The sequence below is a fragment of the Bubalus kerabau genome, chromosome 6 (assembly GCF_029407905.1).
Source record: "Bubalus kerabau isolate K-KA32 ecotype Philippines breed swamp buffalo chromosome 6, PCC_UOA_SB_1v2, whole genome shotgun sequence".
In the NCBI taxonomy this organism is placed as follows: Eukaryota; Metazoa; Chordata; class Mammalia; order Artiodactyla; family Bovidae; genus Bubalus; species Bubalus kerabau.
The window spans coordinates 20,191,834-20,333,385 of NC_073629.1; the positions used below are offsets into that span (position 1 = coordinate 20,191,834).

The window sequence follows — 141,552 nt, forward strand, 5'->3', positions numbered from 1 at the left end:
CAAAACAGCACACAGGAAGCCTCCTGTTAAATGCTTCCTGACAGGTGGTCCCTCGTCTGGTTGGTTTCTAGGCCCTGCTTTGTGTGGAGGCTGCCGATCACTGATGGTTTGGGCCTTATCCTGGCTGCAACTGGCTACATATCCAGGGGAACCCAAGTCCTGGTGCCAGTCCACCAGGTTCTGGAGTGACTGGCTATGGGGTCACAGGTCCCAGGGCAAGTTTCAGCCTGCTGATTGGCAGAACTATTGCCTGGAGGAAGGTCCAGGGACTGCTGTTGGCCTTCTGGTGGGAAGGGCCAATTCCTGATGTGGCTGGCTGAAGGGTCTGGGGTAACCTGGAGCTGGTTATGGCTTATTAGTGGGTGAGGCCAGGTCCTGGGGCTGGTGCCAGCCTACTGGCGGGCAGGGCTGGGTCTAACGGCTGGCGGTGGGGGCATTGAGGTCCCAAGGCTAGGGCTAGTGCACTAGTGGGAAGGTCTGGGTCCTGGGCCCTCTGGTACGTAGGACTAGGTCTCAGGCGGTCTTAGGAAAACCAGCCTGCTGGTAGGTGGGGCTTTGCCCCACTTGACTAACTGCTTGGCATGGGAATCTCAGGACTGGTGCCAACTGGCTGGTGGGCAGGGCTGGCACTGGCAAGCTAGAGGGAGGATTCCCAAGGGGTCCTTGCCAACACCAGAGTCTTCATGGTGGATGCACTCCCAAAATGGCTGCTGCCAGCATCTCTGTCCCCCGGGGTGACTTTCAGTTGCCTCCTGCCTCTTCGGGAGGCTCTCTGAGATCAGCAAGTGAGTCTGACCCTCTCAAATCACTGCTTCTGCCCGGGATCTCAGAGCACATGAGATATTATATGTGCCTTTTAAGAGTGAAATCTCAGGACTTCCCTAGTAGTCCAATGGTTAAAAATCCGCCTTGCAATGGAGGAGATGCAGGTTCAATCCCTGGTTGGGGAACTAAGATCTCACATGCTGCAATGCAACTAAGCCAGTGCACCACAACTACTGAGCCTGTGCGCTCTGGAGCCCGGTGCCATAACCCGTGTACCACAACTAGAAAGTTCATGTACTGCAATAAAAATACCATATGATGCAGGGAAAATCCTGTGTGCTACAGCTAAGACCCAATACAGCCAAAGAAACAAATAATTTTTTTTTAAAGGGGGGAAATCTCTTTCCTAAAGCCCTCTGACTCTCCCAAAAGCAAGTGCTGCTGGACTTCAAAATGTTCTGGGGGCTTATCTTCCTAAAGCAGGACCCTCTGGCCTGAGGAGTCTGGTGTGAGCACTGTATCTCTTGTTTCTTGGGGAAAACCTCTGCCATTATAATTATCCTCCTATTTGTGGGTTGCCCACCTGCATGCATGGGCCTTTGCTGCTGCTAAGTCACTTCGGTCATATCCGACTCTGTGCAACCCCATAGACGGCAGCCCACCAGGCTCCCCCGTCCCTGGGATTCTCCAGACAAGAACTCTGGAGTGGGTTGCCATTTCCTTCTCCAATGCATGAAAGTGAAAAGGGAAAGTGAAGTCGCTCAGTCGTGTCCAACTCTTAGCAACCCCATGGACTGCAGCCTACCAGGCTCCTCCGTCCATGGGATTTTCCAGGCAAGAGTACTGGAGTGGGGTGCCATTGCCTTCTCCAGCATGGGTCTTTACTATACCCTATCTCCACCTCTTCTACTTGTCTCATTACAGTCCCTTCCTTATATTTTTAACTGTAAATGATCTTTTCTTTCTACTCCTGAAGTCATTTTCATGGACAGTCACTCCATAAATACTGCAATTTTGATATGCTCATGCGAGGAGGTAGGCTCAGGGTCTTCCTACTCTGCCATTCTGACCACAACCTCCCATTGAACTTCTCAATGGAAAATACTTACTCAATTGAGGATTGACATTTCTTTCTTTCTTTTTTTTAATGAAAGCTCAAATAAGTGATTTTATTCCTATCCATGATTACAGACATTTACAAAACCATAACATCTGAGTTCACCTTGAAAAATAACTTATATAAAGCAGTGATATACACAGCACAAAATAGTTCAGGGAGGGGCAGGAGCAACTTTTAATAATTAAAATGTAAACATGAAAAAAAGGATGGATAAAAGTCCCTACTCATTTCTACTTAAGATGTCCTGTGATAGTATTTTACAATGTCCTGTGGGTCAATATATGTATGTGCGAGTGTCCATATAACATCAGTTCAGTTCAGTTCAGTCGCTCAGTTGTGTCCAACTCTTTGCGACCCCATGAATCGCAGCACGCCAGGCCTCCCTGCCTCCCTGTCCATCACCAACTCCCGGAGTTCACTCAAACTCACGTCCATCGAGTCGGTGATGCCATCCAACCATCTCATCCTCTGTCGTCCCCTTCTCCTCCTGCCCCCAATGCCTCCCAGCATCAGAGTCTTTTCCAATGAGTCAACTCTCCACATGAGGTGGCCAAAGTACTGGAGTTTCAGCTTTAACATCATCCCTTCCAAAGAACATTCAAGACTATCTCCTTTAGAATGGACTGGTTGGATCTCCTTGCAGTCCAAGGGATTCTCAAGAGTCTTCTCCAACACCACAGTTCAAAAGCATCAATTCTTCCATGCTCAGCTTTCTTCACAGTCCAACTCTCATATCCATACATGACCACAGGAAAAACCGTAGCCTTGACTAGACGGACCTTTTTTGGCAAAGTAATGTCTCTGCTTTTCCACATGCTATCTAGGTTGGTCACAACCTTCTTTCCAAGGAGTAAGCGTCTTTTAATTTCATGGCTGCAGTCACCATCTGCAGTGATTTTGGAGCCCAAGAAAATAAAGTCTGTCACTGTTTCCATTGTTTCCCCAGCTATTTGCCATGAGATGATGGGACCAGATGCCATGATCTTAGTTTTTGAATGTAGAGTTTCAAGCCAACTTTTTCGCTCTCCTCTTTCACCTTCATCAAGAGGCTCCGTAGTTCTTCTTCGCTTTCTGCCATAAGGGTGGTGTCAGCTGCATATCTGAGGTTATTGATATTTCTCCCAGAAATCTTGATTCCAGCTTGTGTTTCTTCCAGCCCAGTGTTTCTCATGATGTACTCTGCATATAAGTTAAATAAGCAAGGTGACAATATACAGCCTTGACATACTCCTTTTCCTATTTGGAACCAGTCTGTGTTCCATGTCCAGTTCTAACTGTTGCTTCCTGACCTGCATATAGGTTTCTCAAGAGGCAGGTCAGGTGGTCTGATATTCCCATCTCTTTCAGAATTTTCCACAGTTTATTGTGATCCACACAGTCAAAGGCTTTGGCATAATCAATAAAGCAGAAATTGATGTTTTTCTGGAACTCTCTTGCTTTTTCGATGATCCAGCAGATATTGGCAATGTGATCTCTGGTTCCTCTGCCTTTTCTAAAATCAGTTTGAACATCTGGAAGTTCATGGTTCACATATTGCTGAGGCCTGGCTTGGAGAATTTTGAGCGTTACTTTACTAGCGTGTGAGATGAGTGCAATTGTGCAGTAGTCTGAGCATTCTTTGGCATTGCCTTTCTTTGGAATTGGAATGAAAACAGACCTTTTCCAGTCCTGTGGCCACTGCTGAGTTTTCCAAATTTGCTGGCATATTGAGTGCAGCACTTTCATAGCATCATCGTTCAGGATTTGAAATAGCTCAACTGGAATTCCATCACCTCCACTAGGTTTGTTTGTAGTGATGCTTTCTAAGGCCCACTTAGAAATTCCAGGCCCTCAGGATGTCTGTGTCTGGCTCTAGGTCAGTGATCACACCATTGTGATTATCTTAGTCCTGAAGATCTTTTTTGTACAGTTCTTCTGTGAATTCTTGCCACCTCTTCTTAATATCTTCTGCTTCTGTTAGGTCCATACCATTTCTGTCCTTTATCGAGCCCATCTTTGCATTAAGTGTTCCTTTGGTATCTCTATAGTCTTTCCCATTCTGTTGTTTTCTTCTATTTCTTTGCATTGATCTCTAAGGAAGGCTTTCTTATCTCTCCTTGCTATTCTTTGGAACTCTGTATTCAGATGTTTATATCTTTCCTTTTCTTCTTTGCTTTTCACTTCTCTTCTTTTCACAGCTATTTGTAAGGCCTCCCCAGACAGCCATTTTGCTTTTTTGCACTTCTTTTCCATGGGGGTGGTCATGACCCCTGTCTCCTGTACAATGTCACGAACCTCCATCCATAGTTCATCAGGCATTCTATCAGATCTAGTCCCTTAAATCTATTTCTCACTTCCACTGTATAATCATAAGTGATTTGATATAGGTCATACCTGAATGGTCTAGTGGTTTTCCCTACTTTCTTCAATTTAAGTCTGAATTTGACAATAAGGAGTTCACGATCTGAGCCCCAGTCAGCTCCCGGTCTTGTTTTTGCTGACTGTATAGAGCCTCTCCATCTTTGGCTGCAAAGAATATAATCAGTCTGATTTCAGTGTTGACCACCTGGTGATGTCCATGTGTAGAGTCCTCTCTTGTGTTGTTGGAAGAGGGTGTTTGCTATGACCAGTGCATTTTCTTGGCAAAACTCTATTAGCCTTTGCCCTGTTTCATTCCGTATTCCAAGGTCAAATTTGCCTGTTACTCCAGGTGTTTCTTGACTTCCTACTTTTGCATTCCAGTCCCCTATAATGAAAAGGACATCTTTTTTGGGTGTTAGTTATAAAAGGTCTTGTAGGTCTTCATAGAACCATTCAACTTCAGCTTCTTCAGCATTACTGTTTTGGGCATAGACTTGGATTACCATGATATTGAATGGTTTGCCTTGGAAACGAACAGAGATCATTCTGTTGTTTTTGAGATTGCATCCAAGTACTGCATTTTGGACTCTTTTGTTGACCATGATGGCTACTCCATTTCTTCTAAGGGATTCCTGCCCGCAGTAGGAGATATAATGGTCATCTGAGTTAAATTCACCCATTCCAGTGCATTTTAGTTCGCTGATTCCTAGAATGTCGATGTTCACTCATGCCATCTCCTGTTTGACCACTTCCAATTTGCCTTGATTCATGGACCTAACATTCCAGGTTCCTATGCAATATTGCTGGAGAAGGCAATGACACCCCACTCCAGTTCTCTTGCCTGGAAAATCCCATGGATGGAGGAGCCTGGTAGGCTGCAGTCCATGGGGTCTCTAAGAGTCGGAAACGACTGAGCGACTTCCCTTTCCCTTTTCACTTTCATGCATTGGAGAAGGCAATGGCAACCCACTCCAGTGTTCTTGCCTGGAGAATCCCAGGGACGGGGGAGCCTGGTGGGCTGCCGTCTATGGGGTCGCACAGAGTTGGACACGACTGAAGCAATGCAGCAGCAACAGCAGCATGCAATATTGCTCTTTACAGCATCGGACCTTGCTTCTATCACCAGTCACATCCACAAATGGGTACTGCTTTTGCTTTGGTTCCATCCCTTCATTCTTTCTGGAGTTATTTCTCCACTGATCTCCAGTAGCATATTGGGCACCTACTGACCTGGGGAGTTCCTCTTTCAGTATCCTATCATTTTGCCTTTTCATACTGTTCATGGGGTTCTCAAGGCAAGAATACTGAAGTGGTTTGCCATTCCCTTCTCCAGTGGACCACATTCTGTCAGCCTTCTCCACCATGACCTGCCAGTCTTGGGTGGCCCCAAATGGCATGGCTTGTTTTCACTGAGTTAGACCAGGCTGTGGTCCGTGTGATTAGATTGACTAGTTTTCTGTGATTATGGTTTCAGTGTGTCTGCCCTCTGATGCCCTCTCACAACACTTACCATCTTACTTGGGTTTCTCTTACCTTGGACGTGGGGTATCTCTTCACAGCTGCTCCAGCAAAGCACAGCCACTGCTCCTTACCTTGGAGGAGGGGTATCTCCTCACCGCCGCCCCTCCTGACCTTGAAAGTGGAGTGGCTCCTTTCAACCCTCCTGCGCCACACATACAATACATTCTCTTTCCCACACATATGCATACACAGATAATCATTTGAAGTTCAGTTGAGGGCACTTCTAATGTGCTGCTCCGTGCAATTATTCAAATCATGTTTGGACCCACTTTCTTCACAAAATAGGGGAGAGAGCAGGAAATAAAAAGTTTGGTTTGGTGTGACTAAGATTCCTTTAACTGTACACTGTGGTGAATAATTTTTTCCCATAGTAGTGCTGTGAACTGCTGATTCACTGTGGTTTCTGTGAGGAGACTTGGTAATGGATCACACATTCATTGTCATGCTAGGGGAGTAACTCTCACTCTGAAAAGAATTTAAGGAATTTCCCCTCATTTTGCCGTCATCCCTTGGAGTGCCCGGCTGATCACTCAGGCTCATATTATTGGGAGAATTCTTGGAAATACTGTCCATATCTCCTGAGCCTAAAGAGCCACTCATGTGATGTGACTCCATTCCTCCTAATCCACCCATAGGACCATCTGACCCAGGGCCCATTGGAAAATTAGGCCTGTTAGGTCCTGGAGGTATTGCATTCATTAAAGTATACATGTTGTCTCTAGAGTTGGGTGAATCTGCTGGACTAGGCATGATGGGTGTTCCTGGTGGCCCTCCACCTCCGGGAGGAACTACATATTTCCCAGGAGATGCTGAGGAGTATGGTCTTGAATTGGCATTTGTTGGGTTTGGCCAAGGTCTACCACCACCTGGGCCCATGTTCATTCCAGGCACTCCGGGGCCACCCAAAACATTCCTTTTGGAGGAGTCATTCTCTGCATTGGCCTACCCATATTTGGATGACCTTGTTGTCGAGTTGGGTCCATTCCACTGGGAACTAATGGCTGACTTCCTGGGACACCTCCAAGTGCCTGGTTAGGTATCCTCAACAGGGGCCTTGGACCTCCAGGGTACTGAGGTGACATAAAAGGCTGAAAGAACCCTGGTGGTACAGGGCCTACTGCCGTGCTACCTCCTGGGGGAATGTTTCCTAGCACTGGACTGGGAGCTGCTTGCAGCACTGTAACCATGGAAGGCTGTTGCTTCACTTGAATGTCCACATGTTTCCTGTCTTCCTGGAGCTGCACAGTAGAGACCCCAAAATACACACCACCAAGAATGTAAGAATCCTGATGGCTCCCGCAAAGTGATGTTCTTTTCCCATCTTATCTCTGATAAAAATGTTTGGGCTGATTTCTGAGCTCCTACATGGAGCAGATACTCATATACGTAGAGTGCTAACTTCTCCCGGGCCTGGCTGTCACACGGGACGGCACTGCTGTTACTCCAGCCTTTGCCGTACATGCTTGTGCCGAGAGCAGCTCCCGCTGTCACACACCTGTCAACCCATCACAGCCTCCCCAGGAACAGCCCCATCCCCATGGCGACCCACGCAGCCACCAAGGATTGACATTTCTATATTGAATTTTTCCTTCTAGAAATATGGTTTACTTGTCCATAGTCATTTCCTGATCTTTAAGATTTTATCTTTTTCCTTATATAGACCATGGACTTTAATACTTTTTACTAATTTTATCAACATAATTTACTATATCAATAACATAAGGGAGCAAACCCATAAGATTGTATCAATAGATACCCCCAAAGAAGCAGTGTGTGAAAATCAACAACCATTCCTAATAAAACTCTAGGCAAAATAGGTATAGAAATAGAAATCTAAGTATAACAGTGTCCATTTGCCAAAAACTAACAACAAACTTATTAACGGCTAAAGTATTCAAATTAAGAACTAGACAGGGAGGTCCACTATTAGCATAAATATTTAACATTATTTTGAAGATTTTATCTCATTTGTTTATTCATATGGCACATGTTTATTGAGTGTTTGCTATGAACTGTTTTAGGTACAACTACCTACTCTATAGGTAGTCTATAGAGCAATGAAAAAATATCTTGCCTTTGCAGAGCTTACAGCTGAAGGAATGAGGCAGTAAAGTATAAAGAGTGGCATAAATATTTGAAAAGAAGAGATAAAATTATTTAGCTTTTCATATATGATTACACTTCTAGAAATCCTGGTCAATTAAAAACTAAAAATTTATAAGAATTTAATAAAGTGATTGATAGAAAATAAAGATACACAAGCTTTTTTTTAAAGATTTTTCTGATGTGAACCACAAAATCTTTATTGAATATGTTACAATATTGCTTCTGTTTTATGTTTTAGTTTTTTGGTTAGTCTTGTGGGATCTTACCTCCTCGACCAGGGATCAAACCCGCATCCCCTTTGGTAGGTGAAGTCCTTAACACTAGACTGCCAGGGAAGTTCCTGGTACATAAACTTTTGAGAGTAGCAATGACTAATTTGAAATAGACATGATTAAAATATCCCTCTTATTAAAGTGTTTTTTATTCATACTCACAGATTCACAATATTTGAGTCCTAACGTTAAAAGAGCAAGCAGATGTTCACAGCACATGATCTCCCCAAACCACTTGGCCTAACCCACCCCATTCAGAGGACTCCTTGTGCTATGAAAGCTCATCCCCTGGAATGTGCAGTGGAAAAGCCAGCTATTTGTACATCCAGTTCTATTGTGTCCATTCTTCTTTGTGTTTGGGGGCCTGTAACTGGTGTATTAAATTAAGATTGTGCAGTGACTTGCTGAATCAGGAGGCACAAGCCACCTGCTTTGGTTGACAGGTAGCTCCTTCAGCATCTGTGCTCACACTTTGGGGAAGTGAAACCCTGGGGTCGTTTTTATTGAAGGCACAATTGTAGTCCATTTATACAAAGGGAGTCACAAGATTTATTCCTTGCAGATCCCAGCAACAGAGTGTGTGTAGGGGGGAACAGGGGCATGCACAATGAACAAGGGGAAGGCCAGTTCTCTGTCCCATGTTACAAACGAGCAAGAAATAGAGAACAACTTAGCAAGCTTAGGGTAGAGGTCACCAACTGTTCTGGGGCTCAACAGTTAGTAGTTATTTTAAAAGATCCCCAACTCCTAGAGTAATGAAAATAAAAAGAAAAATAAACAAATGGGAACTAATTAAACATAAAAGCTTTTGCACAGTAAAAGAAACCATAAACAAAATGAAAGACAACCCACAGAATGGGAGAAAGTAATTGCAAATGAAGTGACCCACAAGGGATTAATTTCCAAAATATACAAACAGCTCTCAGCTCAATATCCAGAAAGCAACCCAATCAAAAAATGGGGTGAATATCTAAATAGACATTTCTCCAAAGAAGACACACAAATGGCCAAGGGGCATTTTGAAAAGATGCTCAACATCACTAATTATCAGAGAAATGTAAATCAAAACTGTAATGAAGTATCACCTCACACCTGTCAGAATGGCCATCATCAAAAAATCTACAAACAATAAATGCTGGAGAGGGTGTGAAGAAAAGGGAACCCTTCTCTGCTGTTGGTGGCAATGTAAATTGGTATAACTACTGTGGAGATCAGTATGGAGGTTCCTTTAAAAACTAAAAATAGGATTCATTTTGATGTTTGGCAAAACTAATACAATTATGTAAAGTTTAAAAATAAAATAAAATTTAAAAAAAAATAAAATAAAAACTAAAAATAGAGCTGCCACATGATCCAGCAATCCTACTAGTGGGTGTATATCCAGAGGAAACCATAATTTGAAAAGATACATGTACCTCAGTATTCATTGCAGCACTGTGTACAATAGGCAGGAGGACATAGAAGCAAACTAAATGTCCATCAACAGAAGAATGGATAAAGATGTAGTACATATATACAAGGGAATATTACTCAGCCATAAAAAGAACAAGATAATGCCATTGGCAGCTACACGGATGGACTTAAAGATTGTCAACTGAGTGAAATAAGTCAAGACACAGAAAGCCAAATATCATGTGATATTACTTATATATGAAATCTTTAAAAAATGGTACAAATGATCCTATTTACAAAACAGAACTAGAGTTGCAGATGAAGAAAAACATGGTTACCAAGGGGATAAGGGGGTGGTAAATCAGGAGACTGGGATTGACTTATATGCATTACTATATGTAAAATAGACAAATAATAAGCCAGGCTCTTCTATCCATGGAATTTTCAAGGCAAGAATACTGGAATGGGTTGCCATTTCCTTCTCCAGAGCATACCCCCACAGATCAAACCCACATCTCTATTGTCTCCTGCATTGGCAGGCAGATTCTTTACGGGTAGCACCACCTGGGAAGCCCATGTATAGCACCGGGAACTCTTCTCAGTACTCTGTAATAACCTATATGGGAACAGAATCTTGAAAAGAGTGGATATATGTATCTTAAAAAGAGTGGATATATGTATATGTCAAAGCTATGGTTTTTCCAGTGGTCATGTATGGATGTGAGAGTTGGACTGTAAAGAAAGCTGAGTGCTGAAGAATTGACGCTTTTGAACTGTGGTGTTGGAGAAGACACTTGAGAGTCCCTTGGACTGCAAGGAGATCCAACCAGTCCATCCTAAAGGAGATCAGTCCTGGGTATTCATTGGAAGGACTGACGCTGAGGTTGAAACTCCAATACTTTGGCCACCTCATGCAAAGAGTTGACTCATTGGAAAAGACTCTGATACTGGGAGGGATTGGGGGCAGGAGGAAAAGGGGACGACAGAGGATGAGATGGCTGGATGGCATCACCGACTCAATGGACAGGAGTTTGAGCAAGCTCCAGGAGTTGGTGAGGGACAGGGAGGCCTGGTGTGCTGCAGTCCATGGGGTCGCAGAGTCGGACATGAGACTGAGCAACTGAACTAAACTGATTCACTTTGCTGCACAGCAGAAACACAACATTGTAAATCAACTATACTCCAAGAAAAATCAATTTAAAAGAAAAAACTAAAAATAAAACATTCCCCAGGAAAAGCAAAACAGGAACTTGGCATAGGACTTCTAAGCTCAAGTCTTTATATGAATCTTCAAACTCTGGTGTGATGGGGTTGTCACACCGTAAAATGCCTAGGCAGCAACTCACAATAGTTGTCTTCTCATCACACCTTTAAGTATTTATTGAACTGCATGGCTCCAAGTTCTAGCAGAAGTAGAGGAAATTTCATGCCCAACCTACACAACCCTCCCAGGGAAGTAAGCCCTTCTGTTTATGGGTATTCACATTTCCGCATCCTCCCTCCTAAGTCAAACAAACAGAAGTTGGAAGATAATTCTAACATGCTTCCTGCCAAAATCATGCTTGAGAGTCATTGTCCCTACATTGTTGAGTGAATGGTCAGGGAAGATTAGAGTCAAATGTATACCTTTAGGTAAAGGCCACTGTTTGAGACAGGAGAGTATAAGAAAAATTTAGGCTTATTAAATGTGTTTGCAAAAACAGTAAAATAATAAAAATGGAATCCAGCAGTATATTAAATAATACATTATGGGCTTTCCTGGTGGCTCAGACAGTAAAGACTCTGCCTGCAATGCAGTAGACCCAGGTTCAATCCCTGGTTTGGGAAGGTTCCCTGGAAAAGGGAATGAATGGCTACCCATGCCAATATTCTTGCCTGAAGAATTCCATGGACAGAGGAGCCTGGTGGGCTACAGTCCATGGGGTCACAAAGAGTCAGACACGACTAAGCGACTAACACACTACACATGACTGAGTGGAGCTTATCTCAGGCCTTCAGGGTTAATTCACCGTTAGGAAATTTGTCAATGTAGTTCACCAGATTAAAAAAGAGAGAATATATCAAAAGAAGCAGAAAGAAAATTTGATGACATTTAAAACAGACATCCATGAAAAAGAATATACAAATCTTTTAACAAAATAGAAATAGAGGGAAATTTCTTTAGTCTGATAAAGGATAACCACCAAACTCCTACAAGGAGGGGCTTCTCTGGTGGCTCAGTGGTTAAGAATCCACCTGCCAATGCAGGAGACATGGGTTTGATCTCTGGTGCAGGAAGATCCCACATGCTGTGGAGTAACTAAGCCCATGTGCCATAACTATCAAGCCTGTGCTCTAGAGCCCAGGAGCCCAACTACTGAGGCCTGAGCACCCTAGAGCTCATGCTCTGCAACAAGGGGAGCCACCGCAGTGAGAAGCCCGAGCACCACAACTAGCCAGAGAGTAGCCCCGACTCACCAGAACTAGGGAAAAAAAGCCCTCCCAGCAACAAAGATCCAGCACTGCCAAAAATAAAGAAAATTGCATGTCCAAAAAAAAAAAAAAATCCTACAAGGAGGGTGGAGGGCTATAGTCCATGGGGTTACAGAGTCTACTTAGCGACTAAACAACAATAAACAGTAGTTAGTGGTAAAACTTTAGATGTGGTCCCATAGTCTCCTTAAAGTAAAGAACGTGATAAAGGCCTTATCAGTGCATCTGACAGGCTGGCAATTCTCGCCTCATAAGTAAAACAAAAGGAGGAAGGTAGGGAGGAAGGAAACAGAAAGAAAAAGAAATGAGGCACAGGAATTAAGAAAGAAGAAAAAAATGTGGAGAGGCAAATGAACGCCTGTATAGAAAAATCAAAGAGACTAAATGGGCATGCCATGAAAATGTAATGAAATATAGAATTCCATTCAGAAGAGCATAACAATAATGAGGAATAGAATTATTATGAGAACTAAAGAAAATAAAACGTAAATCCAGACAAAATGGTGTAGTGAGAGGCCCGTAAGAAAATATTTATAAACAAAAAGATTTTTTCAGTATATAAATCTGAGTTTGTTAACGTGTTAGTCACTCGGTCGTATCCAGCTCTTTGTGACCCCGTTGATAGTGGCCCTCCAGGCTCCTCTGTCCGTGGAATTCTCCAGGCAAGAATACTGGAATGGGTTGCCATGCCCTTCTCTGATCTGCCTGACCCAGGGATTGAACTTGAGTCTCCCACGCTGCAGATTCTTTACCGTCTGAGTCACCAGGGAAGCCCTGAGTTTGTTAGCTCTTGTCCAAAGTTAAAGATGAAAGTACTCTTTCCCAGGTGACGCAGTGGTAAAGAATCCACATCTCCAGTACAGGAGATGCAAGAGATTTGAGTTTGATCCCTGAGTCGGGAAGATCCTCTGGAGAAGAAAATGGCAAGCCACTCCAATATTCTTCCCTGGAAAATTCCATGGACAGAGAAGCCTGGCAGGCTAAAGTCCATAGGGTCCCAAAGAGTTGGATACGACTGAGTAACTAAGCACATTTTTTCTCCACATTCTTGCCAGCAATAGCTGCGATAGCGTGTTTTCATTTTTTGCCCGACAAGTGGAATGTCATATTGTTATTTTACTTTGAATTTCTGGACTAACAGTGAATTTAAGCATCTTTTCATTATTTCCTGACAGAAAATTTTCTCCTCTCTGCTTTGTTTATTCAAATTGTTTGTTCATTGTTATATTGGATTAATTTTTAAGAGCTTTTGACATATTATGAATACTAACACACTGTCTTTCTACTTAGTGTATTTATTCTATCTTTCTTTTTTCTGGCCGTGCTGCACAGCTTGCAGGATCTTAGTTCCCTGACCAGGGACTGAACCCAGGGCCATGGCAGTGAAAGTACCAAGTTCTAACCACTGGACTGACAGGCAATTCCTTACTTATTCTTTCTTTAGGATAATTTTATCCAATTATAAAAACACCAAATCATATTGGGATCCTAATTGAAATTATATTAAATATGTACATGAATTTTGGGAGAACTAATATTTTATGATAGTAAATAAATTCCTAAAACATGATTCAAACTGTAAAGATGACTGATAAATTTGATATCAAATTTTTAAAAATTATTATGATCCAAGATGATATTACAAAGTAAAATATAGATGATAGGGATATTACAAAGTAAAATATAGATGATAGGGAAATAAATATATCATATAAAGAACTAAAATTCTGAACACTTACATATCAGTAGGAAAAACATAATCAATCCTAAGAAAATGAGCAAATAATATAAATAACAATGTATAGAAAAGAAATCCAAATGATAAAATATAAAAGACCCTCACTTAACAAAATGCAAATTAAAACATAGAAATACTACTTTTTCACCAATTAGATGATCAGAAATGCATTATTTGGCAATAACAACTGTTGGAGAAGGTATGGAGAAAGGTCCTTTATGGATTGCTGATGGGAGTGTGTGTTGAAGCAGGCCCTATGAAAACAACTTGATAGCATCTAATAAAATGGAAAAATACACCTGCTGAATGACTCTATGACCTATAGACAATCACACAAGGAAGCAGGTTCAAGGGTGTTCAGTGGAGCATTATTTGTAATAGCAAAAAATTGATAATAGTCTAAATGCCCATCAAAGAGGAAATGAATAAATTAAATGCAAAGTATTATTACAAATGAATGCTACTACTACTACTAAGTCGCTTCAGTCGTGTCCGACTCTGTGCGACCCCATAGACGGCAGCCCACCAGGCTCCCCTGTCCCTGGGATTCTCCAGACAAGAACACTGGACTGGGTTGCCATTTCCTTCTCCAATGCATGAAAGTGAATGCTACAAGGTGGCTAAAAAGAGAGAACCTAACATATAACACATTGTGGAGTGAAGAGGGCAAACCACAGAATGATATGAATGATGTTATAGCTTTTGTGTTAAACACACGAAACACATTAGGTGTATGTGTATGTGTATATATACACAAAATGGATTCATGATGGCAGTTGAAAAAGATTGTTATATAATCTTATTTATAATGGCACTCTGGGGAAAAATTCAAGGAATCTCTTAAAAATATACCCAAGGTAAAAGATCAAAAAAATCTGCCAATCCAAAACAGAATTAAAGCAAAAGTATGCTTTGCTGGAGTGAGAGGAATAACTTGGTCTCTGGAAAGGGAAAGAGGGTTGGAAGGAGTCATAATGGAACTTTAGCTTTACTGTGTGTGTGTGTGTGTGTGTGTGTGTGTTAGTCACTCAGTCGTGTCTGACTCTTGAGACCTTGTGGACTGTGTGGCCCACCAGGCTCCTCTGTCCATGGAATTCTCCAGGCAAGAATATTGGAGTGGGTAGCCATTCCCATCTCCAGGGTTAACTTTATTATACTTTTTAAAAGGAAGAATATATATATTTATTGCTTCTGTAGTTAATTTTTAAGGTATACCAGAGACTTTGGGCTTTTAGATGGTAAAGCAGGAATTTCCCTAGTGGTCCAGTGGTTAAGACTCTGCTTTTAATGCAGGGAGCCCGGGTTCCATCCCTGGTTAGGGAACTAGATCCCACATGTGGAAACTAAGACCCAGTGCAGCCAAATAAATAAAGAAAAAGTAAAAAAAAAAGAAAAAGAAAAAGATGGCAAAGCAAAAATATCCTAAGAATCTTGGAATTTGGAGGCAATGGCTACCTTGAAAGGCTGGACTGAGATGGACATGCTGAAAAAAATCTGATTTAAATATAAACAGGATCACCAGGTATAACTAGATATTTGAGAAAAGCCACCAACATGATAGAGACAGAAATCCCCCTCCTCAATCAGACAGAAAAAGGTTTCTCACCACTCCTAAGTGAGATACTCAAGAGAATGAAAATATATGTCCAGAGGAAACTGGTACACAAATATTCACGGTAGCATTACTCATAATCACCAAAAAGTGGAAAGAATCCAAATGTCGATCAACTGATGAACAGATAAACAAAATATGTATAGCCGTACAATGGAATATTATTTGGCTGTGAAGTGTAATGAAGTATTGATACCTACTACAACGTGGGTGGGTGGACCTTGAAATTATTGCATGAAGGGAAATAAATCAGACATAGAAAGCCACATATGATATGGTTCTATTTATACAAAATGTCCAGAAAAGACAGATTTATAGATTAGTGGCTGCCTAGAACTGGGGGTGAAGGCAATGGCACCCCACTCCAGTACTCTTGCCTGGAAAATCCCATGGATGGAGGAGCCTGGTAGGCTGTAGTCCATGGGGTCACTAAGAGTCGGACACGACTGAGCGACTTCCTTTTCACTTTTCACTTTCATGCATTGGAGAAGGAAATGGCAACCCACTCCGGTGTTCTTGCCTGGAGAATCCCAGGGACGGGGGAGCCTGGAGGGCTGCCGTCTCTGGGGTCGCACAGAGTCGGACACGACTGAAGCGACTTAGCAGCAGCAGCAGCAGCAGAACTGGGGGTGGAGAATGGAAAGTAGCTACTAACAGATACTATTTCCTTTTTGAGATTATGAAAATATTCTAAAATTCAATTGTGTTGGTGATTGCATCACCTGTGAGTGTACTTAAAAACCACCGAAATGATCAGAAAAAAAAAAAAAGAAAGAAGCACTGAACTGCATACTTTAAGTGGGTAAATTTTATGATATGTGAATTATATCCCAATAAAGCTGGTGTTATAAAGTCATCTAAAAGGAAGCAAAAATATTGGAGAGCAAAGGGGAAAACGTCAGCCCTCCTCTTTCATGTTTGGAACAAGCCCTTCAAAAATCCTATTTCAGACAACTTGTCTCTGCAGCCACGTTAGTCGCTTCCAGTGCCTTACTATTTTCATTCTCATTAAGATAATTTATAGGATTAAATTAATTACTGGAATTTTTTCAGTGAATGTCCTTCTTTTCTGAGTCACCTTCTGTTTTAGGGTCCCTGGCCTTGAGACAGTCTTCTATGAACTTTATGAAATGTGTCCTGTTCAGGCCTGCTTGGGCTAAAAATTAGTTTTAGAAGGTATAAATAATACCTATTTGTTATCTTAAAAATTAAGATAAAAATACATAAATAAAGTAAAAATATTCAATTTCACTCTTTTCCAGAAATAACCTTCACTTGTATTTTGTTGTGTCTTTCCAGACTGCTTTTGTCCACATGCAACCAAAGGTATTTATTAAAAAAAAAAATCATGTTGTACAGACAGTATGGCAGCTTGTTTTCACACTCAAATATCATGACTCTCCTTCCATGCCAGCATGTATGGCTTACTTATAATACTTTATTGTGATGACTTTATAGTATTCCACAACATAGATCTATCACAAAATGTTATTTTTTCTTTTTTTTAATTTATTTTTATTGAAGTACCATGTTATATTAGTTTCAGATATACAATCATGAATTGCTTTTAGGGTTTTTTTGTCCTCTGCATGTGGGATCTTTGTTTCCAGACCAGGGATCAAACCTGCACCCCCTGCATGGAAGCAGAGTCTTAACTACTGGACCATCAGGAAAGTTTCCAATCAAGAATTGTTTCACCATCCTCCTTAATGAAATGTCTACTGTTTTTACTATTACAAATAGTTATACAATAGATGGCTATTTTTGTATCTTTATGCACTTGGTCAGGTATTTCTATTAATAAAAATTTCCATTAATAATGTATCAGTATTCTCCTCTAATACCCCTCCATGCCTGAGTGCTCAGTCACTCAGTTGTATCTGACTCTGCGACCTCGTGAGCTGTAGCCCACCAAACTCCTTTGTCCTTGGGATTATCCAGGCAAGAATACTAGACTGGGTTACATTCCCTCTTCCAGGGGATCTTCTCCACCCAGAGACTGAACCCAGGTCTCCTGCACTGGCAGGTGGATTCTCCAGCAGTGAGCCACCTGGGAAGACCCAATCCCTCTCCAACACAGCGCATTATCAACCTTTCTAACTTTTGTCAAACTAACAGGGCAAAAAGCTCTCGCTGGCCTGCACTGGTTTGTGAACCCCGATTGGGCACGTGCATGTGCGCTCAGTCGCTTCAGGTGTGGCCAACTCTGTGCAACCCTATGGACCGCCGCCAGCCAGGCTCCTCTGCCCGTGGCATTCTCCAGGCAAGAGCACAGGAGTGGGTTGCCGCGCCCTCCTCCAAGGGATCTTCCCAACCCAAGGATCTAACCTGCATCTCTTACGTCTCCTGAATTGGCAGGCAGGATCTTTACTACCAGTACCACCTGGGAATGACTGTGCACATCTCTTCCCAATTCCACGTTTAGTGATGGCACCTTGGTGCCAGCTTGAAATCAGTAGTTCAGTTCAGAAAGCAGTAGTATTTACACCAAAAAATTGGCAAATGATACAAATTAAAAACACACAAACACAAAGGAAAGAAATATGAATAAAAACTGCTGTTCCAATTTTTAATTAAACTTATTTTGAGATAGGTATAAATTCACATGCTGTGTATGAAATAATACATAATAATGGCAGAAACCAACACAATATTATAAAGCAATTATCCTCCAATTAAAAAAATGAATGAAAAAAAAAAGAAAGATGCTGTGTATCCTATACCCAGTTTCTCCCAAGGGTAACACCTTACAAAGCTATAGTACACTGTCACAACCAGGAAAGTGACATTGATACAATCAAGATACAGAGCATTTTTATCACTTTCTGTTACCTATTTATAGCCACACCCACTTTCCTCTCACCCCCATCCACACCTTCAGTTCACTTCAGTTCAGTCGCTCAGTCATGTCCAACTCTTTGCGACCCCATGGACCACAGCACAACAGGCCTGCCTGTCCATCACCAACTCCTGGAGTTTACTGAAACTCATGTCCATTAAGTCGGTGATGCCATCTAACCATCTCATCCTCTGTCGTCCCCTTCTCTTCCTGCCTTCAATCTTTCACAGCATTAGGGTCTTTTCCAATGAGTCAGCTCTTTTGCAACAGGTGGCCAAAGTATTGGAGTTTCAGCTTCAGTATCAGTCCTTCCAATAAATATTCAGGACTGATTTCCTTTAGGATGGACTGGTTGGATCTCCTTGCAGTCCAAGGGACTCTCAAGAGTCTTCTCTAACACCACAGTTCAAAAGCATCAATTCTTCAGCACTCAGCTTTCTTTATAGTCCAACACTCACATCCATACATGACTAATGGAAAAATCATAGCTTTAACTAGATGGACCTATGTTGGCAAAGTAATGTCTCTGCTTTTTAATATGCTGTCTAGGTTTGTCATAACTTTTCTTCCAAGGAGCAAGAGTCTTTTGATTTCATAGGTGCAGTCACAATCTGCAATGATTTTGGAGCCCCCCAAAATAAAGTCTGCCATTGTTTCCACTGTTTCCCCATCTATTTGCTATGAGGTGATGGGACCAGATGCCATGATCTTCATTTTCTGAATGTTGAGTTTTAAGACAACTTTTTCACTCTCCTCTTTCACTTTCTTCAAGAGGCTCTTTAGTTTCTCTTAACTTTCTGCCATAAGGGTGGTGTCATCTGCATATCTGAAGTTATTGATATTTCTCCCAGGCAATCCTGATTGCAGCGTGTGCTTCATCCAGCCTGGCATTTCTCATAATGTGCTCTGCATATAAGTCAAATAATCAGGGTGACAATATACAGCCTTGATGTACTCCTTTCCTGATTTGGAACCAATCTGTTGTTCCATGTCCAGTTCTAACTGTTGCTTCTTGACCTGCATACAGATTTCTGAGGAGGCAGGTCAGGTGGTCTGGTATTCCCATCTCTTGAAGAATTTTCCACAGTTCGCTGCAATCCACACAATCAAAGGCTTTGGCATAGTCAATAAAGCAGAAGTAGCTGTTTTTCTGGAACTCTCTTGTTTTTTCGATGATCCAACGGATGTTGACAATTTGATCTCTGGTTCCTCTGCCTTTACTAAAACCAGCCTGAACATCTGGAAATTCATGGTTCACGTACTGTTGAGGCCTGGCTTGGAGAATTTTGAGCATTACTTTACTAGCATGTGAGATGAGTGCAGTTGTGCAGTAGTCTGAGCATTCTTTGGCATTTCCTTTCTTTGGGATTGGAATGAAAATGGACCTTTTCCAGTCCTGTGGCCACTGCTGAGTTTTCCAAATTTGCTGGCATATTGAGTGTAGTACTTTCTCAGCATCATCTTTTAGGATTTGAAATAGCTCAACTGGAAATCTATCACCTCCACTAGCTTTGTTCATAGTGGTGCTTCTCAAGGTCCACTTGACTTTGCCTTCCAGGATGTCTGGCTCTAGGTGAGTGATCACACCACCATGGTTAACTGGGTCGTGAAGATCTTTTTGTTTAGTTCTTCCGTGTATTGTTGCCACCTCTTCTTAATATCTTCTGCTTCTGTTAGGTCCATATTGTCTCTGTCCTTTATTGTTCCCATCTTTGCATGAAATGTTCCCTTGGTATCTCTAATTTTCTTGATGAGACCTCTAGTCTTTCCCATTCTATTGTTTTCCTCTATTTCTTTGCACTGATCACTGAGGAAGCCTTTCTTATCTCTCCTTGCTATTCTTTGGAACTCTGAATTCAAATGAGTACATTTCTCCTTTTCTCCTTTGCCTTTCACTTCTCTTCTTTTCTCAGCTATTTGTAAGGCCTCCTCAGACAGCCATTTTGCTTTTTTGCATTTCTTTTTCTTGGGGATGGTCTTGATCACTGCCTCCTGTACAGTGTTACAAATTTTTGTCCATAGTTCTTCAGGCACTCTGTCTATCAGATCTAATCCCTTGAATCTATTTCTCACTTCTACTGTATAATCATAAGGAATTTGATTTAGGTCATACCTGAATGGTCTAGTGGTTTTCCCTACTTTCTTCAATTTCAGTCTGAATTTGGCAATAAGGAGTTCATGATCTGAGCCACAGTCAGCTCCTAGTCTTGTTTTAGTTGACTGTATAGAGCTTCTCCATCTTTGGCTGCAAAGAACATAATCAATCTGATTTCAGTATTGACCATTTGGTGATGTCCATGTGTAGAATCTTCTCTTGTGCTGTTGGAAGAGAGTGTTTGCTATGACCAGTGCATTCTCTTGGCAAAACTCTATTAGCCTTTGCCCTGCTTCATTCTGTACTGCAAGGGAAAATTTGCCTGTTACTTCAGGTATTTCTTGACCTTCTACTTTTGCATTCCAGTCCCCTATAATGAAAAAGACATCTTTTTTAGGTGTACGTTCTAGACGGTCTTGTAAGTCTTCATTGAACCATTCAATTTCAGCTTCTTCAGCGTTACTGGTTGGGGCATAGACATGGATTACTGTGATATTGAATGGTTTGCCTTGGAAATGAACAGAGATCATTCTGTTGTTTTTGAGATTGCACCCAAGTGCTGCATTTTGGACTCTTTTGTTAACTATGATGGCTACTACGTTTTTTCTAAGGGATTCTTGCCCGCAGTAGTAGATATAATGGTCATCTGAGTTAAATTCACCCTTTCCAGTCCATTTTAGCTTGCTGATTCATAAAATGTCGATGTTACTCTTGCCATCTCCTGTTTGACCACTTCCAATTTGCCTTGATTCATGGACCTGACATTCCAGGTTCCTGTGCTATATTGCTCTTTATAGTGTCAGACTTTACTTCCATCACCAGTCACATCTACAACTGTGTGTTGTTTCTGCTTTGGCTCTGTGTTTTCATTCTTTCTGGAGTTATTTCTCCCCTGACCTCCAGTAGCATATATGGCACCTACCACCCTGGGAAGTTCATCTTTCAGTGTCCTATATTTTTGCCTTTTCATACTGTTTTTGGTGTTCTCAAGGCAAGAATACTGAAGTGGTTTGCCATTCCCATCTCCAGTGAACCACGTTTTGTCAGAACTCTCCACCATGACCCATCTGTCTTCAGTGGCCCTACATGACATGGCTTATAGTTTCATTGAGGTAGACAAGGCTGTGGTCCATGTGATCAGATTGGTTAGTTTTCTTTGACTGTGGTTTTCAGTCTTTCTCCCTTCTGATGGAGAAGGATAAGAGGCTTATGGAAGCTTCCTGATGGGAGAGACTGACTGAGAGGGAAACTGGGTCTTGTTCTGATGGGCGGGGCCATGCTCAGTAAATCTTTAATCCAATTTTCTGTTGAAGGGTGGGCTGTGTTCCATCCCTGTTATTTGACCTGAGGCCGAACTAATGGTAGAAGTAATGAAGATAATGGCCACCTCCTTCAAAAGGTCCCATGCACACCTTAACTCCATATAATCACTAATCTCTTCTCCATTTGTATATTGTTATCATCTCAAGAATTTGAGATTGTTATGGAGATTGAATTATATAGCTTGTGACCTTTTGTGATTGGCTTTTTTAGCATGATTCTCTGGAGATTCAACCAGGTTGTTGCATATAACAATAGTTCATTTTTTAAAAACGGAGATGTAATTGACATACAACATTATATTTGTTTCAGGTATATGACATAATGATTTGATATTTGTATTTATTGTAAATGATCACCACAATAAGTCTGATTAACATCCGTCACTATAGTTACAAAATTTTTCTGTTTTGTGATGAGAACTTTTAAGATCTACACCCTTAGTAACTTTTAAATATACAATCAGTATTATTAAGTATAGTCACCATACTATACATTACATCCCCATGACTTATTTATCTTATAACTGGAAGTTTGTACCTTTTGATCCCCTTCCCCCACCTCCCCACCCCCGCCAGCCTCTCCAATCCTTGCCTCTGGCATGCTCTCTGTATCTATGACTTTGTTTGGTTTGTTTTTAAGATTCCACATATAAGTGAGATTATACAGTATTTGTTTTTTTCTTTCTGACTTATTTCAGTTAGTGTATTGCCCTCAAACAGAGTCAGACTTTATTTTGGGGGGCTCCAAAATCACTGCAGATGGTGATTGCAGCCATGAAATTAAAAAGACACTTACTCCTTGGAAGGAAAGTTATGACCAACCTAGATAGCATATTCAATACGTGAACCTTGAACTTCCAGATGTTCACGCTGGTTTTAAAAAAGGCAGAGGAATCAGAGATCAAATTGTCAACATCTGCTGGATCATGGAAAAAACAAGAGAGTTCCAGAAAAACATCTATTTCTGCTTTATTGACTATGCCAAGGCCTTTGACTCTGTTGGTCACAATCAACTGTGGAAAATTCTGAAAGAGATGGGAATACCAGACCACCTGTCCTGCCTCTTGAGAAATCTGTATGCAGGTCAGGAAGCAACAGTTAGAACTGGACATGGAACAACAGACTGGTTCCAAATAGGAAAAGGAGTACGTCAAGGCTGTATATTGTCACCCTGCTTATTTAACTTATATGCAGAGTACATCTTGAGAAACACTGGGCTGGAAGAAGCACAAGCTGGAATCAAGATTGCCGGGAGAAATATCAATAACCTCAGATATGCAGATGACACCACCCTTATGACAGAAAGTGAAGAGGAACTAAAAAGCCTCTTGATGAAAGTGAAAGAGAAGAGTGAAAAAGTTGGCTTAAAGCTCAACATTCAGAAAACTAAGATCATGGCATCTGGTCCCATCACTTCATGGCAAATAGATGGGGAAACAGTGTCAGACTTTATTTTTGGGGGCTCCAAAATCACTGCATATGGTGACTGCAGCCATGAAATTAAAAAATGCTTACTCCTTGGAAGGAAGGTTGTGACCAACCTAGATGGCATATTCAAAAGCAGAGATATTACTTTGCCAAAAAAGGTCTGTCTAGTCAAGGCTATAGTTTTTCCAGTAGTCATGTATGGATGTGAGAGTTGGACTGTGAAGAAAGCTGAGTGCCAAAGAATTGATGCTTTTGAACTGTGGTGTTGGAGAAGACTCTTGAGAGTCCCTTGGACTGCAAGGAGATCCAACCAGTCCATCCTAAAGGAGATCAGTCCTGGGTATTCATTGGGAGGATTGATGCTAAAGCTGAAACTCCAATACTTTGGCCACCTCATGCGAAGAGTTGATTCATTGGAAAAGACTCTGATGCTGGGAGGGATTGGGGGCAGGAGGAGAAGGGGGCGACAGAGGATGAGATGGCTGGATGGCATCACCGACTCGATGGACATGAGTTTGACTGAACTCCAGGAGTTGGTGATGGACAGGGAGGCCTGGCGTGCTGCAGTTCATGGGGTTGCAAAGAGTCGGACATGACTGAGTGACTGAACTGAACTGAACTGAATTAACCTCAAGGTCCACCCACGAGTTTTCAAATTTGCAAATGGCAAGATTTCCTTCTTTTCATGGCTAAAAAAATATCCATGTGTATGTGTTTATGTGTGTGTGTGTGTGTAATATTTTCTTTATCCATTCATCCATAGAGGGACACTAAGGTTGCTTCTATATCTTGGCTAGTGTGAATAATGCTGCTATGCTATGGGGGTATTCATATCTTTTCATGTTAGTGTTTTCATTTTTTGGACTAGGTACCCAGAATTGTAGGTGCTGAATTGTATGGCAGTTCTATTTTTCATTTTTTGAGTAACCTCCATGTTGGTTTCCATGGTGGCTGCACCAGTTCGTTTATTATTTATCTATTCCTATTAGCAATGCATCAGGGTTTCCTTTCCTCCAAATCCTCACCAACACTTGTTATTTGCTGTTTTTTGACAATAGCCATTCTAACAGGTATGGAATGGTATCTCATTGTGCTTTTCATCTGCATTTCCCTGGTGAGCAGTGATGCTGAGCACCTTTTCATGTGCCTTTTGCCCATCTGGAGATCCTCTGTGGGAAAAAGTCTATTCAGATTCTTGGCCCATTTATTAATTGGATTGTTCTTTTGCTGTGAAGTTGTATGAGCACTTTATAAATTTTTTATGAGGTCTTTATAAATTTTGGACCTTAACCTCTTATCAGATAGATGATTTGCATGTCTTTTCTCCCATTCGGTAGGCTGCCTTTTCATTGTGTTACGGTTTCTTTCACTGTGCAATAGTTCGCTTCTTCTGACTGCTGCAATCCACCATGGTGTGGATGGGCCACAGTTTGTTTAATCACAGACTGCAGAATATCTGGATTGTTCTGACTAGTTTTGGCTCTTACAAGTAAAACAGGTATAAACATTTCCGTACAAGTTTTAGTGTATACTGCTCTCATTTTCGCAACTGATCCTGAGGCTGTTGCTAGTATTTATGACTTTCCTCTGTCACTTCTCATTCCTTTGCTTTAATCATAGCTGACATTTATGGAGTGTTTACTACATGCCAGACCCTGTCCCAAGTGTTTTATAAGTATTACTCAATTCTCAAAATAACCATTTGATATATGAACTATTATTATCCCCTTTTTACAGGTATGGAAACTAAAGTAGACACAGGTACACAGCTAACATGTGTTAACACTCAGATTTAAATCCAAGTAGTGTGTAGGCCATGAAATGTTTGCACCTTGTTTTATGTCCCGGGATATGTTCTAGTGTCTCCTGTTTATAGCATATGGGAACTTGAATAGAATTTGTAACCTAATGTTGTATGAAAATTGTATAAATCTTAACTGTGTTGAATTGGTTCAAAATGCTTTTCAGATCTACTACATCCTTATAGTTCTCTGTATATTCATTCTATAGATTTTTGAGAGCTTGATATCGAGACTCCAACTAAAAATCTTAATTTATCTACTTAAAAAAAATTGCAATATATAGTGGAACCTTGTTCTGTATTTTCCAAGTCTCCTGTAAATGTGTTGTCATACTTTGATAATTTTAAAAAATGTTAATTAAAAATAAAAATATAGAAATCCAGGTAATCTGGTACCAGAGCTCAATCTCTAAACCACTGTTATACAGTCAGGACTTAAGATGGTTGGATTCTTTTCTTATGGAGTGACCTAAGCCTTCACTCCTGGAGGATCTGAACTCTATTTTCTTGCTTCTGCTGCTTTAGTCTTCTGTTAACTTTAACCACTGAACATGGTGGTATAACTTATCCCTGGGTGCCCCTGGATTGCACATATCTTCCTCTCATCCTGTTGTGTAACAGTAACCTTATTTTCTTTAAATTGTCAGAATCAATCTTCCCAGCTAATATCTTATCCTCCTTTTCTACCTGTTCACTCAATGGCATAAAAACCCTCCAATGGCCAGGTGTCTGCCTCCGATTCCAGTAGAAGGAGACTACTGGTGTCTCCTCTTTGTGGGAGCGTATCCCTTTTGGATGTGTGTGTGCTTATGTGTTCAGTTGTTTAGTCATGCCCGACTCTTTTCGACCCTGTGGATGGTAGGCCACTAGGCTCCTCTGTCCATGGGATTCTCCCATGGAGTGGGTTGCCATGCCCTCCTCCAAGGGATCTTTCCAACCCAGGGATCAAACCTGCGTCTCTGATGTCTCCTGCACTGGCAGATGGTTCTTTATCACTAGTGCCATCTGGGAAGCACCTTCTTGGAATATCAAACCTCTAAACCAGAAGAGCCAGAGTCACTGGACTACAAGTAAAAATATCGTGAATGGGTTATTAGGTGGAGAACTGAGAGGCCCCGCTCCCTGCTCTCTCTCTGTCTTTTTGGGCCACTGTGTATGCTGGCTGAGAGAGAAATGGTGTCATAGAACAGCTGCCAGTTCAGGGCATACACTGTACTCCCCTTTGTGGTCAGCACTCCGTCCTCAGAAGCTTCGGCCATAACTAAGTCTGTGTAATGCCAACTGCTTCTGAGGGATGGGGTACATCATAAGATCCATGACTCCCACGGGTCTTCCTGGAATACATAAGAGTGTGGACTCTGGAACCAAACTGTCTGGATTCAAATACAGGTCTCCCCACTTGCTTACCCACTGTGACTTTGAGCCATTTACAAAACTTCTCTGTGGGCTTCCCTGATGACTCAGTGGTAACGAGTCTACCTGTCAGTGCAGGTGACATGGCTTCAATCACTGGTCCAGGAAGATCCCGCATAACACAAGCAGCTAAGCCCATGCGCCAAAGCTATTGACCTATGCTCCCCAGAGTCCATGCTCCACAGCAAGATAAACCATCGTAATGAGAGGCCCGCACACCACAACTATAGAACAGCCCCTGCTCCCTGCAACTAGAGAGAGCCAGCTCAGCAGCAGAGACCCAACACAGCCAAATATAAATTCATAAATAAAGCTATATTAGAAAAGCCTTCTCTGTAACTTCTCTGAAACAGATAAGTCAGTTTCCTTATCTGTAAAATTGAAATAATAATAGTATGTAGTTTAATATGGTTGCTGTGAAGATTAGATAAGCTAATGAAACAGAGCAGGACCATATGGTCCTTGCCCACCACATCCTCTGCCTGCATTTTGTCTGTGGAAAAACTTCAGCCAAAGAATAAGTTTAATCAGAGGAGTGAGAAAATCAAAATCAGAGGAGTGACAGACACCAAAAAAAAGCAGTCAAACAGGACAAAGCAATAATAGTCAATAAGCAAAGTCAAGAGCCTTTAGACCCTCCTCAAGAGCTACAGCAGAGAAGGCAATGGCAACGCACTCCAGTGTTCTTGCCTGGAGAATCCCAGGGATGGGGAAGCCTGGTAGGCTGCCGTCTCTGGAGTCGCACAGAGTTGGACACGACTGAAGCGACTTAGCAGCAGCAGCAGCAGCAAGGGCTACAGATAATATTCTGGGCCATATGTTGTGAGCTGTCTTATAGATACCGAAGCTCCTACCAGGAGGAAGAAGTTAACTTACACGATGACCAGACTGTAGCCATGATGTAAGACATGACAATTCTGAGAAGTGGCCTCAAGGAAATGGGAATAAAAACCAACCCTGGAACTGAATACTAACTGTACTTGTAACAGTCAGGATTGAGCTGGTCAGACCACCACATGACCAATTTCAAGAGGACTATGCTGTTTCTGCATGTAGCCCCCTCCCTCCATCTATAAAAGCTCTTGCCCACTGATTGTCAGTCAAGGGGAGTCAGCCTTTGGACAGTAGTCTGCTCTGGTCACCCTCCTCCGCCTGTCCCCAGTTGTCAGCATCCAAAATAGAGCAAACCTTCCATCAACTTCCTTCTTTATTGGCTTTTGAGGGGTGAGGAGCTGGACCCCACTTTCGGTCACACTAATACTTGCAGCGATCTTCACATGCCAGACACTGTTAGCACTTTTGCCGTACAGTGAGATTCTGGTCAGAAGCCATGTTTGTGGGGAACCGTGTATGTGAGGCATCCAGAATGTCCACAAGTGGTGGGGATGGCAGATGTAAGGGAGCGGGGGAAAGAAATCCAAGGCTAAAAATATGTTATTGCCTTTTAAGAAAGGGTGGGACAAATTGAGAGAGTAGCAATGAAACATACACATTATCATGGGTAAAATAGATCACTAATGAGAAGTTGCCATATAGCCCAGGGAGCTCAGCATGGTGCTCTGTGACAACCTAAAGGGGTAGGATGGGGTGGGGGGTGGGAGGGAGGTTCAAGAGGGAAGGGACGTATGTATACCTATGGCTGATTCATGTTGACGTGTGGCAGAAACCCACACAACATTGTAAATCAATTATCCTCCAATTAAAAATAAATAAGTTTAAAAAAATAAAATAATCATGAAATCAACAGTGGAAAAAAAAGATATGTAATTGCCTTCTAGAGAGAACAAATTTCTGCCCTTTCCATGTTGGAAGAGAGCTAACATAAACACATTTCATCACGTGGGTGGGCTGGGTTTCTAGCATTTGTGGGCCAAGTAGTAGTCCCCACTAGGTCTGACTTGGTAAGGGGTGGTCCGTCCTGTGAAGGCCACATTCAGCTGTGTCCTTGGCACCACGGCCACTTTGTCCATGGAATGTCTGGGGGGAAGGGAAGGACAGAATGACAACCATAACTCAGGTTCACCTCACCCATCTAATCACAGGATCAGCCTCTAAGAGAGTCAGCCTTATGATGGGGAGTCGATGTACTGGACACAAATATTCTTGTGTTCTGGGGTCCTCCTGTGAATTCTATTCACAAGACTTCTTCCCAAACCTCTGATTTTTGTTCCAGCCAAGTTTGTCCACCCAGCCAAAGCACTGGCCTTGCGCATGAATCACTAGAGATCCCCTGGGTCTTCTCCCAGTGGAGGCAATGATGCATTCTACTTGAAATTTTGCCCATTGCAGGATTTTCTTTCTCCATTAACATTCAGGATCATCTCTCAGAAAGGCTTTATTATTCTTTATCAAGAGACAATTATTAATTATCTACAATTTAAGAAAAGGACCACTGATTCTCTAGAGTTGAAAGTAAATACCTCAATTTTAAAATTCCACAAGCTACACAGCCAAAAAAAAGGTGTGGCCAAAAAGAAGAAAAGAAAAGATAACAAGTATGTGTTACTTTTGTAAACAAACTCCAAGTAAAGGTATTAGAACAAAACAAACACAGTTCAGTTCAGTCGCTCAGTCGTGTCCGACTCCTTGCGACCCCATAAATCGCAGCACGCCAGGCCTCCCTGTCCATTTTTTAATTGTGGAAAAAACCTATATGATTAAATGTACTGTCTTAATCATTTTTAAATCTACAGTTCAGTAGTGTTCAGTATATTCACATTGCTGTACAACAGAGCTCTAGAACTTTTTCTCAGAAGGGCTTTATTACTGCAATAATAACAGTAATACTTAGGGCATGTAAATACTATTCAAAGAGCTTTACATATATTGTTATCTAATTGTCAAAGCAACTTTTGAGGTATTTTTATTGTCTCTCTTTTAGAGATGAGGAAACAGAAGTACAGAGGGATTAAGACGTTTGCCTAAATTGATATAACTAGGAACTGGTAGAACCAGAATTCAAATACAGGCAATCTGGTTCTAGAATTCTTGCCACTAATCTTTTTTCTTAAACCATGGGTTTGTTTAAACATTTTTAAAAATTGGAGTATAGTTAATTTACAATGTTGTATTCATTTTAGGTATACAGTAAAGTGATTCAGTTATATATATATATACATACATATATATAACTGATTCTTTTTTCAGATTCTTTTTTCCATTATAGATTATTACAAGGTATTGAATATAGTTCCCTGTGCTATATAGTGGGACCTTGTTGTTTGTCTATTTAGAATTCTTGCTGTCCTTCTCTTAATAATAAGCTGGTGATGGTATATGGTGGAGAGCCAGCCGGCTGTAATCCAAGCTGGAATGTTGTTTATTTTTTCTCCCATTATCTTTCATGCCTAACTTGTCCTGAAGCCACTGGAGGGGAATGCAGGAAGAGAGGCTATTTGGTGAGACAGGGCAAACCAGAGGACACAACAGGGCATCTTGTAGCTTCTTTCTGCCTTCAGGGTAATTTTAGGCTCCACCCAGCTCTATTTGAGGATGAGGAGCACCGGGGCCTGTGAGACCCTGGGCCAACTAGATGGATTAGGTAATCCTCAGTTCATGACGGGGCTAGGGTCACAAAACCCCATGCTTGGGTTCTGTTGGGATCCAAAAGCTACTTACCAAGAGAAGTACAGTTACTTGCTGAAGTGCACTGGGCCTCAGCACCCTTTTGGGCCACGCTGGGGACTCTCCCTCTGAGACTCACTTGTCACAGCCTCAGGGATCACCCCCATTTATCAAGCACCACTGGATCCCCTGAGTCATGAGGCCCCAGCAGCCGACATGCTTGAACTGCAGCCAGGAGCAGCCACAAAGTATTTCCTGGCCTGAGACTCCGTTCTCCGAGCACTACTTCTGCCTCTCAGATTTCAAGCACGGCCCCGGCACAACAGCGTCGTGGGACCCTGGGGGCTTCTACGGCCTTGCTGTCCACCCAGAAAAGTTGCCTGGCCCCATAGCCGCCAAAGCCCACTCCCCACTGGAACTATTTCTTTGTGTCACAGTCTGGCTATCCAGGGCCAAGTCACATGCTTGCTCCTGGGTACAAGGGGACCTGAGACAGCGAGGGTCTGGTCTTTTGGTTCCTGTAGTGGTTGGTGGGTTCCGCCTCCCACCAAACTTAAAAAAAGAGGGGGACTTCCCTGGCAGTCCAGTGGTTAAGACACTGTGCTTCCAATGCAGGGGTCTAGGTTAAGTTTAAAAGGGATGTATGTGTTGGCCAGACCCAAACAATAAAATAAAAAAGCAACCTATTCCAAGGAGTTGTGAAGATTACATGACTTACCACTTATAGTGTAGGGTTTAGAGGCACAGAGTCTAAAGTCAACTCCCTGGGTTCAATTCCTGGCCTCTGCCGCTCCCTACCTATATGACTTTGGCAAGTTATTTCCCTTTTGTATGTGTAACCCCCGTATTTGTCAAATGGCCACAAAAGCACTCACTTCACAGTGCTAGCGTGAGGATTAAACAAACAGAGGATGTAAAGAACTTAGAGAAGTACCTGGCACAGGCATGCTTGTATATGGGGCTTGGGTTCATGCCTCTTTAAGTCCTTAAAACAGCACCAAGGACTTAGTAAGCATTTAATAAGTGATAGCTGTTGTTGTTATCATTATTACCTATGTCTTGCCTACTTGTCCAGGTGTGTCTCTGAACCTCATCCTAGAAGTGGAATTCCTATGTAAAATGGTATGCATGGTTTCAATTTTGATACGTATTAGCAGACTGTATTTTGTTAATAAGGCACCGACTGGTATTCACACCAGTCCTAAATGAGTGTGCCCTTTTCCTCATGTCTCACCAATACTGGATTTTAACCTTTTAAAATATTGTTCTTCTAATAGGAAACAGTGTTACTGTAGTCTTTCATTATTTCAATTTTCAAATTGTGCATTTAGTTGAAGCCTACTATTAAAATTTGAAAAACACATAATTGGGGAATTCCCTGGTGGCCCAACAGTCAGGACTCTGAGCTTTCACTGCCAAGGTTGCAGGTTCAGTCCTGGTTGGGAAACTAAGATCACCACGTGGCCACAAAAATTGTTTTAATTTAAAAATCAAGATAAAAATGCATAGTTGATATATAACATACAAAATTTAAATTGCTCCCTATATTTCAAGTCTTCAGAGAAAACCATTGTTAGTTACATTTGGTATGCCTGGTATAATAAAGGAAGATTTATCTCTGCAAAGGGCTTCCCTGATAGCTCAGTTGGTAAAGAGTCCACCTGCAATGAGGAGACCCCAGTTTGTTTTCCTGGGTTGGGAAGATCCCCTGGAGAAGGGAATGGCTACCCACTCCAGTACTCTGCCCTGGAGAATTCCAGGGTCACAAAGAGTGGGCGTAACTGGGTGACTTTCACTTTCACTTTATGTCTGCAAACCCTTTTGTATGAGCATATAAATATACATAGATATAAGTTAAACATATATAATTTAAACTAATTAGTATAAATTAAGGAGAAGGCAATGGCAATCCACTCCAGTACTCTTGCCTGGAAAATCCCATGGACAGAGGAGCCTGGTGGGCTGCAGTCCATGGGGTCGCAGAGAGTTGGACACAACTGAGCGACTTCACTTTCACTTTTCACTTTCATGCACTGGAGAAGGAAGTGGCAACCCACTCCAGTGTTCTTGCCTGGAGAATCCCAGGGACAGAGGAGCCGGGTGGGCTGCCATCTATGGGGTCGCACAGAGTCGGACATAACTGAAGCGACTTAACAGCAGCAGCAGCAGCAGTATAAATTAAATTAATTTAAGCAATTAATTAATTAAAACTACACAGTTTAACAAGCTTCCCAGATGGTGCTAGTGGTAAAGAACCCTCCTGCCAATGCAGGTAGATGTAAGAGATGTGGGTTTGATCCTTAGGTTGGGAAGATCCCCTGTAGCAGGGCATGGCAACCCATTCCAGTATTCTCCCCTAGAGAATCCCATGGACCGAGGATCCTGGAGGGCTACAGTCCATAGGGTTGCAAAGAATTGGACATGACTGAAGTGACTTAGCGTGCACATGGTTTAACACATTAATTTTATATATAGTTTTAATTAAATGGAATTATACTCTTTTTTTTTGCCTTTTACCCCTCAACTCCTTGGATGTCCTGCAGTCCATGGGGTCACAAACAGCTGGACATGACTGAGCGACTGAACAATACAATACAAAACTGTACCTTATGATTACTTGGTGTTCCATATTATTGATGTTACATAATATATTTAACTATTTCCTCTATTGATTGTTCTCAACTTTTTGCTTTTATAAACAATGTTGCAATGAACAGCCTATTCACATATTAGTGTGCTTGTCTGTATCATATACATGTCTTTCCATAGAGTAGATTTCTGATTAAAATGTTGCTGTGCTGTGCTGTGCTAAGTCGTTTTAGTCATGTCTGACTCTTTGCCAACTCTATGGACCATCTGGCCCACCAGACTCCTCTGTCCCTGGGATTCTCCAGGCAAGAATACTGGAGTGGGTTGCCATTCCCTTCTCCAGGAGATCTTCCCAACCCAGGGATTGAACCCACATCTCTTATGTCTCCTGAATTGGCAGGTGAGTTCTTTACCACTAAAGCCACCTGGGAAGCCCCATAAAATATTGCTGCTGCTGCTGCTAAGTCACTTCAGTCGTGTCCGACCCTGTGCGTGTTGCTAAATTGCATTCTTAAAATATTCCACTATTTATATTCTTGGAATGTGAAGTCAAGTGGGCCTTAGAAAGCATCACTATGAACAAAGCTAGTGGAAGTGATGGGATTCCAGTTGAGCTATTTCAAATCCTAAAAGATGATGCTGTGAAAGTACTGCACTCAATATGCCAGCAAATTTGGAAAACTCAGCAGTGGCCACAGGACTGGAAAAGGTCCGTTTTCATTCCAATCCCAAAGAAAGGCAATGCCAAAGAATGCTCAAACTACTGCACAATTGCACTCATCTCACACGCTAGTAAAGTGATGCTCAAAATTCTCCAAGCCAGGCTTCAGCAATACGTGAACCGTGAACTTCCTGATGTTCAAGTTGGTTTTAGAAAAGGCAGAGGAACCAGAGATCAAATTGCCAACGTCCGCTGGATCATTGAAAAAGCAAGAGACTTCCAGAAAAACATCTATTTCTTCTTTATTGACTATGCCAAAGCCTTTGACTGTGTGGATCACAATAAACTGTGGAAAATTCTGAAAGAGATGGGAATACCAGACCACCTGACCTGCCTCTTGAGAAACCTGTATGCGGGTCAGGAAGCAACAGTTAGAACTGGACATGGAACAACAGACTGGTTCCAAATAGGAAAAGGAGTACGTCAAGGCTGTATATTGTCACCCTGCTTATTTAACTTCTATGCAGAGTACATCATGAGAAACGCTGTGCTGGATGAAGCACAAGCTGGAATCAAGATTGCCAGAAGAAATATCAATAACCTCAGATATGCAGCTGACACCACCCTTATGGCAGAAAGTGAAGAGAAACTAAAAAGCCTCTTGATGAAAGTGAAAGAGGAGAGTGAAAAAGTTGGCTTAAAGCTCAACATTCAGAAAACGAAGATCATGGCATCTGGTCCCATCATTTCATGGGAAATAGATGGGGAAACAGTGGAAACAGTGTCAGACTTTATTTTTGGGGGCTACAAAATCACTGCAGAAGTTGATTGCAGCCATGAAATTAAAAGACGCTTACTCCTTGGAATGAAAGTTATGACCAACCTAGATAGTATATTGAAAAGCAGAGACATTACTTTGCCAACAAAGACATGTCTAGTCAAGACTATGATTTTTCCAGTGGTCATGTATGGATATGAGAGTTGGACTGTGAAGAAGGCTGAGGGCCGACGAATTGATGCTTTTGAACTGTGGTGTTGGAGAAGACTCTTGAGAGTCCCTTGGACTGCAAGGAGATCCAACCAGTCCATTTTGATGGAGATCAGCCCTGGGTGTTCTTTGGAAGGAATGATGCTAAAGCTGAAACTTCAGTACTTTGGCCACCTCATGCAGAGATTTGACTCATTGGAAAAGACTCTGATGCTGGGAGGGATTGGGGGCAGGAGGAGAAGGGGATGACAGAAGATGAGATGGCTGGATGGCATCACTGACTCAATGGACGTGAGTCTGAGTGAACTCTGGGAGTTGGTGATGGACAGGGAGGCCTGGCGTGCTGTGATTCATGGGGTCGCAAAGAGTCGGACACGACTGAGCGACTGAATTGAACTGAACTGATACTCTTCCCAATAAAATACAAGCATGACCTTTCCCCCATACTCCTTCCAACCCTGAATATTATCAATCGTTTTATTTTGAAAATCATATCATCTGCTGTTTTAACAAGCATTTCTCTAGTTGTTAATGAGATTGAGTACCTCTTCTCTTATTTATTAGCCATTTATCTTTCATTTTCATATTCTCAGCACATTTTTCTGCTGTGCTTTTTCCAATATTAATTTGTTGGAGATTTTTGGATCTGGGAGCAGTCACTGTTTTTCAGTTTGAAACTTTTAAACTTTGGTTACTGAGCAGACTTTTGATAAGCTGAGACAGGAAATCTCACGAATATTTATTTACCAAATAGAAACTGTTAATATTCCAGGTCCTGGGGAGATCCTAGAGGAAACAGAAGGTTAGACAAGTGTATGGAAGACAGAGAATCTACATGAAGACTTTTTCCCAGGCCTCCCTCTGATTCAGAATTAGAACTAAGGACAGGTCTCCCCAGACCTCGGGATTCCTGTCTTTCTGGGAGAAGCAGCCCCTATCTTCTTCCCAGGGAGCATCTGGGTGCTGAGGTGAGAAAGCAGAAGCCCTGGGCTCCCCAGGGAAGGAGATGATTTGTTCCTGCCCATCCTGATTCTTAGTAGAGAAACTGTGACTCAGGAATATGACTCCAGGGACCAAAGGTCCTTCCAGTCTCAAATAGAAGGTGTTTTTTTTTTCCTTTGGAATTTTATTTACAGTATTGTAACATGTCCAAAATGAAGGCTTGATTAACAGGTTTCATGGCTTAATTTGGGCCATTAACCAAGACTGATGCAATTCTTTCTTCCCAGGCTCTTAACTGAAAGGGTGCAAGCCAAGCGGGCCTCTATAAAGATGGAGATGATGGCATTAAAGTCATTTTATGGCCTTCGTCTCAACTCTTCTGGAGCCAGTCTTGGCAAGGGAGGAAGGCTTGGTGGTGGGTGATGGTAAACTTTCACTTCTGTCCCTATAACTGATATTATCTTTTCTAGAACACATAACTGATTTTCAAATCCACTTCACCTTTTCTTCTTGTAGACTAGATGTATAACAAGACACAACTTTTGTTCTAGTCAGACTCTTCATTTCAACAGAAAATCAAGGACTTCCCTGGTGTCTCAGTGGTAAAGAATCCACCTGCCAATGCAGGGGACATGGGCTCCATTCCTTGTCCAGGAAGATCCCATATGCCACGGAGCAACGAAGCCTGTGAGCCATAACCATTGAGCCTGTGCTCCAGAGCCTGGGAAATGCAACTACAGAGCACATGGGCTGCAACTACTGAAACCTGGGAGTCCTGGAGCCTGTGCTGTGCAACAAGAGAAGCCACCGCAATGAGAAGCCTGAGCACAGCAACTAGAGAGTAGCCCCGTTCATCACAACTAGAGTAAGCCGAGGAGTCATAAGGACTCAGCACAGCCATCAGTTCAGTTCAGTAGTTCAGTTGTGTCCAACTCTTTGCAACCCCATGGATCACAGCATGCCAGGCCTCCCTGACCATCACCGTTTCCTGGGCTTTACCCAAACTCATGTCCACTGAGTCAGTGATGCCATCCAACCATCCCATCCTCTGTCAAACCCTTCTCCTCCTGCCTTCAATCTTTCCCAGCATCAGGGTCTTTTCTAATCAGTCACTTCTTCACATCAGGTGACCAAAGTATTGGAGTTTCAGCATCAGTCTTTCCAATGAACAGGACTGATCTCTTTTAGGAGGGACTGGTTGGATCTCCTTACAGTCCAAGGGACTCTCAGGAGTCTTCTCCAACACCACAGTTCAAAAGCGTCAGTCCTTCAGAGCTCAGCTTTCTTTATAGTCCAACTCTCACATCCATACATGACCACTGGAAAAACCATAGCCTTGACTAGATGGACCTTTGTCAGCAAAGTAATGTTTCTGCTTTTTAATATGCTATCTAGGTTGGTCATAACTTTCCTTTCAAGGAGTAAGCGTCTTTTAATTTCATGGCTGCAGTCACCATCTGCAGTGATTTTGGAGCCCAAAAAAATAAAGTCTGACACTGTTTCCACTGTTTCCCCATCTATTTCCCATGAAGTGGTGGGACCGGATGCCATGATCTTCGTTTTCTGAATGTTGAGCTTTAAGCCCACTTTTTCACTCTCCTCTTTCACTTTCATAAAGAGGCTCTTTAGTTCTTCGCTTTCTGCCATAAGGGAGGAGTCATCTGCATATCTGAGGTTATTGATATTTCTCCCAGCAATCTTGATTCCAGCTTGTGCTTCAGCCAGTGCAGCATTTCTCATGATGTACTCTGCATATAAGTTAAATAAGCAGGGTGACAATATACAGCCTTGACGTACTCCTTGTCCTATTTGGAACCAGTCTGTTGTTTCATATCCAGTTCTAACTCTTGCTTCCTGACCTGCATACAGGTTTCTCAAGAGGCAGGTCAGGTGGTCTGGTATTCCCTCTCTTCCAGAATTTTCCATAGTTTATTGTGATCCACACAGTCAAAGGCTTTGGCATAGTCAATAAAGAAGAAATAGATGTTTTTCTGGAACTCTCTTGCTTTTTCCATGATCCAGCAGATGTTGGCAATTTGATCTTTGGTTCCTCTGTCATTTCTAAAACCAGCTTGAACATCTGGAAGTTCACGGTTCACATATTGCTGAAGCCTGGCTTGGAGAATTTTGAGCATTACTTTACTACCATGTGAGATGAGTGCAATTATTCAGTAGTTCTTTGGCATTGCCTTTCTTTGGGATTGGAATGAAAACGGACCTTTTCCAGTCCTGTGGCCACTGCTGAGTTTTCCACATTTGCTGGCATATTGAGTGCAATACTTTCACAGCATCATCTTTTAGGATTTGAAATAGCTCAACTGGAATTTCATCACCTCCACTAACTTTGTTCATAGTGATGCTTTCTAAGGCCCACTTGACTTCACATTCCAGGATGTCTGACTCTAGGTGAGTGATCACATCATCATGATTATCTGGGTCGTGAAGATCTTTTTTGTACAGTCCTTCTGTGTATTTTTGCCACCTCTTCTTAATATCTTCTCCTTCTGTTAGGTCCATACCATTTCTATCCTTTATTGAGCCCATCTTTGCATGAAAATTTCCCTTGGTATCGCTAATTTTCTTGAAGAAATCTCTTGTCTTTCCCATTCTATTGTTTTCTTCTATTTCTTTGCACTGATGACTGAGGAAGGCTTTCTTATCTCTTCTTGCTATTCTTTAGAACTCTGCATTCAAATGGGTATATCTTTCCTTTCTCCTTTGCTTTTCACTTCTCTTCTTTTCACAGCTATTTGTAAGGCCTCCCCAGACAGCCATTTTGGTTTTCTGCATTTCTTTTTCTTGGGGTTGGTCTTGATCCCTGTCTCCTGTACAATGTCACAAACCTCCGTCCATAGTTCATCAGGCACTCTATCTATCAGATCTTGTCCCTTAAATCTATTTCTCACTTCCACTGTATAATCATAAGGGATTTGATTTAGGTCATACCTGAATGGTCTAGTGGTTCTCCCTAGTTTCTTCGATTTAAGTTTGAATTTGGCAATAAGGAGTTCATGATCTGAGCCACAGTCAGCTCCTGGTCTTGTTTTTGCTGACTGTATAGAGATTCTTCATCTTTGGCTGCAAAGAATATAATCAACCTGCTTTTGGTGTTGGCCATCTGGTGATGTCCATGTGTAGAGTCTTCTCTTGTGTTGTTGGAAGAAGGTGTTTGCTATGACCAGTGCATTTTCTTGGCAAAACTCTATTAGCCTTTGCCCTAATAATTAATTAAAAAATAATTTTAGAAAGAATTATTATCTTGAAGGGATGCATACTGAAATATTAATTCAAAATATAATAAAATGCCTAGAGTTCACTGCCAAAAAAGAAATCCAAGGTAGAGGGAGGCTGGGATGTATAGTTGAAACAAAATGGGTTATAAGCTGATTTTTACTGAAAGTGGATGATGTATCTGTGGGTTCATCATCCACTTTCAGTAAAAATTCATTCATTCTATTTTTGTATTTGTTGACATCTTCCAGAATGAGAGAAAGAGAGAGATCTCCCTATCCTACTTGCTATTCTTTTTTTTTTTTCTCTCAAGAGATAGGAACAGGGACTTTCCTGGAAGTCCAATAGTTAAGACTCCAAGCTTCCCAGCTTCCCTAGTGGCACAGTGGTAAGGAATCTGCCTGCCAATGCAGGAGACACAGGTTTGATCCCTGATCTAGGAAGATCCCACATGCCATGGAGTGACTAAGCGCGTGTGCCATAACTACTGAGCCCATGCTCTAGAGTCTGGGAGCCATAGATATTGTGCTCTACAACAAGCAAAGCCACCACAATGAAAAGCCAGAGCGCTGCAATGAAGAGTAGCCCCCAACCACCGCACATAGAGAAAACCTGCACAGAGCAACGAAGACCTAGAACAGCCAAAAATAAATAAAACAACAACCACAAAAAGACTCTGTGATTCCAAAGCGGGGGGTGTGGGTTTGATCCCTGGCAGGTGAATTATGGGGCTTTCCAGGTGGTGCAGAGGTAAGGAACCCACCTGCCAATGCAGAAGACATGGGTTCGAACCCTGAATCAGGAAGATTCCATTGAGTAGGAAATGGCAACCCACTCCAGTATTCTTACCAGGATAATTCCATGGACAGAGGAGCCTGGCAGGCTGTAGTCCATGGGGTCGCATGGACTACACTACTACACACAAAAAGAAGAAGGAGGAGGGGAACTAAGATCCCATGTATCACCCGGCATAGCCAAAAAAAAAAAAAAAAGAAAAGAAAATTAAGGAAAAAAAAGAGAAATAGGGACAAAATAATTAAGCGCTTTAAAAACACTTTCTATGCCCTCTCTAGAGTCTCCCTTGCTCTTGCCATTAGACCAATAGCCACTTCTCAGCACTGCCCACTGGGAGGCATACATCTGACCACACTGCTAAGGGGCTTGTGGCTTACCACCCCAGGGGTAATCCTTGCAGCTCAAGGGTGAGAAGAGGTCACCCCACAAGACAAAGACCGAAACGGTGGGTGGCGAAGTTTCAAGCATCGGCTGCAGGCCAGAGGGAGGATATTTCTGCATGTATTAGAGGTAGGAAGGACGCTCTCTCACATTCTGCCCTTTGCAGGAAGCCCTGGCAAAGGGCAGTGTGGTTTTCTCTTTATTTATCTTCTCTGAGCTTTGTTGTCAGTCTGGGCAGCAGGCTCTGAATTCAGCACTGTTCAGAGAGGGGAGATACTGCGAGAGGAAGGTAAGCAGCTGGGTAAATTAGTAAGATTCTGTCTCATTAATGTGGGATGAAGAAAAAAGCTCCTTGCCTCTCCAAGTTTGCTGTGGGCCTCTTGCTAGCATGCAGTGCCCAGCCTGGCACCAGTCACACCTGGTAACAGCTTCTCAGTAAAAGCTATTCTCTTCCTCTGAGAGTGCAGAGAAATGAGCAGGGTAGGGTTCAGAAATTCTGAGCTGGTTAAAACCTCAACCTGTCTAGCCAGTTCTGCTCCAGGCTGCCATAGGCTGCTACTTTATGTGCTACAGGCATTATTGTATATCTTCGTGTGTTCTTGGGCTCTTAGTTTGTTTATTCTGTTCTTTTGCACACAAATCTGTCCCTGTATATACCAGACAGCCCTATCGAATGTTGTTCTATCACCTTGACATTGTTGGACTTCCTTCCTAGCACTTATATGGAAGCATTAGTCACTCAGTCATGTCTGACTCTTTGTGACCCCATGGAGTGTAGCCCACCAGGCTCCTCTGTCCATGGAATCCTCCAGGCAAGAATACTGGAGTGGGTTCTTCTTCAGGTGACCTTCCCAACCCAGGGATTGAACCCAGCTCTCCTGCATTGTGGGCAGATTCTTTACTATCTGAGCCACCGGGGAAGCACCCTAGAATATATATGAAATGATCCTATTTATTTATACATTTACTTGATTACTTGTTATCTAATGATATTAGATAATATTCTAAGGCTATCTCCCTTAGAATGTCACCTCTTTGATAGAAATTTTGTCTTGTTCACCACTTTGCCTACCAAAACAGGGTGTTTGTGGAGACTGAATGCATGAATGACCATGCACACGTTTGTCTTCCAAAGGAGAGGGTGGACAGGTTAGTGAGACAACTACTGTGTGAAGGATCCAGAGCCAGTCCTTCTCCAAGGCATGAGACCCCACTGTGGCCCTGACCGCACCATACTGATCTTCCACCCTGCTTTCCTTTCTTTCTTCCTTCCTTCCTCTCTCTAATATTAATATATATGTGTTAGATAGCATATTGAAAAGCAGAGACATTACTTTGCCAACAAAGGTCCATCTAGTCAAGGCTATGGTTTTTCCAGTGGTCATGTATGGATGTGAGAGTTGGACTGTGAAGAAGGCTGAGCGCCGAAGAATTGATGCTTTTGAACTGTGGTGTTGGAGAAGACTCTTAAGAGTCCCTTGGACTGCAGGGAGATCCAACCAGTCCATTCTGAAGGAGATCAGCCCTGGGTGTTCTTTGGAAGGAATGATGCTAAAGCTGAAACTCCAGTACTTTGGCCACCTCATGAGAAGAGTTGACTCATTGGAAAAGACTCTGATGCTGGGAGGGATCAGGGGCAGGAGGAGAAGGGGATGACAGAGGATGAGATGGCTGGATGGCGTCACTGACTCAATGGACGTGAGTCTGAGTGAACTCCGGGAGTTGGTGATGGACAGGGAGGCCTGGCGTGCTGCGATTTATGGGGTCGCAAAGAGTCGGACACGACTGAGCGACTGAACTGAACTGTGTTTGTTTTGTTCTAATACCTTTACTTGGAGTTTGTTTACAAAAGTAACACATACTTGTTATCTTTTCTTTTCTTCTTTTTGGCCACACCTTTGTTTTGGCTGTGTAGCTTGTGGGATTTTAGTTCCCTGACCAGGGCTTGAAACCTGGTCACAGCATTGACAGTACTGAGTCCTAACCCCTGGACTGCCAGGGAATTCCCCATGCTGGTTATCTTTTAAAATGCACAAGTATTTTTTTTAAATAATGGAAAATTATCCCCTTCCTTTCATTGCCTCTTTCCAAAGGTAACCAGGCTGGCATTCAGTTGTATATGCTCCCAGTCTTTCCTGGAGCACAGGGGAGTCTTCACCACTCCCCCCACCAAGACTGCACAGTTCCAAGCTGAGGACATCTGCTTCCTCATTCCTCTCCCCCTTTCAAGAAAAACTCTCCATGTTCTGAGATTTCTCAGAAACAAAACACCACAGCTTTCCACATTCCTTCTGTGCTCCCCACCCTCCTCCTTCAACCAAACAAAGCAAAACAAAACACAGAAATGCCAAGGAATGATTATAAAAACTGTGAGCTCCTGAATCAGGCAGATCTGGATGGAAATCCTGCCATACCATCTGTCAGTTGCCTTGACCCTCTCTGAGCCTCAGTTTCTTTGTAAAAGAAAACATGATTTACTTACAAGATTGGGTTGGGACAGGGTTAAAGTGGGCGCTAGACAAGGGTTGGTGCGTGGGGGGAGATTTCATAACTTAATTTTTCTTTCTTCTCAATATCACTCCCAGGCCAATTGCGAGTGCTTGCCTGTCACTTTTGTTCTGCTAGAGATGAAGAACACCAAGGTTTCTTTTCTTTTGTAAATACATCATGTTGTTCATCATTTCCTCTCCCTTCCCATCACTGGGTTTAGTACTTCTTTCCTCAATTCCCCGTTTCCCCGTCAATGTTCTCAGGGCCTGTTTACAGGGTCCCAAAGAAATCGGGCTTCAGGTGAAAGAAAAAGGGGGACCAGCAGTGCCCCCCACCCCGCCCCCTGTGGCTGCGGCTCCAGGACCCCCCACTTCAGCCAGGAACACCCCACTTGCTGTTTGTGGAGGCCACAGCCAAAGCTGGGGCAGCGGTTACACAATCGGTTACACAATCGCCTGGCTGTCTAGTTGTTAACCTTATAACCTATCACCTCTAATAATCATTGTGCCTCTCTGGGGCTTGAAACAACAGAAGGAATACACCCACCCTGCCAGCCTTCCCAAGCACCAAGTTTCGGGCTGGGGGATGCCCAGAGTCAGGGTGTCATGCAGGGCCACCCAGGTGAGTAGACTGAAGTCCAACTCGCCCAGCTCCAGTTGGCCTCTGTTTCAGGAAAGGGATCCCTGAAATTCCTGAGAAGCAGCACTAGGGGCACTCAGGAGACCCGTGCTGATTGGGGTACAGTTCACCCCAAGCCCTGTTCATACCCAAAGAAGCAAATACACCAAGGGCGCTTCTCCGTTATCATTATCAGTCTGAACCCTGACCCTGGATTGCCTCTACCTGCAGCCCCGATTGGGACAACTTTCCCCAAAACTTTGCAGGCTCTGGAGTGAGGATTCTGAGAGAAAATCACAGGAAGAGGCTAGAGGTGAGAGTGTGGAGCCGCAGGGCATGAGAGAAGTTGCATTGCGTGACAGACTCTGGGACAAGCTAAATAATAGCTTCTTTGAAGTTAAGAACTATTGATAAGGGGGGTGCTGAGGGTTCTTTCTCTTTCAGATCTTGGCTGTTAGTCTCCCTCAAGCCAAAAAGTAGAAGAGTAGAGAAGAGGTGGGCAATAGAGACCCCAGAATGAGGGTGGCCAGAGGGATGGGGCAGGGTGAGTGGAGGCAGCCTGGAAGCAGGAAGCTGGCAAAGGTGAAGAAGCAGCCCTCAGGGGCCACCCCCTGTGGGACAGCTGCACCCCCTTGTCAGCTGCCTGGGTGACAGTACAATGGCGAGGATGTAGAAGCAGGAAAGAGCCAAGAGGGGCTGAGTGACACTGGGGATGAGGGGATAAGGGAGGACCCCGGTCATGGGCAGCCACAGAGCATCTTCCCTTGAGTCAAATGATCCCTCACCCATGGGAACCAGGAGGCCAGACACCCATCACACCACACACCAAAGCCCAGCCTTGCTCTCCTGCCTGCCACTCTGGTTTAGAAGCCCTGTGGCTCTTTTCGACAGGCAACCTCAAGCCCAAACATTGTTACTTTTACTCTCCAATAAAAACTTCACCGCGGAGCTTTCATCCCAGGAGATGAAAGAGGCTTCCTGAGATCAGAGCCAGCAGGTTCCTAGAAGGGCGTGGGGGTTACCCCAGTCACGTAGCCAAGTTTGATGACAGAGGGGGCCCTTGGTTTCGAGATGCACAGCAATTTGTGGGGGTCCTCTTGTCCAGCTCTCTAAACCCTCACTCCCCAGATGAGGGCAGCCCCCAGAGAGATAAGGGATCAGGCTTTAACCATCCCTCAGTTCTTGAGCAAGTAGCTGTCATTTGCCTAGGAGCTGGGACACTCTATTAGCAGGCTCAGCAGTCATGGAATCCTCCAGTTGGAGAACTATATCCTGGATAGATGGAGAGCCTGAGTTTTAGGGCCTGTCACGGTCAGCTAGGGACAATGGCATCACGCTGGGCTGTCCTTGGGCCCTGCTATGCTGCCCTAAGGAGTTGTTGGGGCACCAGGCTGGGAGGTGAGGGGAAGCATTTCACTTTCACCTTCTGAAGTTTACGAGGGTAGTAGAGGGTAGTAATGAGCACTGCCAAGCTTCTTTCCACTTCAAACCTTATGAGGAGCTAATGGGTCTGGGGAAGTTGGAACCTGGACACACAACCCCGCCCTGGCCCCTGTCAGGGCAGCTGTGGTAGGGGAACACAGATGTCTGGAATAAGAAGGAACCTCAGGAGGGAGCTGACCCTGGCTATGGATTGGGGAGCAAATGAGCCCACAGTCCTCAGGGTCTCTGAATGCCAAGAGTCAGGTCCACGTGCAGAGATGAGCGTTTAGAGATCCAGAAACGTGTGAGCATACACACTCATGCCAATACACATGCCCATGCCCATAAAGGCATAAACATTCTGGCAGGTACACAGATGTACACAGGCACACACAAGCACCCTCACATAGCCACACTGACACAAATACACACTCCCGCAGGCACTTGCACATACACGCAGGCAGCACACAGGTATACCGGAGCGAGAACCCGCCCAGATACACAAAAGCCCATGCCCAGGCCCCCACCCCGCTGAAGGGAAACGTGCTCAGACACAGCGCACATCTGCACACGCTCAGGTTCCTTCGCACACACACTTGCACTCTCACACAAACAGCTGCCCAGGCCATTTGAAAGTGCCCCAGCTGGCCAGCCGCTACCCGTCATTCCCGCCTAGCTGCGGCCCGGGCCCTCCCCCTGCCCCGCCCACCCCAATTGTTTGTATAAATTCCGTCCCGGCGCCCCTTTCCCGCACAGCCAGCCAGCCTGGACACCTGCACAACCTTCTCTCTCTGCCCACTCCTGGCAGACCCCTCGGGAGCAAAGCGCACCAGCGAGCAGCATGGGTAAGGAGCGGGGCTTCTGCCCACCGTGCGCTACCCGCCGCTGGCCCGCCCTCCACCAGGAAGTGACCGAAAACCTGGAGCGGGAGCTGGTTAGCGGAGGGAGCTGCCCGGCTCTGCTCCACCGTCGCCACCCCACCCCCACCCCTGCATTTCCCAGAACCAAAGTTCTGGAATCGTCTGTCTGGGAAGGCAGAGGGACTGCTGGGAAGGGTGACCTTGGGCTCCCACCCAGCTCCCCAGCTGCAACCTGGGACCAGGGCGCCTTGCTGCAGCTGAGAAAATACATATGGGTGAGGGCACTTAAGAGCGATTGTACAGTCTCTGACAGTTACCATGGGAGACTGACAACCCTGATTCAGCCCTAGGCCAGCTTCTCACTGCAGGGACTAGGGAACCCGGCCTTCCGTGGCCAGGATGCTCTCTAGCTATCCTGCCCCACCAATCACTCCAGGAGGGAGGTCAGGGAGCCCCCACACTCTCTTAAAACGGGGGGCAGGGGAGAAAGGCTGTTTCAGACTGTTTCAGTGCCTCCACCTTCTCAGTCCTCCAAGTCTCCAAGCTCTTCTATTCCCCTATCCGTGGACTTCTTGATGTCAGGCTGAGGAGGAGCCTGGGTCTGCTTGGGAGTATTGAGGTTCTTGCCTCCTGGGACCTGGCTCTTTCCTGTGCTGGTGGAATGCCCAACAAGCCAGCCTGGCTTTGGAAGAACCCCTGGGCTCATCTCAAACCCAAAGATAGTCAGAGATGTTGCTTGAGATGCTTAAGATAGATGCTCCCCCAGAAAGAGGACTGATGCTCAGTGGAGTCTGAGTGGCTCACAGGGCCTGACCCTGACTGGGAGAAATGCTGTGGGTGTTGGGGCATGGGGCACTTGGGCTCTGGGATGGGAGGATAGTGCTTAGGGGCAATACCTCCTTCACAACACACCTCCTTCATACCTTTACTTCTCTCTCAGTCTCTGGCTTTGCAGTTTTTGTATCTCTGTCTTGATGTCTTGGAGTTGTTTTTTTTTTTTTTTTTTTTTTTAATATTTTTATTTATTTATTTGGCTGCATGGGGTCCTAGCTGCAGCACCAGGGGTCTTTTAATTGCAGCGAGGGTTCTCTAGTTGTGGTGCATGGGTTCCAGAGCTGTGGGCTTAGTAGCCTTACTGCCTACAGAATCTGAATTCCCCAACTAGGGACCAAACCCACATCCCCTGCACTGCAAGGCAGATTCTTAACCAGTGAACCACCAGGGAAGTCCCTTGAGGTCTTGGAGTTTTGAACTTCCTTCCATTCTGTTTCTGGCAACCTCCTTCCCCTCCCCCTCACCTCCTGTGCCAAATCCTGACATAGCTTGGTTGTAGAGCTGAACAAGTATTAATTCCTTGGGGCTGGGCCTCACCTGTCCCAGACCAGCCCAGCCCTCTCTCTGGGCACCAGGCACTGCCTTGGATCTTTGGCACAGCTCTACCCATATTTATACAATATTTCTCGCCTGAAAGTACTTCTGAGTACTTTGTCTCGTTTGGCCTTCACAGCCACTTAGAGAAGAAGGTGAGGTATTATTAGCCCTTTTAGGCAAAGGAGAGAAAATGGAGCGAGTAGATGTCAAACCTGGACCTTGAAACCACACTCTGGACTCTCCACTGCTGTTACTGCCTTTCAGACTCCTAAGTCATGTGGCTGCTGCAAGTAGGGGACCTGGCTCCCTGGCTGAGGGCCTGAGCCCAGGTACCAGTGGAGGTTGGACTCTGGAGCAGTGGCCAGACTGGCCAGGCTCCAGGCAGGGAGGCCGTGTCAAGTCCTGCGAACTCCACTTCAGGGTTTTTTTTGGCCTACAGCTCCCTCAGTTTATTCCTCAGCCCTTCCTCCAGATTAGGCCCCAAATCCTGATGCTTAATGCCTAGTGGTAGCCATCCTTGTCAGGGACTGACTTTGGTTCCTGACTGTGGTCCCCTAGATCCACGTGGCTTCTCTTGCCAGACTTCAGGAGACAAGGAGGGCCACCTCCTACAGCTCTGGTGGTTGGGCATCTGAACTCTCCAGGGTTGGCTTACAGATAAACCAAGTGGATGGGCCCACACAGGGGTAGAAACTGGTCTAAGGATCTCCAGCTGGTGTCTGTCCTGCAGCCTTGAATTTCAGCCTCCTAACTCTTCCCAGACTCTTGGTTATATAACCCTAGCGCTGGCTGGCAGCCTGAGGTTCAGGACCCAGAGGGGAGGGAAGCAGGAAGTATCCGAGCTCCTGACTTAGATGCCTTTCAAGTGAAATGAGATGAACAGGCGCCACCTGAGGGCTGTTCCTCAAGCACAACCAGGGTTTACTGGCTGCTCCCAGGCAAGTACACAGCCTCATGCTTGACTTCAACTCCTGGTTTATTTCTCATACAAGCCTACTGTGGTATTCTTATTACCCTCTTCTTTCAGATGATGTGAAAACTGAGGCCAAGGAGGTAAAGTGATGTGTCTAAGTTCCCATGGCCAGTCAGTGACCAGCTGAGATGGGGACCCAAGTCAATGTCATAACCATTGCACCACACAGCCTCCCCTGCACGTACCCTTCTCCTGCCTCCCCTGGGTCCTGCTTGAGGGTCTGTCCACCTTCAAATATATCTCTGCAACTCTTCCCACCACTCCCACACACTCAGGAAGGTCTGGAGGGGACCTGGGACGGTTCCTCTGCCTTGGCCAGTGGCGGGATGGGAGGACTGGGGGGTGCAGCATGTAAGGAAGGAGACTTCGCCCTCCAGAGCATGGGCCAGCCAACAAGCCCCATTGTTTCCACAGCGACCAAATGTGGGAAGTGTGGACCTGGCTACCCTTCCCCTCTGGAGGCCATGAAAGGTAAGTGTGTGAAGGCTGAGATCCAGCATCCCCAGGGGTGGGCAAGCCAGTGCCTATTACTGACCCTGTTGCTGGCACACCCGGCACTGGTCTGGCCCTCCTCCCCAGCACGTCACCCCCACTGCCTGCTTTCTACCCTCTAGGACCCAGGGAGGAGCTTGTCTACCTGCCCTGCATTTACCGAAACACGGGCACTGAAGCCCCGGATTACCTGGCCACTGTGGACGTCAACCCCAAGTCTCCCCAGTATTCCCAGGTGAGGTGGCGCTTGGACACCAGCGGGCCCTAAGACCCCCTCCTCTAGATTGCCCTGACAGTCCCCTCCCCACTCCGGCCTCCTTCACCCTCCCTGGGTCTGGTTGTTCAGGTTGCTCATTGCACAAGAGCACCCCCCCCATGTGCAAGGTCAGTGCTGGAATCAAGGCTGTGCTCTGCTGCCAGCTGCAGTGGGTCCAGGGGCCCCTTTTTGAAAAGCACACAGAGGCATGGTCTGGATAAGCACCGCCCATACCCGCTCTCCTCTGCTAGGTCATCCACCGGCTGCCCATGCCCAACCTGAAGGACGAACTGCATCACTCAGGATGGAACACCTGCAGCAGCTGCTTCGGGGACAGCACCAAGTCGCGCACCAAGCTGGTGCTGCCCAGCCTCATCTCCTCCCGAGTCTATGTGGTGGACGTGGCCACCGAGCCCCGTGCTCCAAAGCTGCACAAGGCACGTCCTCTGCCCCAGCCAGCTCTGAGCCCCTAATGTGCTCAGCACCTGGGGCAGCCTATGGGCAGGAAAGCCGCCCCTACAGCAGCTGCCTCGGGCTCCTGAGCAGGGTCAGGCTCAGCCGCAGGGAGCGGGGCTGGACTTTGGAGGAGAGTTACCAGGTGTGCTGGGTCATTGTCACCCAGGGGCACCACAAGGGAGGAAGGAGGCTCTAGTTTTTCACTCTGAGCTGAAGGAGCCATTTCTTCCCCAGTGAGTTAGTGAGCCCAGGGTTTCCCTTAGGCGGAGCCTCTGATCCCTCCTTTCAACACTTTGCTGAGTGCCCTCTTTGTGCCAGGCACTCACTGCTGGCTGCTGGTGATACAGAATTGACACTGGCATCCTCCCAGCCTGGGAGGAGCTTATGGTCTCAAAGGGCTGTGAATGCCCTCAAGACTGGGGAGGAATGGGAAGGAGGGAGGAGAGAAATTCCAGCTTTCTGCCAGAGAGTTGTCAGTCTCTCTGACACCGCTGCTGCTCTGCAGACGGAACCTTTGCCATATTCCTACAGGGAAAATTGTGTCCATGTTTGAAAGGAAAAGAGGGTGGGTCAGCAAATAGAAGTGTGGGAGGGGAGGAGTAAGGAGTGGAGACTCCTGGCCCTGTTGGTTTCTGACATCATTCCTTACCCCTCTCCAGGTCGTTGAGCCCAAGGAGATCCATGCCAAGTGTGACCTGGGCTACCTCCACACCAGCCACTGTCTGTCCAGTGGGGAGGTGATGATCAGTGCCCTGGGAGACCCCAAGGGCAATGGCAAAGGTATTGTAGGCACACCTGTGAGGGAAGCACATTCCAAACTACAGGAGGGATGGAATGACCTTCCAGGGAGAATCAGAGGGTGGGTCTCATCCAATGTTTAAATAATAATCATGTAACTTTGGTCTTCCCAGCTGGCAGTAGTGGTAAAGAACTTAGCTGCCAGTGCAGGTTGACGTAAGAGATGTAGGTTCGATCCCTGGGCCGGGAAGATCCTCTGGAGGAGGGCAGGGCAACCCACTCCAGTATTGCTGCCTAGAGAACCCCATGGACAGAGAAACCTGGTGGGCTGGAGTCCATAGGGTTGAACACAGTCAGACAAAACTGAAACAACTTAGCACATATGTGTGTAACTTCAGTTGTTTCAATTATTTTTATGAGGATGAGCCTTGAATGATGAATTCACTTACAAGTTCTGATCTGCCATGGGGAATGTGAGAGAGTACAGACATGGCCTCAGAAAACAGATACATTTAATATCAGCCTTCCCGAATTCAAGAGCAAATCTTACAATCCTTGGGATCCTTAATTATCATAGCTACTTGTTCACTTATGGTGTGATCAATAGCTTTTACATGAAATGTCTACTATGCGCCAGACATGACCTACGAGATAGATGCTACTGTGATCCCTGTTTCACATGTTAGGAACCTGGGGTGCAGACTGGTTAAGTCAGCAGCTATTAAGTAGCAGAGCTAGAACTCAAACCTGGCACTGTGGCTCCCCAATTATGTCTTAATCACTGTGGTGTACAGCTTCTCTCCCAGCCTCACCTGTTTCACCAGAGCTTTCCATCCAAAGGGCTTGGAGTGAACTATCAGTTAAGGTCATGGATGGCCTTAGTGATCACTGCATTAGATAGACTGCAGTAGATTACTGCATTAGACGGCATTAGATCAAGGTTACTGCATTAGACTCCATTTAACTGCTTTTTCCAGAAGACAGGTTGCATGACATTCCAAGATTTAAGAACACTTAGGAGTAGACATCTATTTACATTTGCAAAGAAATGGCAAGGTGTCACAACCTACTCAGCTAAGGAAAAACATAGTGGGCACTCGTGTCGAATTACAAATAAATAGCATTTTCTTTGTCTAAAAAAATGTAGTGAGCAGAATGGAGTTTAGACTCTGGCAGGAATCCTACACTGAAAGTAGGAGACTGGGCAGAGGAAGCATAGGGTACAGTGTACTAAAAGATCCTGGCACAAGGAAGGAAAAATGAACCCTTTGGTCTGGGAGAGGGATGAACTGATGAGAGGCAGGAACACCAGAGCAAGTCCCCACCTTTCACCTGGCCTTCTGGGTGGGACCCTTTGGACAGGTGGCCAAATCCACCTCCTGAATCTAAGGACCTGGCACACCCAGTGGGAGAAGGGGCACCAGGCGATGGGCTTGGAGTCTCTTGGACAGGCCTGGGGTGAAGGCTGGATGCAGGTCCTGTCTCCACCACCTCTACCTACCACTCGACTTTCCTCACTGCTCAGGGGGTTTTGTGCTCCTGGATGGAGAGACATTTGAGGTGAAGGGGACGTGGGAGCAACCTGGAGGTGCTGCGCCTATGGGCTATGACTTCTGGTACCAACCTCGACACAATGTCATGATCAGTACTGAATGGGCAGCTCCCAATGTCTTACGAGATGGCTTCAACCCTGCTGATGTGGAGGCAGGTGAGAATCCCCCGTATACCCATGGGCTGGCTGGAGCCTGCTCACATGAACCCCTGCTTTTCTCTTCCAAACCCCCACTCTCCAGCCATCTTATTTCCCTCATGTGGATCCTGGAACCTTGGGGTGATGGTATAGGATGTGCTAAGTGCTCTGACTTGCTCAAGCATCCTTCTGATCCCTCCAACCCATCTTTCATCCTTCTACCCTGGGCTGGGCCCCAGCCTTGGCCCAGGCTCTCCTGCCCTGATCCTGATTCCATCTTTCGGCCGCATCTCCACCCCAGGGCTGTATGGACAACGCTTATACGTGTGGGACTGGCAGCGCCATGAGAGGGTGCAGACCCTGACTCTGCAGGACGGTCTCATCCCCCTGGAGATCCGCTTCCTACACAACCCGGCCGCTGACCAGGGCTTCGTGGGCTGTGCCCTTGGCTCCAACATCCAGCGCTTCTACAAGAACCAGGTGATGTGAGCTCTGGCCCTCTCCTCCCAGCAGTCCTGTCAACTCTTTGCCAGCTTCCATACTGTGCCCTCCCTTCTCCCTCAGGGTGACCCAGGCCTCCTCCTCCTCTGGCTGCACCAACCCAGACTTCCCAGGAATTAAAAATAAGGCCACCTGCCCTGCCTCTCTTCTCTGTCCTAGGCTAATTTCTCCCTAAGCCCCAACTGGCCATATTCATTCATTCATTCAAAAAATATTTAGTGAGTCAGGCACTGTGCTAGGGCTTCCCAGGTGGTACTAGTGGTAAAGAACCCACCTACCAATGCAGGTAGATGTAAAGAGACATGGGTTTGATCCCTGGGTTGAGAAGAACCCCTGGATCAAGGCACAGCAACCACTCTAGTATTCTTGCCAGGAGAATCCCATGGACAGAGGAACCTGGAGGACTGAGGTCCGTAGGGCCGCAAAGAGTTGGACACAGCTTAAGCAACTTAGCACACACACACACACTGTGCTAAGTGCTGGGAACACAAAGGGAAAGCAGACATGATCCCTGCCTTAGGAAGGTCTGCATGGGAGTTAGACCCTAGTGGCAAGACCCTATACCTGCTGTCTCTCTGCAGACAGTACACTCTAGGGAGACCTAGACCTGACACTCATCACCCGACTCTGACGGGCTCCCCTCTCTGCCTCTTAACCCCAATGCAGGGAGGCACTTGGTCAGTGGAGAAGGTGATCCAGGTGCCCTCCAAGAAAGTGAAGGGTTGGATACTGCCTGAAATGCCAAGTGAGTGCTCGGGGGAGCATGGGAATTGGAATGTTGATTCCTGGGTTGGGGAACAAGAGTCCCTAAAGCCTCTGGACCCCACCCCCTACCCCCAGGCCTGATCACTGACATCCTGCTGTCCCTGGACGACCGCTTCCTCTACTTCAGCAACTGGCTGCATGGGGACCTGCGACAGTATGACATCTCTGACCCCAAGAGGCCCCGCCTCGTGGGACAGGTGGGGTCCCAGCAGGATGGAGAGGGAGGGAGGGAGGAAGTAGATATCTAGACATGAGGCAAAGGGTACAAAGTACCTGGGGGATGATAAAGAAGGTACAGGAAAAACAGAGATGGGGGCTGAGGGATGCTTGGGCCAGAACCACAGGGAATCGTGGTTGCACGTGGGGAATGTGAGGAAGTGAGGTGCTCTTCCTGGAATGTCCTCACCGCCCACCACTGTCCTCCTTTCTGCTCTGCACCTCCCCATCCAGATCTTCCTCGGGGGCAGCATTGTTAAGGGAGGCCCTGTGCAGGTCTTGGAGGACCAGGAGCTAACGTGCCAGCCAGAGCCCCTGGTGGTCAAGGTGAGGCTGTCTCCTCTACAGATCAAGGGTCCCTCAGATCCCTGCTGGAGAGGTATGGGGGAGAGGGCTGGGCCGCAGCTGAATATCTCTCCAGGTTTGAGTGGTGCCACTGATTCCCACGACCTGTATGTAACCCTGGGGTCTGACCCCTGCTTTTCCCAAGGGGAAGCGAGTGGCTGGAGGTCCTCAGATGATCCAGCTCAGCTTGGATGGGACCCGTCTCTATGTTACCACATCGCTGTACAGTGCCTGGGACAAGCAGTTTTACCCTGATCTCATCAGGTAAGGAGACAACCTGGGCTCCCCTCCCAGCCCTCCTCTCCCAGAGGGGTTGGGCTTCCTGAAGACTCCTCAGCTCCCCTTGCAGACTCTGCTCCCTCCTCAGGAAGCCCTCCTCCCTCCACCAACACTTACCTAATTTTGATGGAAAGAGAGGTGGCCCCCTCTGACCTCTTTCTTCTCCTGCCCTGTCTCTACCAGGGAAGGCTCTGTGATGCTGCAGATCGACGTAGACACAGTAAGGGGAGGGCTGAAGTTGAACCCCAACTTCCTCGTGGATTTTGGGAAGGAGCCCCTTGGCCCAGCCCTGGCCCATGAGCTCCGCTACCCTGGGGGCGACTGCAGCTCTGACATCTGGCTCTGAAGCAGCCCCCCAGCCCCCCGACTCCGGCTCCTAGCTGCATTCCACATTTTGAACCCTCCATTCTGCAAAGACCTGGCTTCACTCTGCTCTCTCAGCCTCCGACCCTTAGCAGCTTCTCCTTTTAAAGCCAAACCCAGGCTGGTGACATGTAGTGAGCCATGTCTCCATCTGCCTGCCACGGCCACAAGCTGCTCACTGTGCTGTTTTTACATGAGCTGTTGGAAATGATTTTTCTAAGAAATAAACTGGTGAACCTCTTCCTGAGATCACTTTGTCTCTGGGGGCACTGGGCCTATGGCTCCTCCTCTGTTGACCCGTTGTATCTTGCACAGGAAGGTCCTGAAGAGGACCAAGGGGTGGGGTAGTTATGATGACTAGTTCGTGCCAATGATTACAGTATGATGCTATTGGTGCCAAAATCTCACTTTTATGGCCAGATAGAACCTGAAGATTTTGAAGGCGGTTGTCACAAGGAGAGCTGGCAGGGTGAGACTATCAATCAGTGTTCCTAAACTATTTTTTTTTTAATCTTTTAAATTAAAAAAAAAAGTTTATGTATTTGGCTGTGCAGGCTCTTAATTGTGGCATGTAGGATCTACTTCCCTGCCAAGGGATCAAATCTGGACCCCCTGCACTGGGAATGTGGAATCTTAGCCACTGGACCACCAGGGAAGTCGCTAATTTGTGCTTTCTTTTAATGAACCAACCATCTCATCCACCACCCCCAGGAGAATGTAACATGGCCTCTCACACACAGGAGATCCCCTAGACCCCTGACATAGATGGTGCTGTCAGGTCCCAATGCTGCTGCCAAGACTGGGAGAGCACACCGGTCCGGGGAGGTTAGGTTTGTCACCTCCTACCTGGAAGACAGGAACGAGACTGGGCAGGAAGGCTGGGACTCAAGGTAACCAACCCAGCAGACCAGGCCCCAGGACTCTTCCCTCCTTGCCTGGACGGTGTTTTAGAACCTTGCCCAAATCAGAGATGTCTCCTTTCTCTGCATTAAGTCATCAGTTGTTTGTAAGAGGAATGCAATGGAAGTTTCAGGAATCTAAGAGGCAGCAGCCAAGCAGTAATTCCATTGACTCCTTCACTCTCTACCCAAGACAGTATCAAGCAACATGCAGGTATTAATCTACCTTATTTTCTGTCTTCCACAAAGATGTCTTTATTCTAAATACTGAAATAGTCTAAGACCCCCAAGATGGCCAGGCTGCACTCTTTCCCTCTGAGGTCTTTATGGTTATGTTTCATTTTGACCATGCCATGCAGTATGTGGGATCTTAGTTCCCCAGCGATTGGAGGCACTGAGTCTTAACCACTGGACCATCAGGGAAATTCCCTTTCCCTGAGGTCTTTAAACATGCTCCTTGAAACATCTACCTCAACTTGAGTGTTGATTCCCTCTCACTGCCTTACCTGCCATCTGGGCTAGATCGTGATATCCCTGGGAAAACCTCCTTCCCTAATGGCTCCAGGTTAGTGACATCCTACACTTTACCTCTGGTGGCTCAGTGGCAAAGAATCCACCTGCCAATGCAGGAGACACGAGTTCAGTCCTTGGGTCAGGAAGATCCTCTGCAGGAAGAAATGGCAACCCACGCCAGTATCTTTGCGTGGGAAATCCCATGGACCGAGGAGCCTGGCAGGCTACAGTCCATGGTAGTCACAAAAGAGTCAGGCATGACTTAGTGACTAAACAATAATAGCAACAAACACTTCATCTCAGCCCGAATATATGCCACATTATACTGAGACTTCCTGCCTACTCTCAGCATCCAGCTTCTGCCTTAATCAATAAGTGACTGTAAACTATGACTAAGTTTCAGGGAGCCTTGGGATTTACTGGGTCTTAACAGAGTCCCACTCCAGTATTCTTGCCTGGAAAATCCCATGGATGGAGGAGCCTGGAAGGCTGCGGTCCATGGGGTCGCTGAGGGTCAGACACCACTGAGCGGCTTCACTTTCACTTTTCACTTTCCTGCATTGGAGAAGGAAATGGCAACCCACTCCAGTGTTCTTGCCTGGAGAATCCCAGGGACAGGGGAGCCTGGTGGGCTGCTGTCTATGGGGTCGCTCAGAGTCGGACATGACTGAAGCGACTTAGCAGCAGCAGCAGCAGCAACAGAGTTCAAAGAAGAGCCTTCGAGGATATAGTCCATGAGGCCTCAAAGAGTCAGACAAGACTGAGCAACTTAGCATGTAGCACGTAACAGAAGTCTCAGGCTTCCCAGGTGGTACTGGTGGTTAAGAACCTGCCTGCCAATGTAGGAGATACAAGAGACATTCAATCCCTGAGTTGGGAAGAGATGGGCATGGCAACCCACTCCAGTTATTCTTGCCTGGAGAATCCCATGGACAGAGGAGACTGGTGGGCTATAGTTCATGGGGTTGCAAAGAGTCAGACACGATTGAAGCGACTTAGCACTCAAACCCAGACAACACAAGTCTCTCCTAGGTTTCTACCCTGTCCTTTTCGATAACCAAACTTCTTCAGAAAGAACTTGCCTTGGGGTAAGCAAGTAGTTGATGAGGAAAAGTCCCTTACAAAGTCCTTTACAAAATGTCAGCTGGTGGGCAGGATGTGGTCCTGCACCTAGCACCCCAAGGCGGTCAGGCCCCAGGTGTCCTGACCTGTGGATAGGGGTAGCCATCAGCTCGCCCAATGCATGACAGCCTTTAGGGGTTGGACTCCATGTCCCATCAGTCCCTGGGACATCAAATGCTGCCCCTAAATTGATGCCCCCCAAGCCCAAAGCCTCCCAACTCCCAAGCAAAAATAAAATGAAGAAAACAACCACCCAAACAACAGCAACAAAGAATTTTAGCTAGTAAATTCAGGAGTGATAGAATTTGGATAGTACCAATGTGTAACCTCTAATGACAACTGGATCCAGGCAATAATCATCAGTGACTGCTAAAACCATTCCATGAAAGACCAAAATGGGGTTTCATAATGGCTAGATCAGATGATGAAACCTGAATACACTATTTAATCTTTATATCACAAAAAGAGTACGTCTTAATGTGATGCAGTAGGAAGTACACAGCACCACCCATAAAGTATTCTTGCCAAAAAGTCAAAATTAAACTGATCAAGACTGAAGAGCTCATGGTCAGTTTACAGGAAATAAAGGAGACAGAGGAACAAGTTTTAAAAGGTTAAAAACAGGACCTCCCTGGTGGTCCAGTGGTTAAGAATCCGCTTGCCAATGCAGGGGACATGGGTATGATCCCTGGTGTGGGAAGATCCCACGTCTGGGAAGATCCCACATTCTGTCAGACAGTTAAGCCCATGTACCACAACAACCGAGCCTGTGCTCTGGAGTTGGTGAGCGCCTACTGAGCCTTCTTGCCTACAGCCTGTGCTCTGCAACAAGAGAAGTCACTGCAATGAGAACGATTGCCACTGGAGGAAGCCTGCATAGCAACGAAGACTCAGAGCTGCCAAAAATAAAATAAATACAAAGCAATACATAACTTTTAAATAATAAAAGGTTATTGTACTATAAAGGTGCAATTATAAAAATGGGGAATGTGGGAAATTCTATAGAGCAAATGACCAGTTTCCTCAACAAATAAACTGAGAAAATGTACATTAGAAAGATTTAAGAAACATCAACCAAAACCAAATGTAATGCAATGTGTGGACCTTGCTGTTATTGTTTGGAACATATCACAGAAAAAATACATTTTCTTTCAGAAAATTGGAAAAATTTGGACACCCAGTGGATATTTGATGATAATAACAGATTATTTTTTAGGCGTGATTATGGCATTAGGACTGTGTTTAAAAGAGTCCTTATTTTTAGTCATACTGAAGTATTTACATAAATCCTGAACTAGTTGATATATGGGAGAAGGCATTGGCACCCCACTCCAAGTACTCTTGCCTGGAAAATCCCATGGACGGAGGAGCCTGGTAGGCTGCAGTCCTTGGGGTCGCTAAGAGTTGGGCACGACTGAGCGAATTCACTTTCGCTTTTCATTTTCATGCATTGGAGAAGGAAATGGCAACCCACTCCAGTATTCTTGCCTGGAGAATCCCAGGGACAGAGGAGTATATTATTTGATATATCTATATATAACAGCTATAATGATACAATGAATATCTATATTAAATAATCTAGAGTGAGTGAGTTGGAGAGTGGAATAGGTCTAGATAAAACTAGATTGGCCAAATGTTGACAATTCTTAAAGCAGGATGATGGGTATGTATATATGGGGGTTATAGTTTTCCTTCCTTTTTTCTATATTTGAAATTTTTTCATAATAAAAATTTTATTTTTTTAAAGAAATCTCTTCACCTGCATCCTAATCCTGGCCTCATCTCACTATTCTGCCCCTACATCACTGGAACAGACACTCCAAATACGAGAGAGGCCCTCCTATCACCAGCAATCTGTGACCCAGTCTCCCCTAATCCCTGATATATCCACCATGACAAGACCTCTCGCTGTTGTCTTCATGAAGATTCCACCCCATGGCCCACCACTGGGCTACTGAGCAATAGCAAAGCTGAGCTTGCTACATGAAAACTCGGGTATATCACCTGGGATCTCCTGCCAGCACCATGGTCAGCTCCACAAGTTGGCCTAGGAAACCATCTGGAAGGTTCTGGAGAGTTTGCTAAGCCCAGGGACACCCTTCCACCCTGAGAAAAGCTGTAGCCTCAGTCTACCATGATGAAAGATGTGAGAGTACTGGAAAGTGTCCACCCCACTGCCATTCCATCAAGCATGATCAGCCCTCCCACACACTGTGGTTGGGTCCCTAAAGGCATCTTCAGGCAGCTGCACTCTTCTCAGGGACTAATGAGGATAATCCTCCTTCTTGCACCTTTCATGTGTTTGATTGCCTGGCTCCATGCTCTAAATATCCACTCATGGCATTCTCCAGCATGCTCTTACGAGTCCCTTCCCTGACTTACTGGTTTCGATGCTTAGCAGACTTTCTGCTCTAAACACCACCTGACAGATGAATATATACAACATTTTGTAAGGTTAAAAAAGTAAGTTGCAGGGACTTCCTGGTGGTCCAGTGGCTGAGACTCTGCACTCCCCATGCAGGGGGCCCAGGTTCAATTTTTGGTTGAGGAAATAGATCCCATATATCGCAGTTCACATGCTGCCAATTCTTGGTTGGGGAAATAGATCCCACATATCACAATTAAGAGTTCACATGCCACAACATAGATTGAAGATCCCGCGTGCCACAACTGAGATCTGGCTCAGCCAAATAAATAAAAACAAGTAAATATTATTTTAAAAGTTAAGTTGCAGATATGTGTGCGTGTGTATACACTTTACATATATATAGTAAAATTCCCACTTTTAAGAAGAAATTCAACAAAAACTTCCATTTAGGTAGACTTGTGTTTGTAAGGACAGGGTAATAGGGCGGGATGCTACTTAGCAGAACATGTTACCTCAGAGGAGTGAAGGTTTTATAATGAAACTTGACAAGATGTTTCTAAAACTAATCTAGAAATTTAAATACACTGTTTCAGTTATCTATTGCTGTGTAACAAATGACCTCTAAAACTTAGCGGATTAATATTTTTACTCACAAACCTGTAATTTAGAAAGGGCTCTATGGGAACAGCTTGTTTCTGGTCCACTCTGCGTCAATGGGAGCAAATTAAAGGCTAGAGGCTAGAGCCATTTGCTGGCTCACTCACTCACATATCTGATGACTGATGTTGGCTGTCACCTGGGACCCCCGCTGGGGCTATGACATACACAGGCTTTTCCATCTGGCTGCGTGGCTTCCTCACAACGTGGTGGCTGGTTTCCAAGGGCATGTCCCAAGAGACAGGAAAGAAGAAACACTATTACCTGTTCTAACCCAGACTTGGAAGTCATACAGTGTCACTTCCACCACATGCATTTATTGAGACACTCACAAAGGCTAAATTAAGGGGACAAGAAACAAACTCCACTTCTTGATGGGAAAGTGGCAAGGTTCTGGAATAGCATGTGGAACCAGAAATGTTATTGTGCCCATATTTGAAAAATATAATCTTCCCTATGTAGGAATAATTTTTTTCAGTTAACAAAACTAATAATGAAAAACTTTCAGCATTAGTCATCAAAACACACTGTTGCTGTTGTTGTTTAGTCACTAAGTCATGTCTGACTCTTTTTCAACTCCATGGACTATATAGCCCACCAGGTTCCTCTGCCCATGGGATTTTTCCAGGCAAGAATACTAAAGTGGGTTGCCATTTCCTTCTCCAGGGGAGGGGGCTTCCCTGGTGGCTCCGACAGTAAAGAATCTGCCTGCAGTGCAGGAGACCCAGGTTAGATCCCTGGGTCAGAAAGATCCCCTGGAGGAGAACCAGGAGGTTCTCTTCATTCTTGCATCTCTTCATTCCCACTCCAGCATTCTTGCCTGGAGAATTCCATGAACAGACGAGACTGGCGGGCTACAGTCCATGGAGTCACACAAAGAATCAGACACAACTCAGCAACTAACACTTTCACTTTCTCCAGGTGATCCTCCCAACCCAGGGATGAAACACATCACCTGCATTGGCAGGTGAATTCTTTACCACTGAGTTACCAGGGAGGTCCCCAAACATACTATATAATTACATTAATTAAAATAGAGTGTTATGGATAGACTAATAGACAAATAGAATCAACAGTAGAGAAAAAGGCCCAGAAATAGGCCCAACTATAAAAGGGAACTTAGCATAGGATAAAAGTATAAGATAACATCATAAAAGGAAATAACTATAATAAGAAGGAAATGATAAATATTTTTAAATGACTGGCCATTCATTTGGGAAACAAACAAATTAAATTAGGTCCTATGGAAGACATTATTGATTGACTGGCTGCTGAACAATTACTCCCAAACCTTTTTTCCCTTGCTTACCAGAGGTAACTTATATCCTTAACTTTATGATAATGATACTATTACTTTTCATTTATTTTTTTACCAGATATGTAAATCCATAAATAATACATTATTCAGTTTTGCCTGCCATTAAATAGCTATTCATTGCATTGTACCGTATATTTTCTTTTGTGTTCTTTCACTGTTTCTAAAATTCATCCATGTGGACATGTGTAGCCATGGCTCATTCATTTATACTGCTCTCTGATATTCCATCATATGAATGTACTACAATTTATCATTCCACTGCAGGTGGGCATTTGGATTGTTTCCAGTTTTGCTAATGCAATCAGTGGGACTATAAACCTTACTCCTTCTGTCTTTAGGGCATATCTGTAGGGGTAGGACTGCAGAATCATAAGATATTAACACATTCAACATTACCAATTAATACAAAATAGTTATACCAAAACATATAATTTCTCAAAATAGTTATACCAAGTTATACTTTTCACCAGCAGTAGATGAGAGCTCCTGTTGCTCCACAGCCATGTCAAATCTCAATATTGCTAGACTTTTAAATTTTTGCCAGCATATTAGTGAGTGTGAAATGATATCTTCATGTGGTTTTACTTTATATTTTCTTGATTACTATAGAGAATGAACAACTTTTCATATTTATGAGCCATTTCTGCTTCTTTTATAAAATTCCTGTTCATTTTCTCTGCTGGCCCTTAGTCTATTTGGTGGTTCATCTTTTTATTTGTAGGAGGTCTTTATAAATTCCAGATAACAGTCCTTTTCAGTTATGTCTTGAAAACATCTTCTTCAAGTTTGTAGCTTGACTTTGCATTCTTTTTACAGTAGTTTTTAAAATAAATTTGTTTCTAATATTAATGTATCTAAATTTATCAGTATTTTCCTTTATGGTTTACATTCTTATGTTTGTTTAAGAAATTCCCTCCTAGGACTTCCCTGGTAACCCAGTGGCTGGGACTCCAAGCTCCCAATGTGGGGGGCCCAGGTTTGATCCCTGGTGGGGGAACTAGAGCCCAGGAGCCACAACTGGAGATTCTGCATGCCAAAACTAAAAAAGGATCACATGCAAGGAAGATTAAAGATTGTATGTGCCATACCCAAACACATAACTAAAAGTAAATATTAAAGAAAAAAGTATTCCTTCCCAATTTTAGTAATCAATGTATAATAGTGCCTAAGAGCAAATTTGGAAAACTGAGCAGTGGCCACAGGACTGGAAAAGGTCAGTTTTCATTCCAATCCCAAAGAAAGGCAATGCCAAAGAATGCTCAAACTACCACACAATTGCACTCATCTCTCATGCTAGTAAAGTAATGCTCAAAATTCTCCAAGCCAGGCTTCAGCAATATGCGAACCGTGAACTTCCAGATGTTCAAGCTGGTTTTAGAAATGACAGGAACCAGAGATCAAATTGCCAACATCTGCTGGATCATCGAAAAAGCAAGAGACTTCCAGAAAAACATCTATTTCTTCTTTATTGACTATGCCAAAGCCTTTGACTGTGTGGATCACAATAAACTGTGGAAAATTCTGAAAGAGATGGGAATACCAGACCACCTGACCTGCCTCTTGAGAAACCTGTATGCAGGTCAGGAAGCAACAGTTAGAACTGGACATGGAACAACAGACTGGTTCCAAATAGGAAAAGGAGTATGTCAAGGCTGTATATTGTCACCCTACTTATTTAACTTATATGCAGAGTACATCATGAGAAACGCTGGGCTGGAAGAAGCACAAGCTGGAATCAAGATTGCCAGGAGAAATATCAGTAACCTCAATATGCAGCTGACACCACCCTTATGGCAGAAAGTGAAGAGGAACTCAAAAGCCTCTTGGTGAAAGTGGAGAGTGAAAAAGTTGGCTTAAAGCTCAACATTCAGAAAATGAAGATCATGGCATCTGGTCCCATCACTTCATGGGAAATAGATGGGGAAACAGTGCAAACAGTGTCAGACTTTATTTTTCTGGGCTCCAAAATCACTGCAGATGGTGACTGCAGCCATAAAATTAAAAGACGCTTATTCCTTGGAAAGAAAGTTATGACCAACCTAGATAGCATATTCAAAAGCAGAGACATTACTTTGCCAACAAAGGTCCGTCTAATCAAGGCTATGGTTTTTCCAGTAGTCATGTATGGATGTGAGAGTTGGACTGTGAAGAAAGCTGAGCACCAACGAATTGATGCTTTTGAACTGTGGTGTTAGAGAAGACTCTTGAGAGTCCCTTGGACTGCAAGAAGATCCAACCAGTCTTAGGAGATCAGTCCTGGGTGTTCATTGGAAGGACTGATGAAACTCCAGTACTTTGGCTACCTCATGTGAAGAGTTGACTCATTGGAAAAGACCCTGATACTGGGAGGGATTGGGGGCAGGAGGAGAAGGGGACGACAGAGGATGAGATGGCTGGACGGCATCACCAACTGGATGCACATGAGTTTGAGTAAACTCCGGGAGTTGGTGATGGACAGGGAGGCCTGGTGTGCTGTGACTCATGGGGTCACAAAGAGTCAGACACGACTGAGCGACTGAACTGAACTGAAGAGCAAATTCTGAATCCAGGCAGCCCAGTTCAGATCCTAGGTCCATCACTTACTGTGTAATCTTGGGCAAAGTATTAATCTCTCATTACCTCAGTCTCCTCATCTGTAAAATAGGGATAATCATTGTACTTATCCGATAGAGTTGCTATGAGATTAAAAACGTAACATATATGAGGCCCTAGAACAACCCTCAGCACATATTAATGTTAATAAATATTTGCTGTTATTATAATGATGCTTATCAGACAATTTTTATTGTTACTTCTCAGGGCAAGGACCATCATACTGTTACCAAGTCCAATCTCACTCTGTTCGCTGTACAATAGACCAATGAATCCAAGAGACAAGGTGTTGAGGCAAGGCTAGCGCCTCAAAATAACCATCTTATTGGGGTCTGGATGCCAGATTGTTTTATAGATTAGAGAGAAAGAAGCAATGAGGAACTAAAGTCAAAAGGCAGAATAGAGAGGAAGATGCAGTGGGGAAGTAAAGTGAAAGGGTCTTCAGTCTTGCAAAACATCTCCAAGGGAATGTCCAAACTTCAAAAGGGGTGTGTTAGTCTCTTCTATTCACAGGTGGGCAGGGACAAACTATCTGTCCATAAGATGAAGAAAGGCACTTTAGTTTAGAGTCAAGCAGAGGGGCAGGGTCCTCCAGGCAAGCCATTGAGTATAATTATAACAATAAAAGCAAGTCAAAGAAACAGTTTCCAACATGGAGTCAAAATTGGCTTCCTTCCTGCAACAGTACCTTATTATACCTTATTCAGCTTTGTATCCTCAGCTCTTAGGTAGAAATTTGGCATAAATATTTAGTTGCCTGTTTTTCCCATCTCTAGCCTTCCCACCTCCTGACTCAACCTGGCCTTTCTACAGTGCTGTCAAAATAATTTCCCTTTCACAGCTATGATACTTTTCCTCCCTTTGCTAAAGCTTCTGATTATTCTCTGCCACCTTCAAATTCCTAAGCCAGGGCTTCCGTGGTGGTTCAGTGATATAGAACCCACTTGCCAATGCAGGAGACACAGGTTCAATCCCTGATCTACATGCCTCAGAGCAACTAAGTCTGTGCACCAGAACTACTGAGCCTGTGCTCTAGAGCCTGGGAACCTCAGCTACTGAGCCCACGTGCCCTAGAGCCTCTGCTCAGCAACAAGAGAAACCACAGCAATGAGAAGCCCATGCAGCAACAAAGACCCAGCGCAGCCAAAAATAAATGAATAAGATTATTTTTTAAAAAAATGAACTTTGTAAGCCAGCACAATTTACCCCAAATTCTTTTTCCATTTAAAGTGCTTTACATTCCACTTTATACCAAACAGTGGTGTTTGGGGTATCTTTCCATCAGTCTATACCCATACTTGTACATGAGCACCTGATAATCTGTATAAATGCAATCTAGGGCAGTATTCAAGAGAATGGGCTCTGAAGGCAGAGGGACGGACTTTGGATCCTGATTCCAGCACTTAATACAATGTAACTCTGGACAAGTCCCTTCACCTCTCCAAGTCTGCTTCCTTGTCTGTAAAATGGAGGCAACAATAGTTCCTACTTCAAAATAAGGTATTTAGCATTTGGTCTGGTGTCTGGCACGCAATAAACAATAAATTTTAGCTGTTACTAAAAAACCTTCTAGGCAGTATATTTGTATTTCCCCAACTCCACAGTCCCCTGGGTTTGTTCCCCCAGGACCCACCAAAGCTAGTAGTAGGGAAATGCAGGCTGCAAAGGGCGATGATCACAAAATCAGGCTTCCCAGATGGCTCAGTGGTAAAGAATTTGCCTGCCACTGCAGGAGACCCCAGAGACATGGGTTCTTTCCCTGGGTTGGGAAGATCCCATGGAGAAGGGAATGGCAACCAACTCCAGTATTCTTGCCTGGAAAATTCCCTGGACAGAGGAGACTTGACGGGCTACTGTCCAGGGGGTCACAAAGAGTCAAAATGACTGAGCTGCATGAACACATGAGGAGGCAACACTGCTCTCCTCTTTACAAAAACACAGTGATGATGAGACTGGAGAACTGCAGGTCAGGACTACAAACATAGTTTTGGGTGTAATGTATCTGCTGTGCAAAACAAAAAACTGTGCATCCATTCAAAGGGTTATTAACCTTGAGTCCGTGACCTCTTAAATTAGATGCACCGCTTGGCCTGTACCTGTATTTTCGTGGCAGAAGGTTCATTGTTTTCATCAGACTCCTGACCTTAAAAAGCCTTAACCAAAAGGGAGAGGGACGCCTGACCGTTCAGTACAATGTTCTCTGAAGCGAAACAGTCCAGGTGGGAATTCAGCACCCCTTGGGGGAGTCAGTCAAAATGCCATTGTTTACTGACTGCAGAACTAAGGGGATGCAAAAGCAGCAGCGACTCTTTGGAAGGAAACGAGGTACTTGCGGGAAACCTTGCGGGAAACCTAGGAAGACTAAGGGCACTTTAGCTTTATGTGGTACAGCTGCTGAGGTTAAGAGGCCTCCATCAGTTGAGGAATGTGAGCTCGGGCTTGCAGGTTTCCTCTGAGTGTCTGCAAGCACGTGTTGGGTGGTGGGGACTAGGGGGAAATAGTTCAACTTGTTTTTCATCAAAAGCTGGTAATGTGAGTTTCCAGCGACTTCCATCACTACTACCTATAATTTTCTAGCTATTTTATCATCCATTGAATCTTTTCTTCCAGTAGCTCTGACGTCCGAAGTCAAAACTGAAACACGGAAGGAGAAAGCAAAGAAAGCTTCAAAAGGAGGAGAGCGTCCGGTCTTTCGTCCTGCGGTCCCTTTAAGAGAAGAACCTCTTGGGACCGGCAGTCCCAACCGACCCCAGTTTTAACCGAAACCTAACCCGGACTTCCCCCTCTTGACTCAAATAAGACCAACTTTGGATTTTCCCTCCCCTATTGACCAATCAGATTCTGTTACCAGGCAGATTTTAGCGGCCGCCGGTGCGAGCCCGGCGCCTTCTGTCTCCGGGTGGCAGCAACGACCAATCGTAGAGCAGGCCGTCCGAGTATCTAGGCAGATCGGGGCCGTTCCAGCCATTCATAAAAAAGGAAATAAAGCAACGCACGAGCCCGCTGGGCCAGGATCGTGGGGCTGGGCTGGAGTGAAGGTGGCTACGAGGTAGTTTCTCTTTCTCCCTTACCTTTATTGTTGGTTGTTTTGGAAGGTGACTGTTCAAAGGTAGGGAGGGGGCAATATGAGTTGGGAGGAGAGCAGACAAGATTTTGGCTGTATTTTCAACTGCTTCTTCACCCATGTGCACGTGCCCCGAATCTAGGACCCCCCTTTCCCGCAACCGGGTTTTCTACGCCCAGCACAGGAGTTCCGCTACCCTGAACCCCCTACTTTGCAGCAACGCGGGATTGAATGGAGGGGGAAGGGAGGGAGTGGGGGCGCGCGTAGGGAGGGGAGGTGAGGGCGATGACGTAGGGGCCGGCGACGTGGGGAGGGGGAGCTGCGGGGGAAGCCGTGGCGAGATTAAGTAATGAGAAGTTGGGCCCAGTTTTTTCCAAGCCTGGAAGGGCAGAAACTGTTCGTATCCTTTCTGACCTCCCAGGCAAATTCAGTGGTGAGAGTATATTAGAGAATTAGACAACTTTATCTTGTGGTGATGGTTGAGGGAAAGGAGGGCAGTATGGGGTCAGAGGCAGAAATGAAAATTTCTCTCTAACGTGGATTCCCAATCCCCCGTATCTCTTCCTTTACAGTTTTCCACATTTAGGAGACTGCAGAAAGGTGGGGCAGATAGAATGGAAATGGCAAAGATCTCTTTGGGTATATATGGGCCTGGAGAAGTAATGGAATAATTTCTAATTTTTGGAGAAAGCAAATTATAGAAAAAGACCACTGGGGAAATTCGGAAGCTTTCTGTTTTTCTGCCTTTCTGGGTAGAGAGGTGAGGAGTGCCCTGGGACCTCCAGCGGGAAAGGGAAATCTTGTTAAATCTTGTCCTGTCTTCTCTCAACTCTAGCCCTCATGCCAGGATGGCAGAAGATGAACCTAATGCTAAGAGCCCAAAGACTGGGGGAAGGACTTCCTCAGGTAGTGCTGAGGCGGGGGAACCCACCACCCTTCTTCAGAGGCTCCGAGGTACCATTTCGTAAGTACTCATCACCATCTCTAAACCTTGTTTCAGACCTGGGTATAGATCCCTATAGCACTTCTCTTCCTCTGTATTGGATGACCTGCACCTCCCCACAAGAGTACATCTGACCAGGGGAGATTTTCATCATGGTAGCAGTTCTTGAGCGCCTGCTAGGCTTTTCAGACCCCTTCCTCTCCCTGGCAGTCAGCCACAGGGATGGGGAGAAATCTTTTGTATGACCTCCAGCTTTTTCCTCTTCTCTACAGCAAGGCCGTGCAGAACAAAGTAGAGGCGATCCTGGTGAGTATTTGCGGAAGAAGGCTAGAGAGATGGCATTGGTGGGGGGGATGAAGATGGTGAGGATATGGGTTAGAAAGGTTTATGCAAGGGAGTCAGGGAGTCAGTGCTGTCTGCCCTGTCAGAAGATAATTGGCTTTACAACTTGTTATCACTTTGACCTTGAGCATCTCACTTCATCTCTGTGACCTCTTGTGGAGAAGCCCAGTAGAGATAAAATCAGAGCTGATCCCCTCCACTCCCCTTCTCACCTTGGTAATCCTTAAGGGCTCCTAGCCTTAAATCATTTCTAAGGTCCTTTGTCAGCCTGACACTCACTCACTCAGCTAGACTGTTTAGTAAGGATCAGAGGGTCCTACCTTGGGTATTTCTTGGCCTTAAAATTTTTCCTACCTCTCTGTTACTCCCTACTTCAGCAAGATGTACAGAAATTCTCAGACAATGACAAGCTGTATCTCTACCTTCAGCTCCCCTCAGGGCCCAGTACTGGAGACAAAAGGTAGGTTTGGTGCTGGAATTTTAGATATCAGAGGTGCTTATTTTTAAAGAAAGGCTCCCTAGGGGTGGTCCCTGGTGGTCTAGTGGTTAAGACTTCACTTTCCAATGCAGGGCGTGCGGTTTCAATCCCTGGTTGGGGAGCTAAGATCCCACATGACTCCTGACCAAAATGTAAACAACAGGAGCAGTATTGTAACAAATTCAATAAAAACTTAAAAAAAAAAAAAGAAAGAAAGGCTCCCTTAAAAAGGGCTTGGTGAATAGGAATACTCATAACAGCTCTCCTTAGTCGGGAATAAAAGTTGCTGTCCTGCCTTGGTTTACCAGAGAAAGGTGAATTCTGGATGCACTGATTCAGTCCAGCCCTACTGAGGTGATAATCTGGCTGGAACCAGGGCAACTGTGGGGATGTTGGCAATACTTGTCTCTCTCATTTCTCTTGCAGCTCAGAGCCAAGTACACTCAGCAACGAGGAGTACATGTATGCTTACAGGTGGATCCGCAACCACCTAGAGGAGCATACCGACACCTGCCTGCCAAAACAAAGTGTTTATGATGCCTATCGGTGGGTGGATGGGAGGGGGTAGATGGGGGGCTGGGGAGGTGGGCCTAGGACTACCCCCTCCTCCCTGGAGAGCCCCCTGCCTTGATGGAGCCGGACTTCAAGGGTCTCCCAACCTTGATTCCCAGGGACCCTCTGAACCCACCCACAAACCTTCTTCTTTGAGTGTTCTTCCCACTCTGTCCCTGCCTCACTCAGGAAGTACTGCGAGAGCCTCGCGTGTTGCCGCCCACTCAGCACAGCCAACTTTGGCAAAATCATCAGAGAGATCTTCCCTGACATCAAGGCCCGAAGGCTTGGTGGCCGGGGCCAGTCCAAGTATCCTTGACTGGAGAGGGTGGGCTGGAGGACCTGGGGAAAGAACCTTAGGATGAGGATGTGAAGAGCTGGAAGTGGAAACAGCACAACATTCCTACGTGGGGACCTCCAGTGTGTTGGTTACCCCTTAACTTATGTCAGATATTGCTACAGTGGCATACGAAGGAAGACCTTGGTATCTATGCCGCCCTTGCCCGGACTTGACCTAAAGGGCTCTGAGAGTGTAAGTAACAGCCCTCCGACTGCACTCTTCTCCCCAAAGTAGATGGCAGAGGACTTTGGGAGGTGTTTTGAGGCCTGACACAGCCTAGGTCGTTTGGCACAGTTTCTCAGCCTATAGGATATGCCCTTCTGCCTACGCTATGGCTGAGGCACAGGAGAAAGAGAATTTGGGGGTTTCTGGGATGGCATGATAGAAGCTACTGCCATCCCTAGTCTGGTCTTATGGTCAACATTGGTGCCTGAGAGGGGCGGAGGGGCCTTTGTTCACAGTGTAATTGGGCGTGTCCTTCCCCTGTTTAGCCAGAAATGGGCCCAGAAGTAACCCCAGCGCCTCGGGATGAGCTGGTGGAAGCAGCCTGTGCCTTGACCTGTGACTGGGCCGAGCGAATCCTGAAACGGTCCTTCAGTTCCATTGTTGAGGTTGCCCGCTTCCTGCTACAGCAGCATCTCATCTCTGCCCGATCTGCACACGCCCATGTGCTCAAAACTGTGGGACTCGCTGGTGGGTGGACCCTGTATTACGTTCAGAGAACCCTTCAGCCACTTTCAAGCTTAAAGGCTCTCCCACGTAAATGAGGAGAGAGACACCTTCTGTTCCTAGAGACCCTTCCCAGACATGCCTTAGCCCACCTCTTTCTCCTGCCTCTCTACCAGTCAGTCAGTCAGAATCACCTCCCTCCTCCATTCTGTTCCTTCCTCACCTCTTTTCCTTTTCTGGCACCTCCGCAGAAGAGGACGAACATGCCCCTCGGGAACGGTCATCTAAATCCAAGAATGGGGTAGAGAACCTGGAGGGCGGTTCTCATAAGAGACCAGAGAGACAGGTCCAGGTGAGGAAGCTGATGCCCTTGACCTTACTCCCCTGGGCTGGGGGTGTAGTACACCCTTCGCCCAGTGGGTTCAGTACTTTTTCACGTCCTGTTCCTATATTCCCTCCATTGTCCAGTCTTCCCACTTACTGTGTTCTTCTCTTTACTTTTTAGCCTCCTAAAGAGCTAGACCCCCGGGCTGGGGCTGGCCCCTCTGCACGTGGAGAGCGAAAGAAGAGTGCAGCGGAGAGCCCGGCGCCAGTAGCCAATAACCCGCAGGTTAATGCCCTAGTGGCACGGCTGCCTCTGCTCCTCCCCCGGGCCCCTCGCTCACTTATTCCGCCAATCCGAGTCTCTCCACCCATCTTGGCCCCCAAACTTTCTTCAGGCACTCTGAAAATGGCTGCACTGCCTCTGCCCAGTAGGGCTGGGGGACCCCAAGCAGCTGTTCCCATCATTAACATGATCTTACCAACGGTTCCTGCTTTGCCTGGACCTGGACCTGGGCCTGGGCAAGCTCCCCCTGGGGGGCTCGCTCAGCCAAGGGGTGCAGAGAACAGGGAAGTGGGCATAGGTGGTGACCTGGGACCCCATGACAAAGGTGTCAAGAGGACAGCTGAAGTGCCTGTGAGCGAAGCCAGTGGGCAGGACCCACCAGCTAAAGCCACAAAGCAGGATCTAGACGATACAGGAAGTGATGCCAAAAGAAAACGGGGGCGCCCTCGAAAAAAATCAGGTGGAAGTAGGGAAAGGAATTCTACCCCCGACAAATCAGCAGCTGCTGTGGACTCAGCCCAGTCCTCAAGGTTACCACGGGAGACATGGGCCTCTGGAGGGGAGAGCAACTCAGCTGGAGGGTCAGGGGGGCCAGGGCCAGTGGGAGAGGCTGAGAAGGGGGTGCTTGCCCAAGGTCAGGAGGATGGCGCTGTTTCCAAAGGAGGAAGGGGCCCCAGTTCCCGTCATGCCAAAGAAGCAGAAGATAAAATTCCTCCTGTCACCCCCAAAGTGAGTGTCATCAGGGGCAGTAGAAGCCAAAAGGAGGCTCTTCATTTGGTCAGGGGAGAAGCAGACACCTCCATACAGGGTAATAAAGACTTAAAGGGGCATGTGCTTCCGAGCTCCATTCCCCATGAGCGGAAAGACCCCAAAGCAGCACCCCCATGATAGGTATGTGGGAAGGAGTGTTTATAGCCCTATGTTAACTCTACCTGGCTGCCTAGAAGAGGCCCTTCTTTGCACTTGCTTCTCACTTGGCTCTTCATTCTCTTCTGTATAGACAGCTGAGGCACCCTGTCTTACATAGTGCCTGATTTTTGCCTCTCACCTTTCCAGCTCAGTCCCCTTGGCTTTAGAGTCACTAATCTGTAGTGACCCCTCTCCTGGATCCCTGCACTATCTTATGGGAATATAGGGATGAAATACGATGAATGCCTAGGCTTGGAGTCTTTTGGTTTTAAATCATAGAAAACCTAACTCAGACTGGCTTAAAAACAAAGATTTATTGGCTCATGTGACTGGCAAGTCCAGAGGTAGGGCCAACTCCAGGTAAAGCTGATCCAGTGACTCCGTAAGTCTCTAAATACCTGATTGATTTTCCCCCCACCATTCTACCTTCTGTAGGATCATCTTAAGCCTGGTCCACCTCGTGGCTGCCAGCACTCCTGAGATTCCATGTTTCCTCTCTCATGTCCAGCCAGAAAGAGAGGGCATCTTTGTGCCAGGAATCCTAGCAATAGCCCTAAGATTCACTTCGGTGAGGTCAGCCTGGGTCACACACCCATCCCTAGCCAGTCACTGTGGGCAGGAGATTGGTATAATAAATGCTAATTTGCTTATTTATGCTACATCATGGCCTGTACCTTTTGAAAAAAAAGGCAGGATCAGCCTCCTTAGAATCACATAGATTCCTCAATGGGGACTGGGAGTGGGGAGTTCCCGGGGAGTCACCTGACACCTGGCCACTGCTATGAAGTAGGTGTGGTTTTAGCTTGCTAGGCTGAGACCAGTTATCTTCCTTCCTTTTTTTCCAGATAGTTTTGAATTTTCCTTACAGCAGCTGTAACCTCTTTTCCTCTTATTCTGGTCTCAGGGAATGAGAAGGAAATCTTTCTCATTTGGAGACTAGCTCTTTAGTCTCATTTGGATAACAATCCCCCTTTTTCTTCCACCTCCTTCTCAGAGATGGGTATCCTTCATTCTCCCCTTTCTGAATTTTAGTTTTCTCCTCATTCTCAATGCTCCACCCTTCTGCCTCTTTCACCGAGTGAGGTTTACTCCCTAGTCATTTTATTAAATTCACTCTCTATCCACCAGGTGTCAGTCTCTTGTCATGTAAGTGTCAGGCCTTAGCTGGACCGGGATTGTGGGTTTAGGCTGTGTGTATGGAAGGAGGTACCTTGCCTATCTAGGAGCACCAGTAGGAAGGGAATTCAGGTATATATTTGGGAAAAGCAGTAAACCAACCAACATTAATTAAGGACCTACTTTATCTTCTGCATAGGGTAGCTTCCATCAGGGATTCTCCGTTTTCTTTCAGGGAGCCTTCATTCGTTTGTTCCTTTATTTCCACCATTGCAGATTTTTAAAAATTATATGTAATGTTTGTTATCTATAAAGAATATATTTAACGTGAATAAGTTATGAAGCATAATAACTAAATGACTCATCACCCAATTTGTACATTAAAACATTAGAAATACTACTGAATTTCTCGTGTTCTTCCCCTAACCTATGCTCCTGGCTCTCCCTAGAGGTCACCACTATCTTTAATTTTGTGTTTATTAACTACCTGCAATATATACATACATATATATATATATCCTTTCCATTTATGTATATACCCTTTAAAAATGGTTTTGCTTTTTAGCTTTACAAAATTTTATTCTCTAATATTCCCCTGTGGTTTGCTTTTTTTCCCCACATAACATTATTTCTAAGATTCATCCATGTTGTAGATAGCTATTATTCGCTCATTTTTATCTATATAATATTTCAAGTGCATAAACCACAATTTATCCATGTCAGTGGACATTTGGGTTGTTCCCAGTTTTTTGCATTTATAAATAATGCTGCTACTAACATTCTTGTACAGGTTAGTGCCTTTGTTTTTAGTAAGCTTTCTAAGGCTTCTGAGATGGTTCCTTTGGTCTGTACACCCTCTGAGTTGGAAACTTCCCTCTTGTCTCATTCTCTAAAAATGTTTATGTTAGATTGAACTGAACCATCCTTTGATCGTTTGATAAAACTTAACTTGGTAAGCCATTTGAGCCTGGCATTTCTTTGTGGGAAACATCTTAACTATTAATTCAATTTCTTTAATAATTATAGGCTATTTGGGCTTTCTATTTCTTCTTGAGTCAATTTAGGTAAAGTGTTTTTCTAGAGTTTTGTGCATTTTACATCATTTTTTTTTTAATGAAATTCCTTCCATGTTCTTTATCGCCTTTGCTCCCTGGGTGGTCGTGTCCTCCTTTTCATTTCTGCTATTTACTTGTGCCTTCTTTTTTTCCCCTTTGACCAACTATACCAGAAATTTTTTTTACTTGTTTGATTTAGCTGCCATTCTGGGCTTTGTTGATCCTCTCCCTTAAATATTTGTTTTCTACTTCATTAATTATGGATGTTATCTGTGGTATTTCCTTCTGCTTTCTTTAGATTTAATTTTATGTTCTTTTACATCAACTCTTGCGACCCCATGAACTATACGGTCCATGGAATTCTCTAGGCCAGAATGCTGGAGTGGGTAGCCTTTCCCTTCTCCAGGGGATCTTCCCAACCCAGGGATCAAACCCAGGTCCCCCGCATTGCAGGTGGATTCTTTACCAGCTGAGCCACAAGGGAAGCCCAAGAATACTGGAGTGGGTAGCCTATCCCTTCTCCAGGGGATCTTCCTGACCCAGGGATTAAACCGGGGTCTCCTGCATTGCAGGTGGATTCTTTACCAACTGAGCTATAAGGGAAGCCACAAATATTTGTTTTCTACTTCACTAATTATGGATGTTATCTGTGGTATTTCCTTCTGCTTTCTTTAATTTTATGTACTTTTACATCTTAATTTTTATCTAATTTTCAAGGTTTTTTTCTACTATAAGTTTTCAAGGACCCACTTCCCTATATTCTCCACATTTTTCTGTTTAAAAGTATTTATTACTTAGTTCTAAGAATATTTAAATTACCTTTATGACTTTTTGGATTCGTGATATAGAAAAGTTTTCTAAATTTCCAAAATCTAGATATTTAAAATTTTATCTTTTTGATACTAATTTTTGGTTTGATCATTTGTGCTCAGGAAATGTGGTCTCTGTGATAGCAGTTCTTTGAAGTTTGTCAGGATTGTTATTTTTATATTCTGGGGCTTCCCAGGTGGCTCAGTAGTAAAGAATCTGCCTGCCAATGCAGGAGATGTAGGTTCGATCCCTGGGTTAGGAAGATCTCCTGGTGAAGAAAATAGCAACCCACTCCAGTATTCTTGCCTGGAAATTCCCATGGACAGAGGAGTCTGGCAGGCTACAGTCCATGGGTTCACAAAGAGTCAGACTCAACTTAGTAACTGAACAACAATTTTATATTCTGTAACTTACCTTGGATATCTACCTGTTCTGTTGTTTTCTGCTGATTTTCCCGTAGCAGCTTGTTCCCTGGTATATTTTGTATTTTTGGATCTTGAGCTCCTATTTTGTTAATCTAAGGAAATCCAGTGGACCTAAATTGGGGGTACTTTCCTCCAGAGAGAATTTGCACTTGTTTCTGCCAGGTGACAAAGGGTGCTCCTTACCTGGGACTGTGTTAACCCTTCAGGAGTCCTGATTTAACTCAGGAGTCCCAGATTTTCTCCCCTGCTTTGGCTGGGCCCAGGGTTTAGCCTCTGTTAATGATACCGATACTAGCATTTGTCTCCAGAGCAAACCTGCTTCTCCTGCTGCATGTTACTCATTCTGCATAAGGATTCAGCTCAATGTTATTTTTTCCCTTCCTTTAGTGATCTCTTCTACTTTCTGATGAGCATGACAAACATGTTTACTGTAATTTATCCAGGATCCAGTGGTATTCTATGAGAGAGCCCTTTCTCTCCTCCATGCTGCCAGAAGTAGAAGTCCATTACTGTAGTTTTGGCATTTTCCTTCTTGTTAAGAGCTCTGCACTTGTTGGAAGCTAGTTGACTTAGCACTATCCTTAAGTCAATAATGATCTCAGCACAGTGTGAGTTATGTTAGCAGTAAGCACAGAGAGTGGTGGGAGCCCAGAGAAATAGACAGGGATGAGAAATGACTTCCTAGTAGAGGTGAGTAGGACAAGGCCAACTCATAAAGCAAGGACAGAACAACAGAAGACATGATACAAAGAACTGAATCATCATACCCATTCTGCTGCCTAAGAGCTGTAAATTCAAAGAGATTGAGTAATTTGGGAAGGCTTCTTGGAAAAGGTAGCCTTGAGTTAAGCCTTTAAGTAGAGCTTAAGTAGATTAAAAAAAAAAAAAAAGAGGAAGTCATTCCAGGAAAAGCAGGAGTTTGGGGATGTGGGATGTGAGTAAAGACATGGCAGTCTAATCCAGTAAAAAGACCTGTTTGGCAGAAAGGTTATGTATGGACAAGAGAGAGAGATCAACTGGAAGAAAAACACAACAGTTGAATGAATGGGTAAAAGTTATCCAGTGATGGAATTGAAAGTAATCCATTGATTGAATGAATGAAAGATACAAAGTTTGCATTAGAGGATGGAGGAACTGAAGTGAAAAAGAACCCTCCAGACAGCTGTTGCCATTGTCCATGTGGGAGGAGATGAGGGACTGGACCAGGTTGCTAACAAGTTGGAGGTGATAGGCATACGGAAAAGTAAACCACTGGTGATACGATAGAAGCTTCCAAGGGAACAGTGCCCTCACCATGATTGGGTTTGGGGATATATCCATTCACTTTAGGAGACCAGACCACTGGGTGATTTTAAGATTTACATGAATGTTATGGGGGTTTTAAATAGCCTATTTTATATTTTTACCCTAATATTTTAAAAATCTAACATGAAACAAGTTATTCTTCTCTTGGTCAGGAAGTCTTCAGTTGGTTAGATGAAGGGCTAAACGAAGGTTTTGGGGACTGCCTACTGCTTCCTCTCTACCATTCCTTATTCTCTCCTCAATACCCTGTTCCCCAGTCCCATTGTCTTTTTCCATTTTAGCCCTAGCATAAAGTAAGTCAGAAATAAAAATTTGTTATGTACTAAAACTTGAAATAATCTTTTGCTATTAAACCAAGGTAAACTCTATATGTCTAGTCTATGGCCTCAAATAAATGAATGTATTGTTAACTTTTGTAGGCAACAGTCAATTTTCTTAAAAACAACAAAAAAAAGTAAATACCACATTGACTAACATGCTAAACGGGGGAATTAATATCATTATATATTTGTGTGTTTTGTCTCATGGTTCATCAGTAGGCCTATTCTTGCTTTGTCTAGGATCATTCTGCTGGTTCCATCTTATGAGGTAAAGCTAATTATATATATATATATATATATATATATGCTGCTAAGTCGCTTCAGTCGTGTCTAACTCTGTGCGACCCCAGAGACAGAAGCCCACAAGGCTCCCCTGTCCCTGGGATTCTCCAGGCAAGAACACTGGAGTGGGTTGCCATTTTCTTCTCCAATGCATGAAAGTGAAAAGTGAAAGTGAAGTTGCTCCGACTCTTAGCGACCCCATGGACTGTGGCCCACCAGGGTCCTCCATCCATGGGATTTTCCAGGCAAGAGTACTGGAGTGGGGTGCCATTGCCTTCTCCAATATATATATAAATATATAAATATATATATATATATATTATTAAGACATGTTTGTGAAGAGGCATTTACTGGAAAGAGCATGAGTTCAGTTTTAATCTTACCTTTACCACTTTCTATAGGATTTTGAACATTATTTAGTCCAGTTTTTTAAACCAGATTCAAAAACAGATGGCAACTCTGTAGTCGGTTGTGAAACTAATTTAGCAGTATGCAAAGCTAAATGTTTTTAAAAAGTGAAACAGGGACTTCCCCAGTGATCCAGTAGTTAAAACTCCATGCTGCCCATGCAGGGTGGGTGGCGGGGGGTTCAATCCCTGGTCATGGAACTAAGATTCCATATGCCTTGTGCCATGACCAAAAGATAAAATAACTTTTAAAAAGTAAAATAGAGTAGAAAGTATCAATGTGCATTGCATATAGTAGGGTAATTGCATATCACTTCCTGAAACTTATTTCAGTGAAGACCATGTCTGTGTGCTCTTCAATGGTCATGATTAAAAAATTGATTTCTTATTGTGGGTTGAAATAAAACAATTTCAAAAACCAATCCAATTACTTAGCCGTTCTGAAGCTCAGTTTCCATAAAATAACATCTGTTTCACACAGATGTACTGAGGAATAAATGAGGTAGCATTAGTATTTAAACACAGTAGGAGGCCAAGCAATAATTGCTAGTAGCTTCTTTTTCTTTTCTCTGGGGGAAAAAAAAAGCCAATATCTATGGTTCAGGAAAAAAAAATTACTCATTATAGTTTATTTAACCATAGGGGTGTTTAATATATAATTGGAGCTGTATTATGACCTGGGTCCTTTAGTTTTACCAACTTTTGATGAATAAGCCAACTTCTTTCCTCAATTTGATGACATTTAAATAAATAAATGAAATCAACAAAGCTAAAAGCTGGTTCTTTGAGAAGATAAATAAAATAGACAAATCATTAGCCAGACTCATCAAGAAAAAAGGGAGAGGAATCAAATCAACAAAATTAGGAATGAAAATGGAGAAATCACAACAGGCAACACAGAAATACAAAGGATCATAAGAGACTACTATCAGCAACTATATGCCAATAAAATGGACAACTTGGAAGAAATGGACAAATTTCTTAGAAAAATATAACTTTCCAAAATTGAACCAGGAAGAAATAGAAAATCTTAACAGACCTATCATAAGCATGGAAATTGAAACTGTGATCAGAAATCTTCCAACAAACAAAAGCCCAGGACCAGACAGCTTCACAGCTGAATTCTACCAAAAATTTAAAGAAGAGCTAACACCTATCCTACTCAAACTCTTCCAGAAAACTGCAGAGGAGGGTAAACTTCCAAACTCATTCTATGAGGCCACCGTCACCCTAATATCAAAACCAAAGATGCCACACACACAAAAAGAAAACTACAGGCCAATATCACTGATGAACATGGATGCAAAAATCCTTAACAAAATTCTAGCAAACAGAATCCAACAACATATTAAAAAGATCATGACCAAGTGTACTTTATCCCAGGGATGCAAGGATTCTTTAATATCTGCAAATCAATCAATGTGATACACCACATTAACAAATTGAAAGCTAAAAACCATATGATTATCTCAATAGATGCAGAGAAAGCCTTTGACAAAAGTCAACATCCAGTTATGATAAAAACCCTCCAGAAAGCAGGAATAGAAGAAACATACCTCAACATAATAAAAGCCATATATGATAAACTCACAGCAAACATCCTCAATGGTGAAAAATTGAAAGCATTTCCCCTTGAGTCGGGAACAAGACAAGGGTGCCCACTCTTACCACTACTATTCAACATAGTTTTGGAAGTTTTAGCCACAGCAATCAGAGAAGAAAAATAAAAGGAATCCAGATTAGAAAAGAAGAAGTAAAACTCTCACTGTTTGCAGATGACATGTCCTCTACATAGAAAACCCTAAAGATCACCAGAAAATTACTAGAGCTAATCAATGAATATAGTAAAGTTGCAGGATATAAAATTAACACACAGAAATCCCTTGCATTCCTGTACACTAACAATGAGAAAATAGAGAAATTAAGGAAACAATTCCATTCACCATTGCAACAAAAAGAATAAAATACTTAGGAATAAATCTACCTAAAGAAACAAAAGACCTATATATAGAAAACTATAAAACACTGGTGAAAGAAATCAAAGAGGACACAAATAAATAGAGAAATATACCATGTTCATGGATCGGAAGAATCAATAGAGTGAAAATGAGTATACTACCCAAAGCAATCTATAGATTCAGTGCAATCCCTATCAAGCTACCAATGGTATTTTTCAGAGAACTAGAATAAATAATTTCACAATTTGTATGGAAATACAAAAAACCTCGAATAGCCAAAGCAATCCTAAGAAGAATGGAACTGGAGGAATCAACCTGCCTGACTTCAGACTATACTACAAAGCTACAGCCATCAAGACAGTATGGTACTGGCACAAAGACAGAAATACAGATCAATGGAACAAAATAGAAAGCCCAGAGATAAATCCATGCATCTATGGACACCTTATCTTTGACAAAGGAGGCAAGAATATACAATGGAGAAAAGACAATCCCTTTAACAAGTGGTGCTGGGAAAACTGGTCAACGACTTGTAAAAGAACAAAACTAGAACACTTTCTAACACCATACACAAAAATAAACTCAAAATGGATTAAAGATCTAAACATAAACCAGAAACTATAAAACTCCTAGAGGAAAACGTAGGCAAAACACTCTCTGACATAAATCACAGCAGGATACTCTATGACCCACATCCCAGAGTAATGAAAATAAAAGCGAAATAAACAAATGGGACCTAATTAAACTTAAAAGCTTTTGCACAATGAAGGAAACTATAAGCAAGGTGAAAAGACAGCGTTCAGAATGGGAGAAAGTAACAGCAAATGAAGCAACTGACAAAGAATTAATCTCAAAAATATACAAGCAGCTCCTGCAGCCCAATTCCAGAAAAATAAACAACCCAATCAAAAAATTGGCCAAAGAACTAAACAGACATTTCTCCAAAGAAGACATACAGATGGCTAACAAACACATGAAAAGATGCTCAACATCACTCATTATCAGAAATGCAAATCAAAACCACAATAAGGTAACATCTCACGCCAGTCAGAATGGCTGCTATCAAAAAGTCTACAAACAATAAATACTGGAAAGGGTGCAGAGAAAAAGGAACCCTCTTACACTGTTGGTGGGAATGCAAACTAGTACAGCCACTATGGAGAACAGTGTGGAGATTCCTTAAAAAACTGTAAATAGAACCGCCATATGACCCAGCAATCCCACTGCTGGGCATACACACCGAGGAAACCAGAGCTGAAAGAGACGTGCACCCCAATGTTCATCGCAGCACTGTTTTCAATAGCCAGGAGATGGAAGCAACCTAGATGTCCATCGGCAGACGAATGGATAAGAAAGCTGTGGTACATATACACAATGGAATATTACTCAGCCATTAAAAAGAATGCATTTGAATCAGTTCTAATGAGGTGGATGAAACTGGAACCTATTATACAGAATGAAGTCAGAAAGAAAAACACTAATACAATATACTAATGCATATATATGATATTTAGAAAGATGGTAATGATGACCCTATTTGCTGATGACAGCAAAAGAGTCACAGATGTAAAGAACAGTCTTTTGGACTCTGTTCAAGAAGGCAAGGGTGGGATGATTTGAGAGGGTAGCATTGAAACATATATATTATCATATGTGAAGTGGATCACTGGTCCAGGTTCGATGCATGAGACAGGGTGCTCAGGGCTGGTGCACTGGGATGACCCTGGGGCATGGGATGGGGAGGGAGGTGGGAGGGGGTTCTGGATGGGGAACACATGGCTGATTCATGTCGATGTTTGGCAAAAACCACTACAATATTGTAAAGTAATTAGCCTCCAACTAAAATAAATTAATTTAAAAATAAATAAATGACTTTACTTGACCCTGTTAGTACTTTCCGGCCCTCACACCCCAAGGTGCCACATGCATACACGCTTTCCCATCAAGGCTTCATGCATATACAGGACAGTATGGGTTCCTCTAGGGTCACCATGTACAGGTCACCAATGTACATCTATACCTGTAGTGACTCCCTAGGACCTAAGACAGAAGTGTTTTGTTTTTTTTTCTATCAGAACAGAATCTAAAAAATAGTTTCAGTGTGGTGAAGAATTTTAGATAATATTATGCTTTTAAATATGGGAAACAGAATAGTATTCAGTTTTGTAATTTAAGAATTAAAGAGACTGAGGAGAAAAGCAAAGCAAATAGGAAGCGGGGGAATAATTTAGTCAAAATATTTATAAATATTTTTATTTTATTCATTTATGAAAACTAACTTTTACCAAAACAACAACAATAAATCTGACAATTGGCACTGTTACACATTTTTGGAAATCTGCTTAATGCTTGACTGGATTCTCATATCTGCTTCTGCATTCAATTTGTTGCTACATAAACAAATATAAACATTTTTTTCTGTGGTGGAAACTATGGATATGGCTAGGATACAAAAATAAATTCATTCTTGCCTTGAGGAGCTCAGATTAGAGGGAGTTGGAGACCCAGGAACAGAGGGAACCAAAGAAAACTCCAAAAGAAGGCAGAAAGACAAAGTCATAGATGCAGAGAAACACATAAAGGCCCTTAGAAACTTGAAACAAAATCTACCTCACAATTGTGTGTGTATGTGTGTGTGTATGAGGTTGAGGTGGGTCTCAGTTAATAAAGGACTTATAATAACTGCTATACCTACAAAAAGTTCCTACTTTAAAGTTTCAACAGAGATGTTCCTGGAAAGTAGAAAAACTTCCTCCAATAAAAGTAAAATGTACATCTCTTTTTACAATGTTTCAAAAAGCTAGTCCTTCAAACCTTGGAATCCCTATCCTTTGAGGGGATGGACATGTGACATTTCAGACTCTAGGCAAAGCAGGGTCATCACCTCTCCATTCTTGCTCCACGGCTGACTAGGAGCTAGCCAAGAGCTGCTGGGCCTGACATGTGGACTGGTGATTCCCCACTCCAGACCAGTGGTGACAAGTTTAAACTATCTTTGGCACTCTTGGCCTCTTTCTCTGCTCATCTTTCATTACTGTACTCCTGCTTCAACCTAGCTTATCAGTTTGTATTCTCAAGAGCAAATTCCCTTCAGAATGCTCCTTCATCTTTCTTGTTCCACTGGATCATTTCCAGTATCTCTTCTATGACCTGGCTCACAATATTGAGCAAACGTTCATACTTTATCATATACAGAGCGGCCTTCTGTATTAACCATATGTTCCTTTAGCAATCAGGTACCCTATTTGTTCTTTTATACATACTGCACGTTTTACACAGGTATTTTCAAGCTATTAATCTTTATTCTGCCATCCAAACACTGAAGCAATTACCCCCTTTCATTTATATTATTGTCCCTCTGCTGGCATCACCAAGGCGATGGACATGAGTTTGTAGGCTCTGGGAGCTGGTGATGGACAGGGAAGCCTCACATGCTGCAGTCCATGAGGTCGCAAAGAGTCGGACATGATTGAGCCACTGAACTGAGCTGTGCTAAGTCATTTCAGTCGTGTCCAACTCTTTGCGACCCATGGACTGTATGTGGCCTGCCAGGCTCCTCTGTCCCTGGGATACTCCAGGCAAGAAAACTGGGGTGGGTTGCCATTCCCTCCTCATATTATTGTCCCGATAAGTCGTAATCTGTGCTCTCTTTTAGTCCTCACAAAACCCTGTAGGGTGTTAATATACCTGGATCTACTTTGCAGACATAGAAACGGAGGTTCACAGAGGATAAATCAGTCATTCCAAATCAAACAGCCTTCAAGTGGCAGGGAGGGTGGCGTCCAGGATCTGGGCTCAAATAACTAGTCTCAATGTAGACTATTAAGTAAGGTCCTATGAGGGGCAGAGGTTACGTCGGGACAGAGGTTCTGATGGAAAGGCTTCCTAGTCAGTAAGCTAACTGACAAATAGAATTACACAAGACAACACCAGAAGTCCATTTGCAGGCCGATTTTTGTTTATTTGTTTAGATTTTACATGGTTTGGTTTTGTTCGGAAGGCGTGATTATGCCCTCCAAGCTTTTGACATTTCACTCACCTTTCCCAACCTGGCCCAGTCCAGCCTCTCCCAGGCTGGATGGAGGTCCGAAGGCTGAAGGCCAAAGGCTGCCCAGGCAGGTGGTGACCTCGGAGGCAGAACCGCGGCCTCGAGTCGCGCCGCTAACGGCGAAAGATTGACGCGGTTGGACCGCGCCATTCCCCAAGCGATAAGGGGCGTAACCTTGGCGTCGTCCTTAAACATGAGTAAGAATAGGATAGTGAAGGTGACTATCTTCCCCGCCTGTCCTTTCTTTCTCTTTCTGCTGTCCAGCTCGGGCCCCAGCGTCCGTCCCCCGACCTGATTTACTAAAGGAGTCGTGTGGAATAGGGGAAAGTCACTGATTGCCATTACGGTAACTCGGTTGCTAACTCGAATGGGCTCATTTACGTATATTTGCACGTTCCAGTGTTTACTGAAGTACGCGGCAAGCCTGTACTTCTCCTCTAGCAGGGGACCCACGTCCGCCCGCTACACCGCCGCCTTCTGCTCTAAGCCGGGAGCCCCTGCCCCTTTATCCAGAAAATTTTACTTCCCTTTCGGCTTCCTTAGCTTCGCAAACGCTGCCTCGTAGGCCCGCCTCCCAAGGTTTGGCCCCTCCTCCCACCCGTAAGCTCCTCCCCTGGTCCTCTCCTCCTCCCCGGCTTCCAAATCTCTCTTCCCGCCCCCTTCTCTATTTCTGAACAGGCATGTTTCGGGCAGCTCACCCAACTCCTTAGATTACTATGGGATCCGTAGGGTCCTGAGCGTCGGAGTAGCAAGAAAGCATAGCCCACGAAGGGCCTGAATTCAGAAGAAAACTCGAGATCTGCTGAGGAATTTATTTTATTTTTTTTAATCCTGGTGGTGCGAAAGAGGAAGACAAGGTTGTGAGGCCCGGTCGGACGCGCGGCAGCGCGAAGGCCCCCTCAGGCGGCGCTGAGGGCAGCCCCGCAGCCGGGGCCTGGTGCAGCCGCCGCGGCCGCTGTCAGGGAAGCGCAAGCGGCCAATGGAACCCGGGAGCGGCCGCTGCTGCTGAGGCGGCGGTGTCGGCAGCCCGACCCCGACCGCCCGCACCCCCTCCGCCGGGGTCCCCCGGAGGTAAGCGACTCCTACCCTGTGAGTGCCCCTTGCCCGGTGTGTGAAGGGGTCCCTCTCCCACCCTGTCCAGCACAGCCTCCCCCGCCCCCACACCTGGGTTCGACTACAAAACTATCCTCTCGGTGGCACCTGCACCCCGGGTTCCTTCTCCACCTTTCTTCCCGAACCTGGGGTCCTCCTCTGCTTTTTGGCTTCCTCTTCTGTTTAGCTCCTCCCTCTGCCGGGGATTCCCCCCTCCCTCACGCTTATCCCTGTTGCCTCCGTCCCGAATTCTCTTCTCTTAAGTCGTCAAGCCTTTCCACATCATGATGCCTTTTATGGGGTCCATCCTTGTTTGTCTTTCCTCATTGTCTGTGCCCCAGCCCCCTTTCCCACGGCCTCCGCCTTTATCCCTTTTCCTGTTTTGCCCCTTAACTCCGATATCTCTGTGCATCCCCAGCCCCTGCTTCCCGGGCCTCTGTGGCCGTCTCTTCCTCTGCTGCTTCTAATTCCATTACCTCACTGCCACCCACCCACCCAGCTCCTGGCTTCCAAGAATTGTCTATTCCTTCTCCTTAAGGGATCTCAGGCCCTCACCATCGTTCCCAAAGTACTGTTGACATTCTGCTTTGACCTTAATCCTTTCTTCTCTAGAGTACTTAATGATTCCTATAACTTTCTTTAGCTTTTCTCGACCCTTCCTCAGATCTCCCAACCTCTGGAGGTTTGTTCCTGTAGAAGAGAGATCTGACAGTGCTCCTTCCCATTCAGGATTTCCAACTTTGACACCTCCCTCGAATTTCAAGGGTTTTGCTGATCCATGTGGTACTGTTTTCCCTGTGGTTTTTATGTGTTCTCTGTCACTCTACTTTACATAACACTTATTTCAGGATCAGCTAAACCTTGAGCTAAGAAGATGTGTTGGGAGGAGGGGGGAGCCTCAGCTGTCTCAGGCTTTTCTCTGGACAGAGGGTGTTTCAGAAGGATGGAGCAAGTTTGAAGCAGTTCCTATCAGATTACACTTTGCTGGAGGAATGAACAGGCCTGCATGGAAACTGAATGAGGTTGTGAGAAATTTTGTTTTGGATAATTTAATTTTAGGCTTGTCTTAGAGGGATCACAGAATATAGTGTCTTCCCACCCCTAAGAGGAATCGGTTTACTCTCAGTGGCTTTACTAGAATGGTTTTGGTTGATTCCGTAAGAGCTTAAGCCTGGAGTGGATTTGGTCAGGGGATAACTGGGAAAAGGAACATGAGCCAATGGAAAGAGCATGTATATTGAGAATCAGGACTCCTGGGTTCAGGATGTGACTTCTTCACTTGACCTCTTTTAGCGTGACTTTTTTTGGGAAAATGGTCCACTCTATAGGCATAGGTACAGTAATAGGCATATAGCACAATGTGGGGGGAGAATTTTGACTTCATTATTTGTTTACAAAACACAGGGTCCTCAGACACAAGGTATTTATTAGTAGTGATTCAGTTCTGAGAATTTTCCTTCATTCTGGTCTCTCTGTTGAACCTTTCTAGTCTCCAGCCATGGGAGTAAATCAGTTTGAAAGGCAAGCTCCAGGCCTAACTCATCTGCCTTGATTTGGTTCCCCACTGCTTCAAGTTGCTGACCAGCTTTGCTGTTCCTCTTGTTCTTGAGCCATAACTCCAGATTCTGTAGGCGTAAAGTACGTTTGTGGGAAAATCCTTTGAGGAAACTGGCTGGAAAAGAACACTTGGATTGAGTTGGGACTTAGGAAGCTAGTTGCTCACCTGTATACCATGTCTCGCTCTTGGCCTCCAGTAGTGAAAAGGACGCGTGAAGTTCCCTTCATCTTCCTACTCTAAGCCTGTTTGAAAGTAATCATGCTACCTTGTCCCACTTCCCCCTTTTTCTGCCTCCTCGTTAGCCAGCCAGTGTCCGAGTTCATAAGTCCCCTTTTAGGAGCAGCTTTGCTCCTTGGGAGCACCCCTAAAGATAAGTCATATTCCTCCTAGTTGCTCTGCTTCCTTCTCAGAGCTGGGTCCACACTGTGTGAGAACACATTTGCTGAACACTATCCAAAGCAGCAAATTGAGATTGTCTGATTTGGGGAAGAAGCTTGAGAGGGACGTTTCAGTATGTGGCATGAGACCGCAGAGAGCCTAGTTCAAGTGCATTTGGAGCTTGTGGTGGGGAGGAACAGTTCAGAGAGAGGTGAGTGTACAGGTTGCTTTCTTTGCCATCTGTCAGTTACACCAGGGGCTCCCAGAGCTGGCTTGGGCTGTCTGGCTGGTATCTGCTTATACCAGCTCTAGAGCCCTGAACAGATTTCTCCGCTTCATTCAATATTGACTTAACTTCCCTGAGACCACTGTTCTCCCTACCCTATCCCCTAATGCCACTCTGCCTTGGGGCCTTGGTTAAGCATTTACCTGGTTCCTGGTAGGGCTCGAGCCTGTTTGATGGCTTGGTTTTGTGTTTCTACAAGGGAAGGGTTGTACTCAAACTCCATTTTTACCATTGAGGTTAAGAGGGAAGGATGAGCTAAGACCTCCTTAAAGAAAGGTTTGAGTTAGACTTCGAGACATGAAGAGGGAGTCCTCAGGAGCAGAACAGGCAGCTTAGGATGATTAGAAGTCCCTTTTGAAGAGCAGCTTCTTTTTAAAAATTATTATTAAAGACATATGTGCATTTGGTCACGAATCCAGTGGTACTTAAAGAATTTATGATGAAAATCAATAGTCCCTTTCCCTTCATCCCTACTCCTAAAGATAACCACCTGGTTATTTTAGTGTTTCTCTCTGACAGTTATTGCCAGAGCTTTAGATAAAATTTTTGTTCTTCTGTTTTTTGGTTTATTAATCATTACAAAAGAAGACTGTGTTTTAGAAGATTCATACTTCTCTTGTTTATATGTTGTTTTTGTTTCTACTGGAAGCCTGAGTACTTTTAAATGACATATTTGAACCTTCTTTCCATTAACTTTTTAAAAAATTATTTATTTTTAAATAGAGGATAATTGCTTTACAATATTGTGTTGGTTTCTGCCATACATCAGTGTGAATCAGCCATGGGTATACATATGTCCCCTCCCTCCCACCTCCCACCCTATCCATTAACTTTTAATAGCCTCTCTTAACTGCCTTGTAGGATGAAGATATTGGCTCCACTACTCTTTTTTCCAGTTCACATGATCCATCTCCATCTCAAAGGGATCTTTCTTTTTTTTTTTTCCAGAGGGATCTTTTAAAAGGTGATGGAAAATTGAGCTCACCTTTCTGTTGGGAGGTAAAGCAATAAATAAGATGATCTCTTAAGGGTCATTCTATGAAAATACAGGAACATATTAAAAACATGAGGACCGATCTGAAGCAGTCATGTTTATCTAATTCATGGGAAAAGATTTCAAGAAGGGAATGGTGATTAACTATGTGAGGAAATTGATTTGGGGCTCTTTACATCTTGTCCTAGCAGAGACCAATTCACCAAGTTGTTTCATGGAGGCCAGTGGAGGGTTGTTTGTCTAGAATCTTTTGAGGTGATGAGAAGCAAGAAGCCAAGTTTAGTGATAGTGTTCCCTACCCCCAGAATCTTCTGCAGACTTGGATGCTCAGTCACAGAAGACATGCACGTGTGCCTCTCATCCTTCCCTGCTGTTCTCTGCTTGGCCCTGAGCAGCCCTCTGATGCTCACCTGAGGATTCCCTTCTTTGCCCAGACATCAGGTGTGGAGCCAGTTGGTTGTCAACATTCCCCGTCCTCCTCCCACACACACCCCTTTCCGAGAAGCTAGCTGCTAGTCTGGGCCACGGTACACCTCTTCAGTTCCCTTCTGGCCTCACCGGAAGGCCACTTTAGGCTCCCAGTGTGAAGTGTGGAGCCTCAGTTGTCTGTGTCCTTGAGAGCCAAAGGAGTCTTTTGATATTAAAGGTTTGGATTTTCTTCTCTGGGGTTTTTCTTGTTCTCTGACTTAAAAGGGGAAAGGTGGTGAATACAGAAACCGTTTCTTCCTTTTTTGCTTTCTAGTCCTTTCACTCTCTTTAGAACAGTTACTCATCAAAGCTATATTTTCTTTGCATTTCAGAATGAATTAACTGATGTTAAAGGCCATATCTGAATTTAGGTTTTGAAAAATCTATTTCTTATTTCTTATTGCCTAAATTACCAAAACAACCTACATTTCCTTCAGCTCCTCCTTCTTCCCATGAGTTGCTTCAGAGGCAGGGAGTTCCTGAGTCTCAGGAAGGCCAGGAGGGAAGCCAAGCTCCAGTTTGGTGGTTTCTAGTGGCAGAGCTGCTCTTTACAGGAGAGGAGTTTGCTTTTCCTCCTCCTCTTGACATTATCTGTTCCCTGGGGAGTAAAGGCTGTCAAATGGGGGACCTGTTCTGTTCAGTGGGCAAGTCCCCTAAATACTGTGATATGGGATTTCTAGCTCAACCCTGGGATAAAAGAAATGATGACCTCCTCGCCTTCCTTCCTGCTGCCAGTAGTAATCCCAGTTGTGACCATTTCCAGATCGTCTGTATTTCCTAGTGAAATCTGAAATGCTGTATGTGGGAGGATGTCTGAACTTCTTTTCCCTTGGAAGTTTTGATAAGTGGTCTTTTAGGAGCTTTTGGTGTCTTGAAAATCTCTGGAGTAGAGGAAAGAGTCATGTGCCAAGCATAGAGAGATTGAAAAAAAAAAGAGTTGGTTATATAAAGTGATTTGAGTCTGTTTTGTGAGTGTCTGAGCAGACCTAAAGGGTAGTAGTGGTCCCAGTTGAACTTGAGGAATTTGAGAGCCCTCTGGTGCAGTGTGCTACAGAGTTGCAGCAGGTACTGATTAATACTTCCCTCTTATTATTCCTGCGCGACCCACAGCTGCGAGTAGAGACAGATCCACATGGGCAGAGGCGGCCATGCCGGTTCTGCTGCTCAGAGGTCACTGCCTCATTTGGGAAAGAGCATAGTGAAAGAGTCGCCACCTTCTTGCTGATTCCAATCTCAGACTGCATCAGAGAAATTTAATTGGGGGATGAACTTCTTGCTTGACGGAGTTAGGAGAAAAATAAACTGAAGTAGCCTTTTTTTTTAATACTCCTTGAGAACTTAAGAGTTCTCCATCCATCTTCCTGCACAACGTCAGTGGTTGACTGCTGGGGAAGAGGAAGCTGGACTATGTATGTTGGGCAGATGAAGGTAACCTTGAGTCTTAACATTTCAGAGGTTCAAGAAGAGGCACTGAAAGAGTAGCAGTGGAAACTCGGGCTTTGCAGAGTGACTAGAGAGTCTGTATCTTGAGCCTCCTTCCACTTACTTGGGTTCACTAAGGTCAAACCCCACTTATCAGGTTCGTTGATGTCACTATCAGTTGGAAATTACCTGCCTTCCAGCCCCACAACTGATTCTGCCTTCCTCCTGCTCATGCTCTTGAGTGTGACGTAGCCGCACGCTATTTGTATTTGTGACGAGGCCTCTTGAGTCCTTTGCTACCTACAGCCAGACTCTGGAGCTGCGTCAATCTGACATTAATATAGTGTACCTCTCCCAGTCCTTACTTTGAGATTTCCTCCTGTTCTGCACTGATTCTCCTGATCTGGATTTAGTGAGTCTCTGAAGAATCATTCTAGGCAGGCAGTGGCATTTATCAAGTGTCCTCTCACTGACTTTCCTTCTGATCCCTCCAGAGAGGGATTGTTGGTTGTATGTTTTCTTCTCCTTTGGAGATTCTGGACACATGGCTTCCAGCCTATCTTTTTGTCTTCTCACAGCCCCTCTAGTTCTTGAAGTGTGTGTATGAGGATGGGGGAAAGTAGGGTTGGGATAGGAGAGGGCTCACAGAAATGTTTTGGAAGAGTCTCGAGTAACAAATGTTAACTAAGTCACTCTCCTTATAAACAACATAGGCATGTGCACGTGCATTGTTTATTAACCTTTTAGGTGATTAGGATTTAACTAGCATTTGTAGCGGAGAAGGCAATGGCACCCCACTCCAGTACTCTTGCCTGGAAAATCCCATGGGCGGAGGAGCCTTGTGGGCTGCAGTCCATGGGGTCGCGAAGAGTCGGACACGACCGAGCGACTTCACTTTCACTTTTCACTTTCATGCATTGGAGAAGGCAATGGCAACCCACTCCAGTGTTCTTGCCTGGAGAATCCCAGGGACGGGGGAGCCTGGTGGGCTGCTGTCTGTGGGGTCGCGCAGAGTCGGACACGACTGAAGCGACTTAGCAGCAGCAGCATTTGTAGAGTACTACTGTGTGCCTGTACTAGACTTCCTTGTAGTTCAAACAGTAAAGAATCTGCCTTCGAGGCAGGAGACCAGGGTTCGATCCCTGGGTTGGGAAGTTCCTCTGAAGAAGAGAATGGCAATCCACTCCACTTTTCTTGCCTAGAGAATTCCATGGACAGAGAAGCCTGGTGGGCTATAGTCCATAGGGTCGCAAAGAGTCGGACACAACAGTGACTAACACACACACACACTGTGTGCCAGGGACAGACATGTTAGTTCTTTCGCACACATAAAGTTACTCACTCTGTTAATACACAGTGACATTAAGAAATAGACATGTTTCTTCCCATTTTACAGTTGAGGAAACAAACTCAGAAGATAGGTGGTTTGCCTAAGTTTACACACATACTGGCAGAGCCTGCATTTTGAATCTCAGCCTGTTTGAGTCCCAGTTCAGGAGTTTCCCACCATCCTTCAGCTGCCACAGCACTGGAGGAAGGGAGCATGATGTCACGTCCTCAGACGAGCAGAGAGATGGCACACCTCAGCAGGGCTGGCCATGGATGTTTCTGAGCTGTTTTCTTCTCGGTAAAGCCTGGTGTGGTGGTTGCTGGCCATTATTTTTTGGGTGCTTTGAGTCTAAAAGGGAAGGTAAGAAAAGTATCTATAACTGGAAAAACACATCAAGATTTTAGCGCTAAATAAAGGTGAGATGTTCAGGACCTGTGTATGGAGTGTTATATGAGGAAGAAAATAAAGTTTAAAGAGGAAAACATAAAGGTTACTGGCAAGGCATTTGAGGGAGATACAGGAAGAGCATGGAGGGAGAAAAGCATTTGAAGAGTGGGGACAAGAGAATTAAGACCAGAATTGCTTCCCAGTCTATCTGAAGAATTTGTAAACCTATATAAACATAACACACATAAAGCAACATTTGGCAAATACAAGTTAAGAACAGAGGCTAAATTGAGTAACCAAGCACAGGAGTAAAGAGTAATAGAGGGGTCAGAGGTGGAAGGAGGGAGTCAGGGTAAGCTTCCTGGGAGGGCATGACTTTTCATCTGAGTTTGAATGAGTCCTGGAAGACATAAAGAGAGGGGATGCCTGGGAAGGTGTCCTGGCGAGGGCCAGACCTGAGGTCGGCACCACTAATGGTGTGTGTGTGTGTGTCTCCCTTTCTCTTCCTTTCTCCCTCCTTCCTTCTCTAGCTTGGAAGCTCAAAGTCTGGCTGTGGCCATGGGAGACACGATAGTGGAGCCTGCCCCCCTGAAGCCAACTTCTGAGCCCGCTCCTGGCCCACCAGGGAATAATGGGGGCTCCTTGCTAAGTGTCATCACGGAGGGGGTCGGGGAGCTCTCGGTGATTGATCCTGAGGTGGCCCAGAAGGCCTGCCAGGAGGTGCTGGAGAAAGTCAAGCTCTTGCATGGAGGCGTGGCCATCTCGAGCAGAGGCACCCCCCTGGAGCTGGTCAATGGGGATGGTGTGGACAGCGAGATCCGTTGCCTGGACGACCCACCCGCACAGATAAGGGAGGAGGAAGATGAGATGGGGGCCACGGTGGCCTCAGGCACAGCCAAGGGAGCAAGAAGGCGGCGGCAGAACAACTCGGCCAAACAGTCTTGGCTGCTGAGGCTGTTTGAGTCAAAACTGTTTGACATCTCCATGGCCATTTCATACCTGTATAACTCCAAGGAGCCTGGAGTGCAGGCCTACATTGGCAACCGGCTCTTCTGCTTTCGTAATGAGGATGTGGACTTCTATCTGCCCCAGCTGCTTAACATGTACATCCACATGGACGAGGACGTGGGTGATGCCATCAAGCCCTACATAGTCCACCGCTGCCGCCAGAGCATTAACTTTTCCCTCCAGTGTGCTCTGTTGCTGGGGGCCTACTCTTCAGACATGCACATTTCCACTCAGCGACACTCCCGTGGGACCAAGCTACGGAAGCTGATCCTCTCAGATGAGCTGAAGCCCGCTCACCGAAAGAGGGAGCTGCCCTCCTTGAGCCCAGCCCCCGACACAGGGCTGTCTCCCTCTAAAAGGACCCACCAGCGCTCTAAGTCAGATGCCACCGCCAGCATAAGTCTCAGCAGCAACCTGAAACGAACAGCCAGCAACCCTAAAGTGGAGAATGAGGACGAGGTAAAATTCCCGGGCGGGACGGAGGGGCAAGCCAGGTGGCATGGAGACAGGATGTCTGGTTCAAGGTTACTCTGTCCGTTTCACTCCTTCCCTCTGTTTCATTTCACCAATTAAAGATGGAATGTTAGAATGGAAAAAGACCTTAGGATTCATGTATTCCAGCTGCCTCATCTTACAAAGGAAGAACTCAGAGACCCAGGGAGATAAAGTGACTTGCCTCAGGTCGTATAGCTCAGTAGAAAGGCTGATACTCCTGACTGTCCAGTGGGTTTTTACTAAATTGCACTGCCATCCTCTTACTTCCTGAGAACTGTGGCAGAGACCCTCCCCAGCCTGACTTGAACCCTGGGATATCTACCAGGACCTCTCAGAGCAGCCACCATGGCGGGGAGGAAAAGGGGTTCTGTGTGTGAATTCTGTGTGTGCTGGGGGAGGGGAGATGATAAGTAGACCCTCAGCTTTATTCCCCTGGCCACTGCTCTTCATAATCCCTCTCCCTCACTCCCTGGAGATCCTGCTCCTTGTTGACATAAGGGTAAGGTTCATTCCCTATCACTGAGGCATCTGCAGAATGCCTTCCCGCCTGCCTTTCCTTGGGGGAAGGGCTGTCTTGCTTGTCTCTTTCCCATATCATTTGGGAGAAGCACAGAAGGAAGAGGGAGGCAGTCCTGATATGGAGTAAATCTTGGGCACACCCAGTGTCAAGTCAAGGACCTGAACCCAAGAAGAGAAAGCAGCAGTTGGGGTGTCCCATTTAGGATACAGAGTGGGGTGAGATAAGCCATCAACTGGTCATATTGTTCAGTCTCTAAGTCGTGTCTGACTCTTGGCGACCCCGTGGATGCAGCACGCCAGGCTTCATACACACCATTTATTCCACATCTGGACAGAGAGCAGGGAAACTTGCCCCGTGAACAACCAAGTGTTAGTGACCTACCTAATGTCCCAGCCAGAAAATGGTCCCCCAGTCCCCACCCCACCCCTGACTCCCCACCAGCCAGGCTCGCATCTGGCTGCCAGCCTAGCCTTAGGGAAGAAGGGAGAAAAGACCGAGGCGTTTGCTCTTGCTGGAGAATGTGTGTAGCCATGGTGCTGGCATCTGCCTCTCTGGGGCCCACAACCCACCCACATTTTTGATACAATGGGACTTCTTTCAAGTAAAGAGGTCAGAGTGACTAGGGCAGGGAAAGGCAGGAGGGAAAGAGAATACAGAGCCTGGTCTGTCTGGAAATTTGGTGGTGTGATGATAATAGTGAAACTAAAGGAGCTAACATTTCTTGAGCACTTAGTACGTGCCAAGCGTCATGTCAAATATTTTACATTTAATCCTCACAACAACGTTAAGAGACAGGTATTATTTTACCACTGAGGAAACAGAGAGGTTAGATGATTTGCCTCAAGTTTCTCAACCAGTGTCTGTCACACCCAGCCTCAGCTGTCAGAGTCCATACGGGGAAGAACAGCCTAGGCCTTAGCCATGAAGGTTTCCACGCCCATGCACAGGCAGGGCCCAGCTGTTCTCAGAACCAGAATGGACCATTTTCATTTCCGGTTGAGCTTGGCAGGAAGCCCAAGGTCATGAAAGGAGGCTGTTGCAGAGCAAGAAGAATCATCCAGAGCTGGTGGGACTAAGGTCGTGCAGGGTTTGGGAGCTCCTCTTGGGGTCAAGCCTGTAGTGGTATGAGTGTGAGCAGCTATAAGTGAATCCCTTGGTGCCTCATGTCGGGCGCCTCTTGGCTTTTCTCCGTAGGCATTTTATAGTAACTTACCTTAGGACCAGGAAAACTGAGGCCTTGGGCTTCCTGTCCTCTGTTGATCCTTAGTCCCTTTTGCAGCCCACTACTGCCTAGGAGGGGATTTGGGGTGATGCTGAGACACAGGTATTCTGTGAATGCTAAAATCCTCTAGATTGGCTTCTCCAGCTGCCATTCTTCCCAACCTGGCTCCTTTTTCTTGGGTCAGTAGATCCAGGGACGAAAGGAGACACCACTCCCAGGTTATATGATGCTAGCAGAAAGAGACACCAGAATCCACTGTGGCTCCCCAGGAAATGTGAGAGTGAGAGTCACCAGGAGTCTAAGCATTGGAGTCTTCAGCCCAGAGGTCTCTCCAAACCCCTTTGACTTTTCGAAGATACATCTTTCAAGGCCTTTGTCTCCCAAGTACTGGTTTTCTTTCTTCTAATTGTCCACCTCCCCTGTCATGCAATATTCATTCACTCAGCCTGTAGTTCTCGAGCTTGTCCACGCAGAGCCTGTGCTGGAAGCAGCAGGAATGGAGGATAAAATGCTGTCCTTTCCTCCAGGAACTTACAAGGTAATAGGGAGATCCCATTATCTAGGAAGTTGTTTGGTTTGTGACTCTTCAATTTTGTATCCTGAAACTTGACTGAATTTCTTAGCTAGCGATTTTCTGGTGACTCTCTTGAAATGTTGATTCCTGCACGTGAGGAGGAAGTATACAGCTCACTAAAACAAAACACAGGATTGTCTAAGGTCTGAACAGAGACTCTCAAAGGAGAGACACCCTGTTCGCCCTCTCTGGCTTTCCCCGTGGGTTCTGAGTTTAATACTGTGCTCCCACCACCAGCAGGGACCCTCTGGAGGGTGAAGCGAGGACTCCAAGAAGAATCCCAGGTGCTCGTGCAGTCTCTTCCTGCCTAGGGTCTCCCAGCAGAGTTCTTCTCTGCCCACATTTCACAGAGGGTTCTGTTTTTTAATGAGGAATCCTTTACACTCTCCCCTACAAGTAAAGGGCTCCAGCACTGATTTCTCCCATCTCCCATTCCCGCTCCCACCCGCCGCCCCAGCCCATCCCTTCAGAGCAGTTTTTCTCAACCTCGTCAGGGAGCTCTTAAGTGGTGCAGGTAGTTTTCCTTTCCAGTTGTAACCACTTGGTGGATATTTTGGCCTAGGGTGGGGGCTCAGGGAACGGAGTGATTTAGATCCTACCCCCACCCAACATGTTCCCCCTGTAATGTAGATCAGCGTTGTCTTCTCAGGGCTATAACCTTTGTACAAAGAAATCTGTATATCACACTGGAAGCCCAGGAGGCCTTCCAGCCCGATAGAGAGTGATGTCAGCTTCTTGGCCTCAAGCTTCTCTCCTTAGAGCTGACTCAGTTTGAGTGACTCAAGTCTCCAGAGGAGGAGAGAGGAGCAGTTCATGGTATATCTCCCTGCCCCCAAGGCTGTTAATGAGTCAGACAGAACCATCCTGTCTTTAGAAGCAGCTGGAGCGGGGCTTGTGGAACCCAAATCCTGCCTGCTGTTCCTTCTCCACCCAACTCCAGGGTAGAGATTGAGCCAGCAAGTCATCATCAGCTTGTGCATCCTGGCTGCCTTGGTGCTCCCTCCCACCACCACTCCCCTCCAAGCAGAAGAGCTGTGGCCTTGGGAGAGTGTACAGCTTGACTTCTTCAAAGTGCCACTCTCCCCGGATTCTTTAAAGAAAGACCCAACAAGAGGGCTTCCAGCTGGAATAGAATGTAAACCGTGGAATCAAATTAAGTAGATGCTTGAAATTCTGATTGCAGAGTAGCTCAGTGACCACTGCCCTCCTGCCCTGAGAGCGGCTTTGACTTTGTCTCTCGAGTCCAGGACCCTCCCTTCCTGTGCACTGTGTACCCATATTGCCCCTCTCCCTGTCCTGGGAGACCTTGGTGGACAGAACCCAGGGTGGGCCTGTGCACGAGTGCAGCAGAGCCGCTCAGTGACTTGCAGCACCAGTCCTGTCCCTGTTTTGCTCGCAGACGCTAGTAAGACAGGAATGGGGTGAGTTTTAGCTAACTCCCCTGAACTGGGACTAGGACAGCTGCTGTGGAGCAGCCAGCCACTCGGCTTTCTCAGACGGATTCAGTGGGGACCTGGCTTCTCAGCTTACATCCAAAAATTGCAGTTTATTGAGTGTCACATGAAACGGCCTGATCGGAAGCCTGCAGAAGTTTGGTAGGTAAGAGAGTTACTCGTCCTTAACTCCCAGCAGCACCTAGCACAGACGTTTCATGCTCCTGGGTCCCTGCTAGCCCTCATCACATGATTCAAGGGTGGGATTGGGTTTCCCAGGGTGATAAGGAGGCTGATTAGAGAGGAGACGTACCTGGCACTGAAAGGTTAGCTCTGCTTTCTCCTTGACATCTCCAAGAAGCTGGAGCAACATGGGATTTCTGGTATGGGGGCCATGCAGCTTATTAAATTCAGTCTCAATGGTGGTCTCCATGGAGAAGGGGTTGGTTGAGCATGTGAGTGAATAAAGAGGAAGCAGGAAAGCTTTGCAGCATCAAGGTACCTGCCTCCCTGACGGATCCAGCTGTAGGATTTTTTCCTAGAAGGAAGACTTGTGCAGGCAAGAACAGAAGGGCAGGAAATGAAAAGCAGAGGCCACTACCTCTTCAACCCTTCTGACCTCAAGGTCTACGCTAGCTTTCTAGCATCTTCCACAATGTCAAGAATCTAGGCAAGTGGCATTTGTGGGCTGACTTTCTTTCATTAAAGCAGAAAGGTAGAGCTGCATAAGAGAAACAGTTATGATCCAGGTTGGAGCTAAATTCTTTGCCTTTGTCTCTCTCCCTTCCCTCCCTGCCCCTTTCTTCTCCCCCTTGCCCTCCGGCCCTTTCCCAGGAGCTCTCCTCCAGCACCGAGAGTATTGATAATTCATTCAGTTCCGTAAGTCGGGCCAGGCTGGGACTGGGTGGCAGGCTCCCCCCATGGCCGCATTTCCTCTCCGTCCCCAGGTCTTCTGAGTCCCCAGGTCAAGGCTGGAGTTAAAAGTTGCCTTTTCTTCCTGGGACTTCAGCCCCTCACTCCCACGCCTCCGAGACCTGGAGGAGCCCCTGCTCTTCATTGCCAGTGCTGAGGGGCTCAGTTGATCCTTCTCCCAGGACAGCTGGGTTGTAGTGCAACACAGCCCCCAGCCTTGGTTCTCTAGAGCAAACAGCTGGGAGAGGTAGAATTTACCCCTGGATTGAAGCCAAGAACTGCTTGGCAGAAACCCCCAGGATCCTGTTTCTCCCACCCAGCACCCTTTCCCTGTGGCTTCTGCAGTAAGACCATCAAATACTTATTCAGTGTCTTCCAAATGCCAGGCCCCATGCTGGGTGAGCTGACTGGAGAAGCAAATAGGATTTGGCCTGAAGGAACGCTGCGCCTCCCCACACCAGTTTCCTTTTTAACTTCACATTTCTTCCAGGTCTGAGTTCTTCCCTTTCCCAGCCCCCTGCCCAGGATGTTTCGTAACCCTCATTCTCCTTTCTTGTTCCCTCTGGACTAACCCCTGACCCTCCGGTCCCACAGGGTCTCGGACCTTGTTGCTGGGCAGAGACGTGAGAGGAAATGCTGGACCCTCTGGGAGTTTGGATAATTCTTTTACATTTTACTTTTGATTTGTCTTCCCAATCAGTTTTCTCTGTTCTGTGCTGATCCCCTTTCAGTCATAACTCCTATCTCCTCCCATGTGGCAGTGCCTCTCTCTCAAGGCCGGGGGTCATATTTCCAACATGCTGACGTAACTTAGGGGCTCCCAGCCCAAAGGCTGAATTGAGGATGGGAAGGAATTCTGTTGTTTCTAATCTGAAATAACTACGAATTGGTTGGGGTGGAGGGTCTTCGGGACCATGACCATTTGCCACCTGAGTGGATGGACTAGGGGATCAGGATGAATGAAGGAGTGAGTCTCCAGATTTCCTCTTCCTTTCTTTCTCTCTCTGAAGCCCCTAGGATATTGCCAGGGACCAGAGGTCTAGTTCTGTTGTCTTCCTGTCTTTATCTCTTTTTCAACCCTGCCTCCCAAAGCATTCCTGACTGATTCAGACACCTGGGTCTTCATTACTGTGTGGGGCCCTGGGCCAGTTCCCCTGTGGGTAGAGCCTGAGAGCTGAGCTGTCCCTTTGAAGCCTGGCTCTGAGCACATGCAGAGCTGGGCCTGGTACTGCTCAGCTTTCCAAAGAAGCTCTTTATGGCAATGTGAGGGGGTGAGGGTAGAAATTCTCACTCGGGAAACTGAGCTTGACACACAAAGAGGGAGAGAAGCCTGGTGAGTGAGATACTACTGTTTCTATTTGAGGAAGAGATACTGTCCTTGCCTAGCTCAGGAGAGATGGGCCAGGGAGCTGGGTGGCCATCTTGATAAAATGCCCCTTAAGGTGGAAGGACTTAGGCTGGGAAAGGAGCCCTTTTCCATGTCTAGCTGAGCCCATCTCTTTCCCCATCCCCGCCTGACTCCCAACACTGACTTTGCCCTTTCTAAGAATGAAGTGCCCAGAGTGAGCAGCCAAGCCCACAGGAGGGAGCCAATGTGGGTTGCCTAGTCCCTGAGAGGTAGGGGAAGAGGATCCAAGGAGGAATCACTGAGAAAGACAGGACTTCAGGGCCGGCACCAGGGCCTGAAAGGAGCTGTCTTCTCCACCCACCTGTGCACACCTCCCAGCCTCCATCTGCTTTTTCTTTCACCGTTGATTGTTCCCTCATTAGTGCAAAGTCTGCTCATCCTGCCTCATACCCTGCATGCGCACTGACCCTCGGCGAGAGATTGAGGGGTGGGCAGGGGGGTGCTGTGGAAGCAGCAGCAGTCACTTGAGTGGACTGAATCCTCCTTTGAAAGGAGGGGTACTGATTCACAGCTCCCCTCTGGAGCTCTGCGGGCCTGCTGGACACCCAGCCCAGGGATCCTGTGGGGAGAGGGATGGCCTCGTTGTTGAGATGGGTGAAGCACTTCAGGTGTGAGCAGCATTGCTGTCTGGGTCCCTGGCTGACCTCTCTGGATGTCATCCTCCCGTCTGTCTGGGAGCCTTGGGACAGTTCCTCAGGAACTCAAGTCCAAGAGAAGTGGGGTGCACTGAGTGACCTGGAGTCACACACCCCCCTTCCCATCAAGAAACAGCCTGTGAAGGAGGGCAGTGCTGGCTTTTCTGCCTGTTCCCAATTCAGGTTGCTGGCCGTGGGTGGGATCTCCTGAGAGGGCCGTCAGGTCTCCCTTCCCTGGAGTACTGGAAACACTGGGACCCCTGGCCTGCGGGGCTAGTTGTGACTGAGTAGGAGGACCACTTTTTTCTATGGTTTCTTCACCATCTTTTTCTTCACGCCACCCCCCTGTAGCCCGTCAGACTGGCTCCTGAGCGAGAATTCATCAAGTCCCTGATGGCGATTGGCAAGCGGCTGGCCACACTCCCCACCAAGGAGCAGAAGACACAGCGGCTGATCTCAGAGCTCTCCCTGCTCAACCACAAGCTCCCTGCCCGAGTCTGGCTGCCCACTGCTGGCTTCGACCACCACGTGGTCCGCGTGCCCCACACCCAGGCTGTCGTCCTCAATTCTAAGGACAAGGTAGGTGGGCTCGGGCCTCAACCAGACCCCTCATCTGTCTCTACTCCTGTGGCTGTGTGTACAGGCCCAGGGAAGCCCCCCCTGGCATCCTGGACTCCTCCATAGCTCATATGCACCTGTCAGCCTTGACTTCACCTCCGCTCTGTTGTGATTCCGAGCGCCCGCCTGTCACTGTTCTTGGGCTTTATTTTTCTGGACCAAAGAGGCCTAATGTGTTCAGCTTGCCTCCTGCTCTGTCTCAGAGAAGAGCCACTCTCCTCACCTTCTAGTCCTTCTGGGAGCTCTTCTCCAGCCCTTCCATAACTCTGAGGCTTTCCAGGTACAGCAACAATAAAAGTAGAGAAATGTTTGTTTCTAAGACCTTTTCTGATCACAGTGGGCAGAGAGAAGGAGAGAAAGGTGCCCAGTTCACGTTGGAGAGAATTAGCTAAAGTAGTATGCTGGTTGAAATGAGTACTAATGGTTCAGATGTTTGTTTGTTTTTTCCAGAAGACGTATTGAAGAGTAGAATCCTGGGCACAGTGCCCAGCTTTTTCCTAGTCTTTCGGTTTTGAGGACAAGTCCGCAGAGGCATTCAGGCCGCTCTGATGGGTGGTAATTGATAGTTTGGGGTGGTTTTTGGTCAGGTGCACCCTCTGTACATTTTGAAGCTCAGCTGAACATTTGCTAGACCGATATACTCTCAGCCAGACTCTTACATATGTATTCACAGGATCAGTTCCTGCCCTAAGTAGGGCATTCCTGCTGTCTGGGGACTGATGGAGGCGCTGGTGCAGGGGTGGGTAGCAGGACAGACTGTGTTACCAAGGTTGAGTTTGGGGGAAGCAGTGGTGGAGAGATATTACAAATACTGTTCTCACTACCCCCCAGGCTCCCTACCTGATCTATGTGGAGGTCCTCGAATGTGAAAACTTCGACACCACTAGTGTCCCCGCCCGGATCCCCGAGAACCGAATTCGGAGCACCCGGTCTGTAGAGAACCTGCCCGAATGCGGCATCACCCACGAGCAGCGGGCAGGCAGCTTCAGCACTGTGCCCAACTATGACAACGATGATGAGGCCTGGTCGGTGGATGACATAGGCGAGCTGCAGGTGGAGGTGAGGGAGCTCCGAGGAAGTAGTACTGGCCACAGGGCCTGTTCCAGGCGCTTTCAATGTATTTGAGACAATACAACACTCTCTGAGGCAGGCTGGAGCAAATGCCCAAATGAGTCGGGTAGTTAGTGACAGGGGTGAGCAGGGAAGCACTGAATAGGTCTAGTCTGGAATAAATTCGAAAGTGAAAGAGGAGAGTGAAAAAGTTGGCTTAAAGCTCAACATTCAAGAAAACGAAGATCATGGCATCCGGTCCCATCACTTCATGGCAAATAGATGGGGAAACAGTGGAAACAGTGTCAGACTTTATTTTTCTGGGCTCCAAAATCACTGCAGATGGTGACTGCAGCCATGAAATTAAAAGACGCTTACTCCTTGGAAGGAAAGTTATGACCAACCTAGATAGCATATTCAAAAGCAGAGACATTACTTTGCCAACAAAGGTTCATCTAGTCAAGACTATGGTTTTTCCTGTGGTCATGTATGGATGTGAGAGTTGGACTGTGAAGAAGGCTGAGAGCCGAAGAATTGATGCTTTTGAACTGTGGTGTTGGAGAAGACTCTTGAGAGTCCCTTGGACTGCAAGGAGATCCAACCAGTCCATTCTGAAGGAGAGCAGCCCTGAGATTTCTTTGGAAGGAATGGTGCTGAAGCTGAAACTCCAGTACTTTGGCCACCTCATGCAAAGAGTTGACTCATTGGAAAAGACTCTGATGCCGGGAGGGATTGAGGGCAGGAGGAGAAGGGGACGACAGAGGATGAGATGGCTGGATGGCATCACTGACTCGATGGATGTGAGTCTGAGTGAACTCCAGGAGTTGGTGATGGACAGGGAGGCCTGGCATGCTGCGATTCATGGGGGTCGCGAAGAGTCAGACACGACTGAGCGACTGAACTGAACTGGAATAAATTCAGTTGGAGCTTGTTTTCCATCAAGAAGAATTTAGGCTTAACGTAAAGAGGAACTTCTAAGCCCAGGGGACAGTGGAAAATTTAATCAAAATGTATATTGAACACCTGCTATATAAAGCAAGGAAGAATAAGTCATATGTTTGTTCATTCAAGGAATATTTATGGAGCGCCTTCTTTTTGCCCACTCTGAGTGCTGTGTGCTAGTAAACAAGGCTTGGCCCCTGCCTGCAAGGAGTTTATGACCTAATAGGAGAGAGAACAAGGCCAGTCAGCAGGTAGATGTAGTGTGGTGTGATCCAGGTTGTGCTGGAGAGAATTCGGTGCCAGGGGAGCATCTTCAGGTGGCTGCTGCTGCTGCTAAGTCACTTCAGTCGTGTCTGACTCTGTGCGACCCCATAGATGGCAGCCCACCAGGCTACCCTGTCCCTGAGATTTTCCAGGCAAGAACACTGGAGTGGGTTGCCATTTCCTTCTCCAATGCGTGAAAGTGAGGCTGCTCAGTCGTGTCCGACTCTTAGCGACCCTATGGACTGCAGCCTACCAGGCTCCTCCGACCATGGGATTTTCCAGGCAAGAGTACAGGTGGGGGTGGCGCTTATTCCAGACTTGGGGTTGGACACACCCCAGATGATTTCCTGGAGGAAGTAATATCTCAGCTGAGGCCTGGAGGTAGGTAGGAATTAGCTGGACAGAGTATTCCAGGCAGAGGGGACACCTCGTGCAGAGACCAGAAGACACAAAGGAGCTTGGCCTATTTTATGAATAGAAAGAAATTTTGTGTGGCTCTGATGTGTGGTCGAGAGATGAAGAGTGGTAAAGAATGAGGCTGGAGAGGCCAAAATGAGCCAGATATAAGAAGGATCTTGTAAGGTACAGAAAGAAACTGGGATTTTGTTCTGGGATTGTAGGAATCCAGAACAGGATTCTGTTAGAGCTATGACCCAACCAGATTCCACTTTGTGAAAAGGCAGACTCTGTACTTGAGCTGGCAGTCCAACTGGGGAGATCAGATGCAGAAATTTAAGAGAAAAAAAAAAAATCTATGTATAAGATACACAACAAAGCAGTGTGCAGAAATGGCAAATGGGGTTAGGAGAAACGCACTGGCACAGAGAAGAAGAAAAGAAGAGGCTTGATATGGGCCTTGGAGGCTGATAGTTTACAGTTAGAGGTGAAGAGATAAGATTGAACGGCTTAGGGCTTCCCTGATGGCTCTGTGCTAAAAAAAATCCGCCTGCTAGTGCAGGAGACACAGGTTCAACCCCTGGTCAGGGAAGTTCCCACATGATGGGGAGCAACTAAGCCCATGTGCCACAACTGTTGGACCTGTTCTCTAGAGCCCAGGAGCCACAACCAGAGAAGCTACCGCAGTAAGAAGCCTGAGCACCACAACTAGAGAGTAGCCCCTACTCAGCAACAAGAGAAGCTGCACAGCAACAGAGACCCAGCACAGCCAAAATCAATAAAAGATTGGATGGCTTAGTTTAAAGAAATGCTCAGAGGAACCTAGCCTGGAGAGGGTCTGTTCTGGACCCTAAGGAAGACTGCATTCCTGGCCTTGGGGAGCTCTCAGTATAAAGCTGAAAGTTCGGCTTTCTGTGATGGTCCTGGCAGTGGTTTGCAAACTGGAATGCATTGGAAGTCTTCTGGAGGCTTCGTTAGGAATTCATACTTCCGGATCCCATTCCCAGTCATTAAAATTCAGATCGATGGTGGCTTGGGATCTGTGGTTTAGCAGCATTTCAGGTCATTCTGATGCAGCTATAGTTGACACATTGAGAAACACTGCTAGAGGGTCTGGGAGCGGAGTGGGGAACCTAGATAGTGTAGGGTCCAGGAGATGCATGACCTGGGGAGACTTCTTGGAGCAGAGTTTGAAAAGGAGGACTGGTCATGCTGTGGAGAGGGCAGTGTGAAGGGTGCTCTGTAGAGGAGGTGGAAGAGGCGCCCCTGTGCTCAGCGCTTCTGACCTGCAGTGCCCTGCCCTCCCCAGCTCCCTGAAGTGCACACCAACAGCTGTGACAACATCTCCCAGTTCTCCGTGGACAGCATCACCAGCCAGGAAAGCAAGGAGCCTGTGTTCATCGCAGCAGGTGACATCCGGTATGGGCAGACCACGCGGCCCCTCCTTTTTCATCCCTCTCTTAGGCGCCACCTGTCTCTTTGTTCCCTTCTTTTCTGTCAGCCTATAGCTTCCTGCTTCTCTCTCCTTACTCTGTCCTTGTCCTGAGGCCACCAAACTAGAGGGAGTGAAGGTGTGGGTTGGGAAGTTACTGGGCTACTACAGAAAGAAAGTAAATTTTAAAAGGACTCCAAAGGAATGAAAGCACCAGAGGAAGGTCTGAGCATTTCCCAGAGTGGGTCTCGGAAGACAGAGGACATGCGTGTCAGACGCATTGCTCAAAGGAGGAGGAGATGGTGTGGGAAATGCAGATGCTGGAGCTGTATCTGCCCTGATGCAGAATCTTGATAGGAAAATGGGGAGGGGCTGCTAATCTGCATTTAACATGATTACAAGGAGAAGGAAATGGCAACCCACTCCAGTATTCTTGCCTGGAGAATCCCAGGGATGGGGGAGCCTGGTGAGCTGCCACCTATGGGGTCACACAGAGTCGGACACAACTGAAGCGACTTAACAGCAGCAATATACATCTTAAGAAATAAGGTCAATAGTATTATAATAACTCTGCATGGAACAAATGATTACAGACTAACAGCTATACAGAAAGAACTAGTAGTTACCAGCAGGGAGAAGGAGAAGGGGAGAGGAAACACAGGGGTAGGGAACTTGTTAAAAAGATTTACTGTGGGATTATATGAAATTGTGTAAGTGAAACTTTTTAAAGTTGTAAAGCACATAGAATTTAAAGAATCTTTCATTGAATAAAAACAAAACACTAAATGAAACAATTTCCCCTAAAAAAAAAAAAAGAGACAAATACTATATCACTTATATATAGACTATTAAAAGACAAACTAATGAAAATTTTTAAAAGACAGACTCATAGATACATACACCAAACTAGACTAGCAGTAGGCAAAGAGAGAGGGAAGAGACAAGACAGGGGTAGAGAATTAAGAGGTACAACCCACTATGTAGAAAATAAATAACCTACAAGGACATATTGTTCAGCACAGAAAATATACGCAATATTTTATAATAACTATAAATGGAGTATAACCTTTAAAAATTGTGATTCACTGTGTTGGATACCCGAACATACATAATATTGTTTATCAACCATACCTCAATTTAAAAAAATTTAAACAAAGAACTTAACCTCAAAACACTGCTCTAGGTCCATCCATGTTGTTGCCAGAGGCAAGATTTCCTTTTTTCTGGCTGAGTAATATTCTATTTTGTATGCATACCACCTGAACTCTGAAATACAAAAAAAAAAAAAAAAAAAATGATTACAAACCACCAGGTGAGCAGAAAGGTATCAGTGGTGTGTTTCCTTCCATGAGTCTCTCTCAGCCCAGGTTTCTATCTCTGTGTGCCCAGAGTCAAGGAAACAGTGCAGGAAATGCTGGCATAGACAGGGACAGGAGGCTTTGGGGTTGCTCCTCCAAGCAAATGATACAGTTTCTTCCTGCTAGACGGCGCCTTTCGGAGCAGCTGGCTCACACCCCCACAGCCTTCAAACGAGACCCGGAAGACCCTTCTGCAGTTGCTCTCAAAGAGCCCTGGCAGGAGAAAGTACGGTGAGTTGGGTGGAGATCCACCCTCCATGTTCTGTCAGTCTCTGAAAAATCCATCAGGCCTCAGGCAGTCTGAGTCCTTACCTTGAGGGGGGTTTGATTTGAATTTTTTATAGAAGCTGTGTCTCTGTCCTCAACCTGGCATCACCCCGTTCTTTTTTTTTTTTTAATATTTTTTATTTTATTTTTGGCTGTGCTGGGTATTCATTGCTGCACGTGGGCGCTTTCTCTAGCTGCAGAGAGCAGGGGCCACTCTCTAGTTGTGGTGCGCGGGCTTCTCATTGCAGTGCCTTCTCGTGTTGTGGAATACAGGCTTTAGGGTGTGTGGGCTCAGCAGTTGTGGCATAGGGCTTAGTCGCAAGATCTCACATGGGATCTTCCTGGACCAGGGACCAAACTGATGTCCCCTGCGTTGCAAGGCAGATTCTTAACCACTGGACCACCAGGGCAGCCTGGAATCACCCTTGACAGTTTTTTGCTTCTCTTCACAGGCGCATTAGAGAGGGTTCCCCCTATGGCCATCTCCCCAATTGGCGGCTCCTGTCAGTCATCGTCAAGTGTGGGGATGACCTTCGGCAGGAGCTGTTGGCCTTTCAGGTGTTAAAGCAACTGCAGGTAAGAGAAGTGGGGGAGAAAGAAAGGAAACCCAGCCCATCTGTAGCCCACCTGAGGTGATCACACAGGTCCTTCTGCCGGAAACTCTGCTGGGGACCAACTTCCTGCCTAGGCCGAAGCTGGATTTCCATTAAGCTAAGCTGGTGCCTCTCCCCAGAAGTAAAGCCCCAGGAGCAGCTCCACAGCGCTCTCTTGTGGCCCTTTTGTGACTGGCACCTGTTCTGATCACATATCAAAAAACTCCCAACTGATTTGCAGCAAGTGGTTTGCGGTGGGCTGAGATGTCAATCCCTGACCCCCCAGGGTGGATGCCTACAAGCAAATTCACCTGTTTAATCAGTTCTTGATATGAATATTTTCATTTTCTGGCGAAGGTTCCTCTGAACCTAAATCTCTTGGTCTTTTTCCCAGTTGTTTGAACTTGGATTAACAGCTCCCACTTGCCCTGCCTGGGATGTGACCGTGAGGTCTCCTCTCCTCTCTCCCTCTTTTGAACGTCTCTCTATAAGATGCCTTTTCCTGCATGCCACCCTGTGTGTCAGACCCTGGATTTCCTTTCAGAACTTCCTGGCCCTCAGTGGGATAACAGGGTTTTTACTTACTCAATGGCCTAGAATCCAAGGCCACCAAGGATGGAAACTGTCTGAGGTTGGGAACAGAAGGGATGTTAGCCTCCTCCTCTCATTTCAAGAGTCTGAATGCCACTGTGTGTCTCCTCACAGTCCATTTGGGAACAGGAGCGAGTACCCCTGTGGATCAAGCCATATAAGATTCTTGTGATTTCGGCCGACAGTGGCATGATTGAACCAGTAGTCAACGCTGTATCCATACACCAGGTGAAGAAGCAGTCACAGCTCTCCCTGCTCGATTACTTCCTACAGGAGCATGGCAGTTATACCACTGAGGCATTCCTCAGTGCCCAGCGCAATTTTGTGCAGAGTTGTGCTGGCTACTGCTTGGTCTGCTACCTGCTGCAGGTCAAGGACAGGTAGGTGAATTCCTGTCCCTTATCCTTAGCTTTTCTCCAGGGTTTCCTCTGTCTCCTCATTTATTCATCACCGCCTTCCACTGCCAAGATGTAAAGATGAAACAAACAACATATTTTAGGCGGAGATAGATGTATTCCTGTTCTATTAAGGTAAGAAGGCAGACTGACAAGTACCAGGGCAAGGGGCAAAGAAGTGAAGCATTTATGGGAGGAGGAAGGGTCTGAGCATGCAGAGTCTTGAAAGACAAAGGAGAATGAGGACAGAGAAAGCTGTGGATGGAAAGGAAGGATGTTCCAGGCAGAGGAAACAACTTAAGGTCATTTAAGCATGAGCTACACTGCATGGCACAGTAGTAGCGGTGATGTCACGTTAAGTTGAGGCTGGATTAGTAGGGCCTTCATGAGGCTCGGGAGGTTTATTCTGCAGGCAGAGGAAATACCGTGAGCCAGTCTGTGTTGAGTGTGCCCGCCCTGTGGCACTGTGGGCAAGGGTGGATCAGTGGACCTTCAGCTGTCAAACAAGAGGTGATGAGGCCTGGCGTGAGGGCAGTGGTAGAGACTGAGAGCAGAAAGGAGCAGATGAATGTGAAAGACAGTGGACACAAAATTGAAACTCCCAGCTCTGAATTCTCTTCCGGCATGTGATTTCCAAAACTCAAGTGATCTGTTGTTTGGCCCAGAGCTGCCGTTTCTGCCAGTATCATGTGACGTTCAGGAAGCTCATCTTTGCACACAGGTGAACAACTTACCATACAAAGGTTATTACACCCTTGAGGCCCTTTTTAAGACCGTCTCCAGACAGTAACTCAGGGTCAGTACTTGGAATGCACCTGTGAGTTGTGCCTCCCAGAGGGCACAGGGCAGCTGTCCTGGGAAAGCACTAGCTCAGTGGCCTGTGCTTCCAGGGTTCCCAGTGGGATGGCAGCACATTAAGGTTAGCCAGCGGAGCCGCTTAACAGAAATCTAGCATCTGTTAAGTGCCTGCGATGCCTGACATTTTTTTAAATTGAAGTATAGTTGATTTGCAATATCATGTTAATTTCAAGTATACAGCAAAGTGATTCAGTTATGTGTCTATATGTATGTGTGAGCGCAGATACACAGGAACTTGGTGGGCTACAGTCCATGGACTTGCAGAGTCAGACATGACTTAGTGACTAAACAACTATGTATGTGTGTTGCTTAGTCGTGTCCAATTCTTTGCAAGGCTACTAGAGTGGGTCTTCTAGGGGATCTTCCCAACCCAGGGATTGAACCCAGGTCTCCCACATTGCAGGCAGATTCTTTACCATCTGAGTCACAGGAATATATATACACAGACACACATATATATTATCAGATTCTTTTCCATTATAGGTTAATACAAGATATTGAATATACTTCCCTATGCTATAAAATAAATTCTTGTTTATCTTATATATAGCAGTGTGTATCTGTTAATCCCATACTCCTAATTTACCCTCCCTCTTCCCCTTTGGTAACCATTTATTTTGTGTGTGAGTCTGTTGCTGTTTTGTAAATAAGTCCACTTATTACTCCACCATAATATTTATCTTTTTGTCTGACTTATTTTAGTGTGATGATTTCTAGGTCCATGCATGTTGCTGTTAATGGCATTATTTCATTCCTTTTTTATGGCTGAGTAAAGCTTGGTTGCAAGCTTTAGACTGTCCCTCAGGAGTCAGCATTTGGAACCCAGGGCCCAGAGAGCCTAGAGCCTGAGCCCCTATGCTGAGTAAGTGGGGGCAGGGAAGCAGGTGATACTCAGGCGTCTGGGCTTTTCTTTAGGAAACTAATATATTTAAAAGATGAGAGTCCACCTTTTAAAAGTGGAGGAAGAGACAGGCAGCTGGTAAACCTTTCATAATAACTCAAAAAAGAATAGATGTAGTTAAGTCCCGAATGGACTCATCCACTGGAGGGAAGCGTCAGCAGTGAAGGTCCCCCTAAGTGTTTCCGAATGAGGCCCCTGCAGCAGTGCAGCTGGAGTCCCCTCCAGCGGTTAAGGAGAGAAGAGTAACTGCCCTTCATTCACTGGCTTGGGACCTTGGACAAGTCAGTCATTTCTTCTCTCAGGGCTTGTCTCCTCACCTGTAAAATGAGAGGCTGGACTAGGACATCTGGGGCTTTCTGGCTCTAAGATTAAGTGTTGCTAAATTTGTTATGCTTCCCCAGAGGGTAAGGACTCAGGTGGGACTGGGTTCTCCCTGTCCCTCTTCTTTTGGCCAGTCAAACCCACCCCAGAGAAGGTGGCCTCAGACCTGAGCTCTTAGCCTAACAAAGCCTCTTTTGACTCTGAGGAGGTCCCTTATGGGCCAGGCCTCACATGCTTAGCATGTTAATTGTTCCCCTCCGACTGGCCATTCATATGGGAATCACAAAGACCTGGGATTTCTCTCTCTCTTCTTCATGCTGCTAGCCTGTAGGAATTGCCTCCTGGGAATTTTTTTTTTTATGTAAGTGGTTTTTTTACATAAGACAGTTAAAGCTGACTCTTTGAAGCCCCCACACTATTTTACATTTAAACTCCACTCAGCCTGGGATTGGAGAAAGCAATGGCACCCCACTCCAGTACTGTTGCCCGGAAAATCCCATGGATGGAGCCTGGTGGGCTGCAGTCCATGGGGTCGCTAAGAGTCAGACATGACTGAGTGACTTCACTTTGACTTTCCACTTTCATGCATTGGAGAAGGAAATAGCAACCCACTCCAGTGTTCTTGCCTGGAGAATCCCATGGACAGAGAAGCCTGGTAGGCTGCAGTCCATGGGGTCGCACAGAGTCGGACACGACTGAAGCGAGTTGGCGGCAGCAGCAGCAGCCCAGGATTGCTGTTCCCTTCCAGTGGGGTTTCTGATTTGCAGTGGGCCAACAGGAATTACAAACAAAACACAGGTAATTAGGTTGTAACTGGCCACCTCCCACTAAGCCAAGTGCTTGGCCTCTAGGACAGCTGGCCAGAGCGCAGAGGCTATCTTTTCTAGCTTCCCAGTTTTCTGCTAGATTGGGATTGGGTGCTTAGAAGTGCGATTATTGGGAAATGGGGATAATCATAAAACTATTTTGTTAATGATAGCAAATCAGACCCCACTGCCTTTGTTAGCAGTCAACTTTTCTAACTCTTTCTTCCTACTGCCAGCTTTGGGTTCTAGGGGTTGGACCGAGTTCTAGGCAGCAGGAAAAGTGGCAGGGCCCTTGCCTGGTGTCATGTGGCCAGTGTGTTGCCGTTTAAGCTCCCACCTCAGTCAGACTTACTACTGTCTCTTCCATCTGCCCCCTCCTCAGACACAATGGGAACATCCTGTTGGACGCAGAAGGCCACATCATCCACATCGACTTTGGCTTCATCCTATCCAGCTCACCCCGAAACCTGGGCTTTGAGACATCAGCCTTCAAACTGACCACAGAGTTTGTGGACGTGAGTCAGGAAGGCGAGGTGCCTCACTGGGGTGTCGTGGGAGGGGGAGCTGGTAGTCTCCCCGCAAGTGGGAACAAACAGATCAGAAGTGGGAGTAAGTCAGGGTGAGGTTGGATGTCCTGGGAGGCTTCCTGCCTGCTAAGAGGTGGGCAAGTAACAGAGTTCGGCACGTTTAGCTAAGGGAGGAAGTTGTGAGCTCCCTTGCGCACACAACTCTCTCCTCGCAGGTGATGGGCGGCCTGGATGGCGACATGTTCAACTATTACAAGATGTTGATGCTGCAGGGGCTGATCGCTGCTCGGAAACACATGGATAAGGTGGTGCAGATCGTCGAGATCATGCAGCAAGGTGGGCTGGGGAGAAGCTTATGTTCAGGACAGGGTGGGACCCATAGTGCCTCGGGATTCCATGTTGGGGCCCTGGGGCATGGAGCCTCCAGAAAGTTGATTCCACCTCAAGACTGGGGGTGGGGATCCCAGCTCTGATCCAGTGCCCTACCTCTCCTTCCACATATTCCTCCCGATTCCTGACAGCTAGTCCTGGGGGTGGGAGGGCTGAGGCAACAGAAACTACCTCCTGTGTGCACTAAGGGGGAAAAAAAAAAAAGGAGTCCCATCTCCAGCCTCCTGGTCTCTTCCTGTCTCCCCATCCTTTGTCCAGCTCTGAGTTTGTCTCCTTCCATTGCTTGGCTCTTCACCAACTCAGGTGTTTTCAGTCACCACCTTGCTCCTCATTGGCCTCTGACCTCTGATGGCCCTATCCTCAGACCCATTCCCTGGGCCATACTCACCCTTTCTGCTCAGAGCCAAGCTGTGTTCTTCTCTCCTCTTTATCTGCTCTCACTGCTGTTTCCTCACGGCCTTGCCATCTATAGTCTTTTGTCCAGGACCCCTCCTCTCCCATCTTCTCTGGGCCCTCATCCCCATTTCCTCCTCAGGGCTTTGGTGTCCACCCATTCTGAGCTGCCAGTCTCCTCCTCCCCATCCCTGCTCCCACCCCACAGGTTGTCGCCGTTGCTCAGGAGCATCCCAGTCTGGCCCCGTGATGACGGTGGCCCAGGTCATCTGTGAGTGTCAGACGTAGCATAGGCAGAGGCCTGCAACCAGATAAGTGCCCAGCTCAGGGCCCGCTCCCCAGACTCTTCCTGGCCTTCCCTCTGGGTCCTAAGACTGCTCCCTCCGCCCTTCCTGGAGGAGATGCGGTGCTGACCCCCTGCCCTCCTCTGCCCTGTGCCCTTACCCAGAAGCACTTAGGAGTGTGGGATGAAAAGGGGCTCAAGACAGGGCCTCCCACCAGTCCTCCCTTCTCTGCCCAAGCAGACCTGCATCCATGCTGTCAGGGATCTGAGTGGGCGGGCAGGGGCAGCAGGCAGCCTGGCTCTCTACTGTTACGCTGCCCCTCCTCCTTTCCATGTGTGACCCTGTTCCTCGCTGCTGCCCCCAGGTTCTCAGCTTCCTTGCTTCCATGGCTCCAGCACCATCCGCAACCTCAAGGAGAGGTTCCACATGAGCATGACCGAGGAGCAGCTGCAGCTGCTGGTGGAGCAGATGGTGGATGGCAGCATGCGGTCTATAACCACCAAACTCTATGACGGCTTCCAGTACCTCACCAACGGCATCATGTGACGCCCTCCTCCTCAGGCCCCAGCGCGATGGGGGGGGTTCAGGGGACCCTCCCTGGGAAGGCCCTTGGAGAAACCCTAAGCCAGGAAGCCCCACCCCCCCCAGCCATCCACCAAGGGGAATGGAAGGCAAGAAATACAAAGGATCATGTGGTAACCGTAGAGCTTGCCGGGGCGGGTGGGGAGAGCCAGCTGTGGGGTCCAGACTGACTGGGGCTTCCTTGCCGCCACCCCAGCTGTGTCATTATTACCACCTGATGGGCTCCAGGACTCACTGCCCTCCAGAGAACAGAAGTGATAAGTGTGGGGGGCGCTGGGGCCTCGCTTCTCCTCACCAGGGTCCGAGAGGTTCTTTCCACAGGCCATCCGCTTCATGTATTCTAGGTCCCAGGAAGAAAAGAGTAGGTTCTTGGTACTGAGGACTTGATCCTGTGGTTGGCCTTTGGCCATGCTGCTGCCTGACTGTCCCCTCCCAGGGACTGAGCCCTAGCCCAAGTTCCCCTGGGTAGGTGGGCTTTGGCATAGGGTCCTGCACTTGCTGAGGTCCCCCATCCCAGAAGTGAGGAAGGGAATGATCACGGCCCCTCCAATCTGAGGGTACTGGCCTAGCTTTGGGGAATTCCTTGCCCTGATCCCTTCCCCACACCCAGGGAGATAGCTCTCAATTTTTTATTTTTAATTTTTGTTTGAAATAAAGTCCTTAGTTAGCCATCTGTGTCATTTCTGAGATGTATTTTTTTCAGGGGTGGGGAGTGGACATGCCTGTGTTCAGGTTACAAAAGGAACCACACAGAACAAGGGGAAGGAAGACTGCGTTTTCCCTGCCTGTCTTGGTCAATAACCACCTCGTCCCCCAAGAAGGGCCTTCCCAGCTTTGTCACTCACCTCCCTCCCAGACCCGTCCACATTGCCACATAAAAAGAGGAGCTTGAATGGGGATTAAACCACGAGCAGTTTTAATGGTCTGGTTTTCTCCCTCCCATTTCCCCCACTGTTAGTATTATTACTACAAGAATAAAGGATTCCTGAGAGCCTGTCCCCTCCTCTCCCTGGGACCCCCTTGACAGGACTCACCCCCACCAACCCCCCTCCCCCCCTGGATTTCTGGGGAAAAAAAAAAGTGAAAGGCACTGCAGGGGTGGGGGCTGGAGTGCCAGTGAGTCTGAAGGGCATGCTGGGGCTGCCATCCGTGCCCAGAGGTGAGGAGCGTGTCCCTGACCACCCCAGTATCAGGCCTTCCCATCCTCCCACCCCCACCCCCTATCCCACATGGTAGGGGCTGCAGCAAGAAAATAATTAGTGTTGGGCTCAGAAGGAAGGAATGGAGGACCCACTCTACTAGGACCCGAGGGGGGACCGCAAGTAACTACCATCCTCAAAAGCTGGTTGTCCTTGGGGGTTAGCGGAAGAGGAGCTGAACAAAACGTGAATTATAATGGAACTCCCCAGCCCAGGGGCCAGGCAGCAGCAGTGACCCAGGGCTCCCGAGGCAGAGGGCGGGGGCTCAGTCCAGGCCTGGGCCCTAGTTGTCCCCACTGCCCCCTTGCCGAGCCCTGATGAACGCCATGCCATGTGTGCGGAAATGGGTCTTGAGGTTGAGAGGGCTGTCGCAGCTCTTGCCACAGACCTTACAGGTCAGCGGGCCTCCTGAAGCAGGCAAGGGTGACTCTCCACCATCTGGGTCGGACCTGGAAGGAGGGGGAGCCTCTTCCTCCCCATCCCCCAGGCCTAGGGCACTGGCACTCCCCACACCCCGTTTTTTCTTGTGGCTGATGAAACGGTGACGGCTCAGGGAGCCAGGCGAGGCAAAGCACAAGCCACAGTCGAGGCACTGCTGGGCACCACCGTCCACCCTCAAGCCCACCATAAGGCTCTGTTCTGCTGAGCTGCCGCCCCGGTAGCGTAGGGGGCCGTGGCCGCCCGACCCGGGTGCGCCCCTGGGGGACTTGGCTGGAGGTGTCGTGCTGTCAGGCTCCTCACTGCAAGAGTCTGAGGACTGGCGGCGCTTCCGTCCCGGCCCCTGGAGAAGAGAGTAAAGGAACTGAGTGTCCGGGGCCTCCCACGGCCCCAGCACCCTCACCCAGTGCCCCGAGGCCGCGTCCACGTCCGCGCGCGGCAGCTTGGGCCTCCACCTACCTGGGCTCTGGCACCAGGGCCCCGAGCCAGGGCGCTCCCCCGGCCAGGGGACTGGGCCCCAAGCGGCAAGCCGTGCCGGACCTGGACGTGTTTCTCCAGGATCAGGCGGCTGCTGAAGGTGCGCTTTCCCTCTGTGCAATACCTAAAGGGGAGAGCGGGCGGGTGGGCGCCGGGGCACAGCCCACAGACCAAGGCTCGCGGCTTGAGCAGAGGGAGGCCTCAACCGTCAGTCCACTCAGACCTAAGAGGCAGGCGGGAAGGTTGTTTTGGGGAACCAGGGTTGTGGGCACCCTGCTAGACAGAGAAGAGGACAGGGGCACAGGGGTGAAGGTTACCTGCAAGGGTAAACTCGCTTGATACCCTCGTGGTTGACCCTGACATGGCGCCTCAGGCTGGGGGCCGAGCAGAAGGAGCGCTCACACAGGCGGCAGGGAAACTTTTTCACCGACTAGGAGAGCAAGGGGTGGGGGGGGGGGGTCTTAGAGCCAGGCTCTCATCTGGGACCCCATCCCCACTGCCACACAGGTCAATCCCAGGCCAGCCCCTCTGGCTCCCAGGGGGCGCCCCCCCTCACCTTGCCATGCTCCTTCTTCATGTGACCCACATATTCGTCACGCTCAGGAAACCAGGAGTGACACAGGCCACAGGTCCAGCCGCCAGGGCCCCCGCCCCCACCCTTCATGCCTTTGCTCCCCAGTTCTCGCCGGGGCCGTTTGGTTGGGCGAGGGGGCTCAGGGGAGCTGGGCGGCTCCTCTTCTTCTGAGGTTGAAGAAGATTCCTCAGTAGGGGCAGCGGTTCCTGCCCGAGACACAGCCAGCTCCTCGGGCTCTGTCTTGGGGGTCAGAAGGGCACCCCCAGCTCCTTTCCCAGCGGTCTCCTCCCCCGGGCGCCCAGACTGATGGGTGTTCTGTGAGAGGGAGACAAGGCGTGTGGCTGTTTGGGGGGAGGGCCTGGCTTTGCCCAAGTCCTGGCCTCTCCCCCGCTCCCATTTCCAGAGGGGTGTGTGATCTTAACCCCGGATTGATACAGCTGAGCACCCTGCCTCTGTCTCTTGACTCCTGTACCTTGAGATGTTCCAGCATGGTCCTTTTTTGGGCAAAAAGCAGAGGACAAGATGGGCACTTAAAGACGCTGACACGCTGGGGCAGCAAGTGCTGGTCGAAGTGTGAGGAGAGGAGGGGTTTATGAGTGAAGACCGTGTCACACATTGCGCACTTGTAGATCATCCTGTGTGGAAGGAGAGGACAGTGCCCACATCCTGCCCCATCAAGGCCCGATCCCACCCCACCTCCCACCCCACCCCTATGCTCCCACCCCAGGTCTCACTTGGCCTGCTGCGTGTGGAAGCTGGGATGCTGGGTGTAGAGGTGGGCGTGGGCGCTGGGTGCAGACTTGAAGGCCATGGGGCAGATGGGGCACTTGTGGAAAACCTCGCAGTGTGACGTCTGGATGTGGGACTTGATGGAGTTCACACCCCCAAACACCACTGCACAGCTGGGGCACCTTGGGGAGAAAGTTGGAGGCACGGTGGTGAGTGGGGAGCATCTCTGCAGCCACCCCCAACCCCACACTCATTCTTGGGGACCGGGTGACCTGAGAAGTTAATCGGCAGTGGAACACGAGCAAGTGGAGGAAGGAAGGAGCCACAGGACCCAGTCCCAGAGGGGAGGCCTGCGGAGGTAGAGCTGGTGCTCCAGAGGTGGCCCTGCTCGTCCGCTCCATGGGGCTTGCCCACTTCCGTGGGGAGCGACGGAAAGGCAGGGAGCTCAGGCTGCACTCGCCAACACAGTATGGCTGAGTGATTCAGCAGGAGAGATGGGCTCGCCTTCTAAAAGGCTGGTCCCAGGAGCCACGAGACCATCAAGTACAGGAGGAAAAGTGTCGACATATGGGGAGGAGGTGTGGGAGGCACCTGTATCCTACGCGGCGAGAGAAATGTAGGCAGGCCTCCCGGAGATGGGTCTGAAAATTGGCTTGCAGAAAGTTGCCCCCACACTCAGGACAGACGTGGGGAGGTCGGTTCTTATGCATGCGCTGGTGGGCGCTGAAGCTGCAGCGGTTGGGGAGCATCATGGGGCAGGTTGGGCACACCTGTCGAGGGGGTCAAAACAAGGTGAGTCTGTGAGGAGGGGCCTGACCCCATTCCTTCTAACCAAGCCCCCACGCCTTCCTAGACCCTGTCCCCATGGCACCTGGCTGTCCCCTTCCCAGGGAGGGGCTGTGAAAGGCAACTCACGTTGCTGGTGGCCCCAGGGGCGGGAGGCCCGAGCTGCTGGAAGTGGGCAGCCATGCCGGCCTTGTCGCGGCACTGCTCCTTGCACTCCAGGCAGCGGAAGCACGTGTAAGTAGAGGTGGCAGGGGTGGCGGGTGGCTCCGTTGAGAGCGGCAGCACGGGGGCCTCTGCGGCAACTGCAGTAATGGCAGATGTGGTGACGGCCCCTTCACCCTTGCCCAAGGTGGGCAAGGCTGGAGGTCCAAGGGCAGGTGGGACAGCCAGCAGGGGCGTGATGTCCGGCTGCCCCACCATCTGGTCCAGGGCCACCGGCCTCATGACCAGGTGTGAGCACTGCATGACGAGCCCCTTGTCCTTGTGCTCGCGGGCATGCAGAAGCAGGCTGCACTTGTTGAAGAAGACCAGGCGGCGGGCGCAGTGATTGCAGGTGACCTCAATGCGCATGCTCCGGCGGTCATAGTGTCTCGCCAGGCTCTTCTCCAATGAGAAGGCATCCCCACACTCAAGGCAGCGGTAGCCCGTGGGTGGCAGGGCCAGCCCGGCCTCAGCCGGCGGACTCAGGTTCGGCCGGTAGGCAGGCAGCAGGTTCTTGCTGTTGAGGATCTTGTTGAAGGCCTCCACCAGGCTGGACTGGGTCCGTGAGATCACCGTGCCACCTGCTGCCCCCGGCCCAGTGGCCGGCTTAGAAGGCTGCACCATTACCACCGAGGCGCCATTCACTTTCTGCCCCCCTGTCCCCAGCCCTGTCCTCCCCTCAGCCTTGGGCAGGGCTTGGGGCACCAGACCCAGCACATTCTTAGGCATGGTCTTAGGGCTGGTGGCAGTGCCCCCAGGCAGAACCACCGCTTTGCGGGCCACGCTGGCCGCCATCAACATGGCAGTACTTGCATTCTGAATGGTGGCCACAGGCAGCACGGTACCCTTGAGCCTCGTGCCATCACCCAGTTGGACACTCACCACCTTCGGACCCTCGGGGGTTGGGGTTGCCGGGGACAACTTCAGGAGGTTAGCCTCCGCCAGGAAGCCCCCCTCAGCCAAGGGGGCAGGGGGATCAGGGTCTGAGGGGACCCGGGTTACGGTCCTTGTGATATTTCCACAGGATGTTTTAATGGTCTTGATCCGCACCTTGAGAGGCCGAGAGGAGCTGGAGGCAGGGGAGTCATTGCTGTCCTCGTCCGCAGCCTCAGCTCCACTGGAGGGACTCTGGGGACTTCCCGGGGAAGACTTGTCTACCGGTCCCTCATCCTCCTCTTCCTTCAGGGGCTGACAGCTGGGCCCTTTAGGGGAGGCAAGAGGGCTCTGGTGCCCCGGAGACTTCTTGAAGAAGGACACCCCTGCCACCTGGGAAGGGGAGGCACTGGCAGGGACTCCCGTGGCCTCAGGGCTAGTGCCTGAGCCTGGCTGGGCGAGGCTCTGGGGATGAAGAGGGCTGCAGCTTTCCTGCTTCAAGGCCCCCAGCAGTGGGGGAGAAGAGGGGGGCAGCAGGGCTGGGCCATTCTCCCGGGTCAGCTCAAAGGGAGAGGGGAAAGCAGGTGGGGTCAGGGCCCCTTCCGGAGGTGGGGAGGGCGCAGAGGGAGGAAGGGGATCAGGGTGCTCCCCTGGCTCAGGCCCAAAATGAGCAAACAGATCCAGCGGAGCTTTGCCTTCCAGGGATTTTTCTTTCCAGGTACCCCCACTGGGAGGAGCTGGAGAGCGTGGGGTTCCTGGAAGGGATGGCTCAGGGCCCCCAAAACCATTCTGCATCAGACGAGGTCCCAGAGGGCCTTCCTTCGTCACTCCCCCTGCCCGGGCCACTTCCCCTCCTGAACTCCCAGCCAGGGACTCTGACTGCTCAGGACACACAGTGTTCTTGACGATGACGCTGACTGCTGAGACGTCTGGCGGTGGCAGGCTATGGTCAGAGGCCTGGGTGGGCCCCCCAGGGCCGTCCCCGGCAGGAGCTGCTGTTGCTTCTCCAGATTCACCTCCTACACTGGGTTCAGGCTTCCCGGAGCCTCCTGGACCCTCATTTTCTTCTGGCCCAGAGTGGATGGCTTCATTTGCATCAATGTCAGGGATGTCAAAGGCAGCAAGGAGGTCATCAAAATCAGGGGTCTTCATGTCCCCCATGGCAATCGGTCCCAGACCTGAGGAGAACAGGGAAAAAAGTGAGAAACTGAGATGTCTGAAAGCAGGAACTCTGGACCTCCTCCCTCAGGATCTCCATACATTCCCTCTCAGAAGCCCATGCACACTGACTTGGGCACACCATCATAGTGCAAATCCTAGAGAGCTGGTGGAGGCACCTGTTTTTCCAAACCCTAAAACTGGAAAGGAAGGTAGCATGCACATTCCAGAGAAAGATCCTTAGAAAATCCAGAGAAAGCAAAGGAAAAGAGACTTCTCAGAAACACAGCTGAGAGATAACAGTAGAGACGGAGGAAGCTCTGTGAGAGTCCTGGTTGAAACCACCACAACCCCTCCTGTGCCCAGCACAGAATCAATCAAGTAATCAATACTACTATTAAGGAGGCGAATGTACAAGATGTTCTAGGTTTAAAAGCTCATTCACAGCAGCATGAGATCCATTCATACTCTTCGTGGATCTTCTGGGGGTCCACAAAGATCTGAAAGGCCATATGCACAAAAGGGCAGCAACTTAAGCCAAGATGCAAGGATTGATTCCAGTTCCAGCCTTATCAACAGCCTGCTGTATAAGCAAGTTACTCAACCGCCTTACTCTTGCTGTCTGAAACAGCGGGCAAGTTATCATAGGGTTGTTCTGAGCATGATATGAATCCTAAACCTGAGAGTCAGAACCCACAGAATAACTGATTATTACAGCTAGGACAAGGACATGCCAGGCTGAGAAGGCGCTGGGAGAGAATAAGCACTGGAAATCTAGGGCTGGGGTCAGAGACGAGAGTCAGGGGTCAGGGAAGGTCAAGTCTGGGCCACTTGGGGTCATTACTGGCACTTGGGAGATCTAGCTGAAGTGGGTTCAGGGAAGTTGCCCAAGAGACCAAAATGGAAAGAATAAGACACAGGAACAGAAAGAGACAAAGAGAAGCAGCAGCGGAAAACCGTGACGGCAGCCTGGTCACAAGGGCCCCAGCCAGGCCTCTGCTGCCACAAACACCTGCTGCTCCCTCGCCTACCTTCCCAGGAGTGCCTGGCCTTCCCCTAGCCAGCCCCGCCCCCGCCTCCCCATCTTGCTCTCTCGGGACTAGAACTCCAGGGTATGAGCTTATCCAGCACAGCTGCCACATGGGGAAAAGTCAGGCTCCTCACCCCTCTCATTTTTCCTCTGAGCTCCTCACCTCAGGTTATCCCCAACTCACACCCCTCACTCTTTTCATTTTCCCTTGGCAGCAGTGGCCCAGGAAGGCTCACCCAACGCCCCCCCCTCCAGCCCCGTCCCAGTACAAGGAAAAAAAAAAAAATCCCAAGAGACTAAAGCAGTACTAAACCAACAAGGTTGGCTGAGAGTCTGTGGGGGACCCAGGCTTGTTCCCTACCTCTCCCCCCACAGTGTTTCTGTATCTAGGAAGAAGCAACTGAAGAAGTCTCTTTCCTTCCACATTCCCTGCCCAGGATGCAAGCCGTTTCCCAGGCCAATTCTCTCACCTCCTTTCAGCCTTTAGACTGTAACTGGAGAGAGTCCCAGCAGGTGGCAGCTGGCATTGCTGGGACCAAGGTGGGGGTGGAGGAAGAGGGTACCAACTAGAGGAAGAAAGGGGAGTCCTCCCTTCATCCCCCTCTACTTAATTCTGCAGGCTCTGGGTTTAAACAAAGCCCTCCACCCTTGCGTCTGCCCTGCTGGATGGCTGCAGCCCTCCCCTGCCCCGGCGCCCTTCCCACCCTGAGAGGCCAGAGCCACCTTCCGCTTCGGCGCTCAGAAAAGTGGGCTGGTGGAGCACAGATCAATGGGGGCTATGAGAATACACCTACGAACTTGCCTCCTCCAAGCAACTCCCTCTTTGACGTCCAAGTGACTTAGAGGTCATCGGATAGTCAGGAACAGGCAGTAGATCAAGCAGCGGAGCTCAAGGCCGTAGAGGCTTCCCCCGCCCCACAGTCCAGGCCTTTCTGCGGCTGCTGCGCCCTGTCTCTTGGGCTCCAGCCCCCCTCCTTCCCTCCGTTCTTCCCCAAAAGCCAAAGGAAGGGGTTGAACAGGAAGAGGGTGAACTGGCTTGGGTCGGGTAGGGGCCCCGCGTCCCCTTCCCTGGCCCGGGGCCTGCTGCGCAGAGGAGGGCGAGGGGCCGGCGGCCGGGGGCGATTAGGCTGCCGCCAAGCAGGGCAACGGGCTGAATTAAGTCTCTGCCATCTGCCGAGGACCTGCGCGGGGAGCATGTCCAGGGTTGCGGGGAGGGGGCGGAGTGTACATGGGAGAAGTCAGAGGGGAAACTGAGGCGCGCCGCCCTTCTCTAGTTCTCACCCGCGTGCGAAGGGAAGGACGGGCCTCCGCCAGGCCAGGCCCTGAGGGAGCTGCCGCGCCGCACCTCCCGGCCCAGGACTATACGCGAGTAGGGGAGGCGTGGAAAGAGAGTGGGGAGGGGACAGTCTCTGCCTGACTCGCAGCTCTCCAGCCGGGGTCCGTCCCAACTCCGACCTCCTTCCCTCCCTCCCTGCGCAGCGCAGCCTCCCCCCGCGGACTCCCGAGGCTCTCTCGAGACCGGAGAGGAATCGGAAGGCGCGTCGCGGCCCGGGGCTCGAGCCTGAGTCCCGTCCGGGCCCGGACGCTGACCCGCGCCCAGGCGGGGTGCAGGCTCCACTCCGGCCTGGCCCAGTTCCCCCGCCCCCACCCCCGGACACGGACACCATTTTAGGTCGCGACATCCCGCAGCTCCCAGTCCCCGGGCCGCGCTTCGGACGCCTCTTGGGCCAGGGGCGCCAGGAGTTGGGGACCCCGACCCTCCCTCCACGTTTACCCTGCTAGGGGCTGTGCTTTCAACAGGCTGGGAGTTTCGCCCACCAGCCCCAAGGAACAGGGGCGGCGTCGGGGCCAGAGTAGAAGCCATCCCGGGGGGCGGCGCGGAGCGGGGTGGGGGGGGGGGTGTAGTTGAGCAAGTGGGGGAGGGGCGGGGGTATTTACCCGCCCCCCCAGGGGCGGGGCCAAAGGCGGGTATTTACCCCAGACACGCTTTCTTGTTCCGCTCCCAGTGCGGGCCGAGACCCGGCGGTCTCCCCACGGCTCCGGCCGCTACCGCCGCCGCCGCCGCCGCCCTCTCCACGACCGCCGCTACTTCCTGCTTCTCTCCGGTTCAGCCTCCCCCTCCCTCAGCTCCCTTCGCGTTCCCGGTCTGGGCTGCCCGCTTTCGCACTCGCCATTGGTTAATGCCCCTGTCGTTCAGTACTTCGCCCCGCCCAGCTCCACACTGGATTGGCCTTAAGTGCTGCCACTCTGAACCAGCTCCGTACAGCCTTCCCGGCATCATTGGGCAAGAAGCTTGGTCCTTCTGGAGATGCTTCTCCTCATTGGTTGCGCCGGGGCCCACCTGCCCCCATCTGTGCGTCTCAAAAATGATTGCCCTCCGCGACTGTCGCTTAGAAAGAAACCAATCTGATTCCCTGCTTTCCTACTGGAGGCGGTGACTAACCCAGGTGCGTCTCCGCCCCTTCACTCCCTATTGGCCACGATCCAAGAAGCCTACAGCTCACTTATGCAAATTTCAGAACCACTTTTTATTTGTTGGGCACTTTGAGGAGAACCTCGTTTGCCCTGAGTGGAGCCCGGATGTGTGGGTTCATTTGCACTGTTTTCTCAAGCAACACCCCAATGTCAGTTTTTCCGTGCAGAAGTCACAAAGTGGGACGTCACCGAAAGCATCACGTCATCTGGTTGACCATTTCCTCGCGGTTTTCCCACTATCTAAACCGTCATATAATCTACTTGGATGGGATCCTCGCAAGGGCTAGCTCTTGGGCGACGGCGTCAACCGCGGCTCCTCCCTCTGCAGGCGGGCTTGTAGCGGGGGCGGGATTTGTAGTGTGGAAGGAACTGGCACCTGAAACCGGGGACGGGCTTGCAGACCGGAAGTAAGGGAGAGGTGACGTTAGGGTGCTGGCGTGGCCAGGTCCATTTCAAAAGGGATCTTAAAGCGGCACTGTGGTAGGCTTCCTTAGCACGGAGAAAGGGGATGGAGAAACCCTCCCCACCTCCGTTACCCATTTAAAGAGCTCTCGTCTTCCCCGCCCCGAGCAGGGGTAGGGGGTGGAGTCGTGGCCGGTTTTCCCGCGCTTTGTGGCCCTGCCCCCTGAAGGCGGAGGAAGAGGAGGGATACTCCGAAAGTGTTACTCTCTAATCTGCCTGGCGGGTTACAGTCCTTGGGGGGCGGGGCGGGGGAGGGGGGTGGTTCCCAAAGAGTCAGACACGACTTTGCGACTAAACAACAGCAAGTCAGCAAGCGCTCGCTGAACTCGTTTGCAAGTCCAGTATACCACCTCATACATACCCCAGCCGGCGGGCAAGCCTACCTATTCCGCCTTGCACACAGCCGCTGGAAACCTTATTAAGATGTTTCTGTTGTGCTTTCCAAGACTCCGGGACCCAGGACACTATGGCGCTCCCTGAGAGAGTGGGTAATAGCGATTGTATTGAAGTGTGAATCAGAACCTCCGGATGGGAGTATCGGGCCACCGTTTGTCAAATGGTTCCATCGGGCAAGTTGCTCAACCTCCTCAACCAAATTTTCTCATGGATAAAATTGGGATTATAATGCTCACCTGACATGGTTTCTGTGATGATTTTAACGGTTTAAAATGTCAAAGTGCTTTGTAAAGCCATGGCAAATGGGATTAGGAACCTCCTCTCCAGCTCTGACTTTCTCAAGGTTGCGTGCAGTTGTCCCAACTCACAGCTCCTCGTCCACCTCTGAACAAACTAGAATCGCATACTGGATGTATGTGAATGTATGGGAATGCCCATCGGCATTCCATTCTCCTCTCCTCTGAGTCTTCTGTGCTGCTATGCTTAGTCGCTCAGTCCTGTCCGACCCTTGGCAAACCCCATGGACTGTAGCCTGCCAGCTCCTCTGTCCAAGGGATTCACCAGGCAAAAATACTGGAGTGGGTTGCCATGCCCTCCTCCAGCGGATCTTCCCAATCCAGGGACTGAACCCAGGTCTCCTGCATTGCAAGCAGATTCTTTTCCACTTGAGCCACCAGGAAAGCCCATGGAACCATAATTATGACTCATATACTGGTACTATTGTTGTTTTTCAGTCACTAAGCCAGGTCCCACTCCTTGTGACCACATGGACTGCAGCACACCAGGTTTTTCTGTCCTTCACTATCTCCCAGAGTTTACTCAAACTCATGTGCATTGAGTTGATGATACCTTCCAATCATCTCAGCCTCTGTCATCCCCTTCTCTTCCTGCCTTCAATCTTTCCCAGCATCAGGGACTTTTCCAATGAGTGGGCTCTTGGCATCAGGTGGCCAAAGGATTGGAGCTTCAGCTTCAGCACCAGTCCTTCCAATGAATATTCACAACTGATTTCCTTTGGGATTGACTGGTTGAATCTCCACGCAGTCCAACGGAGTCTCAAGAGTCTTCTCCAACACTACAGCTCAAAAGCATCAATTCTTTGGCATTTAGCCTTCTTTATGGTCCAACTCTCACATCCATACATGACTACTGAAAAAACCATAGCTTTGACTAGACAGACCTTTGTCAGCAAAGTAATGTCTCAGTTTTTAATATGCTGACTAGGTTTGTCATAGCTTTTCTTCAAAGGAGCAAATGTCTTTTAATTTCATGGCTGCACTCACCATCTATAGTGATTTTGGAGCCCAAGAAAATGAAGTCTCTCACTGTTTCCATTGTTTCCCCACCTATTTGCCATGAAGTGATGGCCCAGATGCCATGATCTTCATTTCTTGAATGTTGAGTTTTAAGCCAGCTTTTCACTCTCCTCTTTCACTTTCATCAAGAGGCTCTTTAGTCCTTCGCTTTCTGCCATAAGGGTGGTGTCATCTGTATATCTGAGGTTATTGATATTTATATCAGCAGTCTTGATTTCAGCTTGTGCTTCCTCCAGCCTGGCATTTCTCATGATGTACTCTACATAGAAGTTAAATAAGGAGGGTGACAGTATACAGCCTTGATGTACTCCTTTCCCAATTTGGAACCAGTCAGTTGTTCCATGTCCATTTCTAACTGTTGCTTCTTGACCTGCATACAGATTTCTCAGGAAGCAGGTAAAGTGGTCTGGTATTCCCATCTCTTTAAGAACTTTCCACAGTTTGTTGTGATTCACACAGTCAAAGGCTTTGGCGTAGTCAATAAAGCAGAAGTAAGTGTTTTCTGGTGGATACATTGTGGTATTTCATTGTGGTTTTCATTTGTATTACACTGTTTAAAAATGTTAAACACCTTTTCATTACTCTTATTGACCATTTGTATCATCTCTTTTGTAAAGTGCTTTGTCCAGGATTTAATTGTTAGTCTGTTCATTTCTTTGTTTTTGGCCATGCCATGTGGCCTGTGGGATCTTAGTTCCCTGAACCCACCAGGGACGGAACCCACGCCCCTCTGCAGTAGAAGCATGGAGTCTTAACTACTGGACTGCCAGGGAGATCTATTTTGTTTGTTTTTGTTTTATCTTGTTTTGCTTTTTGATTTGTAGTTTTTTATATATTCTGGACACAAGTCCTTGTCAAGAATGTTAATTTCAGATTTGAATTGCACTTCTTCCATCTTTTCAGCTTTCAGTCAGACTGGCAGAAACTCTTTGGGAAATAACATCATGATGGCTGCCCAAGAAGAACCCCAGGTTCAGTTCAAACTTGTATTGGTAGGTGATGGTGGTACTGGAGAGCTACATTCATGAACTGACATCTGACTGGTGAATTTGAGAAGTATGTAGGTACTGATTGGAGACCCTAAGTTGGTATTTGTTGCCATGCCTGCTCTTGCCCCACTAAAGGTGCAGTATGAGCATGATCTAGAGGTTGCTCAGATGACTGCTCTCCCGGATAAAGATGATGACCTGTGAGAGAGTGAAGTTGGGGTCCAGCATCAGAAGTCCAGTTGTATAGGCAACTGTTCTGTGATGTCAGTGGTACAGCAAGTTTGCCACTTTATTCCATAGCTAAGCAGAACAAGTGCTTAATGTTTGAATGCTGAAGGAGCTGGATGGGCTTTGGAGTGAATGTGGCAGGTAAAAAATATACCTTCATTTTTGGACCTGCATGTTTAGGTGCTGTGGGACAGTTATTTCCTCCTTGAGTTTCAAATATGAGACTGCCATAGGACTTCCTTGGTGGCGCAGTGGATAAAAACCCACCTGCCGGTGCAGGGGACACAGTTTCAATCCCTGGTCCGGGAAGATCCCACATGCTTTGGGATTACTAAGCCCATACACCGAGCCCATGCTCTAGAGCCTGTGCTCCACAACAAGAGAAGCCACCACAAGGAGAAGCCTGAGCACCACAACGAAGAGTAGCCCTGCTCCCCACAACTAGAGAAAGCCATCTCACAGCGACTAAGACCCAGTGCGGCCAAAAAACAATACGTTTTTTTAAGTTTAAAAACAACTGCTATAGTCACATCATAATGTTGAGAGGTGGAATCTTGTTTGTTACTGTCGTTCTCATTCCTTTTTGTTTAGAATCAGAATAAAGTAGTTCAAACAGCAAAAAAAAGAGAGAGAGAGGATGTTAATTCCAGATATTTTCTTCCTGGCTATAGCTTGCCTTTCTATTTTCTTTCTTTCTTTTTGGCTGCACTGGTCCAAGTTGGTGTGCTCAGGCTTTCTCTAGCCTCGGCGATGAGGGGCTACCCCCTAGTTGCCATGCTGGGACTCTCATTGCCGTGGCTTTTCTTGTTGCAGAGCACAGGCTCTAGATAGGGCATGGGCTCAGTAGTAGTGGGCATGGGCTTAATTGTCCCAAGGCATTTGGGATCTTCCCAGACCAAAGATTGAACCTGTATCCCCTACATTGGCAGGCAGGTTCTTAACCACTGGACCACCAGTGATGTCTGCCTTTCTACTTTCTTAATGATTTTTTTTGGTGAACATAAAGTTTTAATTTTTTGTGGTAAAATTCACATATTATAAAATTAACATTTTAAAGCGAACAATTGAGTGGCATATTCATATTGTTGTGTAACCACCACAGCTATCTAGTTCTAAAACATTTTCATCGCCCCAGAAGGAAACTCCATACCCATCAGTCAGTTGCTCCCATGCCCCACCCTCTCAGCTCTTGGCAACCAGCAGCCTCTGTTCTGTTTCTATGGATTTAACTATCTAGATATTGCACACAAATGGAATCATGCAATATATGACCTTTTGTGTTTGGCTTCTGACACTTAGCAGAATGTTTTCCAAGTTCATCCAAGAAGTTTCTTTTTGGGGGGCTGCTCCACATGGTTTGTGGGCTCTTAGTTCCCCAGGCAGCGATTTTACCTGAGCCATGGCAGTGAAAGCTCAGAGTCCTAAGCGTGGACCACCAGGGAATTCCCAGAAATTTTAAAATTTTAATAAAGCTCAATTTATCAACCTTTCTTTTAGGTTAGTGTTTTCCACCTCCTGTTTAAGGTCAAGAAAAAAATTTTTTCCCTAGCAGGCTTGTTTTACTTTTCACTTTTAAGTTCATGAGTTAGTCACTCAGTGGTATCTGACTCTTTTCGACTACCCACCACCAGACTCCTCTGCCCATGAAATCCCCTGGAGTGAGTTGCCCTTCCGTTCTGTAGGGTAGCTCCCCAACCCAGGGATTGAACCCAAGTCTCCTGCATCACAGCAGATTGTTTACTGTCTCAGCCACAGACCTAGTGTAAATTAATGTTTATATGTGGTATGAGGTTAAGAATCAAAGTTCCATTTTTCCTCCATGTGGATATACACCATTTATTGAAAAGATCATCCTCTCCCCTACTGAATTGCAATGGAGTAGTCTTGTGTTCTTTTTTTTTTTTTTTTAATAAGTGGTACTAAAAAATAATAATAAATAAATGGTACTTTTTTTTTCAGGGTGAGGGGCTATGCTGGGGATCTTAGTTCCCCAACCAGGGGACAAACCCATGGCCCCTGTGGTGGAAGTGCAGAATCCTAACTACTGCACCACCAGGAAACTCCCAGAATTGTATTCTTGAACTGGATAATTCCAATAAATCTTCTGATAGCCTCCCAGCTTTCTGATCATGGAATATATAGCAGCCTCCCCAACTGACTGGTTCTGACATGTTCTGAGAATTATTCCTGGAAGCCCAGAGTAGAGCCCTCTCCTACTTTACTTTTAATAGCTTGGTAAAAATCTAATTCAATAAATTCCTTTCTCCTCAAAATATCTAGGCTAGATTTTCTTTACTGTACGGAATACTGACCAATCCAGTCCTCACAGTTGTTTGATCCCAGTGCTATTGGTGGCTTATTATTGTTACCTGGAACTTAAATGTATCTTATTTCCCAGGCAGCTGTCTTGCTAAAGGGTAGGTGGGACTGTGGTAACAAAGAGGGAAAAGCTTTCCTGTGGTTTATTTTAAATTGTTGCAACCTAAGGGAAAACTGAGCCACTGAAACCTCCATATATGTGCATATACAGAGTCCAACCAAAAGTCCCCTCGGGGGCTTCCCTGGCAGCTCAGTGGTAAAGAATTTGCCTGCCAATGCAGGAGACACTGGTTCGATCCCTGATCTGGGAAGATCCCATATGCCGCAGAGCAACAAAGCCTGTGCACCACAACCACTTAGCCTGTGCTCAAGAGCCCGTCCCCTGCAGCAAGAGAGGCCACCCCAATGAGAAGCCCTCGAGCCGCAACTACGGAGTAGCCCTCACTCTCCACAACTAGAGACAGCCTGCGCAGCAACAAAGACCCAACACAGCCAGGAATAAATAAATAAACAATGGAAAAAAAGTCCCCTCAGCCTCATCCTCCCCAACCCAACAACACTCTCATTCAGGTAGACTTAATCTTCAGAAATTGGAAGCCCTCACACCCCTTACCCTAACACTCCCTCTCCAATCCACACCCTCTCCCTGGGTGACCTTGTCCACAAACATTTATTACCTTGGCCTAATAACTCTGCATCTCTCACTCAGATCTTCCACCTGAATTCCAGAGTGCCACCAAAAATACCAGACACTTCCAAGGCCCCATAATGCGAACCAAATTCACTGCTTTCTACCAAACATTCTCTTGTTGCTGGATTTGCCTCTCAGGGAAAGTTACCACCACTAACCCCCACATAGAAACCTGAGAATTGTCTTTTCCTCACCCCTCTTTCTTATCCCCTGTCATGACCAAAGTGTTTCAATTCCACCTCCTTAATATCGCTCCGAGTCCCCCCTCAAGCCCACCATCACAACCCTGGTTCTAGCCACCATGATATCTAGCCTGGGTGTTTTCGACAGATTCCTCATCCTTGCCCCGCCCCAAATGAAACTAATCATACTCAAATGCCTAAAATTCTTCACTCTCTCCAATTGCCTGCATGATAAAGTCCAAACTTCTTGGAATGTGTGAGGGTGAAACAAAGACATTTTACGTCAACAGAAAGAACTTTTTACCTGATTTACTCCTGGAAGAATAAAAATTATCCCAGAAAGAAGATCTGTAAAGCAAGAATTAGTGTGGAAAAAATTAGTAAACTCATGAATAAAGTTAAATCAACACTGCTTATATATGAAAATAATGATAATATCCAATTTATGTGGTTTTAAAACAAGATAGACATTTGGGTATAGAGGGCACATTGAATATGCTCTTTTTTTTTTTTTCCTTCCTGAAATCTACTGAAATGACAGTAAAGAGTTTTTATTTTTTAAAGACAGAAGCTCCCAAAGACAGGGAGACTGGAAAAGACAACACCATTGGATGCTTAAAAAGCCGATAAATATGTGTGACTGACTAGACAGATCAAAGAAAACTGAATTCTAAGTCAGTGGGCAAAGCTGAAAAAACAAACTGATAACACTGCAGATGAAGAACCCCCTGATTATCAGGAGTCAGCAACACCAGATACGTCTGTAGTGGTTGATAAATGCGGGATGAGAAACAGGAGAACTATTTGAAACTCTGTTTGAGGAGGGGTGTATCCCAGGTCCACACAGCAATTTGACTGCTTGTCCTCAACCACAGTAGAAACCTGGAGGTTCATGCTCCAGAGAGGACTGAGAGAACATTTACATCCTGTATTCTGAGAACCCCAGCCTTTCCCCCCAGCTTAGTACCCAGAACACTGACAATCAGGACTATAGTCTCCAAGTAGGAGACTGGAATAGGTTTGCTTTGGAGAATCTGATCTAAAGATACTGACATTTGAGGTTCCCTCAAGAAAAGACCTGGCTAGATCATCCTACAGAGAACCTTACAGTTAACAGCTCCCCAGAAAGTCTCAAAAATATTGTCTCCCACACACACTGAGAAACTAAAACGTAGCTGTGACTGAGAGTCAGTCCACCCTGCCGTTCATCAAGCTGGGATAAGAGACACAGAAAGCCAGCAAAGTTAACAAGAAACACTGTTTCCCCCAAGCTATGTAGCAGAGACGTTCATAGCAACCCCTTTCTGTGACTATTGCTTTCTTAGGCACTGAGAAACCCTGTTCTCTAAAATCATAAACTATAAGAAACATTGCTGTTGGAAAGCATATCACTAAGAATGAGTCATTCTCCTTTTGCCTGGAGGATCCAAGTCACCCTGAGACGGAGGAGCAGCACCGATTGTTACAGCCCAGGTGCAGAGCTTTAGATAGGGGTTTCTGGACATATCATTCTACATCAGTGTTGACTTCAGACTCCAGACAGGTACTAACCTCTTTAGACAGGACCCTATTTCCTTTGAACCTCCAAGAACACTGCTTCATTTAAATGTCACCTAAAGGTTCACCCTTGCCCCCAATCCTGGAGCACACATATCTTGCCCTTTATTTCATGAAATGCCTCACATTTTCTTCGGTCTGTGATCTCCTTCACTGCCACAGGCCAATAAGGTCATGCTGGTGGTTGGCTGGTTGGGCTAGAATAACTCTCTCAAAGAAAACTGGGGGCTTTGGTCCACCAAAGCAAAGAGGAGACCAAGAAGGAAGTCCAGTGGAATATGGGAAATAGGATCCAGACTTCCCTGGTGGTCTACTGGTTAAGAATCCGCCTGCCAATACAAGGGGCATGGGTTCAATCCTTGGTCTGAGAAGATCCCCCATGCTGCAAGGCAACTGGACCCATGCACCGCAACTACTGAGACCACACTCTAGACCCCACGAGCCACAACTGCTGAGCCCACATGCCCTAGAGCCTTTACTCTACAACAACAGAAACCACTGCAATGAGAAGCCCATGCGCCGCAACTAGAGAAAGCCCCTTGCACGGCAACGAAGACCCAGCGCAGCTAAAAATAATCCATAAATTAAAGAAATAAATGAAAAATTTCAAAAAAGGATCCAAAAAAGTTCAGTAGGATTCAACGTAGAGAAGAAGTCAGGAGTTTGAATTCCCAGGATGAGCATGAAGGGAGATCAAAGAGGAAAGGGCAAGGAGGCCAGACAGGCACCAGCAGGAGGTTCAGAGGAAGATGTCTGTGGGAAAGTGAGATTGATGGATGCGTTCAGATGAGATCCAGACAGCTGGAGAAGAGCCTGGGGTCAATTAGTAAGGGTCATAGTGACTCATCTATGAATATTATTTGCATAGTCAAAATAATGTAAATTCTGAATAGTCCTTTAACCAAAATTGTTATATGTAACTATATGGAGGAAATGGGGGAAGGAGAAGGCAGATGTAAAACAGCCGAGCCCTTTTGTCTATTTTACAAATCAGTGCCTAGGGGCTTCCCTGCTGGTCCAGTGGTTTAAGAGTCCGAGCTCCCAGTGGAGGGGGCCGGGGTTGATCCCTGGTCAGGGAACTAAGATCTCACATGCCTCACAGTGTGGCTTAAAAAAAGTATCAGTGCATAATGCTATTAAGTAAAAAATCAAGTAGTCACTGTATGTTACTTGGAATATGAAAAGAGATAATTAATAAAGTACCAGATACAAGATTTGAAAGTGGTTGCTTCTAGGTAGGGGGAAAGGGGGAGAGTAGACCAGAATGTTTTGTTTACGCCTGTTTACGAATATTAGAACTGTTTAACTTGAGGAATTCCCTGGTAGTCCAGTGGTTAAGACTCTGCGCTTGCACTGCAGGGGGAATGGGTTCAACCCCTGGTCACAGAAATAAGATCCCCAAAGCCATGTGTTACCCACCCCCCACAAAAATTCAGTAAATTAAAATTCATACCCATTTATATGTTGATTGGAGAAGACAATGGCACCCCACTCCAGTACTCTTGCCTGGAAAATCCCATGGGTGGAGGAGCCTGGTAGGCTGCAGTTCATGGGGTCGCTAAGAGTCGGATACAACTGAGCAACCTCACTTTGACTTTTCACTTTCATGCATTGGAGAAGGAAATGGCAACCCACTCCAGTGTTCTTGCCTGGAGAATCCCAGGGATGGGGGAGCCTGGTAGGCTGCCGTCTATGGGGTCACATAGAGTCGGACACGACTGAGGTGACTTAGCAATAGCATATGTTGATTACAAGAGACATACATAAAACATAAGAAATAGCTTAAAAGTTAAAAAACAGAAAATATATATGTGCCAAGCAAATACTAAACAAACAAATAAAACAGCTGGTGTAGGTATGTTACTACTAGATAAAATAAAATTTATGACTAAGAACATGAACTAGAGATAAAGAGAGCTGCCACATTGATATGTTTTAATGCACCAATAAGACATAATTATAAACCTATGTTTCTTAATAACACAGCTCAAATTTATAAATTGTCAGAACTCCCAGGAAAAATTAATAATTACAATTGTGGGAAATGTTAACATATTTCCCTCAGTTGATTGATGGATCAAGAAAAATGTGTTTTGGACTTCCTGGAGGTCCAGTGATTAGGAGTTCATTTGCCAGTGCAGGGGACATGGGTTGGATCCCTGCTCTGGGAGGATTCCAGATGCTTCGGGGCAACTGAGCCCACGCACCAAAACTACTGAAGCTTGCGCTCTAGAGCCGGAGACCAGCAACTGCTGAGCCTGTGCTCTGTAAGAGAAGCCACAGCAATGAGAAGCCCAAGAACAACTAGAGAGAAGCCTCCGCTCAGTGCAACTAGAGAAAGCCCACATGCAGCAACAAAGATCCAGCACAGCCAAAAATAAAGTTCTCAATAAAAAGAAAAAATATGTTTCAGTAAGAATATAGGAGATCTGAACAACATAATTGAAGGTTTGACCTATTATCTAAAACCCTGCAGCCAATAATTAAGGGCACATATTCTTTTCAGATACACATACAATATTTTTAAAAGATTTGTTGAGGTATAACTGACATACAATAAGCTGCACATATTTAAAATGTACAATATAGGGGAACTTTCCTGGTGGTCCAGTGGCTAAGACTCTGAGCTCCCAATGCAGTGGGCCTGGGTTCAATTCCTGGTTGGGGAACTAGATCCCACATGCCACAACTAAGACCTGGCACATTCAAGCATATAAATCAGTTCAGTCCAGTTCAGTTGCTCAGTCTTGTCTGACTCTTTGTAACCCCATGAATCGCAGCTCGCCAGGCCTCCCTGTCCAGCACCAACTCCCGGAGTTCACTCAAACTCATGTCCATCGAGTCGGTGATGCCATCCAGCCATCTCATCTTCTGTCGTCCCCTTCTCCTCCTGCCCCCAATCCCTCCCAGCATCAGAGTCTTTTCCAATGAGTCAACTCTTCGCATGAGGTGGCCAAAGTACTGGAGTTAAGTACATAAATAAAAATAAAATTTTTAATTAAAAAAATGTGTACATTGAAAACCAGGTGGTGCTAGTGTAAAGAATCTACCTACCAACACAGAAAACATAAGAGATATGGATTCAACCCCTGGGTCAGGTAGATCCCCTGGAGGAGGGCATGACAACCCGCTACTCCAGTATTTCTGCCTGGAGAAGCTCTCAGATGGAGGAGTCTGGCAGGGTACAGTCCATAAGGTTGCAAAGAGTTGGACACAACTGAAATGACTTAGCATGCACACACCTATGCACATGCCTCCATTAAAAAGGAAATAATATTCTGCTTAGGAAAGTGCTCTTTGCTTCAGGCACACACAAAATCACGAATATAAAAGTTGACTGAGAGTCTTATTAAATGGAGCCTGCTGGATTGAAAGAGTCAACTGTTTCTCTACCCTCCAAATGGAAGCAGCTCAGAATGGCAGCTGCTAAATAGTCACCGTACCAAGATCTAACACAGATTCCAACCCTTTCTCAAGCACCCTCTGCTCAGTTCAGTTCAGTGGCTCAGTCGTGTCCGACTCTTTGCAACCCCATGGGCTGCAGCACACCAGGCTTCCCTGTCCATCACCAACTCCCAGAGTTTGCTCAAATCAGGTCCATCGAGTCGATGATGACGTCTAACCATCTCAGCCTCTGTCATCCCCTTCTCCTCCTGCCTTCAATCTTTCCCAGCATCAGGGACTTTTCCAATGAGTGGGCTCTTGGCATCAGGTGGCCAAAGGATTGGAGCTTCAGCTTCAGCACCAGTACTTCCAATGAATATTCAGGACTGATTTCCTTTAGGATTGATTGATTGGATCTCCTTGCAGTCCAAGGGAGTCTCAGGAGTCTTCTCCAACACCACAGTTCAAAAGCGTCAGTTCTTTGGCACTCAGCTTTCTTTATGGTCCAACTCTCACATCCATACATGACTACTAGAAAAACCATAGCTTTGACTAGACTTTTGTCAGCAAAGTAATGTCTCAGTTTTTAATATGCTGACTAGGTTTGTCATAGCTTTTCTTCAAAGGAGCAAGTGTCTTTTAATTTCATGGCTGCACTCACCATCTATAGTGATTTTGGAGCCCAAGAAAATGAAGTCTCTCATTGTTTCCATTGTTTCCCCTTCTATTTGCCATGAAGTGATGGGACCAGATGCCATGATCTTAGTGTTCTGAATGTTGAGTTTTAAGACAACTTTTTCACTCTCCTCTTTCACTTTCATCAAGAGGCTCTTTAGTTCTTCTTTGCTTTCTGCCACAAGAGTGGTGTCATCTGCATATCTGAGGTTATTGATATTACTCCCAGAAATCTTGATTCCAGATTGTGCTTCATCCAGCCTGGCATTTCTCATGATGTACCCTGCATAGAAGTTAAATAAGGAGGGTGATAATATACAGTCTTGATGTACTCCTTTCCCAACTTGGAACCAGTCTGTTGTTCCAAATCCAGTTCTAACTGTTGCTTCTTGACCTGCATACAGATTTCTCAGGAAGCAGGTCAGGTGGTCTGGTATTCCCATCTCTTTAAGAACTTTCCAGTTTGTTGTGATCCACACAGTCAAAGGCTTTGGCATAGTCAATAAAGCAGAAGTAGATGTTTTTCTGGAACTCTCTTGCTTTTTTGATGATCCAACGGATGTTGGCAATTTGATCTCTGATTCCTCTGCCTTTTCTAAAACCAGCTTGAACATCTGGAATTTTGTGGTTCACATACTGTTGAAGTCTGGCTTGGAGAATTTGGAGCATTGCTTTGCTAGGGTGTGAGATGAGTGCAACTGTGCATAGTTTGAACATTCTTTGGCATTGCCTTTCTTTGGGATTGGAATGAAAACTGACCTCTTCTAGTCCTGTGGCCACTGCTGAGTTTTCCAAATTCACTGGCATATTGAGTACAGCACTTTCACAGCATCATCTTTTAGGATTTGAAATAGCTCAACTGGAATTCCATCTCCTCCACTAGCTTCGTTCATAATGATGCTTCCTAAGGCCCACTTCACATTCCAGGATGTCTGGTTCTAGGTGAGTGATCACACCATCATGGTTATCTGGGTCATGAAGATCTTTTTTGTACAGTTCTTCTGTGTATTCTTGCCACCTCTTTTTAATACCTTCTGCTTCTGTTAGGTCCATACCATTTCTGTCCTTTATTGTGACAGTTCCCTTGGTCACTATGAAAAGTTCCCTTGGTATCACTAATTTTCTTGAAGAGATTTCTAGTTACTCCCATTCTATTGTTTTCCTCTATTTCTTTGCATTGATCACTGTTAAGAGGTGCAAAACCCAGCAAAGACCAGATTAGCAGTGTTATTTTCTCCTTCAAACCTTAAAAAATAATTAGGGAGGATAGTTAGAGCACAGAAACCAACATGCGAAATGTGATCTTTAAGGTTTAATATGCTACATAAGATCTTTGGGTTTCCCCAGTGGCTCAGCGGCAAAGAATCTGCCTGTAGTGGAGGAGATGCAGGAGACTCAGGTTCAGTCCCTAGGTTGGGAAGATCCCCTGAAGGAGGGCCTGCAATCCACTCCAGTATTCTTGCCTGGAGAACCCCACAGAGAGAGGAGCTTGGCAGGCGACATTCCATAGGGTTGCAAACTGTCAGACACAACTGAAGCAAGTGAGAACGCGTGCATGCACTCACTTAAGATCTTTGGCCGTAGTAACTCATGCTTAAGAATTGACTGGAAGCCTACTATTTATTTCAGGAAACTATGCTAACAAAAACAAACATAACCCACATCTGGCCTACAGCAGCTATGGCTGTTGGCAAAAACATTCTGAATCTCTTACACAGAAGAGGCTCCCTCTAGAGGTAGCTGTCGAAGGTGTGTAGCCCTTAAGGAGAGTGTTACCCACAGGGCCCACTTCAGATAGGTCATGAGAGATGGAGGATGAGAAACGACTTCCCTGGGACTTCCCTGGGACTTCCCTGGAGTCCCATGGCTAAGACTCTGCACTTCCAATCCTGAGGGCCTGGGTTTGATCCCTAATCAGGGAACTAGATCCCGCATGTTGCAACTAAGAGTTCACATACCACAACTAAAAATCCTGCATGCTATAACGAAGATCAGAGATCCCACGTGGTGACACTAAGAAATAAGTAAATACAAATAAACACAAAAAAACCCATGGGTCACAAAGAGTCGGACACGACTGAGCAACTATCACTTAGGCTCCCCTGGTTGGCTCCGTGGTAAAGAATTCGAGTGCCAATGCAGGAGACGTAGGAGATGCAGGTTCATTCCCTGGTCTGGGAAGATCCCCTGGAGAAGGAAATGGCAACCCACTCCAGTATTCTTGTCTGGGAAATTCCATGGACAGAGGAGCCTGGTGGGCTACAGTCCATTGGGTCACAAATAGTTGGATATGATTGAGCATTCACACAAGTACGAAAAAAAATAAAAAACAATCTCCATGAGGACAGAGCAAGGGATCATGGGAAACAATGAGGATTTTCCCAAGGGGGTAGAGCTTGGGGAAACCAAACAGACTAAGCAAGGAACTTACTCCTGTGTTGGGGCAGGTGGTCCTTGCCCCCCAGATCCAATACACAGTGTTGTTCTGGTTATCTATTGCCACCCAAAAACTGAGTGGCTCAGAATAACAATTATCTGTTATCCCCAGAGTTCCCATGGCTCCTAAGGGCTTGGCTGGGCACTCGAGGTATCTTACATGATTACAGTCACACAGCTGCAGCTGGAGCAGCTCTGGGCTAACTGGGCATCTCACTTTCTTCATATATTCCTGGGCCTTCTCAGTGGCTCTCTGTGTAGGCAAATGTGGGCCTCCTCACAAGATGGTAGAGATGGTAGCCCTAGGGCAGTTGGAGTGCTAAGTAGGGGTCCCAGCATAAGTGTCTCAGCAAACAAGGCAGCAGCTGCCTTGCCTTTAAGGGCCCAGCCTCAGAGGCTATAGGGCATTACTTCTGCTATGCTCTACTGGCCAAGAGGCCACTAGCACATCCCAGTTTAAGGGATGAGAACATATACAATCCATCAATAGACCAGTGACCAGTGACTGCTGGGTGCTTTTCTTTTCTGAACGAGAGTTTTGCTTGTGGTGGACTTTCCACCATTGTATATCAGGTGTGTTGGGGACTGAAAACTTGTCTTTGATTTACAGCTTGCTGGACCACAAACAGCCACATGAGGAACTTAACAGATTCTGAGTAGCTAAAGGGATGTACTGCTACACAGTTTGGTGGTTACCTATCTAAACTCCATTCTCTGCTTCTTCCTCAGTAAAACAATTCTTATATTTCCCACATTCCCTTGCAGCTAAGAGTGGTCATGTGACAAAATTCTGGCCAATGAGATGTCAGCCAAAGTTGTTGGATGAGACATCCAAGAAGGCTATTTTATTTGTTTTTACTGCACCACACAGCACGTGGGATCCTAGTTCCCTGACCAGGGATTGAAGCTGTGCCTCCTGCATTGCAAACTCGGAGTCTTAACTGTAAACTGCCACGGAAATCCCAAGAAGGCTTTCTAAAAGGGGGCAAAAAAGCTGATATGGATCCTTTTCTGCCCTTTCCCATTTCCTCCTGATTTCTGGCTGGAATGCAGAATATGACAACTGGAGCTCCATTCAGTCACCTTAGACCACCAGTCTTAAGAATGAAAACCACAGTCTGAGAATGGTGGTACAGAAAGATAGAAGGACCCTGGGCTCTGCTGACAATGGAGCTACTATGAACCCTCTATCTATGGACATTTTTCACACAAGAGAAAAGTAAAATTTCAATCTTATCTCTGGTCTCCATTATTAGCTGCTAAATGCAGTTCCTACCTTAGACAGAATGTCTTCCTCACTCGATTATCTAAGCAGGGACTCTTAGTTTCACTCTTGTTTTTCTTCCCTGAAACTTACATAGAATCTGGCAATAAATACTGATTGAATGAATGCCTACCACTTTAAGTTCTAACTGATTTATTGAACTGTCTGGGTTTGTTAAGGTACAAAGAATCCCGCCCCACCCCACCCCCATCCCATCCTGCCATCAGCTGCTGTCTTCAACTCTGCTCTGTCAGCAAACTTCCCCATCCTTGGAACACATTTCTCAAGTATACCCCATGGTTTTCTTGTTATTTTCATGGAATACAAGTCTTGAACAGTCCGTTTTTTAAATTTTCAATCTTATATTCAATTCCTAGCTCACTCCCCACCCCCCAACTCAAATTAGACTCACAGCCCAGAGATCTGAAACAGCAAAGTGGGGAGAGGGCTACCTTTATCTTCAGTCTTCTTTCACCCTCCCTCCGCTTCCTGCCTCTGACTTCTCCAGGCTTGGAATAGTGGGAGAAAGAAAAGGGTAGTTTTATATGAGCAGGTCTGTTAGAACCTTCCATATGACAGGTGCCTAAGTGCTGGCTTTCTCTTGGAGGGTGGTATTTGAGGAGACTCACAGGCCCTCCACGCTGCACACCCCTTGGCACCACAGTGCATCTCCAACTGATGTCCTGCAGAGCACCCTGAGCTTCTTCACTGTTCCTTGCCATTAGAGTCTTCTTGCCCTGCAGGGACCTCTCTTGGACAGAGCCCCATCTATACGGTTAAAACCCAGCTACTCTCCATGATGTCCTCCTGGCCCATGAGAAACGTCCACATCCTTATCATGCCAGATGCTAGACATACAGGCTACTCTCGAGCACTGCCATTCCTTGTCTGGGCTCCAGTCATTCCCTAACATGCCCTGTTCACCAAACCATCAGCAGATACTTATCCCTATGTTCATATGCGTCTCCCAAATGCCAGTAAACTCATGTCAAATTTTTCCAAAACTCTCTGACAGGGGGCCCAGGTTTGATCCCTCTTTGGAGAACAGATCCTACATGCCGCAACTAAGATCCAGCATGCAGCGACTAGAAAAGATCCTGCGTGCCGCAACGAAGATTGAAGATCCCGAGCGCCCCAACTAAGACTCAGCACAGCCTAATTAATTAATTAAAAAAAAACCCTCTCTCACAGTGCTTTGCTTGTGCTGTGTTGCAGCACTGGGATAACAATTCTACTACCCAAGAATCATCCAGTCAAGGAGTGATTTTCCTGCAGGCACCCCTAGTCTCGTGGTACCCTCCTTACTTAGTCTGTAGCCTCTGCTCACCTTCCTAAGGACGAAGTAGGGGAGATAACAAAGCTCTATAGAGCAGACCAACGACTCCATCTCCACAACTCTTCATTCCCTTGTCAAGAGTCTCATTTGTAGAGGCTGAAGATGATGATAAGGGACCACCATTGTAAGAGGAGTTATTCTCTTTTGTCTGTCCAGTAAAGTCTTTCTCTACCATGTGGGGAACCCCACATGCTTTTCTTTCCCTGAGGACTCAGCTCAAACTCTAAGACAACAAGAAAAATCTCTTCGAACATCCTCTTACACATGCATTACAACTTTTAATTTTTACAACCACCTCATGAGTTAGAGAAACAAAGTAATTAAGACTTAAGGAAGTAGGACCTCCTGGTTAAACATGGTGGATTGAGCACACCCATTTATCTCTGCTCCATCCAGAAATCCCATCAAAAGGAGAGTACGGAAATCAAAAAGCATAAAAGCTCAAGGATAAGACTAGAGACAATGAAAGACGTAATTTTGAAAACTGGAACGTCTCATGTGTAAGGTTTTAAATCCTTAAGTTTGAATATTTTCCATTCTACTCATGAGGTAGAGAGAGGAAAACCAAAAAGGCATGAAATAATTGCAGTCTTAGAACTTGTAAAGACTTTAAAAATTGAAAGTGTTTAGTCCTCCGGCAGTAGAGGCAAGAGGACTGAAAATTTCTTTTGGGGATGATGACTGACACAGGGAAAAACCTTAACAGGAACTAGAAGACCAATCCCTCCCTCACCCGCCCCACAGTGAGTCACCCGCAGCTGACCACCTCTGGCCCCTGCACTGGGCTTCTAATCAGCAGTTTTGGACCTCATGCCTAAATTGGAACAGACAACCCAAGTTCACAAGCCTCACACATAAAAGGAGCCAAAAGAAAAGGAACCCGGTGTGTGACATATAATGAGGGGACCAGCAGAAAATGTCCTCCAAATTGCAATTAATATTACCAGAAATCAACAGAAAACATTGCACCCATGACAAAAGAATGGATGCTATTATTAAAAGAAACATCCAGAAAATAATAAAGACTTGTGCTGGCTTCTACAGGGCATATACTAAAGTGGAACAATACAGAGAAGATTAGCATGGCCCCTGCACAAGGATGACATGCAAATTCACGAAGCGTTTCATGCTTTCTGTATAACTGATTTACTGTGCTGTACACCTGAAACTAACACAATATAATACATCAGTTATACTTCAATATGTTTTTTAAAGAAAGAAAATAAGACTTCCTGGAAATTAAAAATATGAAGTGATCAGTTAAAAATAAATACATATTTAACCCCCCACCTGCCAAAAAAAAATGAAGTGAGGGACTTCCCTGCTGGTCTAATGGTGAAGACTCCACCCTTCTACTGCAGGGGGCGCCAGTTGGATCCCTGGTTGGGGAACTAAAATCCCACAAGCCTTGGGGTATGGCCAAAAAGAAAAGAAAAAAAAATATGTAAATGGATGTTTGTAATTTAATAAAAAGAATTCTGAGACAAAGTTGAAACTTCACTGGTGGCTCAGTGGTAAAGAATCCGCCTGCTACTGCAGGATATGTGGGTTTGATCCCTGGGTTGGGAAGATTCCCTGCAGAAGGAAAGGGCAACTCACTCTAGTATTCTTGCCTGGGAAATCCCATGGACAGGGGAGCCTGGTAGGCTACAGTTCATGCCGTCGCAAGAGCCGGACTCGACTTAGCGACTAAACAACAAAGACAAAGTTGAAGAAATATCCTGGAGGATAGAATAAAAATACAAAGAAATAGAAAATATAAAATAAATGTAAGAAAATTAGAAATTCAGTCTAGGAGACAGAGTATCTGGTTTTAGAAAGTGAGAAGAAATAAAATAATCAGTAGGAAAATCATTAAAGAAATAATTCAATAACAATTTCCTACACTGAAGGACATGAGTTTATAGCTTGAAAGGACCCATGAAATTGCCAGCACATTAAATTAAAAAAACAGGGAAACAAACAAAAATTTTTAAAAATTAACACCCAAAGATTTTTCATCATCAAATTTCAGGGTAAATATTAAGAGCAACTTGTAAAGTCGTCCAGAGAGAAAAATCAGGATGCATACAAAAGATACTCAGTTGCATACTCAGAATGACACTGGATTTAATAATATTCCTAAAAATTAGAAAACAATGGGACAATGCCTTCAAAATCCTAAAAACATTATTTTTAATCTAAAATTCTATACTCTGCCAAGATATTTTCAGGCATGCAAAGACAGGAAATTTGTTTTCTGGGCTCCCTTCCTCAGGAAGCTTGTGGATGAAGAATTCCACTAAAACAGAGCAGGAGACCAGGGAAAATCAGAATGTGGTATCTAGGAAACAGAGGATCCACAGAGAAGACAAACAAAGGGATTCCCTGGATGAAGGCGTAGGGAAGAATCACGACAATCTTGCAGCAGGCCTCATGCAACCAGCCAGATCAGAACAGAAGGCCATCACACAGATCATCAAGCTCCTACTTTGAGAGTTTTACACTTCTAACAGAGGGAATGAAAACAAAACAAAGAAACAAAAAAGCCCAAGGCAGTTATAAATTCTGGGGGGGAGAAATATGCATAAAAGGCAGATTTAATAGAGGATTCAGTTCAGTTCAGTCACTCAGTCGTGTCCGACTCTTTGCTATCCCATGAACTGCAGCACGCCACCCCTCCCTGTTCATCACCAACTCCCGGAGTTCACTCAGACTCACATCCATTGAGTCAGTGATGCCATCCAGCCATCTCATCCTCTGTCGTCCCCTTCTCCTCCTGCCCTCAATCCCTCCCAGCATCAGAGTCTTTTCCAATGAGTCAACTCTTTGCATGAGGTGGCCAAAGTACTGGAGTTTCAGCTTTAGCATCATTCCTTTCAAAGAACACCCAGGGCTGATCTCCTTTAGAATGGACTGGTTGGATCTCCTTGCAGTCCAAGGGACTCTCAGGAGTCTTCTCCAACACCACAGTTCAAAAGCATTAA

The 141,552-nt window shown here is 46.4% G+C and overlaps 4 protein-coding genes, 1 non-coding gene and 1 pseudogene across 21 annotated transcripts; 4 read left to right on the plus strand and 2 right to left on the minus strand.

Moving 5' to 3' along the window:
* Positions 1-6,172: 6,172 nt before the first annotated feature.
* LOC129656051 (single-stranded DNA-binding protein 2-like) lies at positions 6,173-7,234 on the minus strand (annotated as a pseudogene).
* Positions 7,235-44,631: 37,397 nt separating this feature from the next.
* SELENBP1 (selenium binding protein 1) lies at positions 44,632-53,462 on the plus strand. 2 transcript variants are annotated; one of them, XM_055584305.1, is made up of 12 exons: positions 44,632-44,762; positions 47,536-47,592; positions 47,736-47,848; positions 48,121-48,306; positions 48,985-49,105; positions 50,589-50,771; positions 51,055-51,233; positions 51,921-51,999; positions 52,095-52,216; positions 52,470-52,562; positions 52,726-52,844; positions 53,043-53,462. In XM_055584305.1, the coding sequence occupies exons 1-12, from the start codon at positions 44,759-44,761 to the stop codon at positions 53,203-53,205; spliced, it is 1,419 nt and encodes a 472-aa protein (XP_055440280.1). In that variant the 5' UTR covers positions 44,632-44,758; the 3' UTR covers positions 53,206-53,462. The 2 variants fall into 2 exon arrangements, with proteins under 2 accessions (XP_055440280.1, XP_055440281.1); XM_055584306.1 differs by lacking the exon at positions 50,589-50,771.
* An 11,726-nt stretch (positions 53,463-65,188) lies between these two features.
* RFX5 (regulatory factor X5) lies at positions 65,189-72,111 on the plus strand. Of its 4 annotated transcripts, none has more exons than XM_055584309.1 (10): positions 65,189-65,740; positions 66,591-66,719; positions 66,971-67,004; positions 67,418-67,500; positions 67,945-68,064; positions 68,260-68,379; positions 68,521-68,602; positions 68,902-69,103; positions 69,331-69,431; positions 69,585-72,111. In XM_055584309.1, the coding sequence occupies exons 2-10, from the start codon at positions 66,604-66,606 to the stop codon at positions 70,572-70,574; spliced, it is 1,848 nt and encodes a 615-aa protein (XP_055440284.1). In that variant the 5' UTR covers positions 65,189-65,740; positions 66,591-66,603; the 3' UTR covers positions 70,575-72,111. The 4 variants fall into 4 exon arrangements, with proteins under 4 accessions (XP_055440284.1, XP_055440286.1, XP_055440285.1 ...); XM_055584311.1 differs by having other exon boundaries at positions 65,721-65,800; XM_055584310.1 differs by lacking the exon at positions 65,189-65,740 and adding an exon at positions 66,055-66,188.
* Positions 72,112-82,991: 10,880 nt separating this feature from the next.
* On the plus strand, positions 82,992-112,082 carry PI4KB (phosphatidylinositol 4-kinase beta). 8 transcript variants are annotated; one of them, XM_055584319.1, is made up of 14 exons: positions 82,992-83,392; positions 84,057-84,196; positions 90,767-91,703; positions 96,323-96,367; positions 98,795-99,022; positions 99,893-100,120; positions 103,023-103,132; positions 104,630-104,734; positions 105,223-105,346; positions 106,069-106,334; positions 109,618-109,750; positions 109,978-110,098; positions 110,754-110,816; positions 111,194-112,082. In XM_055584319.1, the coding sequence occupies exons 2-14, from the start codon at positions 84,192-84,194 to the stop codon at positions 111,373-111,375; spliced, it is 2,547 nt and encodes an 848-aa protein (XP_055440294.1). In that variant the 5' UTR covers positions 82,992-83,392; positions 84,057-84,191; the 3' UTR covers positions 111,376-112,082. The 8 variants fall into 8 exon arrangements, with proteins under 8 accessions (XP_055440294.1, XP_055440295.1, XP_055440298.1 ...); XM_055584320.1 differs by having other exon boundaries at positions 83,001-83,392; positions 84,078-84,196; XM_055584323.1 differs by lacking the exon at positions 84,057-84,196 and adding an exon at positions 86,584-86,634 and having other exon boundaries at positions 83,001-83,392.
* Positions 112,070-121,007, minus strand: ZNF687 (zinc finger protein 687). 6 transcript variants are annotated; one of them, XM_055584313.1, is made up of 11 exons: positions 120,853-121,002; positions 119,347-119,442; positions 118,242-118,346; positions 115,744-117,866; positions 115,420-115,598; positions 114,834-115,010; positions 114,572-114,734; positions 114,082-114,414; positions 113,843-113,955; positions 113,508-113,649; positions 112,070-113,391 (listed from the first exon to the last, which is right to left on the minus strand). In XM_055584313.1, the coding sequence occupies exons 4-11, from the start codon at positions 117,847-117,849 to the stop codon at positions 112,894-112,896; spliced, it is 3,711 nt and encodes a 1,236-aa protein (XP_055440288.1). In that variant the 5' UTR covers positions 117,850-117,866; positions 118,242-118,346; positions 119,347-119,442; positions 120,853-121,002; the 3' UTR covers positions 112,070-112,893. The 6 variants fall into 6 exon arrangements, with proteins under 6 accessions (XP_055440288.1, XP_055440290.1, XP_055440289.1 ...); XM_055584315.1 differs by lacking the exon at positions 119,347-119,442 and having other exon boundaries at positions 118,292-118,346; positions 120,853-121,001; XM_055584314.1 differs by lacking the exon at positions 119,347-119,442 and having other exon boundaries at positions 120,853-121,001.
* Positions 121,008-139,616: 18,609 nt separating this feature from the next.
* LOC129656653 (U6 spliceosomal RNA) lies at positions 139,617-139,720 on the plus strand. The gene has a single exon (XR_008716443.1). It is a non-coding gene; the product is annotated as a U6 spliceosomal RNA (small nuclear RNA).
* The last annotated feature ends 1,832 nt before the right edge of the window (positions 139,721-141,552 follow it).

What these genes read in the sequence shown, in the direction of transcription:
- SELENBP1 (XM_055584305.1), top strand. An exon ending in AGTCTCCCCAGTATTCCCAG is followed by an intron (nt 47,849 to 48,120) that starts GTGAGGTGGCGC and finishes CTCCTCTGCTAG; the next exon opens with GTCATCCACCGGCTGCCCAT. An exon ending in GATACTGCCTGAAATGCCAA is followed by an intron (nt 52,000 to 52,094) that starts GTGAGTGCTCGG and finishes CCCTACCCCCAG; the next exon opens with GCCTGATCACTGACATCCTG.
- RFX5 (XM_055584307.1), top strand. Translation starts at nt 66,105, where the DNA reads ATGAGAAGTTGGGCCCAGTTTTTTCCAAGCCTGGAAGGGCAGAAACT. An exon ending in AGCCTGGAAGGGCAGAAACT is followed by an intron (nt 66,152 to 66,590) that starts GTTCGTATCCTT and finishes TCTCAACTCTAG; the next exon opens with CCCTCATGCCAGGATGGCAG. An exon ending in ACAAAGTAGAGGCGATCCTG is followed by an intron (nt 67,005 to 67,417) that starts GTGAGTATTTGC and finishes TCCCTACTTCAG; the next exon opens with CAAGATGTACAGAAATTCTC.
- PI4KB (XM_055584319.1), top strand. An exon ending in TTGATAATTCATTCAGTTCC is followed by an intron (nt 96,368 to 98,794) that starts GTAAGTCGGGCC and finishes ACCCCCCTGTAG; the next exon opens with CCCGTCAGACTGGCTCCTGA. An exon ending in CTGCTGCAGGTCAAGGACAG is followed by an intron (nt 106,335 to 109,617) that starts GTAGGTGAATTC and finishes CCCCCTCCTCAG; the next exon opens with ACACAATGGGAACATCCTGT.
- ZNF687 (XM_055584313.1), bottom strand. Translation starts at nt 117,849, where the DNA reads ATGGGGGACATGAAGACCCCTGATTTTGATGACCTCCTTGCTGCCTTT. An exon ending in TTCCACACGCAGCAGGCCAA is followed by an intron (nt 114,735 to 114,833) that starts GTGAGACCTGGG and finishes CCTTCCACACAG; the next exon opens with GATGATCTACAAGTGCGCAA. An exon ending in AAGCGAGTTTACCCTTGCAG is followed by an intron (nt 113,650 to 113,842) that starts GTAACCTTCACC and finishes TCTCCCCTTTAG; the next exon opens with GTATTGCACAGAGGGAAAGC.